We start from the raw sequence: 129,375 nt of genomic DNA, 5'->3' as shown, positions 1-129,375 counted from the left end.
GAACCTCTTTTCTCTTAAATTTCGCCACGCCTTTCTGTCTGTCTAGCATTAGCTATAATGAACAACACTGCTTCATGTATTGATATCATACAGGTATAGGTGTACATTTTCTAAAGCTACAATGCAGTTTCGGTTTTTATTTTACTCAACCAATGAATGCACGCGTGGGGTGCAAAACCCCTAGGTGATTATACGATATGTCTTGACCTGAGTTTTTCTAAGTGTACCTCAAACAGAAGTACAAGTGACTCTATAATTTTAAGGCAAAGCACACTATCAAGAGAAGACATTGCTGTCTTGCCCAGTTTTCACTATCAATCGAACAACCCCTTTTTCTGACGTTTCTTCCCCAGATCAAATATCAGTGTTCAAATATCCGTGACAGTTACGATATGTAGGTGAAGCAGCACTGTCTGCAATGGTAGTTATACATAGATGTAGATAACATAAAATTGTGTATAGTTCCCTCATAAACTCGAAAACAATTAAAAATAATTAGCATAGACATGTTATCAATCCAGAAATTTATTTTATTCAACTGATAACGAAAATTAAAATCATCTTGAACTGATAACGAAGTCGAAAGTACATTGACACGATGAGTTAAAATGTTTCACGCACAAACGTTTGTTTTTTGGATGCTTGTAAATTAGGTTTCCAAATCAAAAATCTTAATTTGTAAGCTTATCATTCGGACTTTATGAACATATCATGCCATTTAGTCCGAACAAGCCACGCGCTCACTAGTGCTCACACGCATTTGTATTTAATCTGTGAGGAAATATGGGAATAATTTTATTAAATAACGACTATTTTTACAATTCTATCGGCAAATATTATATTTTAATGTTCCTGGTGGCCATCAACCTTAATATAACGATAACTGAACATAGATAATCACTAAGCAATATTCTTGGTTCATTTATTATAAACCAACTTATTTTTGAGGTAAGTTAATTTCGCGTCGTTATACTCAATGACATTATCACGGCGATTTAATTTTAGATTTTACAGGTAAACTGCTGTTCTACTACACTGGTATTTTAATCTTTTTTTGGTTGTGGATTATTTTCGCGAATTTTGAGCGCCTGCGAATCGCACAAATATAAATCGCACTCGAAAATAACTAAGTAAGGCCTTAATCTATAACTGATAAATAATCTTTATATTGTTGTTATTATGGACAGTCAAGTATATAATGTCTATATCATGTCTTTAACATATTACGTGTTATCGTTTTAATTATTCTTAAATATTGACAATTAATGACCCTGACTGTCCTCATAAAGGAGAGGCAGACTTCAGTAAAAATAAGATACAATGATTAAAAATCGCCTTTGACTATCATACAATGGAACTGCATTTTGTGGTCTATCTGTAAGAAAAGATTATCATATAAATTATAGAAGAAATATAATGCTACCGCTTAGGTATAACACTAGCATCTCATACGTGAGGTTTGTTTGTTAGACATCTAACCAATCGATATGACCATTCCCTCACAGGAACAATATAGGTGACAAGTATGGTCAAAGTCTTGACCGCTGGTCAATCGATGACCACAGATTTACATCACCATGTATCATAAGAAATAGTGTCTAGGATCAATCGTAATTTCATTAACAATATCGGACGTATAATTATTTGACAACGTAATATAATTTCTACAATTAGGATCGATCGTTCGGACATTGAATATCCGTCGGATGCGACGGGAATCCTTTTGATAAATCCCTGTTATCAAATTAAGTGAGCAACTTGATATCACAAGCACTTGTGAATTAATTAGGTAAAGCGCCGTTCGTATTCCACAGAGTTGAATTACAATAAAGATTTCAAGGATTAAATGTCACAATTAGTTGATTAGCCTAGTGCTATATAAATTATGACAATATGTTACAATTTTGATTGTTAAAAAAATGTGGCAGCGAATGAGTCAAGCCAATATTTCACCGAACATGGTGGACCTTGCTTTGTAAAAATATATTATCAACACACCTTTCTAGATACTTATTGTTTTCTTTGCATTTTCCATGGTGGGTACAAATCGACTGTGGGGGCGAATGATTGAAATACTTGCCAATATCTCCGATGTCTCTGATGTGATGCAGCAAGGTAATATAATTTCTTAAGGTTACGGTGCATATTTTCAAACGAATTCTGCCATCTCATAAATTAATCTTAACTGAAAATAAAAGACTTGCATGACATGTAAAAATAGAAACCCGACATGGACAAAGAGAGTGACACATTAACATTGTCCAATTATACAACACAGTATTAATTTTGTATGTTAGGAAACCATTTCGATAGAATGCATCAACTTCAATGAATCGCACCAGTAAATAATTTGCAAGCCAATTAACACCATACTTGACAGGGGAAATGAAACGGTGATATTATGTACAATCCTAGTTTTTTGCATGCGACTAACAAAATCAGATACTCTTCTTCTAATTACACATGTATATAGAAGAATAGGGTCTCCATGTTATTCATTGCTGTGAAGAGTCTTCCAAGAGCCATCTTTGTCAATAAATCACCACGACTTCACTCCAATCCATGTATCGGTCTGATATCTGACTACACAAATAATTCCTCTCCGTGTTTATTCATGTCATCCATCTACACAAGTTCATTCGTTTCCACATCACGCCTGGACGTTGTGTGTACTTTTTACATGGACACTAACGATAAATGGCGAACCATCAAGTGTTGGAGCAATCACTAATAAATAAATGTCTGACGATAACGCTCTAACCGCCATGTAGATCTTGGTGACTGGTGCCAAAACCAAATGTTAGACAGGTTGATCCATTTCTACAAAAAATATTCACGCCGTGTTTAACTAACACTACACAAAATATGAACATGACTTTTGTTTTTGTCGAACCAACCAGTGATATGAACAGTACTTCAATCAGTCGAAAACACAAATGTTATTTACATCTGTTGGGATCTACATAGTGTCTATTAGAACTATTCGCCATTTTTTTTCTTGTGTTGCTAACCAGGCCTTTTCGCTCGCTTTCATTCTTGTAACAATATCAGCACACCATTTGCCCAATATTGCGTGGAATGACCGCCTGTTTGGACAGCTCGCTGATTGATTTTACCGCCAAATTTTCATTTACTCCACAAATGCCATTTGCTCTTTCATCAGGGAGGCGGCTATCGGAGTTGAGACAATTACAAGAAAATGTAGGAAATATCTGATCACTAAACAGGAAATCTAAGTACTTCATCATCAATGTAATCCTAACTTATATCCATGTCCGTGCTCTACGTTATATAGCGATGACACGAGAGGATGGTAATCATGACGAAATATTCAACGAGGCATTTTTTCAGATCAAAAATAAGCGTTAAATTTAAGAAATTTTAATCAGGTTGCAACAGATGTGTTATTCAAAGGAAACTTTGTAATCTAATTTTGATTGTAATTTGCATTTTCATCTGCTTAAAATCGCATTACCAGTCCATCATGGAAAAATGTTGTTGCTGTTTGTAACGCGCTTTCTGATTGGCTGATACAAGCAGATCATAGTCCCTTAATAAATTTGGAGTTTTGAATTGATACGCCATAGATGATTACATTATGATAACTAATTAATTAATCATAAACTCTCTATTCAAGGTAATTTGAAAAAAAATATACTTATAGTGTATGAAGTCTCATTAAGAAACTCAATGATGCTCTAGCTTTGAAATGCATATTTTTCAATCAAAAATTATTTTTGAATAAAATGCGAACCACATGACTAAACATAGACAGCACATCATCGTAACAACAGTTTTTGTATTGACGGCATTCGTATTTCGTTTATGTATAGGCCACAAGACCTAATATATCGCAGTTTCGTCAATTGTTTCTGTAAACCAAAAAGCAGAACTAGGCCCAGATATCAAACTCGTTCAAGGTTATTTAAACACGACAAGCTACTAATGTAAATGCACGTAACGTCGGGGGTCAGGGACATGTCACCTCACGAGACAATTTGATAACAAGTATTTATCTATATATATACATGATGGCATCATGTTGCCGTAAGAGTGCCAAGGTTTTTCATCTGTTGGCTTCTCTGTATACTTCTCTGTAGGATAGCAGACATGATGATTGAGATTGACAGACACAATTACCTATTTACAAACAGAGTGCCTACGTCATACATTTCGGTCTGACTTCCAAATGGGGTAAAAGCAGTGATGCCAAATAGCACAAGATATGCATTATAGATAGTCAAACCCCCAGAACGTAGCCAAGGAACATATCAACAAAATAAACTAGATTGTAATAGTTTCCTTGCTTGGTGTTTTGGGGCTATTGTGAAGGTTTTGATGTCTCTTCCACACCATGCATGATTGTTTCCTGATCGATGTAGCCTTTCATCTCGTCACTTTTTTGAAGCAAAAAGGCCAACGCTTACGCATGGTGCAATTGCATCGTTACAATTTATGATGCCTACATATTTACAGTTTTATGAAGACTAAACGTTCAACATGAATTGATATACCTCTCGGTGTGATTTGTTTAACTTAATTCTAATAGGCATGGTCAGTGTAATGACGTGACAAGTGCACGAGGTGGAGACATGTCCGAGTATCCAAACAAACCCTCCGATCAGTACCTGACAATTACCCCACTTTGGATTGAAACTCGCGACTCAGACGTGATAGGGCTTAGGGTAAAATGTCTGAACAAACTAAATATTTTTGAAATTAATTTTAGGATTGTTTTTCAATTATTGCGTTTGTATCATGTAATACCTGCCTTCATTTAAACTACAGGTCATCTTACACACGCTAGGCATTTTACGTTAAGGAATTATACACCACAACCAACTACATGTAAATCCTGCTTGCACAGTCAGAAACCTATACTTTAATCACTTACGCTGGTGACAGCATATCAAACATAGAGTCTCATCTTTCTGTGTTTGACCACACATTCTTTCTTTATCCATTTAAAGTTAGTCACACTCAGCATTTCTTGAGTTTAATCTTACAGATTGGTGCCACAACAACAATTCTTACAACCCAATGTGCCAGACGGTTAGGTTCAACAGTCCTATATCGATCATACGTCAAGCAAAGTGCTACTTCAGACTTTAGAAATTTTATTTGCATCGCCAAGTTTTATTTTCAATTGCGTTATCAATCTTGTTTCTGATGATAACACATTAACCAAAGTTCTCACACTTCGTTGCTGTCTACATTATGTTGGCTTGGACCTTAATTGCACAAGTGAAAATGTATTGAATAAAAACTTCTAATACTTACGGAACGACATTGTTACATACTAAATGCAGAGACTATATGGGTATATCCGGATTGATATCACGGCATTACACTTTTTTAGGCCGAACACAATAGGATGCCTACCTTTTGCGGAACACTTGGTTCTTTTTTTCTTAGTTTATATATTATGTTGGTTTTCATTGTAAAGTCAACTCTTCTACACTAGATTATAACGTACATAATTAATTTACAAGTTACAATTTAATACATTGTGACAAGATGAGATCTTGTGTTTCTGTGATGTGTCACGTTTATTACGATATTATTTCAATCTGTAGGAATATCAGAACATATGTGAATAACTATTATCGTAATCGGCCGATATTCAGATATTATGAGCGATCCACTGAGGGAAAGCGTGGTTAGTTACAGGAAGTGTGAACAGGAAATGACGTAGTACGCAAATTGTCGTGTGTGAAATATTCCTATTTTTAGTACGAGCGAGTATAGCAGAGTTTCGGATGTAAGTACAGTTCGTATGCAAGTTATAGCTAATTTTGTAGGTTAGGATGTGTTTATATATTACGTATAATACAAATGTTGCAAATTGAGTACGCAACCTTTTCCAACAAGAATCCAGCAATAGTATAATCTCGCGTAGTTACTATAGTTTTCCAACAACGCTCCAGCAAGGTTCCGTTAATTCGGGGTTGGGATTTCACTTATGCTTTGGGAGTCAGTGTGTGAGTACCTCTGGTGATGTCTCTCTGTGTACCTTTCCGCTAGGGATGTAAGAGGTGTTTCCTCGATCCCGATGCGGTTGTCTTGTGGCAGTGATTATTTGGTATGAGAAGCTTGAAACCTCATACCTATGTACAACTGAAGTTTGTTATAAATTATACATTGTACGTAATGGTCCAAGGTTAGACATCTCCAGAAAACCTAGACATATGTTTGAAGACTGAAATGATTGGTTCTGAAGAAGCTGAGACGAAGAAGATCCCTGCGGAAGAAGATACTTTACAAGAGATTTTTATGACTTTTATAGATTTTAATGAGATAGTCCTTGACCATTAGTAGAGTCCTTTATGGACATGGTATCAACCAGTTTGATACCCAACCTATGTAACGGTCAGACACGCTACCTGGATTATAGTGGTTTTGGTCATACCACTTGGCCGTTACAATATAATTTACTTCTGTATTCAGGCCACCTGTCTATGAAAGGCACTTGTTTACAAAGTAAAGAATCATCAAGTGATACCTGGGACAATTAAATATATAATTTACTTCTGTATCCAGGGCACCTGCCTATCAAGTAAGAGTTGTTTACATCACTTTTATGTTCATCATAGACAGGTTTGACTGTATTGTATGGAATGCTTCATCTACAGTAAACTACAATAATTCTTATCATTTAATTAGAAACTTCTGACAATTCTGAAAAGGTAGGTAATCAACGGATGCTGAAGAAAAAAAATAGACATGTTTTCCATTCGATTCTATCATTATAACAACAAAAATACATCATCTATCGAAAACAAGTAGTAAAGCTTCACTCACAGAGCAACTTGTTCCAAGACATACTTCTCACACCCTAATCCATAACTTCAACGTAGTATACAGTTCTATTTCAGTTGATTCGTATATCTTACAAATACGGTCTTCGTAAAATTGATTTTGGTTTCGTCTGACGTATTTACTATTTATAGTTTAGTTTATGAAAAAGAAAACGGATAATTCGATTTTGTATACCTTTCTTGAGTAATTAGGATATTTTTGAAGAACTCGATATTGCTGCGAAAATTACCATAGTTACAAGAGCTAATACATGTACACGAGATTAACTATCCTAATTCTATAGTTCTTAGACCTAATTACATATAACTTTTTCTGTACTAATCTATAAGTATATATTATTGTATATTTGAATTACATTTAATTTTTTCTGCAAAATTAGTATCGGTATTTGCATGCAATAATGTGGTTCGAGCTCTAGAATCAAGTATTGATTCGCATAAATTTCTAAAGAACCTATCGAGATTCAATACATCTATGGTACTTAAAATGCTTTAACATTTCAAAGGCTGATGTAATTATAGGTAAATCTGATATGCCCTTGAGCTAGGAAATTATGGAAAGTAGCATGCCTACAATGATGACTAATTGATTCATTTTCCACACAGGAAAATGAGTAAGAGCATTCGTAATCATTGTTTAGTATTCAGAGATACTGTGGCAAAGACCACCAAACAAAGAGTGATAACTCCGACGGTTCTTGCAGGCTTTAGCAGACGACAAAAAGTAAAGCAGAGATAAATATTGAAAATGAAAACACAAACACACATATATTTACAATGTATATGTTAAAGAAATCTACATTAATAACTTAATACTATTACTGAATATATAAATATAAAATATATTGTGATCGACAATCCAGGCCAACACACAACTGTAATGGTTGGTGAGTCTTTTAATAAACATTGTGCTCTACTACTCATAATCATTTCAGACATACTTCATTTGCTGCATTAGGAAATACACATTAAAAGTAGATTTCAAATGTCAAATTATATATGCATTAGTTTCTGTCACTTTTTGTTTTCATTTTGATCGCTCTGTAATCTCACTTCATTTGTTATTATTTTGTTGTTTATTTAAAGTGATTTCTGTCACTTAACATAAAGTTGTGTGATACGCCTGAAAAGTTTCCATAAATGTTTTAAAATATAATAAGCCATAGGCATTTCCCCCTTTCCCCATTACATTTTGTGCCTAACTTTGATTCAAATTCACTTTCAGTAATATATTTAATATCATATATGATGAAATCTAGCAATTGCTTCTTCATTTTATTAAAGAATAATATTATTACATGTATATTCTTTGTTTCTCTTAAGTGATAATTAAGGTCTTAGCTATTACGTAATGGATTTTTTTGGGGGGCCGCGGTGGCCGAGTGTTTAAGATGTCTCGATATATTACCACAAGCCCTTCACCTCTGGGAATGCGGGTTCGAATCTCATATGGGACAGTTGCCATGTACTGACCCCTGGCCGGTGGTTTTTCTCCAGGTTCTCCGGCTTTCCTCCACCAACAAACCTGGCACGTCCTTACATGACCCTGGCTGCTAGTAGGACGTTAAACTAATAAAACCAAAACGTAAATGAAATCATATTATTACGATATATTACTTTCAAATAACAAATATGGCACGTGTATAATAGATACCGGAATTTATAGTAATCAGATTGTAGATATTCCGTCTTTGCATATTACAGATTTATCTCCCTTGTGGATAGGTATCGATTGTTATGTCATTGTTTTTGTAACCGCAATTTACTTTTTTTTCAGAAAAGTTTGACGTTGCGCTCGCAAACACATGACGTCACAATCAATAGCTAACCACAAGGGTAAATAACTCCGTAATATGCACTTTCCTATAAATACCAATACCGTACATATAGAAAAATGGTTGCCAAGAAGACGATCTATAATCTACCCATTATTCGCAAACGAATGTAGCGTAATGATATTGAATTGGATATTACTGATTAGATTATGATGTCATAATACATGTATATTTCTTCTAGACATTATCAGTGCCATGAAATCTTTACTCATTGTAAAAAAAAATATAATAATTTGACCTAGTTAATGACAAGTTTACATTTCTGCGGTGTTTAAAATAAATACGCACAATATACTTGTAAGCGCCAAACGATAGCGAATTCACTTTCGAGTCGGAACCCCAATAACTTCACTTAAGAACATTTTACTGTTCGTGTTTTCGCTATACTGTCCATGACCTCTCCCTAATATCCCTAAATGTCATCTGTTTTACAATAATATCAAGTTTTGATCTATTACAACATTCAATCCAATTTCCCGTATTGTTGAGGATCAGATTGAAGTTTAAGCTTGATTTTAACATGTGAGATTATGCTATCACATCGGAACTTTTAACTATCCAATATCTTTTTCAACTTTGATCAGGTAAAATGAGCACAAAGAATCACATAAAATGTGTGTAATATGCCAGTGTAATAGCTATACTGCTACCTTTTGTATCTAAATATGTTAAAATGCAAAAATTAAAAATAAAAAAATGTTTAGCTATTTATTTTGCTTTTGATATGCAGGTAAGTTAATGATTTTTTTTTATTTCTATCAAATGTTTCCGACTAAAATCTTTTGTAACGTTCTTATGTTTATATCATAATACTAGTTTTCCTTTATTATGTTGTCATTGATTTATAGCCGTACATATCCTGTAGAATTGTGAGACAAAGAAATAATTTCGACAGTGTGGACAATATCTTGTCGAATCTAACAGGCGATCTGCCTCTTTATCAAAATTAGCAACGACTGTATACTTGGCAATATTCGCGGGTGTTTAATTGCATTACATTCGCGGATTCCACCTCATCGCATTTTTTTCAAAAGTCATAGATATACCTTAACACACTCTGTCAAGTAAATGACACTTTTAAAGGCTAAAGAATGATTCGCGAAATAAACCCCCGCGAAAAAGTTCCAAACAGTACATTACGAAAGATTATAAACGCAATACAGCTAAACAGTAGTGTGAAAGGTTAAAGGGACAATTCAGTCTAAGAGAACATTAAAATTTGTATATATATCAGATAAAACAAGTTCTAATGGAAATTAGATCAGTCAGTTTTACTGTGATATGCCTGAAACGCCTATGGTGGTGACATGTGTGTGAAATATTCACACTTGCTCGCTGTCCGCCATTACACACTGTGGTCGAACTTATTGTATGCCGAACCCTGTCCCTTGCTCGTAAAGTAATGCAACTTTAGGCTAGAACTGCTCAAATCGCTCTGACAGTAGTGTCTTTACCTTATTAGGTGAATTGTCTTGCCTAAAAATCATTTTATCACCTTCTCAGTGGTCATGTAGTTCATTTGTTTAACGTGCGTGACTTTGGCTCGGGTATGGGTACAGAGTTAATATTGTACCTGCTTAATCGTATTGATCAACGATTTGATATTTCAACGATATTAATTAAAATACTTAACAATGTCGTGGAATTTGTCAATGTTTTACGTTATATGTTTCATAAGAAATGTAGAACAATACATTTATGCTATATTTTGCTTATTGGTTATGTAAAAGAATTTGCCTGAGTGAATTGTCTCTTTAACTTTGATTATAATTCAAGGTACTTAAAAAAGTGGTTATTTCGTCATCGTTTTATCGTCGTTTTAAATAAGTTGTCACTAAAACCGAAATTAAAGTTTGCATAACAGATGACATCTCTGACACAGTGAGCGTTATCTCATCCGAAACTCCTGGTCTGATTTCTCGAAAAACAATACAGAATGAAGTCAAATCTTATATTTTTCTCATTCTTCAACTTATATGGAAACTTATGATTTAAGTCATTTTTTTTATTTAAGTTTGTTTCGAGAAATCGGGGCCTGATTTCGTTCATCTGCTCACGGTATTGACATTGCCGTTCCTTTGGATAGAGATAAAGAATTCGTAGACAAAAATCCTAACAAATAACACAAGACGTAATGTTAAAAACTTGTTAATCTTTATTGTAATGTGCAAAAAACGAACTGGAAAAATTGCAATATAAAAAGTGACACATTTAACATTGATTAAAGTTTTGTTTATCTGTAGATAACATATAATTGATAGATTTACATCAGTTTGTTTATTTATATATCTGTAGATAACATATAATTGATAGATTTACATCATTTTGTTTCATTCTGCACGTGCTGAACAGTTAAATATAAATCTCACAGACTGTCACATGACACGCGGACCACATATATAACATTCACACTTTATACAAACTTACACATCTAAGTACTGATAGACAAATAAGCGAACAATCTTAGCAGAGGATTTCGCCTGTCTGTCTGATTTATCGTAAGCATATGATGCATCTAAACGTTTTTTGTTTAATATGTAAATATATATTTAGTTTTTGCATAATATAGAGTCATCTACCATTACGAATAGGCATTACTTGTGACATCCTGTGTTTCCGAGCGTAGCGGCATACTTTTTTTAGAAAAAAAAGCGACGCGAATTTCGCTAAAAATTACGACGTCACAATCAATACCTAACCGCAGGGGAGGTAACTTTGTAATATGCAAAGACGAAAGACGGTCTTACATTCGAGGCTACGTAATGCAGTATATAACTTTTGGGTGATCGGGTGTTAAGCCGCTCGCCTTTCACCTAGCCGGCCGGGGTTCGATCCCCGGCACGGACATGAAAAGGTTAGGGTACACCTGCCCGATCACGTGGGTTTTCTCCGGGCACTCCGGTTTCCTCCAACACAAAGACCCCTCGCGCGCTTACATCCGGGCCATCGAGAGTGATTTACATAGGTTGTATAACTTGTTTCTCAATCGATGTAAAATAAATAAAGTTAATATCATATATAACTTTTAAACACCGGCCTTGTCTAATCCGGATCCCTGTTTACTCCGACATAACTGCTGGGCATGGTCCTTCTTAATTTATATTAATCAAAACCTGTTAAATCCAGAAACCTGGCTTTACCGGCCAAAATGTTCGTCCCGATGATATCCGGTTAATACAGGTTACACGGTATAATATGATGTGACAGAGGCTTGTAGTCGTGTGCCAAATTATCGGACTAGTTTAATTCTCTTGAAATGTTGTCTCGAATGTAAGGTTCTATTTATCACATTATTAATGTTGATGGAAATCTAGGAAAACAGCAATTTCTGTTTAGAATGGAGCCGGAATCTGGCTAAGATGTGACATTTTTGTCTACCGAGATAATAACGTGATGTCATAGAATGATTTTGCATCAGATTAACTATTGCGTCATTTTTTCATACATACAATTTTAAAGAGCCTAACCTTGAAATTATCCTTTTTTGACGATAAAAGTCTTAACAATATGTCTCATCCACGTTAGCAATCCTTTCATTTAGAAATGCGCATACCGGTTGGCATCTAGGATGGTTTATGTTTAAGGATTAACTTTATTAACTATATTTTTTATCTAGATATGGAGATTTAACACAAAAATCCGAGTACTATGATGACATCACACTCATATTTTTATTGTTATATCTCCATAGCATAAAAAATTAAAGGTATTCCTTAGATACAAAAAATCCTGAATTTTTGTCTATGAATCATTACGCCATTATCTTAGCCAATACGAAGCGACGTAACAAACTGCGACGTCATTTAATCCTTTATGGACTGATAAAGTAAGTTTTTAAGCAAATGAAATTGTTAGTTACAAGCAAATATTGCAATATTTTTCTTTGTAGGTAATCTTTACCAGGTCACGAATCACGTTTCAGAATATAAAGAAATAAAGATATTTCCAATGGAGGTCAAATATTAATAGCTATACATACATATATAACTGAAAGTGCCCTAGATGCAGACAAAATAAGCCATGGCAGCTGCAAAACTCATTATCCGGAATTTAAAAGCACCATGTCGTTTACTGTCAAAGGACCTTGAATTTAGTTTAGGTAAAAGGCTACTTTGTTATTCTATTTCACGTCACATCGACAACACAAAGATCAAATAGAATATTGAAATAAATAAAAAGGTTTCGGTAATATAATCAAGGGTTTTCTACAACAACGAAAGGATATCACTTACATGTAAGTGGTTATTAAATTGTGTTAATAATGACGTCACTGTATGACGTAATGTTTTGAAATTTTGATAAACATGTTAATAAAGTTAATAGGCAAATGATAATGAACATATACGAGTGTGCTGAATGGTAAATTTATGAATGAGATTCGATTTAATTGAGTGAATTGTGATTTATTTATATAATGAATATGAAATGGACAGTAGTTACCAAAATCATAACATGAAATAAAAAGAATAATGCAAGCATGCTACAGTAATATATCTGTTAACAATATAACGTTTTTACGTTACAATGTAGTACTTTAAATGTGATTTTTTATATTTTTGTTTATTTTTGTCAGTTAATACATATATATTGGATAATTACAAAAGAAAGTGTGGGACAGTGAGGATTGATGTGGGTGTTTTTTTTATTACGACACTTTGATATATTGAAAATAATCATAACAAATGCAGTATTTAGTTACGATTTTAAAAGTTCTTGAGTTACCAAAAGTTCCAAATCCCTTCATGGTAATACAACGCATTTAATGTTTCTTTTTTGTATCAATATTCATCCAAATGAAGGCGGGGACTATTATAAGTAGAATTCACCAACATGTTTGAATTTTTTTTATAAATCGTACCATACACATGTACAATATATATATGTACAACTATTCAAGCATGATAGGACACACTAAATATGCAATTAGACATAATTTTATATAACCGCTCACATCTGCTTATGTACATATGATCAACATACATATTCATTTATACTTCATTAATCAATTAACATAGTTTCGCCAGTTAAAGCTTTCAATTTGCGGAGGGCTAGATGCCATTGTCTTCATCAAACAATTAGAATATCAAGTATTGTGTTACATAAGTGCTTCCGTATGATACAAGGATAACTATTTCATTTAAATGAAGAATGAATGAAGAAACTGTAAGAACAATAGGAACATTTCTTGTGACAAAAACAGATTCGTTGGTACCTGTTCGCATCTTAAACAATCATCTCAACATCTCTTATTCCGTTTAAAACAATAAGTATTTTTTTCGATACGAACATGTGTTTTAAATTTTAGCACTTCCCAAAACATAACTGTCAATTCATTTTCCCGACACAATTACCATGTCATGTATTACCCAAAATAGTATATCAATACACTTGAGTGATTAGTTCCTTCTCATAGGATGTGGCAACGAAATCACAATCCAAGAGGCTATTCAAGGACATTAATGAATTCCCATGGGGATGTAATCTCGTTACCGCACCCTCTGTGGTAGAGAGTATTTCTTCTTCGGCCATATTAAAAAGAGAGAGAGAGAGAGAGAGAGAGAGAGAGAGAGAGAGAGAGAGAGAGAGAGAGAGAGAGAGAGAGAGAGAGAGAGAGAGAGATAACAGCCTTACTAAAAAGAAATCTCCTGCACATAAATAATGATGACGTCATCGAAAATGCGCACCACTGTTACATGTACATCACATGACGTCACGTAATCGTTTTACCGCAGTTTTGTGTACCCTAGGGGTAAGCAGTCAAATTTCCCGCGGCAAAACCCGATGTCGAAACACTATAACATACATGTATAACCATTATTCAATTATTGATTTCTTCATATTTTGTTTAAATAGTTGGTTTGTAACATACATTGGGATACCTACACAAGTATCTAATTATGTGTTAGTTCACATTATAAATGTGTGTTCGTAGCCATCTGTATGTTACAAAAAGATTTACCAATACTTACATTGCCACTTTTGCAAATGAAAAACAATGTCATTTTTCAGATATGTAGACAACATACTAGTAAATACATTGGTAACGCGAGGGAAAATCCATAATGAGAACTCCCACCAGTGATAAATCGAAAATTGCTATTTTCAACGTTACAATTATGAGGTCATAAATATATTGACGTCAGTCATGGTCCAATGTTGCTAAGCATAAAGCATGCATAAAATACATTGGAGCCATTATATTAAAGGGTCAATGTTTAAAAATACTAGCTGTCAATTTTTGTTTTACATGAAATAAACCTAGACTGGTTAATTTCAGAAAATGTAATGAAATAATAATTAATTCATTTAATTAATGAATGAATTGGTGAATATGACAGCATAAGACAAAATATCATTCATATTAATCTCGTCGAATATCATTCACAACCTCAACTATTGACTTCGTGTTGTTGTTTGTTGTGAATTACATAATATCTACATATATACTGAAATTAACATATTTATAAAGAAATAGTATAACATCACACAAGAATCTTTTTCGGAACATCCCAAAACTGGACATTCTCATTGTTGTCAGCGTCCTTTTGCATCGCCGAAATATGACAATGTCACTCAATAAAATGTTACATGACACCTTCTATTTACAATAGGTGCGTCTTTGTATAAATATGTTATTTGTCTCCTTTACAGATAAAGTCCCAAAGCAAATGTAACTATGGAAGGAATAACGTTGTCTTCCAGAAAAGACATCCATTTCAATTCCACCTGGTTTCATGTCCTGAGAACGGTGGCCGGTCATGGATCTGTCTTCTTCACAAAGAGATATTCTTTAATATAATCACAACAGCGTCAGAAACGTCGGTTCACTATACAAATATCTGGAGTGTGTAGCAGTTTCTTTGCATTCAAAGTTTTCATGTGTTTCAAACGAGATATGAAATTGATCAATTTCTAGATTTAAGATTTATATTTAATATATTGACGTCATCTAATTAATTTTCTATTTACATCATCACATGGAACGATGACGTCACACCTGGGTGTGTGTATTATTTGTATCCACGTAGGGGTCGAATCCTGGTAGCTGTGTAGGCCCCGTGTACGTGTACTGAAAATTAAATAGAGGCATAAACACACTGGCAACACCTAGTGGGGACAAACTCACATCACGAACAGATACCAAACTAAACATACAGACGAAACTGTTACGGAGGTCATTGTCTGAAAAGAAAAGATTTGGGAAAGGGGGAAGATAATAATCAGGGATGGCGCTAAAATAAGCCTACCTATTGATTTAGCAAATACAAAAATTGGTCTCAAACAGATAAAAAAGCAGTTTGTATTATTTGATTCCAGCGCACCCTTGTAAAATGGAGAAAAATAAGAAAATAGATATATTATCAAAATGTGTTTATTATGTGTTCATATTCTTAAACTCTGCATCGGTTCCTATCAAAACCTAAACTAAATCTACTGTGGATGTTTTAAGTTCTTATCGGACTACACAACAGTTTGCCTGTACACATTATACTATTGGTTGTCATGGGTAACACGTTACAAAACACAAACTACATACATCTAAACATCAGGGGCCACTCGGGTAAGCTCTAGTTTCTTCCATCAAACTACACAATATCAAAACTCTTGAAGCCTGCCCGTGATCCACTGATAGAGAAAAAGTAGAAACAAACGGCTGATGCAATCAACTGTATTGTTTGTAAATCGTGGAGGATTGTGATGACTTAGAAGTAATGTAGAGTCTGTATAATACATGTAAAACGAAACTAGGCAGAGTGTGAAAAATCAAACAGGTGATGTATTCAACTGCGTAATGTGTTTGAAAGAAACACATATATATGTTTTACTGTATGATATGTGTAAAATCGAAACAATTGTGTTTTTAAATGTAAAAGAGGTGAAAAATGTGCCGATGAATCGGCCAAAAATGAAATACAGATGTGTTTAAATTCTTAGCGAAATCAATACGTCAATGTGTTTGACTGTACAATATGTGTTAAATCAAAATCATATGTGTTTAAATTACGTTATGTGTAAAATCGACAGCCGTTTTATTTTTATATAACAAATTAAACGTTGACGTAGTAATTGTATTTCTTTTAGATTGAATCAGTCAAGATGTAAACTATATGATATATTTATTCTGTACTATCTAATGGAGGAGAGTTAATCTCTGTAATACGAAGTGATAGAATATCTTATAATGCTGATGGTATAAAAGAAAAACAAATATACAGTCCGATCGTGTTTGTAACTAATTCTTGATTTTTTATATCCTGTATTATAATGATAACAAATTCAGCTTTTAATGTGTGTATTATTATATGTAATAAGAACCATATGATATAATGCACTGTGAAATGATATTTTCTAGAAAAAAATAATATGTGTTTTAGTGTATTATTTTATTTTCATAATATACACGTATCATTTTACATTTAAAAAAACTATTTGTTCAAATGAAAACAAAGTTAACATGTCACTTATATCACATATAGTATAAAATTTTCGGAAAACTAAACTGCAATGCTATTTTATCATTTTGATACAAAAGAGGTCCAAACCTCACATCAATTGTTGTTTTCTAATTGATGAAACATACAATTGTTCTTCTTTATAATGTTACCATGATATATTTCAATTATATTGTAGTCCGAAGAAATTAGTGAATTAAGAAAAAATATGGAGTTGTAATATAAAATCCAAAATATCTTTAAAAAATACTAATATATAATATATTTAATATTAAAGTTATAGATGAATTAAAAGAATATGTATCTAATCTAAAACAAAATTATTTTAAATTATTCTTTTCAAACATTTTAAACGACTGTAAATCCTGACAGTGTCTTTCTCTACAGGCAGTATATAAAACCAGTTAGTGTAACATTAACAAATTATGAATGTTACATTGTATGTTGTTTTGTGTCTGCAATCATTTTATTTTTATATTTATATGCCTAATGTTTGGTTAATCTTATCATGTGTGTAATATAGTATTATTAAATAGTTACGGTATTTATTACATATTTTATCAACAGTGTGTTATTCTACAGGCAATATACATAAACAAGTAAGTGTAATGTTTACATATTCTGAATGTTACATTATAAATTGTTTTGTGTTTGCATTCAATCTATTTTTAAATTTATAGATCTAATGTATTATATTATAATTTGTTTTTTGTTTGCAATCAATTTATTTATTTTTAAATTTATAGACCTAATGTATTATTTATTTAATCTTAGGTGTAGTATAGTATTATATTTATTATATATTTTATCAACCATACTATTTCTACGGTACAATGTAACTCGGAGTGGATCCCGGGCAGTTCAGACGTACCGTGGACATAGTTTTCCGGATGGGAACACCAGCATCGGAAGCGTCTTTATCAAAAGAACCTCGGAAAGATAGGCGAGCCTTGCAGCGTAATACGGACCCAAATGATGTCTGTGGAAATATTGCGGATAATTATAACCTTTCTTTAATATCAAATCCACTCGGATAGACGATGATTCTTCATTTCTTTTTTATTATTATTATCTCAATAATGATTTCATGTAGTCAGAATTGTAGATTTGTTTTAAAAGCAATCTTAAAAATGTGAGATTTCATTTAGTCAAAAGTTTAGATAAGATAATTTTAAAAGCAATTTTAGAAATGTGAGTATTTCTTGAAGTGGCAATAAGTTAAGATGCGCTGAAGTGAGCGAACAATGCAGATTACAAAAGGGTGTGTAATTCAAGAAAGATGCGGCCAAACGATTGGTAACTTAATAAACAAAATAAGACTTCAATTTTTCAAAGTAATAAATATATACACACACATATATATATATATACATAATATCCATGAATATGTATACAAGCTGCAAGGCAATCGAAGATATATGAAATAGAAAATGAATCAATAAGTATCTGACATATTGATCATATAGGATTCAAATAAAATATATGTTGAGTAACAGTTCATCTAGCATGCTAATTATCATTACTTACCTTTCATATTTTCATATACACAGGTATAATTTCCAATCATATGATATTATTATAACTTTATATTTTCAATTATAGCATGATAACTAACGAAAAGAACAAGGCACGTATTGCATATGAATTTATAATTAATAGGATTAAAAAACATGCGTAGAGCAATGGAATGGCGAATGTCATGGGATGAAATTGTATTAGATAAAGCTGAAAATGTAGTTTGATTCCAAGGACATGCAAATGTCAAAGTTCGAATATAATGTAATTATTGTGCTTTGTAATTTTTTACTTGGCATAGAATTGAATAAGATAAACATGAGAATCATGCATGCAGTCGTATGTAGTAATATTCTGGTAATTAACTTAGGTAAAATTTGTCTAAGTTATATTTAAAAAAAAACAAGTCATGATTTGTTAAAATGAGCATGCGATGTTTATCATAAGAAATATCGTATGCAGAATAACTGCTCTGGCATCGTATCATAATATTTGTTTTTTTTTTATTTCACAACAAAGTCAAAATTCAATTATAAATTATGTTTCATTCGAAAGCAATCTCTTACAATATGACGAATTCTAAAACATGAACTATTTTTACATAAACGAAAACATGTAATAGTGTAGTAAAATCTATGTCAAGAAATAAAATAAAATAATATGTATACGTGATTGAAATCAAAATATAAGTTTAATATGAAAATAAATATTTGAAAATAGAAGAAAACTTTTTCACCTCTCTTGAGACTAAGAGACTAGCTTTAGTATTTAATCTAAAACAAAAGCTGTTTTAGATCAATTATTCTACAAGATTAACATGAGATATCTTGACCTTACCTTTGATTTCTTAGAATCTACGACAGATTTATAGATAAATTCACACCCTGCTATAAGTATAGCTAACGTCAAGCCTGATATGAGTATATAGAATATTCCAGCTACGTTATTAAGTGTTAATGCAGTCTGGCCGCCATCCTGAAATAGAAAACACATATAATGAATAGGATCCAAAATTATACACCATACCGTATTTTAACACAATAATCGTATCCGTCCCTATAAACACCCCTTCCTCAATAATATTACTAATATCGAATTAAATACAGATTTAAATTGTGTGCAATGTTAGCCCAAATATGATCCGGTTAAGCGCGCTTTCAATTGTTTTTCAATTGTAAGCCCCATAGAGGCTTACTGGGTCGTATACGGTACAAACAAATATTTATCAATGCAAGCTTTAAAATCAATTGCTATTTGATAATATTTCCAACAATACGTCATGCTTTGAATTGTTATCGCCAAACTGGACCTACTATGGAAGAGGCAACGAATGATTATGTTACAAAGTTTATATTTATATTCTTTCAAATAGAAAAGGACGAAAATATAGTCAAAATAGGATTTCCCCTAAAAGATTATAAAAAATACAAATATCCGAAATATATCATGTTTTTACATGCAAAATGTACATATTCTTATCGTATGCTAATAAACTCATGACGTCACAACCAATACGTTTGCACAAGCATAAACTACTCTGTAGTATGATAACACGTGAAATAAGGGATATGATCTACTTAAGTCTAAAAAGGAGGAATCAAAGTGACACTTACCGAGGCTGTTCCTGGTGAAGGACATTCAGACCGATCATCCCACCATCTCTTCTTAAGCTGCTGCAGCTCCCCAGATTCTCGTAAATGTAGTACTGCTAGTGTCAGCTTATCTCTGATCAATAGAAAATCCGATATATATATATTAAATAGTATTATATTTTACTTATTTCCATACATTTTACAGTGTGACATGTCTTAAAGGCCACCTCGATATGATCTATTCATGTGCATTTTATTGTTTTATTGTCAATTAATGCGAAAATGAAATGAACGGACACACAAACGTCGATATCAACAAAACATTATCATATAACATTAGTAATTTAATTAAGTTTCAATAATTATTATACATGTATAGCGAAATTAGAGTTGTGTTTACTAGTGTATATCTCCATATACAATGGGACTTTATTTCATTATGAATGGAAATTCATCTAACCCGAATTCACAACTTTCGAGTTTTACTGTACTAACCTGAGCGGGGAACCAACTGGCGTAGCAATACCATATCCTTTGGAATCTAAGTTCGTGCCAACTTTCATGGTATCGCATGGTTTTCTCATATTAGTATATTCGTTCATCGTTGATTCCACCAGGTAAGCATATTTACCATTTGATCTTCGTACTCTAGCAATACCTGCCGTATTATTGTTCACAAACACACTAGGTGTTGCAGAGGTCATGTATGCCCACATACGCTCATATATAGCGACTTTGGAATACTGCAATAAATATATTTCGTTAATAAGATAATTTTTATTTGTTCCACAGAATTTATGCGATAGATATTGTTGATAATTATTGTTATGTCGGATTGCATTTATGAAGTTTAAGCTGTCATTTAAGCCTTCCAACAACAAATTATATAAATTTGATACTGTTCACTGCTTCAGAAATGTAGATTTAAATGGTTGGTTTTATTAGTTTAACGTAAAGCATGTACCTGTTGGTTATAATCTAGTTGTAAAACGACTTAATGATTACACGACGTAACTTATTTCTACATGACCCTGTTTGCAGCGATAACTTGTCATCTTAACCATTGAACAAATATAATTTTACCTACAATTTGTCATAACATTGTTTGAAGATACCTTGAAGAAATCCTTTGTTGTTCCGGAGTTAAGCACACCATACTGTATATTAGTCTGCTTAGCTAAATCCTCTGCTGATTCTATGGGTGTATTCATTCGCTCTACTGTGAGAAAAGCCGCCAAGTTAGCTGTGTATGATGATATGATGATGAGTGTGAAAAACCACCATACGCTACCAACTACCCGACCCGATATTGCTCTGAAATGGAATTATTTTAAAACGGGTACAAATAATTGAATATTTAGACAAGTAAAACTAACAAGTTCAGATGATATTCATTAGAAGTACTCTTAATATTGATTTGTGTTCATGACACAACAAGGTACATATACCAACATGTATCATAATAAAAAAATGAAACATTATTTAATACAACATTCCGGCCCATTAAATGAAAATGTACATTAATGAAATGGCATGGTCAGACAATGAAATACTTCAAAATGATAAATAAAAATAAATTTACTTAAATTCCTTGTTTAACTTTAGAAGCACTTTACAGTCATGACTACATAATCTGAAATGCTACAATAAGCTTGCTATTGTATTATTATATAAGTGTAAGACAAGACACTGAAAATAAAAATCAACCTAGAGTTATCTTTCTTGTATATAACTCTTCTGAGTGAAAACATTGTGAAAGTTGCGTTAACTACATTATTTTGTAAATAACTAAAATGAAATCACAATTATTTGTCAAAAGCCAGACATTTACACACATAAACTCACATTTAACTACATACAATGTTGTGTGGGTAAGACATGTATACTATCGTGTATAATGAAGGTCTTTTAGCGTATTTTGGGTCAGCTTCACATAGGCTAACATAATCTGGATACGTTTTTATTGTATATTTGATAGTACTTCGTAACTGTTACTGAAAGCGTAGGGTTGCAAATATCTATTGAGAATCATTATTTCATGTTTCAGCTACATGTTTTATCAATATGTTTCATCCATATTGCACGAACTTAAATGTCACCCTTTTGGGCGGCCGATTCAAGGAAGGATATCCATTAAAATAAACGACAGTGAAACTTGCTTACGCGAAGATGTTAAACATTCAAATACTTCTAGCTTAGATCTATAGACGGTAATGGAGAACATATTTGATTTCCCTACAGGCTGAATTATACTTACTTCGGGGATATATCGCATCCTTGCTGCATAAAAGCCCCTAGAGAATACCAGAGACTGTTAGATATAGTAAAATCATTGGTTATGCTAGAGTCATCCTCCACGTGCCACTCTGTCGGGCTGAACCGGCTCACCAGAAACAGCACAACACTTACACCAACATAGGCGAATAAAATACACATCCAAATCTCGTACGATAACGGGTCCATGAACGAGAACACGTGAGCTTTAGCGTTACTTGGTTTCTTGATCATGATGCTGATTCCCAGACTCATGAATGGTTTAGTAAAATCTACCACCCTTTCTCTGGCTGACGAAATTGTTATAGGTGCGATGGCAAGGTCCGCTTCCTGCAATTCACAACGACTCAAGTGAGACATAACTTTTCTTAATATTTGATAGTTATTTATTTAATAGAAGATAATTACTCTAAAAGTTAATTTCTCTCCAACAAAATACTCTATCTTTCAATAATAAGAAAAAGAAAAACATTCATGTTTTGATTGATACATGTAGTAATCACAAATTTCTATACAATTATTTCAGAATTATAAAACTGGCAATACGTTATAGATCATTAAGATAAGTAAATAAAAATTTGGATAAAAATTCATCAGCCATTTGGCGTTTGGCTCTAAATATATTTTTCTCTTTAGGTATGCATGCACACATGTATGTAATAAAGGATGCACATATCTGTAAAGAGAAAAAAATATTTATTGAGCCAAACGCCTGTGTTATTACATACTGTAAAATAACTTATTTGCGCTTTCAATGAGTTTCCAAATTCGTGGTTTATTAGGTTTCGTTTTACGGCGAATTCTCATCGCTCACGAAATACGCAAATTTAACCGCATGTGAATATTAGTTTCCGTGGAGTACAAGGATTAAATAAGCAAATCTTACCCGACGAGTGAGTTCGCCAATCATTCCGTTCCACGTTCCATTCTCAAGTCTCGTTCCATAAGTGAGATCTTTTACTAAGCATATATCGTAAGTGAAGTTTACATACTCCGCAATTCTCGCTGCCAAATCGATACAAAAACCTTCAAATTTGTGCTTTCCACATCTCTCTTCCGTCGACATATATGGCCCGTGTTCTTTCAACGCATCTGTCTTTATCATTACATAAGGTGGGTCCTGCACAATAGATAATAGTATTAACAATACGTATCACTGTTCTTCCTAAACCGCCAATAAATGGTACTTCGAATTTTAAATTTCCTACATACGACATTGAGTTACCTTATAAGGTAACGTATTTGTTATATATTATTTGAGTGAAGGCATCTCGCACTAATCTTAGCTAGTAAAATGCATTCACTCATATTCATTTCTTCTTTGTAAAATAAATAGCTTTACACACAACAAGCTGATTGATTAGACTGTATATTTATTAAGGAATTAAAACGCTATGCCCAATACGGTTCCATATACTATTTGTAATAAAGACGGAGTACAAGGAAAAAGAAACCTTAATATCGTCGATCAAGTTCACAAAATATTCAAGGATTGTTAAGCGGGTAAATTGACATTCCCACAGACTCCTACCTTGCTGGGCGCATTCGTGATGACTGACTTACCAAAACTGTTGTGACGATTTTAGTCTCATTCACATCATTGGTTTTGGGGCCAGGTCTAGGAACAACTACCGGGTCATGGTGTTTCAAACCTTTCTCTCGAGTGTATTCCCCAACCTGGTAAAACAAGTTACTGTCATACAATTTGGTTCGATGTTATTTTAGCATTGCTAAAAGATAAATCGAGCTATTCGCATAACAGTTATTAAAATTTTAGAAGTTCGGTTATATGCATAAATTTCTGCCGTCCCGAGTTTTCTCTTCTGTATTCAAATTTCGTTGAATTTTTTAATTCAAATAAATCGCCTTGACTTGAAAATTGGTGTTATTATCTCACATAACGTAAAATATGTTTGACGTCTCTGATAGGTTGATATCACAACGCTGCTTTTCTATGGAGAAAAAATACCTAAAAATTTGGAATTTCACGGACAACAATAATACAATAATAAGGATCCAGTGTTTTATGGAAAACAACTGTTGATATTACTTTCTTGACCCATGCAGTTTACCTCATACCAAAATCAGAGGGTTCTCTCATCATTAACTGATTCCTCGCGGTTTTTATTGTATCATACTGACATGGTAATTTATTTAAGTTAGCCTTTGAGTAATCTTACCGTGTGCTACCTATAACGTAGGTCCTTATGTAAAATCATTCAAATATAACGTTTACTCTGTATAACGCGTTATAGAAATACATATTAACGACTTGATTTTCTTTGACGACTCTTTCAAAAAACAAACTACTGAGAACTGCAGATTATCATTTAAAATGTTCATTCAAATGTATTTTACCACCAGATAAGATATTTTTAAGTACGATGCGGATACAGAAAATAGTTACATGTCTTATTTTTGTAATCTAGAGATGTCTGTCTACATTATTTGATATCTTGATTGTAATTTCTAGCCGTGTGTCCGTCAAGGTAGCACGTGTTTAAGTGTTTGAAAACTTCACCTTGGCTCTTTCCATGGTCATCGTCGTCTGTATCAGTGGCAGTTTAAACTTTTTCCGGAATCCTCTATCATCAAACTGGACTGTCCCAGTAAACCCGTTATAGGTCGTCTGTAAATAAATAATTAATATTGATCATTATCGAAGTACAATTTTGACAGAAAAATTAAACCCTTCGGATAAACACGGATAGTGTATATGATACATTTTGTTAACATCTCAGAACTCTCAACGCCATTAGTACAAAGTTCTTAGAAAACAAATACAAACATATAGAATGGTACACATATCGTAATTTTGACTACTCACATTTCGTAAAGCTCTCATGAAGTTTTTACCCGGTGATCCTCTGACAGTGGCGTCACCGACCCTGCAGTTTAAGCCTGTAAGTCTTTGGTCGTGGCGATCGGATTTTAATTTCTTCGCTGCTTTGTGAATAAGCCGCACTGCATCTAGTACAAGTGCCTTTTCAAGCTGTGAAAAAATAGCAAATTCATTAAAAACGTTCAGAGAAATATTGAAAACAAATGGACATCACAAATAAATATAGGTATATTCTCAATGTGTTTTCTTTTCCTAGGATTAAAAGTTAAAGATTATTTTTCTGGAATTAGGCTGGACCATTTCTTTGAGTTGTCCTATGAACTTAGATTTCATTAGTGACTTTGCTAGTAAGGTATCTGGTTATCTGGTAAAGTGTCAAGATCGTTTACAAAATGATATATTCGATTTTAGGATAAATATCATAAGCTTTATTCGTTTTCAATGACACGGTGCATTATGTGATGTAGTTTTCACAAAAATATAATGTTCAGCGAGGAATTGTATTTCTGCTCGAACCATTGCAACGCATACTTATCAATTTTAGTCCTTTGTTGAGGTCAATATGGTGTTAAATTGCCTGAGTAGAATAAATAAGGACCAAGGGCGTAGCCCAAGGTAACTATTTTAAATTATATAAGGAAATAACACCATATGGCACGAAACTAAGGTTCTTAATTTTCATATTAGATATGATAATTGTTTCAAATGTTTGCTTCGTGCTAAGTAATATAGACATGCATGGATAATGGCTCAACTAAATCTTCCCGGAAAACTCGACGTCAGGGTATTGTGACGTCATAATCGGTGTTTCTAAAAACTGAATCAGCGAGTTGATATGCTAAAAGTCGCCTCGATGTGACTGTGTATCGGCCAATGAGAGTGGTGGAAAATCGGAGCATATCTAATCTATATATAACAACATGCAAGTAAGCTTATATACATTTTAATATTGATTTACATACGGTAATTTTGGTGTTGTTTATTGTAGCATAAATATCTCTATCTTTGCTCTGTGCTGGTCCATCCTTTGTCGCATTCAGCTGAAATCCAGTTACATTTAAACCACTTTTCAGGGTCTCTTCTCCCATATCGTTTATGTCCTGTTCCAAAGAATATGACATATAGAAATGTTAGAAACAGGTGCTTGTAGATATGGAATTTATTACAGGTGATTTGAGTCTACATCTTACCATGACAACGTCTTATGCGACTGTATTTTGTCAGTAATAAAGGGGAATATATTTCATATCCAACAGCCATGATGATGTGTCATCTTTTTCTGTGAACGTATATATGAAAATGAAAATTGTCATGTGCCACTGAATTTGTCAGTTGTTTCATTAAGGATATGACTGATGCAATACATATAACTACTATGGAAAGAATAACGTCAGCTATTAAATACCTAATGCATTGTTAACACATTAAATGGCGAATTAACAATATAGTTACCTACTGGGTATTCTAAAAGAACATTGTGTTAATATCAACGTCTAATTGAAAAAAAAGTTATAAATAGATATAAGTCAGTCGTGTTCGATTTAATATATCAAAACTATTGTAGAATGACCTACTTACCAGATCAGCTAGTAAAAAATGGAATCTGTTGTTGATCATATCTGGGGCAGTTCTCTGTAAAAACAATATATGAATTACAAATGCTAATTACAGTTAACAATTAAACGATTGTTAGATTGCATGTATTGCAAATATAAATGCAATTTGGGAGGTAAATAAATATAATAGCTCCACTTATCATTCATTTGTTATATGTTCATTTTGTTTTCTATTTCAAAGTAAAACATAATTTGGATGCGAGTGAATACTTGAATTTCCCGTTTCAACTATTTAACCTGAACAGCCAAGGTCAATGTGATAAAAGATAATTCCTATAAAATTTGCAAATTCAACCACGCTGTATTTAAATACAGACATTTCAAAGATTTTTAAATAGTTTCATAACCAAACTGGTTCATTCAACCACAATATCAATTTTTTCTGTGCGGACTAACTTTGTGTCAGTAAACAGGACTCCTATTCATGTATATACGAATTACTACAACAATTCTCACAAATAGAAGCTCATTCTGTAGACGTCGCGCATTTATCTGCAAAAATTTGCTGCTTTGAATAATCATACAAATAATATTAATTGCAAGTGTAAAAAAACTGCCTTCTGAAATTAACTGATTATCTATTGTTTACGATTGACATAGAAGGTCATTACAACACAGTTAAATTTTAAGGTTGTTATTATTTCACATTCCCACACTTGCAATAAAACTTCTGTATGATTTTTATCTATTTCATTCTTAAATGTTTCATGGGTATGTTATCAATAAAGGTTACATGTTTCTAATTTTAATATAAGTGTTTTGTCCGGTAGAGGTCAGCTTCACAGAATCATTATCATCATAACTTAGCGAAAGATGTGCAAGTCTGTACAAATTATCCAAATAATGAATGATGCTTCTACAAATGATAAATAATAATTTTAAAATCACCCACGTAAACTCTCATTCTCTTGTAATTGGAAATACCGTATAGTTGGTAAGTTCGCGGATATACATTTTCGCGATTTACTGCTCGAAACTTATTTGCGAGTGACAATTTTCTTTAATTATCTTTGTAACTCTCGCAAGCGTTTTATATACGACAAGCTCCAATATGTTCAATAATTATTTTCATAAATTTCGCGCGGCATTAATTTTTGCGGATCTGGGTCTATTCCCAAATTTAGTGAAAATGAAACCCTCGCGAATATTAACAACTACACAGTAGTTAATTCATTTACAGTTGACATTTGTTACAATGGATTTACGTAATGGAGTTACATCACTTACTATGCTCATTATGAGTTTTCTGGCCTGGTCAGTAGCGATGTCCAGCAATACCCTAAGGTCAGTGTCTTTGATTGCCCCATATGTTTGTTTCAATAGCTCAAACGACTCAACAGCATCTTCCACTCGCTTAACATTGATGTCTATTAATTCATACTCTCTTACGTTAAATGCCTGAAATAGCTGTTGTAACCGCACTAACCCTGACAAAGAAAGAAAATACAAAAATATACAAAAATATCTACGACTATGAATGTACATGTATATCACATCATGCACATACACACAAGGATGGAATCGGATAAGTTAGTGACATTGTTTGGAAATCCACATACTCACTTTTAAGTTTTATCGATAGATTAAAATGCTAGAATTTGTATGCCTATTAACACAACTGACTTAAAGAAACCGTTCCACAGAGTAGTTTTGTCAATATATATGCCTGTTTCACAATTATCTTGGCAGGATTTCATTCTTTGTATATCAAAGCATTTCATTATATTTATATATTGTAAAATAAACAAATGCGCCGTAGCAACCAGATGCTAAAACAAAATTACCGATTTGGTCCCCAAAATTGCTTTGAAGGAAGAAATGCCGATTTTTGAGGCTTATTTGTTCATAAGTGAAACTAATGGGCGTCATTGTATATGTGTGCACCGGGACTCACTGCTCTAAATTGAGTTGGGTATTCAACCTTTACCAGTATGTTCTGTAGCTTTAGCTCCTTTGTGTTGAAAACTTTTGAAACATGATCAGGTACAAAAATCAACCCACATAACGTGGAAATGTGAACATTAAATCTCCTTTGGAAATTTACCACTGAGCAACAAAGACATGCATAGATGAAGACAATTCTCTTTTTCACAGAATGTCTGCGTAAGGAGTGAGATTTCATGGATATTTCATGTGTATTATCTCATCTTATAGTAAGCTCTTCAGCAAATGCAAACGATATATCATCCAACTAAAATTGCTATATTAAGACCACATAGCTTCAATTTTCTGTACTAAAGTCACGTGGATTTGACATACGAGCTGAGAACTGCAAATGACGTAATATTCCCAAAAGATAGGGGAGCTTGATACATAAGAGGCAAAAAATATGAATTCCACTTTTGGAAACAGGCCAAATATTTTGTAACTTTATTTCTAAAGAAGTATCAATGAACCCGCTTAGTATCATTGTATTACACGATTGACGTCATAGGGAAATTACCCGTATGTGTCTATAAACCTCCTTCGGAGCACGCGATAACACCGTCAGATGGCTTGGGCACAGAGTATTCATCAACAAAACATGTATTCAGATTTGCTATCGATACGCTGTTTGTCTGAGGGCAAGCTCACCGATATAGCTCACAGCTGCCAAATAGGTGTTCAGATACAAATAGCATTGTCAGAACATTAAAATATTTCTGTCTGGGCCCATTTCATTATTTGTGTTCACGTTAGGAGACCAAACATAGCGATACCAAGAATGATTTCCGAATTATTGCTTCTTAAATCTATCGCCAAACAAATTCGGCATGAAATAATCAATTTACAACATTTTAAAAAGGAATTACAAATAGTACATCTCCTTCATCTAAGGCGGTATTGTTGGTTTAAGTTATATTTTATGCTATACATTATAACAAGGCAGTGTCCTCATCACAGTCTTGATAGCCGTCATCCTCGATATCTAGGGATTACTATCACTGTCGTCATATATACTTCTGCACTATGTCAAGGCAAAATGTAAGGCTCTGTGTACGATAACAGATAACACATGTAGGTTCGATACTTTGATATGCAACACACGAATGCATTATAGATACACTTGCAACCAGAGTGAGAAAATGCAGAACATGTAAAATGTAAAAAAAAGTTCGTTAATGATCAAATCGCTAGGATTCTGACGCGCGAACATAATCAGCTTTGCGTTAAGTGTATTGACCAAAGGATAAAATCCACGGAATTTACTATACTACAGAAGGACGATGCCCCAAATGTTTAAAGATGCTCCACCGCAGACAGAGCATAAACGAAAATAATCGTTTGAACAATTATTGGTGTTTGATAGTTTAAATGCATGTCTAATTAACACAAAAAATATAAGATACAAATGTATCTTGTTTTGCGTTTGGTGCAATTAGTACTGCATTCCGTATAGGATAAAATGCCATGGACTTGTTTTTCGTGTCGCAATTTGTTATCTTAAATATTTTCAGCTCAAAGTATCATGAAATGCTCAAACATTTCAATGGTGTAAAAAGTAACTTTTGTAACTAAGGGAAAATACTTATTTGTCCGCTCCTGGTTTAAATACGGAAAAATGCTGTAGCATCTTTTAAAAAAGGGTTGTCATTCGAGACATCTGAAAACGTAAAAGACAGCGAATCGATGGCATTGACCTACCTTCATCCGTATCATACATATAGAAAAATTCTTTCCAGTCGTAATGGACGATGACGTCAACGATACCGTCGATGTAGTGGGGCCTCATATACAGCTGGTAGGGGTCATCGGAAGTAGAGTTTTGGGGCATGTTCAATGTTATAAACGGCGAGTGGAAAGTGTCGCTATATGACTGTATCGTTGACAAGGCACAAACTTTTGACATTCCAACGAATGCGAGAACTCCATTTTCTAGCTGTTCGCATACTGAAACAAAAAAAAATATGATAGGAAGATTTGTGATACATGTCAATTATTTCAACATTAATACTATTCCAGATCTCGGAGCCAAAATAGTATAGTTGTCAAAAAGATCAATGCCCTCTCATTCACAATAACCTCTGACAATGCAAACCAGTCGTCAAAATTGCCATGGAAACATTTTAAGGTTTACATTGTATTGAATAAGATGTTATTGAAAGACAACTGATATGAAATGCACAATTAAAATATAAGACAAACACAAAAATAAAAGAAGTTGTGGAGTTCTCATTCAGTTTTAGATAGTAGTTTAATTGTGTATTGGAGAGTGTTTGTATTTTCAGGGTTATTCTGTTTAAGGTTAACATCTTCAACATTGCGTGAAGCAAATGAATTTCCAAATGGTTTATGACACTAAGCCACTGTTAATCTAATCACGATAATTAAGTTTAGAGTATGTGTTATACAATACTGTCCTTGGAATAACATTTAGGATAATTATAACAAATGCAGTAAAATGCTGACATCTTACATGTAAACTACATTTACATGGCCCATAACTGTCTCTCGTGTATTATTAACACTATATGTTTTAAATTCTAATGCAGAAAAAGTTGATTTTCAATACCGTTGATTTGTTTTATATAGTTAGGTATGGGGGAAATAGACGTATTGGAAGCTAGCCTGTCTCATGCAATATTAACACACCATGTTTCACACAGATGCAAAATTATATTATTTACATCTACTAGCGGGTCTGGACCATTAATGGTGGTAATTCAGACACGACAACACGATAAAGGCTCTATCAAATCCTGAATGGGCGGGTGTTAGAGCGGTTCGATATTCATTTGAGAAGGAATGCGTGAAGCCATGATTTATATGTTTATAGTACGTAGAGTGGTGTCAAATATGTATTGGGATTTCCATGGTGTCCTCTTCAAATGCTGTGAATATAAATACCATGGGATCTCCGGGATATGATTCCTACAGCGACTTGGACGTGCACGTGATAAATGGACGCCATGATTGATGGACGCTCTGTCACTAATGCATACGTCATTATAAAGCGTGTACACGTCATCTCAAACACGCGGCGTTCCTTATGACGGGGTCAATAGTTCATCTATTGTTTACAACCAACTAGTAAATCTTGAAACCCATGAGAGATATGTGATATATCAAATATTGGCATCTTGGTTGTTTTGTCATTAACAGTGATTTGATCTGTTATTATCACTGAAAACTAATCTGATATCAAGATATTCAAAAGGGATATGCTCCCATAATAACTTTTATGTTTAACTTTGTATTAAAAAGCAATAGCGATCCCCATGATAAAATTATTCGGTGCAATATGAAATAATTGTCTTGAAACAATCTCGATGTATTCAATATCCTTCTTTATTTCTGAAAGCTTATAGTACTTTGCAACATTTTAAACAATAAAAAAAAATTAGGAAATGGACGCTCCGTATACAAAACCTTTACAATCATTAAAACGAATCAAAATGTGTATATAACATTAGGTTTAACTGTTAATTGCACAGTCCACACTGTTAAAATGGCTGACTATTTTGGTTTATAATGACGAATACGCGTTTACATTTTCGTTTCATTGAATTCGTGGCGTAGGCAAAGTGGTTGAGGTATCATGCGTTCTACCTCGAAAAAGGGGCCATGATTCTCAAGTGGCCAGTTGTGTTCTAACCACTTACTTACAACTTCTGGTTAGCTAAACGAGCATAACTTCTGTTCCATTGGCAAAGTCTGTATCCACATGCTAAGCAGTAGCTACTGATTACTCGGCAGAATAATTGACTATTGACGGTGTTAAATCGGGACACTTCAGAAATTCTGTTCGGAAAATTCAACACTTTGACTTTAATTTTACAAATTATTTTAACGCCGCATCAGACATCAAGTTTCACAATATAATTCACAAGAGAAGGCAGAGAAAATTAAAAATCTCGAAAAATCAATTATAAAATGCAATCCGTTATCAACATTATTTTGCTCCTGCATTGGTTATTAACGAAGGAATTGCTGACAATTATTTCGATTATTTGTATCAGATGAATTTAAATGATGCATCGAAGCTCTCCGAACTATTCCATTCACGGACATTGAGTAGTCGCGGCAATGAAAAGCTCTGCAATCCTCACGGAAACGTAAGTTCACTGCACGCCAGAGCCTCCTTTCTATGGCTTCCGGCTGGAACGAACACTGAAACTATTAGTTGTAGGATGAATGATTTTTAGAATTGATTCCGTAATTGAACATCAAATAGAAGTACAGGCTAACATATTTAGATCGATATGGCCAGAGGTCTGGGCGATGTCCCCTAAGTAACCACGCCATAATTTGATTGTTAGGAGAAGAGTGTAGTTTCACCGCATAATATTGGCAAGGAGTGGATATATTGATCTAGATCCCGAACAAGGCCCCAAGTGTAAACTAAATTTATTAATCACATCTCTTATGTAGATAATCGTTATACTACTCTCCAGCTTCATACATACACTATTTTTTGTACATTTATAGATGTTTTCAAATATCTAAAAAGATTTCCTTACAGCGTTGGGCACTTTAGGTTTGTAGTGCATTAAAGATACATTATTCGAACTAATTGTTAAACCATTTCTGTACCTTACCAACAACCAAATTATACTCCTTAATGTAATCGTCTCCTATTTAATGCAATTCAAACCAAGCTCACTGCAGGAATAGGTGACGGAAAGCCAATCTACAAGCCCGACCTTGGTACTAAGAATTCGTTATGCATTTAAGGTAGAGAAGCTTTAAGAAACACGTGATCGTCTGCGTCATTAAAGCGCTCAAGGTCATTGAAGGTCAAGTGAACTTTGGCACGAAATTAAATTCCCTATTGCTATGCAATACAACTGAGCAGAACTTGGTTTGTACAATTGAAGGTAATGTGAGTAGACAAAACAACTTTTTACTGTAAGTTCACTCACTCTCACTGATTTACACGTTTGTGTGGCACAAAAGTACAGTCTTTTAACAATATAACCTGATAGTTGGAAGTCACGTATTGGTTACATACTATAATGGCGTAGTTGTTATTGTTTTCAAAATGATTTCTTAATTCAAATCTAAATCCAACAAACTTATGTGACATAACAATATATTCAATTTAATCCTTTATCGTATATATAAATTTTGACCCTATAATTCCATTTGTACTGATGAACTTGTTTCTCTTGCAAATTATTACGCTGCCATATCAACCAATCCAATTCAATGTTATTGACGGCGACTTATGGTAGTTATGGGCAGTTACATGTTATCTAATTTCTATCCAATGAAAATGTTTGTTACAAGTAAGTTTAAATCATATTAACGTCAAATTGACGTGACTTTAAATGACACAGACATAAACCGCTTTCAAATACCAAACGTATTGCATTAAGAAATTTGATGTTCTATAACGTTATATGCACACGTGGGGAAGATAGGCAATGACAAGCAATAAACAATATTAAAAAAAGCATAGTAGCGCATAGCCCATCAGATCGCAAATGTACTTTCAAGACAATTTGAAAGAACAGTAGACATGGATGAATACAACCCCATTCTTCTCTTCAAGCGTTTATTACTGCAGAATATGTTCAAGAGCTTTGTACTGTTTATATAGTGAAAACCAACTTCTTTCGCGGCTAATAAATTTCGCTATTTCCGTTTCAAAACATGTTCGCGAAGAGTAACATTAAATCTTTTATTTGGAGAGCGAAATTTGCGATAGTAAATCGCACGCGAAAGAAAGTTGGTTTATAGTAAACACCGTTTTGGTTAATTCAAAAACATATTTAAAAATGGTGCAATTGAATATCTTTCCTTATTTCTGAATGGGTTTAAAAGCTTATCTTAAATCAAGCGAAGTATTTCCCATTACATACTGTAGATATGATCATTTGTTTTTAATTTGTGTGATTATTGCAACATTATAAAAACTAAGTGGATACGTTCACGTCTGCTCCGATTTCGACCCGAGAAACTTAGCAGCTTGCATGTAAGAGAAATGAAATACTAAGTTGATATTTCAAAACAAAACGAATGTTTGACACTTCTTTGATCTACAGTGGTGTGTCGACACATGTGATCTGAAGGAGATGCTTGACGGTATGAACATCTGAATAATTTAGATTTTCTATGAATAGTTTATGTATCGTAATGGATATTTCGTACACATCATTTTAATTGGGTTTGAAATGGATATGTGAGTTTCAAAGGGAAACAGTTTTGAAAACAAAGGGTGTTAAACTAATAAAGTAAACCAGCTCTCGTATGCGGATTCCTGTTTCACTCAAGGGCTTTGTGTATTGGCATTTTGCAACATATTTTGGAGCAATGTACTAAATTAGATTTACAAACGGTTAGAAACTTACTGCAGTGCCAATTTTCTCTGGCAAAATGTTTAGATATCATACCCTATATATCAAACCTACGTGTGAAAATTTTGAAGTCCCTTCCTGAAAGATTCGATTTGAATCTGATTCATGTAAAATCAATGAGATGTAGAATTAGGACACTATTTTGTATTCCACTCATTCATTCCAAACTTTACATTTGAATACATGCCTAAGTGCAACGCTAACAGAGCATGAATATATTAAAATAATTTACTCAATTATATTACTGATATTTCAAAAGAACCTAAAGCGTGATCAAATTGCAGATTGTGTGAATAGTTTCGTATGTATAGATTTCATATGCTAAATGAATATGTAACATAAGAGTTCTCTTGAACCTTCATTTCTGTATTATATTATTGCTTCTTTGCATATAAAATAATTATCTTCCCTTGCGGATATGTATAGATTGAGACGTCACGTGTTTGTTAAAATTACACGGAGGATAAATTTCAACGTTCAAAAGTTCATCGATCACTATAAATGCGAATATATACGATACTATTGTTTTGCCGCGGATTTAACGTGAATTGAACGAAAATAAACCAATCACGAAATTTACATTATATAAAACAGAGACGAGTTTTCTTAAAGGTGTTCAAACATTTGAATTTTTTAAAATTATTTCTCGCGAAAATAAAGTGGTTTTATGTAGAGCGATTTCTTTGATGTAGCAAAAAGGTTGGTTTATGTTATAACAAACATTCAAAAGAAAGCTGTCGATAGTTATTTGTATGTTTTGGTGGTTTATTATTTAAAAATATGAAAAAAACCTAAATTAGTATAATGTTTACGACGAACACTTTTCCAAGAAATTTGGACCAAATCAAGCTTAAGTATCAAGCTGACAATAGATACGTAAGCAATCAGTGTTCAACGTGTTCTATATGAGTGTTTGTGTTGAACTACCCAAGCAAAGCAAGCCTGGGATAATATTATCTCAGGAAACACTATTCAGCTCCACGCACATCACGCTTCAGATTGTTTACTTGTTCTATTGGACAGCAAACATCTTTGATAGACCTAAGCTACACAAGGTCAAGGCGGAGGAGCAATGAAGCAACGTGGTATTTGCAAGGCATCGAAGAACCTGTCGTTTGTGATTCTATGTGATTCCATGAATCAATCATGAACACTTTTAATAAATTTATGTTTTTTTTTTTTTTTTTTTTTTTTTTTTTTGTCATTATAAAATCAAATTTAAAACCATCAATATGTGATATAATTTCTTTCTTGATCTACAATTTATGTCCATACGTCTCAAAATATCTATTTTACCGTACTAATGACAAAACATATTTACAATAATTTTGGTATAAATTAATAAACATTTCATGTTATTTTTAAAACATTTAACATTTACGTGTTCCTCGAGCAAAGAAAAACTGCATACCTATCTTAATTTCTAAAATTTCATTTCTATTTGTATTTCTTTTTGAGATGTTTGGACCATCGTTTGACTGCACGTAGACAATCAATGGTAATATACTTTGTCAACCATCGACTTTCAATACATTATACACTAAATTCGGTTTTCAGGCATTAAATTTTAATCCGGCTTTGGAATCCGTTACTTAGAGTATCGTCGGAAATCGAAATTCGCATTCAAGGCTTAAGTGAACAGAACACAGACAAAGTGAAATTGCTACAGCATTGTTAAATGGATGTTTTCGGCCTCGACTTCATCGGTAGCCTTAGGCGATTTTATACCGAGCTCGGGACTACATCTGTATTAGGGTTCCACCGAATTCCCGTAATAGATCTGGCTCTACACTGGGGTGTAATGAACATCCCTCCGTGAACAAATCAATCAATTTCAGCATATGTGAGTCGTGAATTGGTACGGAAAATTGGTCCATATGTATATAACAAGCCCAATGGCTAGTGTTAAGAGTGTCCAATCGATCTGTAAACCCCTTCCCTCTAATTTACAACTACCAGCGAATCAGATATCTTATCACTTAACAGCTGGTCAACGACCACGGCTTAATATTAGTACTTTTCTGGTGAACCCATGGCTGACACTGTATGGTTGTTTAATTTCGCTTTTTAAAATCGTTAGTCAAAATGTCTCATTAATAGAATCACTACTGCGTCTAAAACCTGAACAAAAGGTGATGATGCTTTCTTTTTTAAACTTTAGGTTAACTGTTAATGATTTTGGTTCTATTTCACCTCCATTTCAGGAAGGGAAATAAGCAGGTATTCGTGTGTTGAAAATAACGAAAGCTGCAGAAATCTACGACTGTTATGTATTGCACCGACTTTAAAAAACAACTTTCGGAGTCACTTGAGCAAATGGAATATACAACGTTTATCTATTCAACACATGTACTTCCAGAAAATAAATTACAATTGTCTCTTCAAAGTGTAAATAAGTGAGTGGTATTATGGTACCTAAGTCATCGTTTTATCCTGATATTAAAAATATTCAGGTTGGTAATATTGAGTTTTATTAAAAATTACAGAGAGTTCATGAATTTCTTAAATATCAAATACACCCACACTGTGAGGATTTCATTTCGAAATATCTTTAATAAGCATTTCATATTATTTATTATATAAAATCAAACAGACGACTGAAGTAGAACAGAATAGGATACACAACTGGCTAGCCTTTTACTATTGAGAACGTATTTCTTTCCACCACTCCCAGCATAAACATACATAATCCACATTACAATGTAACATATGTCTCCATGGGTTTTAATGAAATTGTGCATGTTAAAACGAGATTAAGTAAACAACTTTTAAAATATACCCTCCAGGACGAAGGAGCATATCAACAAAGGACAGTGATAGGCTTTACAACGGAAGTCCGAATAGCTCCCCGAGGAAGCATTTCCCAGCATGCACTATCAGATTTGATGTGACCTAGATACAAACATACGCTGTAGTAACGTAGAACAGTTTATAACGAAATGTTAAACTGTGGAGAGTAATTTTTTTATGAACTAAGTATTCCGAAGGGACAATCTAACGGGCAATGCCGTTGATGTTGACTTTTAGATAAACTCTGCATCGTATTGTGACGCACTGTTTATCTTTAATTCAATGATTTGAGTTTTTTTGTGGTCATACAGGGAGATGAATTGCGCCTAGCTTACAGTATGAACTGTTTTATAATCAATATTATTTTTAAACAATAAATAATGAATGCGGCTACAGTTTATTTCGATATATGTCCCATTAAAACAAATGGGTATTTAATGACATGTTGCATTTAAGGAGCAACAGAAAACCGGAATCTCCAGAGAGAAAATAGGGAACTACGTTCAATATCAAGCAATTACGCCACGTATGGTTGGAACTGATAACCCAGAGGTCAGGACTAATGAAAGCACGTATGTCAGAACCTTAACCAACTGTCCCGCTATCAAATAATCGTATACTGGATGCAGTAGGTACATCAGTTCAATCAGATAAGCCGACTTGTCGTTATTTAATACGACAAAGTTGAATATATGAATGTATTGGAGTAGATGTCGACAAAGATGGAGTATATTAGGTCTTGTGAAGCGCCTGCAAACTGTTACTGCAAACGCGTGAGTTTTCGCCTGAGTTTATTTTCGCTAAGCTTGCTTTCAAACAGTTCAAGATATCATAGTTTACACGACGTGGATCTATCTCATATCATTTACATGTTAAAATTGCACTTCCTGATATATCTGCACGAGATTGTATTTATGTAGTTTTTTTCAAAGCAAAATAAGCAAAAACATCCTGCCCGTAAATGAATATTATTAAACATCTGCTTATCCACTTATGCTCATAAACATTATTAAAACAATTAAATTAGCCTTAACTGTGTTTAATCTAATATTTAAGCAATTTTTTCATATATTGATGATTTGCTTCTTAATTAACCAATTACATTGTATTTTACTTCTTAATCAACCAATGAGATATGGTATTGTTACCCATTACTTAGGTTTTTTGTTGACTATTTTCACTCTAAATAGTGTTCAATTTAAAATAGCAACCAACAGGGTAGTATAAATTTGTAAATAAAAACCATCTTTAATTAGTCAAACTAAGGGTTGCTAAGCGACCCCAAATTAGTGAAATAAATTAGTGCTTCTAATTATCTTTATTTGGAATGTCAATTTCAAATACCTCGTTTTTGTCACTTTTGAAGTCGATATTTTCGATACTTTAAAGCACTTCAAACATAGCAGTGAAAACAATAACAATAAACTTTCTACAGATGATAGCAAGGCAAAACAGGGGACGATTCGATGTACGATCACATTTTATCGTTTATGCTATTTTACCGGGGTTTTCTATTGTCGATGACGGCAATAGAGGTGTGGTATTGTCAGCGAATTTAATCCTAATCTTGTATAAAAAGAGTGACAAATAAGGAAGGATATGCCATCCTTGAAAATTCAATTTGGCGTAATGAACATAACACATATATGCAGGACCATTACCCCTTTCTATGGCGAAGCATATAATGTTCATATACAAAGTGGAATAAATAAAAGTCGCCGTTGATTTTTATTTTTAGATGTGGTTTTGGAAGGATATTTGAATCATGAACAGTTTTTAGTTATCATTCATCTATGACAAGGAATAAGTATAATATCTAGATCAATGGTGTCATGCATGTCACAGTTTCATAATGGACATTTGCCGATAACGTATCGCAGGATTTTAAGGGTATTTAAATTTCCCTCATAAACAGACGGGAAAGGTACTAAATGGTTTCGGGAGGCTGAAGTTGGTTCCGAGTTCCGAGTTCCGAGTTCCGTTTAACGCGATTTCTGTCACAAAACAGTGACAGAAGAGGAATTTGGCTAGATTCATTATTAAGCGTAAGAAATAGTTCAACACGTAAACGTCACCACAGCGTTACATCTTTAACGCAAATGTTAAGACATAATTATATATAACTCAATGCAAACGCTGATATTTTAACACCAGGATTCCTGTGGCTTGTACTCGTTTTTGACCGTTGACAACTGTAAAACGACAATCGCTGTTGACTCGTTGGAACGTACGCCTACACACGGTATTAAAGAAGGTGGATCTGATTTCCCTCTGGATATCTACAGGTGCACTTCATCAACTGCCAATTATATTGAATGTTTGGCATCAAGTGCAATTTAACCCCGTTTCGATTACCCCCCTATTCTCTATAGTATCGCCACTAACAAACAGTAAACGACTTATCCATTGCTTGTTACGAACAATTAGCTGGATGATTTTTCAAGGTTGTAGTTCGGTTATTGTGCGTAACACTTATACAATGTATGTCTTCAAAATAGTGATTGTCGAAATTCCAAATGGTATGGCAAGACGATTAAGCAGGGACAACATGTACGCTGTAATCATACCCGAGCCAATGTCACATAGGTTAAACAACTACAATACATTGCAACCGAGGAGTTGATGGAATTGTTCTTTAGACAAGAGCATGCATCTTTGGCAGTAACGCGATTTCAGTAGTTCAAACAAAAGTTGTCTTACTTTACCGTCACTTGCCAAAGTTCGGCATACAAGACGTCCGACAATAACGTGTAATGGCGGACAGCGAGTGAGTATCAAGATTTTACAAGAGTGGGTTTTTCTGACATGTTACAATTACACCTACTACTCTAACTTCAATCTGAACTGATTTGTGTCCAATGTATGTAAAAAATGATGCACTGTTAGAATAAATAGTCCTTTCAATATATCACAATACAGATACAAACATTTATTCTTGTCCGTCTGAGTTGTTTTCCCTTTCTATTTCATAGAGGTAAAAACATTTTAGATCGGTAAAAAAAATAACAAATTAATTAAGCCGTCGTTTCGACCAAATCCAACATGTGCAACAAAAGTATCTATCTGTCTACCTTCAGGTTAGGAGACTTAGTTATAAAACACTCATACAACAAAAATAGAGGCTATCGTTGACTTGGAAGAAAGCAAAAATATCTCCATTTTTGTGCAATCAATAACTGATATACATTTTCCATGGAACGTTTATTTTACCTTTCATGGCCGATATGTTATTTTTTATTTGTATATGTATATATTAATTATAAACAATATTTTTGATTATGTATTTCGAAGCGTTTAATCTAATGTTCGAAAGATTTAGTAATATATGTGCACAACTGTGAAATGATTTTGATATAATTCCTCCCCGCAACAGTATAAAGATTATTGACTTGTACAGTAAATGCAGACATAATCCATAAGCGTTCCTTGAACGAAGAATCAGCTGGACACATAATTACAACCTACTGCATCTTGTGAAAATAGAGAGTGTTCCCACATTGCCAGTCCTATCAGGAATAAATATCAGCAATTTACTTCTTGTAACAATTTCTAAAGCTCTGTTTTACGCATCACTGAGTCGTAGAATTGGTTTTGAGACGGCAAATGTGACGAGTGTCCAAAGAAATGGGCGACTTGTGAGCCAGGGATCGCGACACATCAACCGGTCCTATAATTATCAGATAATCGAAATGGTTTAGGACAGATTCTAGAAAACGAGACAAGTTAATGTACAATAGTGTGGGCTGGTCATGGGCAAGTTTATACAATTTGTCCAGACGTTGTTACTATCATCTTCTCTGATATATCACCCAGGGTCGTATTTCCATTTAACTTGCATCATTGACCATCATGTATACTGCAGAACGCACATAAAATACAACCTCATAGGAAATGTATTTCTACAATACCCTTTTAGCCTAAAGATGAAATAATTCACATTAATATATTTGGCAGTAATACTATTTTAAGACATGTTTTGTCAAATCAACCATCAACAAAAGCAAAAAAATAACCTTGTATTATACTCGCTTTTTTGAAAAATTGAATTATCCCGCTTTAAAGAAAGAAGGTTTCAGATTAATACATTTATAATGCATTAAAATAAAAAAAATATTGAAAATAAGTTGCTGGTGTAGGGTAACTAACCGGGATCAATCAGCCATTAAAAGCATTAAATCGTGATGACAATGTTTGTACAATGTTATGGTATTAAAGACCTATTAAATTAAAGGAAGTTGGTAGCTTAATGCAGGTTGTTATTTGATCCGGATAGCAAAACTAAACATTGACCGATTGTATTATAAAAGGCGTGAACAAAACGTCCATCATATGGAAGTCTATATTGAATTAAATCCCTTATGTCACTCCGCTTCGCTTACATCGATGGCGAATCTAGAACATAACCTCGAGGCGAAATTTCATAGCGTTACACTATGGCCGTCAGTCGGCCCAATCGTCAAGGGAAGTCTAGGAAATAAGTAACCATGGCAACTAAAATAAAAGGAGTAAAAATGTGAAAATTGATTTATTTATGAGCTGTTGGAAATATAAATGTCAAACGATCTGGTAGTCATATGTTCGGTTGTGTGGTGGAATAGCTTTACGCATCACGTTAGCTTATCCCATTCGGAGAAGTAATGCGACGAAACGGCTAAAACTATGTTAATCTTCAATAAGATAATTTGATAGAGATGCTTTGCTGATTTTAGCTGATGCTTTTTGTATCATGATACCTCATATAACACCACGTGCAACGGAATACTTGCGAATCGCTTTTACAGATATTGAAGTCATTAAATGAATAATTCATTGACATTATATCCGAATGCATTCCCTTTTTCTAGTGTTATACGGACAAATCAATCCGGTTTAGATCTTTATAGATCTAAATTAACGTTTGTGTAACGGTCGGGTAGAGGAAATAAACTATAAGATAAAATTTGATAGCAACATACATCTTTTCTGCGATAAACGATTAATCTAAACATAGGCATCATGTGATGGGAAGATATGAAAATGTCCATGTTTTACACATATTGATCTAAAACGTATTTAAATATTGTCCAACTTCCTTAGATTAGTTTCTATCCATATAACGTGATTCCAACTGTACGCTGGATAGACAGAAGCGGTAATTGAAAGGATGATTTTCTCCTGGAACTCTTTCTCTTTCCTTTCAAACTTCAATTTTACTTACAGTCGATCAGTGGGGTAGAATGTCATTTTGATATTATGAATGCTAGTAGCCGAAAGATATCTTTTGAATCCGTTAAAAGCTTATACATTAGCCTCTAACTAGGTGGTAGTTAAATCATATCTTCTCACGGTAGTTATGTAAATTGTAACCGACTGGTGGGCTGATTGGATTTCATTCGCCAACGAAACACTTTATTGAAAAATAACCCATGATAGGCTTTGCTAGAATACTAGTATAACTGGAGTAAAACCATAATTTTGTTGGGATTCCTGTTTGTTAGTACGGTAAACAAATAATGACGAAACGCACTAAATCAATATACACAGAAATACAAATGAAAAGAACTGGATGATGGAACGGACAGAGAACATGTTTAATCAATCAATTTGAAAGCAATTCTTTTTCCAAAACGATAAAGATTATTTGGAAATAGATGTTGTTTGTACTTGTCAGAACATAATTCTGCGACAAATGTAGAGACAATTCTCTGGAGCAGACTCTTCTATAGCATTTCAATATTTCATTGAAATGTTTACTAGAGAGATACACCGACCTAACTCTGTAAATGCTTTATTGTAAAAATGATTTATATTTGCGTATTCTAGAATTAACTTCCCTTGAAAAAGTGTAGGTATTGATTGTTGCGTGAATTTTTTGTCTAAATAGCTTTGCTCAATTATTAGCTACCCGAGCAATTTGTGGCTTTCTACATTAACTGAAATATAGATGCATGATATGTATCAACAATATTTACGTTTCCAACGTCAATAGTCCGTAGTGGAATACAAAAACTACCATGATAATAATAGTAACCTATTTGTATGAAACGTAACAAATTGAATGTTATGATGATGTCTATTTCAGATTCTAAAATTGAAAAATCTGAAGAAATAAGCCATATTTAGAATTGGTCTCATGCCTTTAGTGTTACCTTAAAGATGCTCCACCTTACTTACTTACTTTACACCATTACCACCATTGAGAAGTTTGAGCTTCTAATTTTACTTTAAATTAAAAATATGAAAAATAATTAATGCATCCCGAAAAAATTCCATGTCACTATATCATATGTGGAATGAACTACTGATTGCGCAGGCACCAAAGGCAAAATAAACTATTTTATTACATTTGTTGTGCTAATTAGACATATACATACACACGATCAAACACCAATTACTGTTCAAATGATGAATATCATGAAGCTCTTTCGGCGTTGGAGCATCTTCAAATGATCTATAATTTTGCGACCCATGAACGTCCCTGGCATACTATTGATGTTATGATGTAATGAAAAGTTGCAAAACCCAAATATCCAGGCATTCGGTCAAGCTGAAGATTGCATTGGTCGTTCAGTAAGTTATTGTCCTTGATCAAAACGTGTTTTGATAAAAGTAATACATTAAAATATTCGATGTATTTCTTCAAGAACTTCTTTCAGCCCCCCTGGGCATCTTCAAGGCGTCCTAGCTACTTGCTATATTATGACGTCATATCATAGTTACTGTATCTTGACGTCACAATTGTAAGAGGGGAGACAATATAGCAAGGGACGTAATAAGAGTAGGCTACTGTCCGTATTATAGCGTCATACACTATATGTATTTAAGGAATAGATGTTTATTTTGTTGAGTTTTTGAGGGTATAATGATAATGGAGCACGTGTAAATTATGTAACCCCGGCGAAGCTATTCTATTTACCCCTGGACAATGTCATATCAAAACTGAAAGTTCTTTGTACGGCAATAGATGAGAAGGTTTCTTCCTGAAATGTCTTCAGTTTCATTATTACATAGCCCAAGAGTGGATTAATCGACAGTGATAGTAAACTCTGGGATACTGGTGATAATAAAAAAAGCCTTATTTTGGAGAGATTGATTAATATCCTGCTTGTTAAAGTATAAAACCCACAAGCATAATATATTAAGTAAATAGTAAATGATAGCCTAAATATTGTTTAGTATTCACAAATAAAAATAAATAAAATAAAAAACGTTTCCCTCAATTTAAAAAAAAAAATGATAAAACTTGAAAACCAAATTCAACAGATAACACTAGCAATTACAAGGCATGAAAACAACATGTAATGTATAAATTTGATGATCAGATAATCTTCCCAACGTTCCCTGAAGACAAAGAATGTATTTTACCAGTGAACGTATCAGACCTTTCTTACAAAAACATATCACATCTATACATATTACAATTTCGGATAGAAAATATATTTTAGGAATCTCTAGGTGAACACAATCCCGCCTAAAATCGATAATGGCAAAAACTGAAGATGGTTCAATGTAGAGAATGAGGGTTAGATGTTACTATAAGGACGTAAGTGTCTAGTAGTGGAGGTAAAATCGATCGCGCTAGTCACAGAACACCGACACCATTTTTAGGGGGAGAAACAAAACGCCAGATATAGGTATCACTTCAGTGAGAAACCTACGTAGATAGAATGACACTCCTTTATAGAATGATTCTCGCAATGGTATAACGAACGCAGATACATACGGTCAATGGGCAAGTTCTGACAATGGGCTAGACTGACGATATCGCAAATGGATAACTCCATCTTATATTTAACCACAATATCTGTGGTTTGTCTGGGGGTAAAGGCAAGCGCGACCTGGTGATGTTTATTCATATTCGCATAGGTGTCCCAGACTATGAATTTGAAATAGGGTGTATGACCATCATTGATCACCAGTTAGGTTAAACTATGTTAAATAATCTTTTACAGTATTTTATACAGTTTAACACGCCATGCATGGCTTTATTAATGGTTAAGTATTGTTTCACCATGTGTTTTTTTTTTCAAAATCAATAAAAATTAAAAAGGCAAAGTGAAAAACCAATCTGAAAATTATTTTAGAAATATTGTCCAATAGCCAAGTTCTACAATTTTATTGGTAATTCTGTAATACAATCACGGAATTAAATGAGAAAAGGGGTATTTGAGTTACTCGTTACATAGCCCACGTAGTGTACATGTAGAAACATCTACATTACACAGGTGACTGTTAAAAATATTTTTAGTCTATGGTTCTCTTTTCAAATTGATAAAACACATTGACTTCGGATGTTTAAATTACGTAAAGAACAATTAAATAACGAAGAAAACACAAATACCTAATGTAAATTGCATCGGTGTCTAATTTTGTGATAGTATGACTAGTGCATGAATAAAGAAAGACTCTTGAGTATTTGGTTCTTAAACCCATAAGGCATTCTTAAATTGTCTAGATTTCAATAAAAAGAAGGAAAAAAATAACAGTCGTTCCTGAGAATCGAGGAGTTTAGATGAATTTTAGAAATCTGATTAGACATGTATACATTTCTCTTATTTAATCTTCCTTGTAACATACCATCCCATAAAAAAATATCTGAATAGTAACTAGATATGTAAACATTCCTTGCATCTATTTAAAAAAAAATCCTATATATATATGGTATGTAATTGAATGTAGACTACCTCGTGCTTCAATATAATAGTCAATAAATTTAAATTACTACAAGCGTTTTGCATGACAAAGATCATTGTAAAATACATCAAAATCACTGAAACTCTTCTCTTTGACGTGACATGAATTATTATTTTGAAAGAATATCTTATGGATCAAGATTATTTTAATGTTGCTAGGAGCATTATCGATCCATTTGGAAATAGTACACGAGAGTAAGTGATATGTTGTATTTTACATAAGCATAACTGATCATTCGTTGACTGTTGTATATGGATTCTAGTCACATGTGTGACATAAATTCTCCGAACTATTGATTTGATACCAGCTTTACTGGTTAATGTTAGAAAGCACGGCTGTGCTATCAGAAACAGCTTTGTTTCAATCTATCAAACTGCATTAAACTAGGTTTAATCTAACGTCAATCGCCGAAATTACTTTAATGTAAAGTACTCATAGATATTCAGTTTGTCTCTGTGCGATTATCAATACAGACACGAGTACTGAAACTATAAAGCATTGCCGAATTGAAGTACGAATGTAAGATATTTACGACTGTTTAATGGACCTTAACCTGAATGCAAATAAAATTTGTATGCGTGTTACCATTGATTAATACCGAAAGACTTCTATTTCGGAATATTTTACTTTATTCCGCAAGTCTACTTTTCAATACTGTACACCACCGTGTATTCGCTAGCAGGTACATTCACATTTTGTTATAACAATAATTCGGGAAACCCTTTGCATCATTCAAAAATACAATTTATCTTATGTATGTTTTATTTTATGTATTTATTATAATATAAATATGTTGATAAAAATCATTGTGTTTTTACACAAATTATATTTATTTGGATTATATCCAATAACACTAATCTATCTAAATCCCCTTCTCTTCCGTAAACAAAATAAGACACCGGATTTCTGACATTAGATCCGCTGATAAACGTTGCTGCTAATATGACTGAGAGACACCACGACGGATTCAACCGACAAGTCGATTAGGTGGTGTCAGTTACGAAGACAGCCAGTGACAGCGCTACGTCGATGAGGTAGGATATCTTCTTTCCCTAGCTGTGCACATAGACGTCGGATAAGAATCCTCCGGAGGGGACAGACTCCTCTCAACCACATACAGACCCATATCCCTGTCCCTCCAGACGTCACGCGGCATATCGACGAAATAAACCCATTGGATCCCAGACATTAGATATGGACTATGCAACAAATACGATTCTTCTATTGTCTTTTATGCCTATAGTTTCCCTGTGAGGTTCTTACACACAGACGTCGTCATCATTTCAATCCAATATTTTTTTTATTCGACTCATCTTTACCAAGATAATGATTTTTTATGGATTAAGTATTAATTAGATTCTAATGAAGTATGTTTACGCAAGTAAAGTATTTAAGCTGCAGTAAACAGAGGAAGACGTTGGCAAATTATGCTACAGTGTGTATTGACCCCGGCTTTGACCATTTCATATGTCCGGTATCAGTTAATTTGTGTCATCCCGGTTTGATGTCACTTAAAGCTGAAAATGCGAAAAAAAATCAAGAAATGTTTATAAAGCATTCATTGGAAGAAAACCGCCGTTGTCGTTCTCTCTCAACTAGTATCGCCTTAAGCGGCCCATACATTTGTAACTGTACATAAAACACTTACATGTACCTGTAAACTCTGTGGGGCTTATCCTGGCAAGGGAAAACGTAAAATGTATGTGGTACTAACCCTTTTCCGTATGTGCCTTGAAATAAAATGTCCATACAAGTAGATACAAATTCGCTCAAAGTCACAGGCCATATGCATATGTATGGATCTATTTTCCAGATGCATATGTATTTATAGCCACTAATATTTTCATAATAATCAATGGGGTACAACTATGACAGGAAATTCCTCAATCTAAACCTTTGGATCAACAACATATAGTGTGTGGTATACATTGTGCTTTAGTTAATATATGATAAATATTATATGAAAAACAAGTGACAAAGGATGGCAATACTATGAATTGAGTGCGATCTTCGCCACCAAATTATCTAGCCAAACATACCTGCGGCTTTCACCACTGCACCACATCCATATGAAATGCTTTTATTTACATACTTAAATAGTTCGAGCCCGGTTCGCGGCGTACTGCTCTCGCCTTGTTGTATTTGGTGCTGTGACCGGGATATTTGAAGAGACTAATTTAAACTCATATTCTATACAAATCCTATAGCGTTTGATGCTCCGCCCATTGAGTTGATTTTCATTGATGACAACCAATAATCTCACAAAGGGAAATCAAGTACAAACTTTGTTTTAATCTAATTTTGTAATTACAGGGTTATTTACCTCTAATTTTAATTATGTTCCGATTCGATTCAATTACCAAAAGAAGAAAAGAGTGATATATCCTTGGAAAACAGTTAATTATATAATTTGAAACATGGAATATACAATTAAACTGCTATTGATGGGTAGGTCTGGTTATCTTAAAGCTTTGGGATAATTCACAATACGTTCAGGAGAACAACAGCTACTATCAATAATTCTATGGTTATGCAACAAACTTTTAAGTTACCTGTAAACAATTTGTGGATTGAAGTTAATTGAATTGAGGCAATGATCACAGAACTCGTTTTGGTAACATAATCGAACACTCCCACACTCTTCATCTTCATTATCTTTTCTCAGTTTTAGATAATGTCATTAAAACAATCGGAACGATATCATGTGTGATGTCTTTAATCACACAAGTCTCACACATATATGCATCCTTTATGATTAAAGGCCCACTAACTTTCCAAAATGGCTTTTATTTTTTGAGGTTAGGGTTAATACTCGCATCAATATCTTCCCAACAAATCAATTCAAATAAAATAAATGTGATTTTTTTATATCGCGGGTCGTCTTATGTTTCCCACTGTCCTCCTAATTACCGCGCGTTAGTTGACCCTCACTGCGCCTGACGACATAAAAGCGAATCTTCAATGTTAAAGGTAGGTTTTGCCTAATGAAATATAAAGAGATGAAATTGATCTTGTACTGTAAATAGATATAATCCTCAGAATATTTTCAATGTATACAGCGAACAATATGGGTTGTCATTTGCCTATCTTGACCAAGAAAATACTGTTCTAAAAATAGAGCAAAGTCAAGCTTTACATAGAACATATTTTTTTCCAAAACGAGGCCTCATCAACTAACGGAAACGTGCAGCAAATTGTCAGATAGCAGTGAAAGTCTTGCCACGGCATGCTTAGTAAAAAACAAAAACAAATCAAAGTGCGATGGATTGTTTATGTATATCATATAATATAAAAGACTTCATGTTACTGACATACGCTCGTTAGTTTAGTACATCAAACATGTATGTAGTTTGTCTACCAATACGTGTCCGCTGGCATATGTATTCTAATTTGACTCACCACGTGCAGCACGAGCCCTGACAGAATACGGGCGAGTTCCGCTTGTGATGTGGCTACTGTTTCTCCTATTGCTATCTCTGAATTCCATTCCCTAGATATATCCTAGGGCGCTACCGATTTCATTTTAATTTCCTCCTCTTAGTTGCCGATCCAAATATATTTTTTTTCACACGCTTTCGTTCAGCCATTCTGTTTACTTTTAGTGCGCAACAATGCGCATGCGCGAAACTTCGACAACACAATCCATCGCAGCTTCATTTGGATACAATCCTATCAATCTGACATCGTAATAAATCAAGGATTTCCTTCAATTTTGTATTCAAGACACATTAGTTCAATCTCATACGCATAAAGATATTAAACTGGAGTATTTGAAATGTTTTTTTTTTCATATTTTCATCCGTTCATCGGAATTTACAAAAAATATTTCTGGTTGGGCGAAACCTACCTTTAATATAGATTACGGAGGGAATCTTGTATTTATTTGGCGTTGTTTAGACCACCAATGTACATTTTCTTCAGTTGTTTTTATATCTTAATAAATTTTATTTTTCTGTTTCGCAAAGGTAGTGAACCTTAAAAATAAAATACTTTTAATAGAAAATATATTAAAATTATTTTTACTGACGACAAGTTTTTATTCTGTCGTGAATTCAAAACACTATATGTAGTAGTATTAATGTAGATAATCAATTCAAAATAATGATCCTTAACAAAGGCAATGGTGCATTTCAACAGACAATGTGTTTACACTTTTGTCATACGATATTCCTTGGAAGGTGCTAAACCTCTAAGAAGGTTTCTTTTAAGCCAGGATTTTGGAATGGAGCGGTCATAAATATATACCATGTATAAACCTCAATCAAATTTGAATAAGATCCTTTTGATTTGTCCATATATCAGGTTAGTATGTTTGGTTTGGATTCATTATTTAAGATCGACTTCAAATGTTTCAAAGACGGTTACATATTAGTTTATAGTGTAATATGACAATATAAGTAATGTTATAGAATGTTGCGCACACGCATGCAATCACATAGGGAAAGAAAAGAAAAAATGCTGCAAGTTACGCTCACTGCTAACAAAACACATTACGTTTCAACGCGATAACTTTAACCTTTATTAATTTATGTAAAACACCGCCAATTTCCCCCTAATTTCGAAATATGACAGTAATTACCTTTTTAATATCCACAATTTTCATTGTAAGCATCACAGCAAGCTTTCATTACGTTGATGTTTGCTTGGATTGCATCTCATCCTAGTTTCGTGATTATTGACAAGTTCATTAACTTCAATGTATGTTTTATTCTTGATTCAAACTTCGCTTAGATTAGAATTTAAAAAACAGTCGCTAAATACATTAAAACTTAATGTACTTTAAATGATGCCATTTCACCTGTATTAAGGATTTAATCTAGTTGCCAGTCACTAGGGAATTCCCTAGTCCATAAACGTTGATTTAAAACCGCATCAAAAGAAATGCATTAATTTACCTTTTCCAATCGAAAATGAAATATAAGCTGAAAGGTAAATGAGTATACCCAAAAGTAGCAGTGGGTTTATCCAAGTCAATTTTACTTCAACGAAGGAAATCCGTTAAAATTCTGCGAACGTTTGACAGATGATGTGTTCCAATGGCAATTCTAGGAAACAAGTAATTCCCTTTGGGACGGCGTTTACTAGTAACGCACGCAAGCACGTGAAATAGTTACGTTCATGAGGGTTAAAAGATTACAAAGGGTACACACGGATGTCAGGAGTCTTAGAAAATTAGTAGTATTTGATAGACAATGTATTATTGAATAGTTCTAGTAAAATTCCCAATTATCAATAGTTTTTGGCAAACACTGTGAATTGTCACTGGGTATGAAGACCAAGTTTAGAGCTATGTTTTAATCGCAAAATATACACTCACTATCTAGTAAATGTTTCATAGTATATTTGTAAGGGGGTACGATCGATAAAGCCTTAGTAGCAAGCAGGATGAGACTGGGTTGATCATCGGTGACCAGGTAGTTCAAATGTAGAGCGATCGGTTAGTGTTCGGAGGTCCCGGGTTCGAATCCCGGAACATGTTCTCCTCTGCTGTTGCTCTTACATTGCTGTGCATGTCAGGTAATAAAGCCATCCCTGTCCAATTTACACACATTGATTCATTTTTCTACTACAATGAAGAAGAGACTGAAGTTGTTATGTGTCAACACCGGTGACGTCAGCGACAACGTGCGTGCAGGTTGTCTTGTCCTGGTAACGATAGAGATACCCGGTTGACATGGAGGTCCAAAAAAGATGAAATATATTATTCTCACCGGAAGTGAGGATACATGTATCTGTGTTAGGCTGTTAAAGTATCATCTATACTATTTTAAAAGATGGCCCATAAACATAATACGCCCCTTACACTGGTAATGACACATGGAAGCTCTTCCGTCAGTATCACTGTTTCGCATTTCCAGGGAAGTACAATGCTTCATACATTTGAAGATGTATTTACGATTCCCTTTAATTAGTATGTAATATCTAAGTCAGTTGATGACCCAACATTTAGAAATGCTGTCTTATAGAAACGCCTCTTCTTTCAGAAAAGTTCAAACATCTTCCAATCTTTGAACGTGTACTGCAGTATTAACAAATTACTGCTAATGGAAGGCGAGATAAGAGCCAATTAAATATTGTCTTGTCACGCCATCACCATGGCAACAGCTAATCACTGTACTACTATCAATTTTATTCAATTTCTTCGACCGATCCAGGTCTGATCCCAGATCGCCAGATATAATTGTCTGGACAAATTTTACAGAATTGCGTGACGTAGTTATTTGCAAGACATGTGAATGTCACAAAACGGTTCTTTACCTTTTCCAGTGTGTGAATTCTAGCGTTTTAACATTTTTACAGAATTGCGTGACGTAGTTATTTGCAAGACATGTGAATGTCACAAAACGGTTCTTTACCTTTTCCAGTGTGTGGATTCTAGCGTTTTAACATTTTTAAAGCAAAAGTGTAGTCAATGGAATGTAAGCACTCTGTACGTTTCGTCGTATTCATAATTATTTCGTGCCATTATTTTCAACATACATAAATAATAAATGGTGCATATGCAATGCAGCTCTGATGTATCTAAGATTTAATGATTTACTATATAATTGAGTTTTGCTTCCACTAACTATTTATTTTTATTATTGTCTTCTTTGCGTAAATCGGGATAATAGCCTGGATTTGACATTGATCATACTAAAAAACTTTTTTGAAACTATGTATGACTTAACGTGACTTATGGTAATCCTCAACAAAGCTTAGAACCATGTGGTTTAGATATACTTTTCAGAAATTCCGATATTATTACGTATTTTATATTTCCTCTATTATATCGAATCTTAATTTGGATACTGATTCTATTTTTTTTTAGATTTTTCTTGACTTTTGGTAATAAGCCATAATCACCTGTTTGGTTATATCAAGATATTATTTATATTGTATATATGTGTATGCATCATGGCTGACATTGTTATTACTATGTCCGCCATGTTACCCGTCATTTAATACAAATGACATTAACTGGACATTTCCATTCTCTGTTGTAATTTATATAATTTATCCAAAAACTTAGTTTCAGTCGTGTCCTTTAGTCCTTAGTGATGCAGATGCATAACATAAATACACTTGTATAGTTTCACAAACAAAAATTAAGGGTTGAATCAATCTGAATTTATGCAATGGCTTAATACAGGCAGAGAGTCCGTGATCTCTACAATTCGGCCACTAAAACCAATTACGGCCTTCTCGTAAAAATCTGCTTAGTCCTATAAAGCAAATCAAAGGTTCATGCTAGACGCAATGTGCTTTCGTGGTGTAAAGACGAAACTCGGGATAACGATTCGGGCTTGATAAGATATCGATGCATTGCCTATTAAATCGAGCAAAGCCACATCGTGAACCCGCCTCATTGACAGCCTGGTGACGACAGACTTTTAGTCTAGTGTAGGGTCAAATATATTCTGTTTAATTTCTTTGTTAAAAATCGAAACATTTAACGGAAAAATTACACCCTGACTTTTTCTTCTCTAATAACTATATATGTAAATGAGCATAACAGGTTATGTTTAAAATGCAATGAATCCAATAATTATGAAGGATATGGTATGTTCATGATTTCGATGGGTACCTTTGTATTCATAAAAAGTTATTTATCTGCAAAATTATGAAATATTGCTTAGTCTGAATTTCGCTTATAATTAGATTGTGAATGTTTTATTTCTTACTGTTTTCACCGTTTTAGGTAAAACTACTGAATTGTATTCTCAGTCATCTTACTAATTAGCTTACATAAACACCAAATTCCATGGATACTTGATGTATCATTTTTATCTCACAAAGGTAATCGTGCGTTGTCTTTATCATATTATAGCATTAACAGATACTCTGGACGCTTCAAAACCATTTTACATTGGTGTCGTACAATTTGCTCCTACGAACAGGCTAATGATGTGATAACATTCTATGAGCGAAATTGAGTGTAATTTAGTTTAAAGAATTAACGTTGTTGTATTAAATTGTAAGAGATAAACTAAATTGTATTTTTACTTACTTGCATTGCTGACTTCGAAGCTGTCGGTGATGTCGAGTTCTCTGTACTTAGGCTGTAGGTATATACCAGCTCGATCGCTGATCTGTATACGTTTGATCTCCATGTTGAACTCAGTTCGAAGTTCCACCGACCTGGTGTCTATAAGCGCACCTGGAAAATAAATTACAAATAATGATATCGTGATTCCTAAATTATGTAATAAACTATATAATCAAGGATCACTTTACGCTTAGTTTTATGATAAATAAAAAATCCAAAACATTTTAGTCGACAAATGATGTCATTCTGAAGTAAGCAGTAAACATTTCACAAACGCAAACATCTAATATATTGGAATCTTTTTACGATTGAATAATATATGATACACAAAGTAAAAATACTACAAAAAGTTATAATGAAGTATTTTTGTAAAATACTATTCGGATATTGGCAAATCAATACACATCATCCATTCAAATCCACACCGAGAAACGCGAGTGTTTTGATAATAAGACATTATGTCTATCAAACTGTATAGAAATTTCATAATGATTAATTACCAAACTATAATACCCTGCATCTCAAGCTCTTGAAAGAGAATCCAATTTGAAAATCGGAAATCTTTACAAACGTAATCATTGTATATGACGGGAAAGAGACGGTTTTGTGATGTATGCTTTCAATTGCATTTCTGTAATTTCGAATTTAATAATGAATCGGTCGAATCCGATCTTGAATGTGGTAATGACATGAAAATTAGATTTTTCTTTCCATTAATTTAATTGGGTTTACAAGTGAATGTCCCTTTGATTTGTTGCAAATATTGTTAGAGAATAAAGAAAAGAGGGAAGCTACAGTTAAACATTGCGATTTCAGTGCATGGCGTGCTCAGTCGAATCAAAATGACGAAGATTGCACTGTAAAAGATTGGTCTACAATGAGTGGAAATTGAATTCTTGGAATACCGAATTAGATATACATGCAGAACGTACGCTATCAAGGATAAAAGTGCATATCTTATGTGTCTTGAACAGATATCTTCATCCACCTAGTTGTCTAGTAGCATGATCATCTTGGAAGGTTAATTTTGTGTAACATATCACCACTGTAAATAGACACCCTTGCACATCGCCGAACAATATTTTAAGTTATATTACTTATTTGTGTACCAATTTTAAATGACTGTAAATATCGCAATTTTAGCGAGCGCGAACATCTGCCAATAACGCGAAGCTAAGTTGATAACGATTTTTTCCCTGCGCGGAATATTATGTGCATGTTAGAACTGTTTAGCTAAAAACCTGAATGTATATCTATCGAAAAACAAACACTACCGCAAAAGGTTTATAGTTAAAAATCACGAAATAAAGTACTCATGAAAATATCAGATTTACAGTAATGTCCTTTTTAAGATGCTCCAGTGCCAATAGAGCATAAACGATGTTCATCATTTGTAAACAATAATTTGTGTTTATTCGTGTATATATATATATGTCTAATTAACATAGAAAGTAATATAAAATAATTTATTTTACCTTTGGGGCATGCGCAATCAGTAGTTTATTACATATAGGACGAAATGCCACGGATTTTTTCGGGATGCAATTAATTATTTCTAATATTTCTATCTTGAAATAAAATTAGAAGCTCTAACTTTTCAAAGGTGGTAATGGTGTAAAGTCAGTACTTTTAGTAATAGAAGAAAAATACTCCTGTTCTGCTTGTGTAAGTATGCACATTCAGCTTTGAAATGAATGCCGGTTGTGTTTAAAAGTATTTAAACCCACCTATTTCCGTACCATTCTGGTGACCAGATTTCCTAAAACAAAAATGACCAACAACTTCCTCAGACACAATGGCATATATACATACGACATCTGCAAACTATTTGATTTTTCTCTGAACAGCTTATAGTTTTAACTTTAATTGGAAGTTCTACAAAGAGCAGAAATAATATTACCATGGTCCCCATTTAATGATTTTCAAAAAAGAGAACATAATTTTAAACGGTTTAAATTTCAAAGTATTCACTGCCACTATAATCTGTGAGGTATTTTATGTTAACAACCATAATTACAATTTATTCAAATTATAACGTTACAATTTTACATTAGGACGGGTTAGCTTTAAATACAGCAATGGAAAGGTTACAGTTTCACGGGGACAGAAATTAAGCAGGATGTTTTCCAATAAACTCGGATTAGGCCCCGGAACTTTAAGTTGGCATAAAGTCAATTTCGACGGGTTTTTACACTGCTGCATCGCTTCCTGGCGTGACTTTAGACCTTCCACGAGTAATTTGATTTCCTAAGCAAGCAAGGATGAGAGGGTAATTAAAATTGTCTTCGGTGTTCAATAAATAATTGAATTCGTTTTCACAACAATTATACCACCATTTTACACAATCGTACACATCTGCTTTACTGTTTTCGGAAATTAGAACCCCACTCAAATTGCTACTTATACACAGGGATATGAATGCTTTAAAGTTTTATACAAGGTCCATTTTCCAATTTATTTCACAGTTACGTAATGTAGTTCGCCTGTAAACACGTCTTCTTCTTCGTCTAATTTGGGGCCGCGGTGGCCTAGTGGTTAAGATTTCCCGACATATTACCACACAAATTTAGGTCGCGAGTTCGAATCCCATGTGGGACAGTTGTCAGGTACTGACTGCTGGTCGGTGTTTTTTCCAGGTACTCCGGCTTTCCTCCGCCAGCAAACCTGGCACGACCTTAAACGACACTAGCTGCTAATAGGACGTTTTAAAACAAAAACCAAACCTAGTCTTCGTATTTTACTTGCTTTCCGAATGATATGTTTCAAATACTTAATGGTTTGTGAAATTTGATTTAACGTACTCAGAAAATTATTGATTGATCGACTGAATGGTTACGGTATCAACGAAGTGCTTGCATAATAGGCCACGATAATAGTTTCAGGAACATACTAAACCCAATACATACATAATCTCGAAAACATTGTCAACGTTTAATCTAAGAAACTCGCCATATCTTTTAGCTTTCTAAAAAGTCCAACTAATCTACATGTATGTTCACAAATTACAATGCATAAATATACGCAGATTATTTGTACAGGCTGCTGCAGTTAATTGCGATACGATCTGAAAATAGGCATCCTTTCTTAAAATTACTGTAACTAACTTTAAACACAGATTAATGTTAACTTTAGAAAATGCTTCAATTTTCATTCGTCACCACTGTCTGTTTGCCACTTCGTTACCCATAAACAACCTCAACGTAAGTTATCGGCACTGAAATAAATGTTATGATGCTAACTCAATTCACAGCGTCGTCATTGGATGTATATTCAACATGTTTCAGTGATAAATTCTTAAAACTAGCCATAAAGAATATTGTAGGAACTAGAAAAACGGATTTAAAAAAAAAACACAAAATCTACCAAACATGTGAATTAGGTGGTTTTTGAAACTTTAATGTATAGTTAAGTAGTCACATGATGAGACTGATAATACTAATGCAATAGTAGTGGTCTATTTCAAGATGATCACTACTGATGAATGTTTTTTTTTCTATCAAAAGCGCAAGTAGAAAAAAATAGAATTTTTTCTTCAGTACCAATAGGTACTTACTTTACACAATTACCATTATAGGAAAGTTTAGTTTCTTAATTTACTTAAATATAAACATATTTCAAATAAGTGATTGCGTCCCGAATAAAATCCATGGCACTATGCCCTATATAGAAAGAGCTACTGATTGCACATGTACGAAAAGCAAAATAACTTATTCTATAAAAATGTATTTTTATTTTTTGTGTGAATTAAACATATACTCAAGATTAAACACTAGTTATTATTCAAATGATGGGTATCGTTTATGATCTGTCGGAGGTTGAGCATCTTTAAAATGTATAACGTTATCTTTGCATTGTATCAAACAGAAACCCATGTCCCCATATACTTATGTAATCATTCGGAAAAAGGGAAATCGTACAAAATGTGTCCCTTTTGTAATAGAAGGCGAATACTATCAGAGATTTAAGTTCTGGGGAAAATGTCAACGATGACACCTATTCTTCTGTAGTACGGAGCCAGCACTGATAGAATCACATGTTTAGGTGTGAAAAAGTAATCAAGTTGGACGATTTCTGACAGAACAACAGACATTACATTCGGGCAATTGAGACTTTTCCTCTAGCTATGCGTAATAGAATGGGAATCCACTGTCAAATACCATAACGCATCTTACAGATAGCACCTGGTAATATTCCATAGACACTGTGGCACCGGGGAAAGATTCCTACCTCTAAAATAAGTTCGACGACTCGGTATCTTTGTGGCTTAATTGCCCACTATTCATTGGAAGGATATAAATATGTATTTTTGTTATATTTGTTTGTCATCACTATGTACATAGAGGAAAGCGTGAATAACATTATAGAAAGTGGTAAAAAAATAACACCAGTGAATTTACATTGCAGGTTTGTACAGGCGTACTGTACATTGAATAATCTGGCTGACCGGCTTATTTATTCGAGTATCACAAACATCATTGTGACAGCTATATGTTTTTTTAAGCTTATTTGAGAATAAAAGTTTAAGGTTAAATGTTACAAGCAAAATACAAGCAAATTCTCGGCCAACCTTTCTTATTCGTAAGAATGGTAATAAAAACGTCAAACTTGCAATGGAAGGCCTGATGTATAATGTTTGGAAACTTGGCAACAGTGGTCACAGCGCGTCCCATGGTGGTTCAACTACAAGGCAACTTCGTGATATGTAGGAGGCTATATGTGAAATGTTTAAGGAAAGGTTTAAATATACTCTATTTTATGCAAAGGTACTAAAATTAAAGAAACACAATACATATATTTCGTAGCCGGTACAATTACGTGAAAATGTACATGTATCTCTTCAGTTTCTTCATGAAAGTGAAAAACAAGGTAAAATGGCATGATTCTACGAAGAAAAAGTAGTAACCTCCAGTGTTTAAGATTGTTATGAATTAAATCATATTATCGGAAATGGATAATTCATTGCCATCCCTATAGACATGTTACTATAAAAAATTTAAGACATTAAAAAAACAACGTTTTTATCTTTTATTTTCTTGTCGTTATCGTATATTGCATATACCTTTCCCTTGCAATCAGGAATTCGATTTTGTCGTGGATGGTGACGTCGTACACTGAACTACATTATCTAAAACTATGACTGTTCACAGTTTTTTTTGTAGAAAAGGTAGCTGTAGTCTCGTTTAACTTATCCACCCCTGACATTTCATAATGAACTGGTCCAGTCTTTTGATTCAAAAAGCCTAAATGCGCTTCAGGGTTGAATAATTTAACTAATTAAATATACAATGACAACTAATTTGCGCATTACATATTTAATAAAAATAGAACATTGTATATGTACTAATAAAATCTAAATCATTTTCGACTGTCAAATTAGCAACATCATCATACGTTAAAATACTTCTGCGTCTGGCGGTCTGGCCTGTAGAAGAAAAAAAGCCAGATGATTGTGTACTCTTCACCTGCTTGCCTATATGCCTAGCAACTGACTCTTCTCCCTCGCAACCGTCCACCTACATATCTAAGCCGGCCAGTGCTTAGATCTTAACTTGTTTCCTCAAAGCATATTAGTCTTGAACGACAGACGTCTAGGAGCTATAGCAGACTCGCTATCACATAGTGTGTTACATTGTTGTTTGATGATTTATACGAAAATGTTGTGACTTGGACTCTTCGCTTTCGTGTTAAATCAATTTATTTCTATAAATAGATCATATAATACCGGATTCATTTAGTTTATGTATTTTTTCCTCATTTCCATCAATTTCCTTTTGTGATATTGATTTTGATTTCGGTCGTTTTTAATCGAAAACAGGAACAATTTGTCCAGAAACCCAGAAGATAACTGATGTTTTCGTGGAATTAAGATACAATTTTAATATGAATTAAACGCCCACTCAGCTTCTAGTGAATAACGAACCAAACTAAATGTGAAATACAAATGTAACCGATACGTCTCATAGGGAGTTAACAGAGAATGAATGGAAATCGTCACTGAAATGAAAAAATTAAATGTCAATTTAATCATTTTAGCTATAAATGTAAATTAAACGTCATGGGATATTAGTTTACCTACTTTTGTAAAACTATGTAAAGTTTTCTTCAATACAATCTTTCAACGTCATACATTATATTGGCGAATTCGACTGCAACAAATCTGTCCATAAACATATTACATATTACAAGTGATAAGAGAAGCAAGCTGGTTTTCATAGTCAAAAGTTCTTTATACACAAGCACAATGATATTGATATAATCTATTCAGGACACAATTGGTCTTATTAAGCAAATGTTCTCTATACAGAGGTACGTATTCATGGATATACTGTGTTGCATTATCACAAAGACTAATGTAAACTGTTGTTTGAGGCGAGACTGAAAAAGATAAAGTTTGATGGTATATAGTTCCTCTGTTTAATATATATATATATATATAATTTGATTTATTAAGTTTTATTAATAGTAGTCGTGTGAGATGTCTCTGTACACTAGGTAGGGTGTAAGTGTGTTATTTGTGTGTATCTGTATGTTTAGTCAACCTCTGCACTGTACTGTATTTATTTGCAGCACTGATGAACAAAATTGTTCTAGGTAATAAAGAACTTAATGCCACTAGGACTAAATTTTGGCATTGACATGATTGTGAGAAATAATATAAGACTTAGGTTTAGACTTAGTCAATTATTAATGACGTAACTCTTTGTAACGTCATTTAAGCAATGAACGTCTTTCAGTTGGCATTCATAGCCATTATGAATGACAACTGGGCAGAGGCAAATTCCATGAAGCACGCTAGCTTGTTGAATTTGCCTTTGTTCATTTGGCATTCATATTGGCTATGAATGCCAACTGAAAGACGTTCAATGCTTATATATACATTTGGTTACAATTTCATATTGAAATCTCGAGGAATTTTGCATATATAATGAAACAATCATTCCTTATCGTCATGGATCTAACAGCCGTTTGAACAGCCGTCTTCCGTGATCGCTGGCATGACAATTGTGACGTCACAATGCTAATAACGTCATAATAGGCGCTTGAAATCCATTGTGTATATGACTGCCAACTGCGCTTGGTAAGGTTACACTGCAGTGAAAATGTAAATATTTGTGATTGACTAAATCTAAACTTAAAGAAGACTGTTTTAGGCTTAGGTCTGTTTGATTATATTGGGGCTCAACTTCACTTTCAACACCTGACCTTTAAAGTTGTATTTCTGATAATTTTCACTGTAACGATAGATTGCTTAAACATTTGATATTTGAACATGCACATGTAACTTATTGATTAAGCTCCCAAAAAGAATATGTCGGCCTATAAGAGCGCCGAAATCTAGGGATCATATATTCCTGGTTTTGAATACAGCGCCTTCAAACACCGCCATGTTCAGTACCTTCGGCTTTTGTCGGCATTCCGAATCGTACCACGTGACTTATGTCCACACGTCCTGCACGTGGTGATCCAGGTTACTAGCGTAAGCGCACATGTGTTTATTTACGTTTTCCTTCTGGCTAATATGAGCAAATCGTGCTGGTATATGTCCACAGAGCGAGTATTTGAAACATCTAACTCACACATTGCCGTAATTCAATATTGCGTGTATCGAATATTGTAATGTGCATGCATTATTTTCTTTGTAAATCCGGTCTGCTGAGGTCGACCGCATGTTTTGTTCATGAAAAAAATTGTTGACATTTGGTTTCACATCTCTCGTGTTACTTCGAGATTGTCGCGACGATGTTCGGAAGAGTTCGGAATGATTCGGCATCTTTCGAGCTTATTTTTGACGTGTACACGTTAAAAAGATTTTTTACTTCTATAATTAAAAATACTTCCACTGCTGCAACTTTATAAAGAGTGGTAAAAGTAGAAAGTTTAAACCTCGGACAGACGGGGAAAAATGTGTGTAACACTTAAACAGTTTTCAATATGACAAAAAGAGCGAAAGTGATAGACCATACAACTTTAAATCTAAGTTCGAACAGAAACACCAATTGTGAATATCGCTCAACGTTGCAAAACTAATTGTTAAATCAACATATATTTCACAAAAAAAAAAACAAAAAAAAATCCGTTGGAATCAAGACGATATATAATGCTGGGACGTCGTACTCGATATATACCGTCACGTGATGAAGCAATAATCAAGCCATTAAAGTTGTAAAATAAATCCACTTCTTTCGTTCAGGCTGTTTGTTACATTACCTTGTCCATATGGACTAAGTTAGACTTGTAATACCAATTATTACTAATGTCTATAATACATTACCTTAATTATTCCGGAGACAAGCGTTTCTGTCTCCAACCCTACTCGCTGATGTTATGGTGTATTGGATTTATAAAGGGACCCTAAACACGCGCGTTCTGTCTACAGCACAGTGACTACTACGCGTGGAGAATTGTTTCTAATGTATCCATTAGTTCAATATTTCGCTATTTATTTCCCGATTTGCATGGTGGAGCGATCTTCTCAATGCAGTAGACGGTCACAACGGTCAGGAATCGTTATTTGTATTTACATCAAATAAATAGGCAAGAGTTCAATCAAGGACGGAAGAGATAATGTCTTTCTTGCACACACTCATACAATAGTTAATTTCATTATCTACATAAGCACATGTTAAGTAGTATGTTATGTGTCCAAGGTAGAGGACTATTCTATCAACGATGTTGCCAATATTTGCATAAGTAAATGTTGCAGAGGGTTTTTTAAGACGACTGGTAAAGAGTTTGTAGTCAACAATGCTGTGCTTCTGTGTAAGCCCGGCAACAGCTTAGGCGAAGATTTACACTGTAATTACATTCTGTGGAGAGAAACATTGTAATTCACGGTGCTCTCATTTAATGACTATGTCTTGTTCCGGAAACGCTCTCAGCAAATGTAGCCATTCGAGGGCTTAGGGAGTGCCCTAATGCACGAAATAAAGTTACCCTACGTGAAATGCACTACCGATGTAAATTAGTGTGCATCGTTGATGTCAGGTCAGAGTGAGTTGTGTGTTGTTTGTTACATTATTTCTCAAACACTCTTCCTGATGCTTTCAGTAGTTTTTGTAAAGTTCATGTTTGTTGTTTTATGTTTCTCTTTACAAGTTACTAAGTTACACTGTTGTTTTCTCTTGTTTTTCTCTTTTTATTTACAATACTGTTTATTATCTATTTTGATTTTCTAACAATGTTGTACTGTATCTCTATGAATTTTGTTACAATGTCTGTTCTGTATCTCTATGAATTTTGTTACAATGTCTGTTCTGTATCTCTATGAATTTTGTTACAATGTCTGTACTGTATCTCTATGAATTTTGTTACAATGTCTGTACTGTATCTCTATGAATTTTGTTACAATGTCTGTTCTGTATCTCTATGAATTTTGTTACAATGTCTGTTCTGTATCTCTATGAATTTTGTTACAATGTCTGTTCTGTATCTCTATGAATTTTGTTACAATGTCTGTTCTGTATCTCTTAATTTAGTTACCGTGTTATTTTCTATATCTCTTTTAATTTTGTTTCATTATTGTTTTTTTAATACCATGATTAATTGAACATTGTCTTATTGGTTTTTTTCTATACTTCTTTGAATTTTGTTACCATTCTAATGATTTATCTCATTGGACGTTATTGTTAAAAGTGGTTCAATGTAACATATCTGTAATTGGATAACCTATTTTCTGTTTTCTGTCGGCATGGCAATGCAATGCGAAATTGTGTTTCATTATCATTTTCTTTTTTTTCATTTTACACTAAGAATGTAAGAAGTAAACACTGCTACCTTGAAGTAGGAAAAGCATTATTTGTATAAACCTTGTACGTAGAATTTCCATGTATTATTTTTTTAATTTTAAATAAATTTTTAAAGAGATAAAATAGTATAATATATATTTAGAACTACAGGTTTTTTCAGTAAAGTGCATTTTTATTCGATTCTGTTGAACTTTTATCATCACACAGCTTTGTAGACAGTCTTCCTATCTACTGTACCGGAAGCGGAAACGTCGCGATAGGTGTCAAATTATAGTTTAGTACATTATTGTTTATTCATGGAGCACTGAAAATGTTACACGGACTAAAGGCGGACGAAAAACAAAACAAAGCAAATTATAGACCAATCGTTAACTACTTTGTCCACTGATGGGCGAGTTTTGTTTCTTACTGAATCTGATTGACAGTATTTGATCGCTTTACATACTTTCCAAATGTCCACCTCTTATTGTAATTTGGATATTTTGTATTCATATCAAATCTATGTGGAATATCCTTGACTCGTATCGACTTACATGTAGCAAAAGACGAAACTTCAATACAAATGTATTAATAAAAATGTACCAGCAATATTGTTCTACATATTGAACTTTTGGGTTATGATATTTATATCTAGATTATGTACGTCTGCCTTTACTATTAAATCATCAAACCCGCTTAATGAATATCTGAAAGATAGTGAAAGGTGAGAATCACTTAATGCAAAAAGAATTTAAAAAAAAGTTTATTCTTAAAGGTGAACATATGTAAAGACGTCTGGAGGTTATCGCAATATAATACAATTAATAAATTTATCATAATATCATATAAACCTGTCAAATACAAACGCCACCAAGATATTAAAGTCATTGTAAAGCCGTTGAAAGATATTATTTTGTCACAGGAAAATTGCAGTCAAACTCATTTCTTATCGAAATGCATAAAAATTTGAGTTAACCTTAAGTGCAAGACGATAGTAATTATCTATTATTTCTTGGAATATAAGGGAGTGCACATCAGTCGTTAGGAAATAGTTCACTGAATAAACAGACTAATTTCCTTGGGAATTATCAAATCGTTAATCAATAAACGTAATATTCTACAACATGGAATATGTCTATTCATAAAATAATAATAAAAACAAACATTTTGAAGCACTTTTTTTTTATTCTAGCGTTGTGTTATATATGCAATTGATCACTTCTTTTCAATCATTCTCTCGGCCGACCTTCAATCGTACAGCACTCTCTCTTTACTCTAGACGGTACACAATCATGGCACTATATTTATGGATCATGGAGATGTCTTGCTAAGGACGTTTAGTGTTAGGTATTGCAGAGCTGCCATAATTCCTTTGGACAACAGAGTCTTGTTGACTCAGTCCTGTAAGATGTGCTTGAACCCAGAAAGTGATTTGTAGAGTCAACATAACACCGTAGAAGACACCACTCTAAGGCCATCAGAATAATGTTAATGCCATACTGTGTAACAGTTGATTCGATCATATATAGGTCATTGTGTACATTATCAGAATACATGAACATTACCTTAGAAAGTAATCTAGGCTTGATGCTTAGAAAGCTGTGTACAGTAAGACCGAATGGCCAAGGGTGATATCTGTCATTAAGCATAAATCCCTTGTTTTAATATATGCATGAAAATTGGTGAATTCGGTATAGAGAGTTGTATGCAGGCTTCACATATGATATGAATAAAGATATGCAGCATAATGGATTCGAGATTAATTGTTTAGAAGGTATCCGAATGTGCGTGTAATTCGGAAAGTCTCACTATTGCAGCAAAAAAATGATACCCGCGACACGAGGTTATATAGACTGCTCAAACCGTATTGTATTACCTATATCGAAATAGGCTAATATCCGCTATCATGGCAGTGATGTTTGGTTTGTGTTTTCAAACTGTGTTCAAGAAACCAATTCTATCTAGGGGTGATTTTGTGTTAGACATACCATTTTTTAAAAATTGTTAACAAAACAACAAATTTTGGTTTCCTTGTGTTTCACAGACTTAAAAACCACCAAATTCAGACCTGTCCAATAAAGAACAGTGTAAAGTAATTGCAAATATTTGATAAATAGCTGTGTTTACACAATTAAAACATTCGTTTATTTTTTTTTACAAATTTACTGTACACTGCTATTTTTTACCCTCATTCTTATATCTTAAGGACTTAATTATATAACATATAAATTCGTGAGCAGACTACACTTTCCGGCTCTCACACACATGTTCACTCATATACTGGTTAATATGATTTACGGTAAATGAAACGAACGTAAATTTCTATCCCAACGAAGAAATACGTTGTATGACTAGTACTTATGCAACGACTAATTAAACATTTAACATTGTTAGCTTGTTAAATTATTGTGTACTATCAAATTTCGTTTCTAATGATTCCTTAACAAACACGCTTCCGGTCATGATCAGCCACGCTGATCGAGTCATGCTGAATGTGATTATGTAAACACGCGTCGTGTCTATGTACAGGTAAGTCAAAATTATAAAGTGACACTGATTAGGAAGCCAGACTTCAGAGGATTATTAAACAATTCATAATGAGCAGTCATCGTCAAAGTATGTTCTCATATATACGCCTGCGTATACCGATCGCGACATGTGCAGGTAAACCAATCACGTGTTACGACAAACTACATGTGGATTTCAATTGTTTGTATCCATGTTATATTTACGTAAATGATTTATTTAATTTAGAATTTTGACTGAAATCAAATTCGAGATAGCGTCCATTTTTTTTCGCTGAATATCCATTCTAGGGATAAGGAATTGACTTTGACTCAACCGTAGTTTCGAGTCTGATCTTAAAATACATACATGCATACAAAGAAGGACAAAACACGGGACTAAATTAATTCGACTCAACCGGAATTTCGACTCAAGCGGTTTTGAGATAACGAGTTTCGTCTGTACTAATAAATGGGTACTACTATTAGTAGTATTCAGAGAATGGACCCAACATTAACAAATACAGTCGATTATTTCGGGGTAAGTGATTATTCTCTGATTTGCTAAATTTTTGAATTCGTGTCCAATCTCTCTCACGAAATCACGAGGGATATTGTATCTTGCATAACTTTAGTGGTGCTCAGTGTGTTAAAATAGACTTTCAAATTTTGAAACAAATCACAATTCCCACAAACCCTAAAACCGATTGCCGTTTTAATGGCATTTTTTGACAATGATCGGACATACCATTGCTAAGCTACTGATTTGCGTGACGACCTAATTTCAGGTCTGTATGCCATAGGCATTTGTACTGTTGCTTTACAAGTACTGTTGTGATTTAGATTCATATTATTCTATTGTGCTTGTGATGTTCCTAGTTTCCAATCGTTTGCGACATATGCACAAATCTCTAACACGCAAAAACGTATAGATTTGCAGTATCACCTACAGAAATTTACATGTAATAAGTCTATCAGATTGAACTCTCTAGTAAATTACCAACATTTACTAAACCAATTATTTAGACTTCTTCCTTTTTGTATCAGATCAAACGTGTTCTTTTCCAAACAAATCCGATTGGATCTGTGTCATTGTCCTATGCTGCGATGCTGTTGTGTGATCGTTGCTGTATTCTAGAAACACGGCAATCAGTGCAAATATCTTGTAATCTGTGATTCACGAACCCAATTAGTATTAATTGGACTCATTCTAAATTTATACATGTTACACAAAGAAGGGATAACCAGCTAAAGGAAAAAAAAATGAAGCATCATGCAAACAAATTAAAACACCTAAACAAATTGTAATTCCTACCATGCACACTCTCTCGTGCAAGACACGTGCGTGCCAATTCCACACACATAAGAACGTTACAATTCTAAAGATAACTTTAATCCAATGAAGCAAACAATGCTGCTGCAATCTAAATGTAACCCAGCGATATGCGTGCGCGTAATTTTATAAATCACTGTTCGTATTGATTTTTCGGAAAAAAATAAAATCTAACAAAACGAGTACACAGTTGCAAGTATTAGCCTTGGTAAAAGATTAAAGGTTAATGTCAATGTGTCACGTGATGTGCCATATTTAGATTTAAAGATCGAGAAAACATTCATGACATTTTTGTAAACCGTCACGAATCTAAACATATGGGATTGTGTTAACAAGGGTCTTTTTAAATCTGATTGTTGCTTTTGTTTTTGTTTACCTTAAAGGCTTATTTATAAATATTTCTGACTAAGTCTGAATGAAAATGTTAGTTGGATATGTATGTCTCCTTATATTAATTTGTAATATAAAACATTTTTATAATTGTCATATACATGTATACGTACATTTCTAAAAAGCAAAAATTGAAAACTTCTCGAGAACATCTAGTCTTCTCTTGTACTTACCGCAGAGTTCTATGCAGGTGTGTATCATTATTTCCATTTCGATGCTTTAAACATAAAATAATAGATCGTACCAAACACGATTTGTCGCACGCCATTATCTGGATTTTTGTAGTTTTGTGTAATAAGGGTTTAAACCATACCATGTGTGTTATTTTTGTTTGCAAAGTCAAATATTTTTAAGCATTGATGTTACTATTTGTTAACTTCATCGGGATATGAAGAAATTTCGTTTGCAAGCTGTGTGAATCCGCGTAGCGAATCCTCACAAAGGTTTGTAAACAAAAATTATTTCATATAACGTCGGGTTTTCTCTCGGATTGTTTTCTTTATAGTACTATGAAGCAAAAGTACTTTCGCGATCTAGGTAAATTCGCGAAAGTTTATCTTTTCGAATTGATATTTTCCACAATTCTTGCACAATTAAAGTCAAAGGTTTAACTCTGCGAAACCTCCACGAAAAGACTTGGAAAGAGCATGCGGAATTTAGTAGAAACTTCGTTTACAGTATATAGTTTCTCTCCATTGTGTCTATGAGACTATGTCCATGACCTATGATACATGTTATACGTTTGCGCTTTGATTTTTTACTGAGAGCAAAGTAAAAGAAAATGTCCACCCAGAGAATAACTTTGATAGTATATAACAGTATCAAAATCTCCAATGTTGAAAATACAATCAATGTATATAGTTTGTGTCGGTAATATCTATTGGGAGATGAAGTAACATTCATTCAGACAACATGTTATACGAATAGAATGGGCATGCAATTATCAAACCTGTCTTTCGTTCTTGCCAAACCGAATGACAAAACAATTCCAAAAGTTATCTAAATGTCCTCTGAATTACCAAGTCGTTGATAGTAATGTTACGATTAGTTAATGATGAAAGCAGAATGGCTGTCAGCACTCATATTTTGTCAATTATGTATTCAATTTCTGTTATCATAGCACTTGAAATGTATCTCTTTATGCTATTAATGTTGATCTTGAACGCAAGAAAGTGATTTTTTTCTGTGTTGTTTACATCATCTCAATACAATTCGCAGCCCACTTGATAGGGTTAATATATAGAAGTAAGTTAACGAAATGCTTATGTAGATTTTAGACATGCCTTTGCAAGGTAAACATTTTTACATGCTATTTTTTCCTTCATCAATCTATTTAAAACCATCAAGTTTGATGGACGAAACTATGGAAATCATTCAAATAGACTAACATATATGATACAACAGTATTTATACATTGTAAATTTCTTGTTTTACGACTTATATTTAGAGGGAAGCTAATAGTTTATTTAACACTCTAGAAATGTAAAATAAAGTTGTGCATTACATGGTATGACCGAATGTCCTCAAATAACTGCACTGTAGTTGTAAATATAATGATTTTTACAGTATTGCTCTTATTTGTAGATGTACATTAAAAACTAATGCATTGAAAGTATTGTAATTCTCAAAATATTAGTACATGTAAATTTGATGGTGAATTTCATACTAAAACTTCTTGCATCGCGAGCATTAAAAAAATACGGCATGCATAACTGTCTATTATCAAGACAGCATTGCGATGAAATTAGACCAAAATTCGACCTTGTCAACATTGTATATGGCTTTGACCTTCGATACTAAGACATTTATTGTAGCCGTCAAACCCGGCGTTACCCGGCGTCCAATGACCACAGGAAACAATCTAATAAATGTGAACTACAGCGTATTAACATTTTGTTACCTTCCCATGAATAAATGTTCAAAACGTCACTCAAAATAATGTTTTTACCTACATCTGTACATATGTCAATCACAAACAGTGTATTTAAGTTAAAACTTTGGATTTAGTTTTTCAGAATCAATATTTGTATTTTGCACCATTTTTATTCTGCTAATTAAGTTTTTTTTTTATGTTTTTACCTTGAGCTTCAATAATATTGTATCCTCCGATCTTTGAGGATGAGAAAACATTTAAAATTTAAAATGAACGTTTACATAATAAAATAAACACATACCCAAACTATTGTAAACATTCTGGCAAACTATTACATATATTTCCATGCCAAATCGATAAAAATACACATAAACTCTGAACTAGTATTTTGAATTGTTGTCTAGAGGAAGCTTGGGTGATATTTAAATGACTTAGACGATCTCATGTGCCTTTTTCGAATGTCTACGGCGGTAGTAGTGGCACATGTTATACCGAAATAACATGCACATTTATAGCGAACTTTAAAAACATATTGTCTACTGTACCGGCAGTAAAATAAAACATACCTGTAAGGTGCTCAAAATCTCTTCATAGAGACGTAAATAAATTTGAAGAGAACACGTGATGCGAACCTAGCGTCCCCTATCGGGTGATAAAGAAACACGTGACTCCCATCTCGCCTCATATTGAAGGTACTAATGACGTCATACATTTTTTATTACCTCTTTCGATACCACATCTGTCTTAACAAAGATATGAAACTATTTTATACTTTGTCAAGTCACAAAGCACGCGTTTATATTGAGAAAAAATAAAATGTTACTTGATATTATTTGCAAAATGCAAATTCAATCGTACTTGCAATAAACGCTACTGAACTGAAGGTGGTTACTATTCCGAAACGAATTCGTGAAACGGTGAGGAAAAATCGATTCCGACGCCAAATATAGACTCAGATGATATATCCAGGTACCGATGTGAACTACTTTAACAATATTGTTTCTTCTCTTCTGTGAGATCCACGTGCCACTTATCTAGCGAGACCTTCTACGAATTTTCCACAAAAAATCCCATTTTAATTTTCTTCCCTGCAGGCTGGTGTGAATTAGCCCAAGTACAGTGCTTGTGACGAAATAGCTTTCCTTATTTACCATTGCTGTCTTACGTTTTCAATTTTCTGGATAAAAATATGTTCGAGTACAAAAACGATTTTTTCCGATTCGATGTTGTTTTGTTTCAAAGCACCGAGTTCCTTTACTACCATATTACATCTCTTGACATACAAGACAGTACGAAATTTTCCACCAGGTCTAATTCACATTATTGTAGGTGTTTTTCTTGTAATCTATAAACGTTATATAAAGAACCAAAGATCACACTGTAGCTCTTTTAAGAGAAATCAAGCCAAAACACCTTTTTAAATTTTATGAGATTCGGAAGGAATTTTAGGGACTACATAACTAAAAGCACGCAAATGCAAATATCTGATAGACCTAAATATTTACTGAAACTAAAATGAATGGAAGGGAATACAAAGCATGCATTATTCATTAATTTTGACAGCGTTAATTATGTAATTTGCATTAATGAATAAAGCACATATTAATTATATTAAGCAAAAAGTCCATCGAAAGTAACAAAATTACGGCTGATTTCGGTAAAAACTATTTGATGGTATTAAAGGTTTATTGGAATAATTGTTTGCATGCGTCGGTCCTACAAAGGCCTATAACTTGCGTGTGCACGGGTCCTGCTATGACTTAATAAAGCACGGTCAAAGCAGTCTGGGACATGATGGATAATTTGATAATAGAAATATAAGTATCTTCGAAAATCCAAATTTAGAAACAAATTGAATAATTCGTTAAGACACACTTCTTTATACGTGAACTACACATGAGGATGTAGTCGCGGACGGAACAGAAAAACTGGTCGGTGTCCGATTGTGAGGTCGTCTTCAGCATGTCTGCATGCCGTCTCTTGTGTGTTTTTTATCCTTCACATTTTACGAGTTGATATCGTGGGAGTGTCATTATTTGGACGTTTGTAGATATGAAATCCGATTTTTTGACGTTCTTGCTTCAGATATAGCAGATTTGTTAGCACCCGCCCCATACTGAAAATGACAATTTTTGCGGCCTGCCCCTGTGTCTGGATTTGAACAAAAATGTATCTAAAACAAAACAAAAATTCTTCATTTTCATTATGGGACTTTTTATTGCCATGAAGTTTTAAGATTAGAAACCTTTTAGATGAGTTGAAATGTTTGTTTGTTTGTTGTTTGATTAAATTACCGTCATATTTACGGCCAAGAACACACATGTTGTGCGGTGTGATGCGGAATTTTTGCAGATTGCGAATTCTTTGATTTATTATCTTGCAATATTAAAATTAGAACCCTTTCTGATTCGTTGATATGAAATTATTACATACATGTACATGGAATCTATATATTATCTATAATTCAGAACATTTTTGGAGTTGGATGAGTGTTTGATTTGACTGAAATGTTTCACCTGTGCTTTCGATTATAAAGGGGTCTTGGTGTCATGAAGGAAAGAAAATGACGTTTCTGTTTATAACGTTGTTTCTGATTGGCCGACACAACGACGTAATGATTTCGAAGAAATGATATTCCTAAATACTTTATTTCCGTATTTTATTCATTCACTCATTCATTCATTATTTTCCCGCTAGAGACATACAATGAAATTCGTAAAGAAGAACACTATTGACACGTCACATTATCAGTTGGGTATTCATCATAAAGCGCTTCACGGTAGATTTAGGACACTCCTAGATTTTTGTGTTGTACCTGTAAAACATAAACGTATACTCAAGGTAATTGTTGATAAGGATAGAAGAGTGAAATCCACATTTTACGTTCAGCGTGATAGATAGCAATTACTTGAGGTTTTACTTTAATTACGTTAAAACGTAAATATGTTAAGGACGGATAAATTCAAGTAATTTTTTATTATGGTTAATACCTAGATGAGATATATAGAGATATATAGTGTTAACATATTTTGTGTAAGATACTTTAATTATGTTGATTTTTTTATAAATGTAAACCCGAAAAGCTGAAAGTCGAAATAAACATCCCATAATTGCATTATCAGTTCTGTCTTTATTTATTGTATTACCATATTCAAAGTCACGCACGTTAGGGAAAAAACTCGGTGTGAAACGAGAATTCCATTAGGTATGGAAATGGGTTGGAAATAAAAAGTGATTGATCATGTCCATGGAGTCGTACAAATCCCGAGTAACAAACTGGTATTTAAATCAATTGAAGAGATATAATTTAACTCAAAAGTTCAATGCTTAAAATTTCGCTGTCAAGCCGCGATGGTGAGATACTGTGACAAATGAACGTGACTTGAGGCGACATTTTGTTGGAATTGATAGGAAAATAAGTCTTGCAATGTCGTAATTAGAATTTCTGTCATTGATAAATCACGCCGAATGCATAATTAGACATAAACCGAAACTAGCTCAGAAACAAAAATGGCACCCTGCCACGTCGTCTGCAGAGAACAACACAAAGACGCGTTAGAAAAGTTTTGATGGTAACATGCCTTCGATGACATACACATCCTGTGACAATTATAACAAATGGTGAGAAATTATATTATATCAATGGGTTAAACGAATATGAGTTAGTATATGCATATTTGAAGCCAGTTATTATGGCTATTGCATTACTCATCAATTGTTATATTTATTCCTGAATTACATCGTATCCGCACTCGTCTACATGTAGATTATTTGATCTTGATTTCTAATTCTTATATTTACACAACAGGAGAGAGAGGGCGTCTCTAAATTAGAAAACTGTGCGTCCAATCCTTATTTTCAATAATAAGTGACACAAAATTACGTTTAAATTCAAACTCAGAAGTTCAGTATTTCCTCTCTTGTATTTGCAACGATTGACATTAATTAAATTGCATAACGTAGTGTGAATGCTACAATTGCCCGTTAAGGACCTCCAGAAAGTGGTGCGTTTACGCATGCGTTCCTGGTACAGAAATGGTCGAATGACAACGCGCTTGTTACGAGCTTTGGTCCTAACGCTACCCTGGAATTTGAGATTGAGATAATGTGCTATTATGTTCTATGTCAATACGGAGCACTATAATGGTTGTTCCGGAAAAGTGGTCCGGAATTATTCCTTTTATAGTCACTCCTCTGGGATTTAGTCCTCCAACAGAATGGACACGAGAACCTATTAACCGTCATAGTATCGACAGACACTCAGGGCCGCTTAATATTTTATATCTTCTCGGTCAATTTATGTTATAATTACAGCTATTTTGTAAAGGTCTAAGATTACTATCCGAGAATGATAGTCTTTATAGTGTGTTTGTAATCTTAAAAGTGACATATAAAAATAATATTCGATAACATTTTCCAAAACAACGCATATAATCATTTTGTGGTTGTTATACGTATATTTGGTACTCGTTAAGTAAAATTTGATATATCTTTCGGTAAAAACGTTGGTCCGGACAAACCTTTACGAAAACTATAAAATGCTACATTATATGAAACGTTCAATAATTGTGTAACAATACATCCAACCATAAGTTTAAGTGATATCAACAATATTTAAGACATTAGCTCGCCAAAATTATCGTTATAAACACTTTCCAAAATATATGTTTATAAGTTACTAATTATTTACTGTTATATCTATATCTCTAACAGGTCACTTCTCAAGTGGTTTTAATCAAGCAGTTACTAAATTCATTTCCTTCTTTATATAAATACATGCACCACATTAACTCTCTTTCCTAATTAATAAGTTTCTTTGTTACTACCTTGTTGGTAGAACATTAAAATTGTGCTAGCTGTTCCCATTGTATGCTCGTAAAAACAAACTAAATAGAGGATTTTATCTTTTACGTCCCTTTGATACCGCCTCACGTTTTGCAACCAGTTGAACGCTCAATCCTATGGTGGAAGGTTTTTGGCTTTGTCCCCTGGCCTAGACACACCGTAATCTATAAAACTGGAAGTGTCTTCTCCTGCTTATCGTTCATCAAAAAAGGCTTGTAACAACTGGTTCACACGTTGTTAGTGTAATGTAACTTGACTGGGTCCGATGTATCTAGCAGTATACTTCAGTGAAATAGCACTATACAATGGACACTATTACACTAGACACAGCAGGAGAACGTACCGCAGCCTCCCACATTATACATCAACAAACACAGAAAATATTAAATAAAGGAGGAGTCATTTAATTACTCTACCTGGAGATAGGACGATAACACACCAACAACTCACAAATCAACCGAAAAATATTTACCCTAACACTCATTTTCATCCAATATGCTCGAATAAAATTACGTCCCGTTTCTCTGTCGGTCCTAGACCATCAGGACGCACTTCTCTATTTTCTTCCCTTTAACTTTTATTTCGCTCCCCTCCACTTGCGCCGTTTTTTCCCCGACAACATAAATCGCTGATTCCATCCTTCATGTAAACAATGGGATGACGCAACTTCAGAACAAATGAGCGCACCATAGGATCTCTGGTAGCATGTAGTACATTTCGGGTCGGCTGGGTCACAAAAGATCCGGCATTATACGCCTACATGGAAATATATTACTTACAGATAGATAAATAATGTTTGATGTCTAGACAAACCATTATGTATTCAATTACTTGGACGATTTCTGTTGTGTTTTGTTCTACCTATATTTTCCCTCAGCGTCTGCTGGCTCGGATATCGTTATAAAAACATAATATTTGTTCTGTAAATATCCATTGTTACAGTAATACAAAGGTAGTATGCATATCCACATATATGTATTTAGCAAATACATCCATTGTAGGATTTGATAGCACAATTTTAAACATCTTATATTCGAAGAATAGAACAAAATAGAATTCAATTAATTAAACAGGCAATAATTCTTTACGTGAATGTCACGTGGACCAGGCAGAAAAGTGAATTTAACGCAGAATTAATTAATGTGAAATTTATGTTAAATTCATGTTGTGAATTTCACATGAACAATACATTACGCAGGTAATATTTTCTCGGGTGAAATATGGTGAAATTCACATGAAAAAATGCTTTTGTATACCAAATATGTAATTTTTGAAAAATATATTACCATCCATCCACATGAATCTGATTGAATTTGATATTCGGTTCTTAGTGTTACACAGTACATCACATGACATTACTTACGTTAATGTATTTTATGCATGTGCGGCAAACACCGAACCGAAGAGCCATGAAATTACTACGCTGTGATTTCTAAGAGATGTGGGGGCAGATTTACAGATATCCACGATATATTGCTGGTTTCTAATGGATACGACATTAAAATATCTCTAGTCATGCTCGATCTCTGTCAAGCAAGTGTTTGTATATCACCGTGTTTAGTAAAATGATACATTATTTACATATTCGTATTTTATAACAGAGGTACCGCCCTAATCTTGGATTCCTACATTAAAATCAGAGATTTAGCGTTATGCCGAATCCAGGGATATTCCATTATAAGTATAGTCATATCGTTGTCTGGAGTGAGCTTATATAAACACAGTGAATATTCCGGATTTACTGTCCGTGTTCGTGTAGACTTTGTGAGTTAGGCAACCATTGACATTTCCTGTGCTTGGGTTTTTAATAGCGATCAACTTCATTAACTAGTCAATTAGTTTATATTGATAATTAAACGTCATCTACTCAGATATGACAATCGTGTCAAAAATGAACATGTTTTAAAGAGCAGTACCATGAAATAGTTACTGCAGAAAAAAGGAAAACTGACGAATTATACGATTTTTGTTTTTTGTTTTTGTTGTTCCTTTTTTTCGTTGTTTGCTTGATTTCTTCTAACTGTTTGGTTCTTTTTGTTAGTTAGTTTGTTTATTTGTCTGTTTATTTGATTTTAATTTTAATTTCATTTTTAATTTATTAAGTAATTTGGACGAGTGGTTATAAGGAAGTTGTGAATTCATAACTTGACACTGGCTTTATGTAAAAATATCAATAATCTGTGGTTGATTTGAAGTTGTAAAGATCATGTACGAAATTTTTATAAAATTATATACATGTAATTCTGAATTAAGTTTCGTGACGATAAAAAAGTATATGTTTAATATAAAGTATGGAACTGATAAGGGTCCGTCAGATTGCATTATAGAACAGCCATCGTATTGAATGTTATCACATTAGGGAATGTCCGTAGCATCAAGGCGATATTTCAGTTAGAACGAACTTGATTTTTACATGTATCTAATTCTGTATACTTTATATGTTTAAGCTTTCACCTCAACCTAATTAATGCTATTTGGCAAGACTTATGACTCAGTGATAATCAACTGCTTTTCACCATGCCGCCCAGTGGTCTTTCGTCTACTGGGTTCAGGTAGTGCTCTAAATAAAACCTACGCCAGTTACAAACAACAAAGGGTTACTATGAGTAGCATTTTGGGGATCAGAGAAGAGCAGTGACGTAGCACACAAAATGTGGCCATGTCACAACATATAAATTATAACCTTGAACTGTACTACAGATATGATATATATTAGTACCATTAGGAGTTCCATTAGAAGTCATGTTTCTTCCACATTAAGACCATGTTTAGATCAAATTGACTTATTATTAATTTATCATAAATATTTTCTTTCTTTGCCTATAACAGAGTTATCCGCCCTTGATAGTAGATATATGAAATATATGACGTTATGTTCACAAAAAATATTATGTGACAATCAATACCTACCCACAAATGTAACTAGTAGTATGTAAAAAATGCAGTATATAATACCAGGAATTGTTTATGTTTACTCATTAAAGGAACAATTCAGTGAGGCTAATTATGTTATATTACCACGAAGCAAAATAAGACATAAATGTATTATTCTACATTCCTTATGAAATATATAACAAGAAATATTGACAAATTCCACGACATTGTTAAGTATTTTGATTGATACCGTTGAAATTCCAAATCGTTGATCAATACGATTAAGCGAGTACAACATATACGCTGTACCCATACTCGAGCCAAAAGTCACGTAAGTTAAACAAATGCAATGCATAACCACTGTAAAGTTGATGAAATTGATTTTAGACAAGAACATGCATCTAATAAAAAAAACACACTGCTGGAAGAGCGATTAGAGTAGTTTTAGAAAAAAAATGTTTTGCTACACTGGCAAGGTCCAGGGTTCGGCACACAAGACATCCGACCACTATGTGTAAAGGCGATATTAGCGATTTTGAACATTTCACGAACATTCCACTCCAGTGGGCTATTTTTAGACTGAATTGTCCCTTTAATCACTATAGTGTTATTTCACTGTATTAACTCATTTAACCTTTGGTCTATGGACCAAGGGCCTCATGATATGATCTTTCAAGGTTTTGTAATTTAGTTAAGTGTAATAATTTTATGCACGTAAGGTAATTAATATCCGATGTTGCTTTAAAATAGTACAGTATCTGTAACTCAGAAAGGTAATTGACAAGTTCATGTATGTTTAAACCGTTACAAATACTTTAGATGGATATTTCAACAAATATGCTATTTTAAGATGCACTTGTTTGCTTTATACGCATGTGTCAATGGATCTTACTCAAACTAGAAGATGGTTTGAAAATATATCTTATTTGTATTGCTTGTATATAATTTTACATAACATCTCATACAAATATGCTATCACTTTCTTTTGTTATTGCTATGATAATGTTTATTAAGTCAATCATATTTGTATTTCATGTGAATTCAATAAAGAAAACTTTTAAAGTTCTTTTCTTATTCTTGATAGTTAGTTGACAAGACGTATCTAAAATTAAGATTCTGAAACTCTAGGTTGTGATAAACATCACAGTTCGACCAAACATGAAGGCTTTATAATCAACAGTTCCTATGGTAGAGGAAATGTGAGAATAGGGGGTATACATACGTACAACAGCAAATGTTCAGCATGTCATGTTGTTTTGCTCATGAAAGACCGATGGTGTAAATGTAAAATTTAGTTTTACGATCAAGGAGCAGGTAATGTAATTCGCGTGGGACTCCCTGCTCGCGTCATACAGGTGACATGTCACCACACCACTGTCAAAGAGGGTCTCCAGAGGCAAACAAAGCCAGACAATATATCTAGAACATTTTGAGTACATGCTATGTTCAACAGAAAAAAATGTGAAAACTGTTGTTTATGACATTTTTAAGCCATTCCTCTCGGTAATCATATTGGTACAGCTGACTGTATGTCTATTTGCTACTCTGTGTGTTTTGTCCCTTGTGGAAGGAATCGCTCAAAACGCCGTAAGTGATTTTTATTGTTTCGTTTCATTGTGTATTCAGAGTTCAATAGTATGAATTAGGATCAATAGCAAAACTGTCCCAAAGGAGTTGTCAATTTTACAGTCCACAAACACCAGAGCACCATGATGTCACCATAACAACTATGAACTTGAACTGGAAATAGTTTCATATCTTACACGGAAGGCCGCCAATTTCATTGTGTTGATTTTTGGGGACAAATGTAATTCACTGTTCTTTCCCTTACATATGATAATAGTGGCTATGCTGGTTTCCCCATCCCTTGTGATTCGCCAGACCCTCCCACGGGGGAGATGATCGATCGATTGTGAAGAATTGGGTTTGATATAAAGATCTTCCTTGACACATTAACAATTACCCGTCTAATATAGCCATGCCTTGTAAGGTTTCTAATCGATAAAAATGCCCCCAGAATGCGCAATAAGGTTGTGTGTATTTGGACAAGAAATCCGTAGATATTTCAACTACTGTCTCGACAATGGCGAGCACACAATTAGCAACGATGATCTTTTCTGGAGACCATATCTAAACGCATCTTGGCTTGTCTCTCTATAAACAAATGATTGTTTCTATGACTGGTAACATATATTTTCCTTAATATTTTAAAGAAAATATTAATATATGAATGTAAATAAGAAAAAATATATTTAAAATCGTTAAAAAATAGAACACAAAAAATATGTTTTACAAGGCCGACACAAATAACAATTTATAAACACTGAGATAATGTTGTAGATACTTACTTATGTTGAAAGTCCGGAGTCCGCTGGCTGTCTTGAAAAGGACAAGACCAGGAAAGAAATATAATATATAGGATAATAACACACAGTTCCTCATCTTGTTTGTGATATAACTACAATATATCCAACATAGCAAACCGCCATAGTAAGCGTTCAAGCCATAGGCATCTAACAGTTAGTTGTTTAACGTTCGCTTCGACAGACAATCGAGAGACTTCTAGGAAGAGTCGGCTGCGCAGGCGCACAGACGGTTGAGATGCCGCAGGATTCTGTATTGGGGAAAATGGAGTCAACTTGATGTCAATGGAGATGCCAAGTAACCGTGCCAGAGCGAAAGGTGTCGGTGTAAAGTACTAATTATACTGTCAATATGGACGGTCATACGCGCGTCATGCCATACTTATTGAAAGAGGCGGGCGGGAAGACACATGTCTAATGCTGATTATAAATAAATCCTAGCCCATTTCTCTAATGTTAAAAATAATCACTATCAAAACACACGGTCGTTAATTTATGTTATTATGCGAGGAGGTATGTGCGGTTCTAAATCAGGTAGAGCTATTAGCATTATTAAATTATGATTTTAGATAATGAAATATTTCGTAACTCCTTGACAAAATTATGAGAAACATAATTAAATGGGTAAAAAATTGTATAACATGTATCATTAATTACAACACACATATAATGCTACGTTATTTATTAATTAAACGTAACAGAAAAAATACAATATTTCCTCTTTATTCGACTTTCGTATTTTTATTTCTAAAGGTAATGTAAAAGCCACAATAGTGCAGTATTTGATATCAAATTTAAATAAAATATTTTATTATGATGGCAAATCTACGATTTATACGTAAAACTAAATAAGCAAAGATGTAATTCAATTCCTAGTGTTTCCATGAAAGTCTGAGACATATAAATAGCATGTTTCCCCAAGAGATATTTTATTTAAACTATTGATATGTGTATGTTTGGCATTCACTAAGAATGTTTTCAAATAGATACATTCCAAATTTACACAAGAATCCACCGAGTGTACTGACACGTAAAGTAAATTGATAGGGGGACTACATCTGTGCTACTGAGATCCACTATCTGTGTACCGAGTCTGGAAAACAGCTTTATGATATTTAATGGATGTGTTCAGGGGCGAAATGCCGAACCTCCCCTCCAAGCGCGTGCATAGAAAGGTTGGGAGATGTTCCATTGATCTGATATCCCGCTCTCCAAGACTCTGTAACAAGGCTTCGGCAGAGATAGATTTGCATCGCGAACCCTGCTAATTGTTTAAGATGTAATGTGCCGAAATATTGGTTAATTTAGCGAACGCGATCTGCATCCGGACAGTGAAAGAAAACATTGTGCAATTATCTCTAACGTACAAGCAGCGCTCTAGCATTGACTCATATTTGCAATAGCACAGACTATTTACGGGCGACGGGCTAGCGTATATGGAAAACGACGGGAAGATGAGCTGAGACAACCTTAGCCAGGCATGCGCTAAAAGGGATTGCGCTGTGGACGCCTAAGTACGCGCCAGGCGGTAGTGAAAGTAGTTCTCAAAGTATGTTCAAGATAGTCACCTATTCTCGAGAGATAAGGAAGAAAGAAAAATGGCATTAGTGATACCATTGTGCTTACAGTTGACGCTTTTGATGTTATGTCTAGCTTCGGACGACAATACCGTTCAGATAGGTGAGTAATGATATAGACATCAGCGTCAACCATTACAATACCATGGTAAACATATTATCAGTGTTCGCTATGTCCTCTGTAGAAATTAACTCTAAGTGCATCTCCACAATCAAATACTACATATGTCTTTTAGCAGGACAGTAAGTGTATAGTATGTGTTTTAGCCTTTTGATTCAAAGACCACACCATGGCATCAGGCCATAAACGTCCCTGTTATTGTTGTTTACCAAAAAAATTAATGGTACTTGTTATCATTTGGTGGTGGATGTTATGCCGTTGTAAGGCGACAGTTTTGATGAAATACAAGATAGCATCTGTAAAGACATTTTAACAGCGTATAGGTCTAACACTGCATATTAATTATAATATGATATTTCCTAAAACAGACATAATTTTTTGTCCAGTTACATTGAGTACACATATAATCTAAGAGATATTGGTAAATTAGGAAATAAAGAGCATATATGATTTTCTGTTCAAATGATGAAGATCTTTAGTGTTTTGTTATTGATTAAATGATTCTGTTGTTTTGATGCAGTTTCATGGCTGCCCGGATTATCATTTTCATAATTAATAAGTGAGGAACAAATTCTATTTTTATATCAATGAAATTCCATCTATAGAAGGTTTGTAATAAAAAAAAATATATATATATATTCATGTTATTTGTTGACCTATTCACTTAATATTAATTGTTTGGTATGTGTGTTGATTATATCACTCGTGGTACGCAAATTGGTTTGAATGTAAAAAGTAAATCTTAAAGATGTTTGTGTACACAATGCAAGAGATTCGTGCATCAAGATTGTTGTTAATCCAAAAGGAAAAAACAAAGCTTGAAACAAAGAAACTGGTTAATGTACACTGGAAATTTTAATTAATACCTTAATACACTAAATTGATTTTAACATTTTTTGTGATTTTATATTAATGTCGCACGCACTGTGTGTAATTTTACACTAACCAACGAGGAGTCGACGTGTAATTGCATTGAGTCTGTCTCTCGAATTATTGATAAGAACCCATTACTTTTTAATGAAGTGTTTTGTGCTTGTAAATGCGATAGGAAACTTGAGATGATTTGTAGTAGAATGGATTCTCACGTATCATTTGTAATTTGATACTAATCATTTTCTTAATGCACACGGATCCTTAATAGGCGAGTCCTGAACGATCAATAAATTGTAAAGAACATACCAACTGACCTTGTTTGTGTAATGTGAAATGTACTTGTGCTCAGCAATAAAACAAACAAAAGTGCACAAATGTACACATTACAATGGGTTCAATGTATCTACCATGGGTTACATGATATTTTCTCGCCATATATTTTGATTACCTTCACCTGCTGAAACGCGTTTTAGCAAAGTTCACCTTAAACTAATAAACGAAGACACTTAATGACATTCTGACACTTAATAAACATCTCAATAACCATAAATAAAATAGCGTTAAACATAAGTCTTTGACTCGACAATGAAATAATACATTTACCGCATAAACCGCCTGATACCCACTGACTTTGCCCGTGTAATATTTTTGCATATGTCACTAGTGTTTTAAAACCTTGAACAGTTTTTATTGATTGTGTCTGGCAGGAAAGTCATTGTCATAACAGAAACTATATAGTGACGTCAAGAAAAATGTCGTGACGTAAGGATTCGGGGTTTGAGGGACAAAATGGCGGCCTTTGCTGGATTTTAGTGATACATTTTCACGTTGGGATCTTTCAAAATATAGTTTGTTGTAGTTTTATGATAAAAAATATTTCTTATATTCATTTCATTTTTGATTTCATTTACTCTTCAAGACCCACAATAAAAATTTAAAAAAAGTTGTTTCATCAAATCTTATATGTTGTAGTATCATAAATGTATCATACACCGTATGTGTATTACATATATGATTTTACTGTAGCATATCGCCAAATGTCAAAGGGGTTATGATACCAGATATTATCAATGGTAATATATCATAATCACAGTTGACTATGGTTTTTAATAAAACAAATCCTACATGTATTAGATATACGATATGTGTCCAGTAACTGGCGAAACTTTAGCCTTTTGGCCTTAATTTTTTTTCCATATAATATGACTGAAGGAAAGGCTTTAAAGGGCGCAGCCAGATGTATTTCTCTGTGAGCATTCAAGGCCTGGAGGGCCGCGTTTGCGAATTCTATGATTTCGCGCCATTTGTTGACGTTATGTGACGTCATGATTCCTTGTGCTCATCTTCGCCTTGGTGGATATTTTGACTGCATTATATAGCTTTTAATTTTCAAAGTGTTATTATTAATATTTAAAAAAAAATAAAAAAATAAATGTTTAATTACCCCTGTTATGCGTTTGCATTAGTTAAATGTATATTTACTTGAGAGGACAGTACCTGAGCAACGAACTACCTCCCTATATGTATGAAAAAAATGGCGGCCGCAAACTGAAGCTGTCAGTGTGTAGGATTGAATTTTGAAGATTGTGTTTTTTCTTATATGTTCATGTATCTGTTACCTTAGAAGCGCTTCGGGCACGAAGGGCTGCGCCCCATATAATTGGTCGGTCTAGTCTCGCACATATATACGTATGCAACGTGTCGGAGCATACACAGTGCAACATGCATAATCACGTACATCCCGGTTTGATTGACAGCTGATGATCCGTTAATAAAAAAAAATCGTCAATACTCTTTATATGTACATCAAATATATACTTGTTCTACATTGAGAATCCCTTTTGTAAATGATGATATGGAAACTTAACCTTATCTTACCACGGACGACCGACTAAACAGTAACAGTAGATGAAATAGTCCCATCGATAAAACGGGATAAATAACGATAAGTATAACATTTAATTCCATTAAAATATTTTCATTAGAATATGTTTCCATATTGAGCCTAACTGTCAATGTAAATACTTGAAAATACCATGAATTGGGCTTTGTAGGTACATATAACACAGTGGTAATGCAAATATTGTATTTTGTTTGTAACGATAACTTCTGATTGGTGTTAACAAATAATATACCCGTTTGTAATATATAATCTGATTGGCTGATGCAATGGATTAGCGATATTATATAGAAAATATTCCGTAAAAAATCAATACATATTACTTTGATACTGTCGAATTGTAGGGATCAACGTAATTATATTTTAATGTTATTGGGATATCACACAAAATTTTATATTGAACCGTACATAATCTACGAATAGATAAACTGCATTGATGACAACATAGGAATTTCAAATCATAATCGTTTAAACATTTAGGTTTGCTTTCTTTTACGTCCTATTAACAGCAAGGGTCATTTAAATACGTGTCAGGTATGATGGTAGAGAAAAACCGGAGTATCCGGAGAAAAAAGTACAACTGGCAACTGGCCCACATGGGATTCGATCTCGCGACCCAGGGATAGAGAACTTTTGGTAATATACATGTATCTTAAGGTTTAACAAGGACCGAAATCAGAATCCGTAACTTTAATTAACAAATAATATGTTAGTGGATATTTTCTTTCAGGGTTTGAAACTTTCAAAATATTCCCGAATATAACAAATTATGGGTTCATCTTTACAAAATTATTGTGTAACACAAGTCTCATTTTTCTATTTGAGGTTAAATATCAAACCCTAAAACAACAAACGTGTCAACGCAGCAACAATTACATCATACAGTACAGCTGTATATACGGAGAATAGAAGTATTAGTTAACCGTCAATCTGCTTAATCACCTACATCCGACCAAATCAGTCAAGTTTGACATGTTACCAATTACTGTGGACTAATTTTCATGACAACCTAATTTCGTGTGTACACCCCTCACTTCTTTTCAGAGCATTAAATCAATGTTCATGTCATATAACTAATTAAATCGGTTTCGAAAATGAAATGTTGTAAAGTATAAAAATTAGGACATCTCATAATTTTCAATAACCTAATAATATTCCATGTGTAAATCATCGTTATGACAGTTGAAGGTTTTCCGAAATGGTACCAGTGATAATGATAAACACACACTAAAATATTGAAATGGTGTGATTACTTGTTATATCTTTTTTATTATTTGTGTGAAGAGTAAACTACGTATTTTTGTGCTAACAGTGATCTTATCATATTTCGTTTTTAAATATTACAGAGTTATATCTTGCATGCAGGAATCAATTGGGACAAATAACGTGGTTTTCCTCGTAAAATGTGACCACAAGCTCACAAAACATTACGTATTCATCAATACTTATCGATATGGGCAGGTAACTCTGTAATATGTCAATGCCGAAAAAAACATACACCATCGTCATTGGCTAAAATCAAACATAACATACCAAAATAGCAATGTGTATTAATATCAATAATGAAAAATCCATATAAAGGACATCAGTGATGAATATAAAAAGGCTTTCAGATAACACAAATAAAATAATAGATTTACGTCTGATAATGTCATGAATCATTCACATTCAACCTTTCAAGCGTTAGGAATTCTTCTGATTTATATATATGCGAAGGCGTTCCTTAAATAGGGTTCAGATGGGAAAAGCAGCTACCATAAATATGCATTGACATTGAACATATCCGTAAAACCATTAAGGATACTTTTAGATACTTGAGTACATACATGTACTTTATGATAATTTAGAAGACCATTTTTATCTATAAATATCAAACACTTTTCCTTCCATCAATGCGTATGATCACATGTGAGTACCGTCATGTATTTTTACTTTAGAATGACAGCTACAGTAGTGATGTTGTTTTTTTTGCTTGATTCGGATATAAATAATGGAGTTATATTACATTATGTCTCATGATATTTATTTTATCCAATATTTTCTAAAGGATACAAAAGGATAAAACATTTAACTTATAAAAGTAAAACCACATAGTTCTATCTGTAAATTATTCATTTTTACTTGCTATTTTAACGGTTAATCAATGAACAAAATATCTTGGTTCTAGGAAAGCAAATTTAACTCAAAAATATTGCACTGTCGAATCTGGTAAGTTATACATTTACTTTGGGCTCATCATATAGTTCTTTTTCGTCGTATTATAATTTATAATGGCGTAAAATGCTGTAACTCTATATATGATATTGTGATTAATAAAAACATCTGCATTTCAATGATTTGTGTGACAGTACCCGATGCAATGGTTTTACAGTATCCATAACAAATACCAATAGTCTCACATGACATTAAACAATATACCTTTCCCATAATATTGATCTGCAACTAAATCAAATGGTTGCACTCAGCAAATTTTAATTTCTGATATTATCTATTTTTTGCATAGAATTATGGCTTTAAGGCATACTCCATTGCTTGCTAAAGTCGTCATATTACGTTTACAGTTCTTCGTGTGTATGCTCTACGTGAAATCTAATTACGTCATGACTTCCATCCCTGGCAATGGAGATGAGAAATACAAACAAAGCGTGTTGACAGGACACAAGAATTAATTATCTGATGATACGCTACAGTGACACACATAATCATTGAATTTAGCTGTTTTAATAAAACCTGAAGTAGAATAAGTCTTGGCTCAATGACTTTGTCTGATATTATCAATACACCTTTTTTATGAACTTGAGCTTTATCACAGCGTTCAAGTAGATAATGGAAGTTCGCTACAGTAACACACGTAATTATTGGATTAAGCTGTTTTAATAAAACCTGAAGAAGAATATGTTTTGCCTCAATGAATTTGTCCGATTATATCAATACACCTCTTTTGATCAACTTGATCTTTATCACAACATTCAAGTAGATAATGGAAGTTGGCGATGATGATGTTTGGGGATTAATTTTGTACTTCCGTTATTCTATTAATGGGTTTAGTGTACTTGACAACATATTTTTTATTAATCAAAAACACGTGATGTTCGATGATATAATTTATAATGCTATATAGAAAAAATGCTATATTCGTTATTGTTTTATTAAAACTATCGTGCATGCTAAAAGCGACACTAAGAAAAGATTAAACGTCGTTACAAGTGCTCGAAATATCCTCAGAACTCAATGATGGCTTCCAGACCATTGACGTTTGAAGATTAAATTATCGATTTATACCAATGTGTACTTCATCTCTCTGCAAGTTAAATTCAAGTGAAAATAGTTAAACGCTACAAAAGGAGACCCCCTTTTTTACCTAAACAAAGTTCGACAGAAATATTGGTTGTATTGATCTTTATTCCTAACAACAAAATGGACCTATATATCCCTGGTAGACTTACATAATGACCGAGTGCGTAATTCTCTTTTTCATTTTTTTTTCATAAATTTCTATCATGACGGTTTAATACCATGCTAACCAAATCTAAGGTACCTTATATAACAGTTGTTAAGGTGGTTTTTTTTCTCAAATGTTTAAAGCGTTGATAAAATAGAATTGGTATTAGCTTATCACCCCGAGGAACTCAACGAATGGGTAATATAAACAGTTCGTAAATGCAATATTATTTTTTGTCCGGATGTTGTGAAACGCTGACTCAATTTGATAAACATCAGCATCCACGTGATTATGTTTACTCCAATAAGAATAGTGCAAAGTATGTTTAAAATATCTAAACGATTAACCTAGGTTTTACATTTTGTTGCATGTTCCAAATCATAGAGCAGTGCCTACTGGAACGCATGGTGATACAATCTTATAGTTTGGCTACTGTTATTTACCTTTTTACGATTAATATGTTTATGCATTGAATCCAATTTTAATTTCTTACAAAATATTCATATTATCGCCAGAAGATAGAAAGTGAAAAGTATTCGAACTAATAAAGATGTGAATGAAGATAGATCCCGACATTCCCCAATAACGACTATTTTTGTTGGAACAAAAATGTTTCATACACGTGTAGAAAAATATGAGCAAGAATATTTCTTGTTTACCATGTAAAATATAGACGCCTCGAAATATCATACAGTGATGTCTTTGTGTCGCATTCGTAAGTATGCCTTTGTTCTTAACCTAAAGTCGTTTTTTATGTGAAGTGAGAATTAGATTTTCTAGATTATCTAAGATATCGGGCTAGTCGTTAGATGAAGATGAAAGCAGATGGATAGAAACGAGCATCTCTCTTCCGTTTGACCTCGCTCAGCCCATCGTTCAAAGCTCAGCGAAGTTGCAGCGGTACCACAGAACAGTATCGAAGCTTTAACTAGAAAATCGATATGGTTGGCTTCAGATCACGACGCAGGCGAGTCGTTTACCGAATTGGACTAAATGGAATTTCGTCATTGAACGTCTAAGCGGTGTTTCCGCTTAATAATTGACACAAAAGTATGCTCGTGCAAGGAATGATAATTTTATTTTGACTTCAAGAAGTTGTTTGACAGCACTGTTTTATATGGTAAATAAAAAAGATATGTTAAAGAAAATAAAAAAGTAAACATTTATGGTACAAATAACAATAGGGTATGCATATTTACTTGGGCTGTGTTAATTAGAATCTGAGGGTAACCATAGTTACCGGAAGAATAAGTTGTGAAAATATTACCACTAGTCTCATCCTGCTTGATCTAACGTTCAAACTCAAAATCAGGCAGAAAAAAAGACAGCAAGAGTTTGGTCTCTACTCACCGGGTACACAATTCTCTTTAACCTCCAAACCGGTAACTTCCTAATGTGACCAAGGTGGTCAATGGGGTTGAAATCAAATAATGAAACGCAACATACTAACGTGAAATATGCCAATAACTTTATATTGTTAAATATAGTAATATTTTATATTACTAATAGACAATACATATGTAACTTTAACACTGTGTTTGAGAAAGCGTATTCTGAGACTGGCGTTCTTGCTTACATTTATAAGAAATTCTAGTATACTTGTATTATGCGTATTTGACTTAAAGATAGAGAGTGTGTCCGTTTTAACAATAAGAACAGCACTCATGACTTTTCGCATTTGTTAGAATGTATTTCACAACCGACGCTTTAAATATTATTTTGTGCTATGTTGGTCAAAAACGATTAATGTTCTACCGTTTGCACGTTGTTGAATGTTTATTTCATAAGGGAATCAATTCTAATATTTGAAACTGTATATGTTAAAAGTGGGAAATGAATTTGCTAACACTTTATTAGAATAAAAAAAAACCTGTGTGCATTTGGTATGGTTATAGTGGTTTTCCATTTTGACAATTCATATGGGATTTCAAAGCTTCCACCCGAAATTTGATTTGTCCATTAACAGTTTGAAATCTAATGTATACGTTTTGTTGAATGTCACCGAAAGTTAGATGTTGATGGCAAACAGGGTGTCTGGAGAAAAATAAACGGACACCGCCGCAGGGAAATTATTTGTACATGGTGTAATAGTTTTGCCATTCGGCGCGTTAAAAATCAATACTTTTGGTTGAAATTCCAATACCTCTATTTTATCCATGGTACAAAATCCATTACCACCTATTACAGTGAATGTGATTAGTGACATCATATGGCACAGTCATCCTATTTCCAGCAGAGACCGTTCGGGAAAAATATTTGACTGGACTTATATTTGATAAACCATATTTTCATGAGATACAAAATAGTGTTCTGCGTATGTCGGTGCTGCACGTCTTTGATAATATCAAGGAAAACTTATGTTGTATCAGAAAACTCTTTTGATATGTTGATGGGAAATATAGAAATATTCTACACGAGGAAAATAAAATATATAGTATTACCCGCGGCATACTGAGAATGGTACAACGTAATTAAGAGGATAGACTATCTCTATTCTTCCTATCCTTAGATAAGAGGGTATCTTTCTTTCATACTTCGGCGGCATCATTACATATACCTCGCCATTTTTATGCGAAAGAATAATATTAAAAATCATGACTGTAACTCAATTCTTCTCCAAATATAAAAAAATGCGCCAATGTTTCCGACGTTGACTACACTGTATACAACCTTTGCTACCAGACTGGTTTCCGAAATAGCCTTGCACATTTTATATACCTTTTAGTTGACGCCGTGACGTCACGAGGTTGTACAGTAGGGACAACCACGTAAATCAGCTACAGACGACACGAGTTGAATATCTTTAATCATCTTATAACATGAGAATGACGCTGGCGACTGTATCGTTGTCTCTGATTGGTTAACGAATTGTCGTAATGAATTATCTTAGATTTCCTAGATTTATTTTGTTTATCTCCAAAAGTAGTCAAGCTAATACTTAAACAGTAATATAGAAATTCCAAATAAGTATAACATAGTTCATTAATTCTCGACTTGCATGTTGAATGAACATATGAATTACAACCTGTTTTCTACCCAAATGAGAATAATAGCCGCTCTGTAGTGCAATTTCTCACTAGCTGACATAGACCCGTAATCATTTCGAGGACCATTGTGTTACCAAGGCTACCCAGCATGTTCCATTCCGATATCTCATTTATAGATTAAGAAAGAATATTATTTCTATGGATTTGATTTCTCCAAAGACCGCTAGTCTGGCAGGTCCGTTAGAATTGATCACCGGGAAGTCAAAGGGTCACGTGCCAATTTCAGCTGTGAACAATGATTTCCTATTATGGGCGTTGCTGTGTTATTGTGAGATATAAATCTGCAGAAACTTCTGAAATTAACTGGGGTTTTTTCCGTCAAAATAATATGGTATTACATCAATACTCAGACTTGGAATATAATTTATGATAAACGAAAATGGTGATAAGGGATTGTCTTTGGGCAAAAGATATTTTTCATTTTTAAAGTACGAAATTTAGAGTTATTGTTTATATGTAGATATAGAATTATTATATATAGCAGAAGAATCATTTAAGGATTAACTTTGATTATGATTTTATGTTATAAAGATAGGTAAGAAAAAAACAACTTTAACATATTATGTTATTGCAGCACATTGAGCTACATCTAACTGGGAGCATGATGTAATTAGAAAAATGGATGCTGACGGTCACCACAAAATTGATGACGAAATTAAAACTGTATCAGACGTTTACAAAAATAAAACCTTATAAAAGAATGAAAACAGCTTTTACTTTATTAATGTAAGATTAACACATACGATGTATTATTAAAACATAACACGAGTCTGTTATCTTCAATTACATAAAGCATTCCCGAACAGATATTATTGACGGCCTTTTAAACGGCGCAAATGCAAGTAGTCAAACAAGATAGCATAAGTCTACGACGAGCTTATCACCCACAATCACATCCATGTCTAGTTGTAGACCTGAGTGTGTGTCCAAGTCTGTGATTGGATCAATGTCCAGCCAGCGTTTGTTCCGAAGTCTCATTTTCGTATAATGTTCGCTGAAAGATTACATCAGGTTACTGTCACTTTCGTCTGTAATGTAACACCTCGGGCGTGAAATAACATTATAGCTTTACCAGAGGAAGCACAGATAAGTAATGTACATGTCTGATTTTCTATATCTTAATTCTGCGAATGATAAGATGTAAAAATGGATGGATTTCATATATATAGACTCATAATTTGCTTTAAATGAGTATTGTTACGTAATCAATGTTTATATCATATTAATTGGTATAAGAGTTTATAAACACATCATAGGTATTTTGATAGTTAAAACATATTTAGTTTTAGAGTAAATAGTTAATAAAAATAGTTATTAATGCATAACCATCAGGGTAACAGTATACTTACAAGTCGCCCTCATTATTTTCATTATAGTTTATATAATAAATACTCATATCTCATTGTGATAGTCATACTCTACTTTATAGTGCAATATCACTGAAACATACATTTATTACAATATTCAATAATGTTACATTATACTAAAAACAAATAAATCATCTATTGATTTTGTTCATATCAACTCATTATTTTCATTATAGTTTATATTATAAATACTCATATCTCATTGTGATAGTCATACTCTACTTTATAGTGCAATATCACTGAAACATACATTTATTACAATATTCAATAATGTTACATTATACTGAAAACAAATAAATCATATATTGATTTTGTTCATATCAACGTAAGACAAGGAGTGGTGATAAAAACATGAGGAAAGGAAAAGAAAAAAAAACAACAAGAAAATACTGAAGTATTTCTTTTTATACTGTTTGCATGTTATTTCCTTACAATGAGATAGACCTGGAAAACAAAACAGATCTTTATACAGAATTTCACTGAAGCAAACAACGTTAAATATATATCGCCCATGGTTTTTGTCTTGAATGAATCAGCATGGCCAGGATCGTTAAGCCAATACCCTGAATCGCCTCTCTATTTTGTGCTCAATTGCCCTACCGTACAGACACGTGCTCTATACTTGTTTCCAGCCCTTAACTTATTTTTCTACAAATTGAGATTCTGATCGAAGTGGAACTAAATGCAATCGCAAATTATTTTCCCCAATAAACACGCTTGCCACTTGAGATTATCTTCGAATAGCTCTATTGAGCTTTACAAGCAAACATTTTATCTACAAAATCGGTTATGTGATTCTTTATTTAGAAATACTTTGCATAAATATGAAATTCGCTTTTATTTCCAAGGTTGGTGTTCCGTTCTTAGCTACAGAGAGTTTCCGAGATTGAGACTAGTGTTATTATTGGTTTGCTATTGAGTTTGGACGTTGGCACTGTTGATAACGAGAATGGATACTCTTAGCTGTAGCCATCATACGCAGATGTCGTTCGTTATTTTCACAAGGGATTCCATAGAAATCCCTATATCATCTTATAATTACCAAAAGCCGCCTGCTTTAACACAGACGCTGGAAAAGAATTCCAGTCTATCTAGTTACATGTTGGGTGAAATTGCCATAATTCATTTCGTGAATCGATCTATCCTGATGCCATGCGCAGAATAGACTTGACGAATAACGGAATACATGTATATGACATAAATAATTATAACACAGATTCCAAGAAATGTAATTTAAGCGAAGGGTATTCATACAATGAAGTACTTTTCTTTTGAATATCAGTATTTTTCTAATATACTGAGCGTTGTTAGATATTACCGATATAAATTTAATTGCAAAAAAAAAAAAAAAAAAAAAAAAAGATGACTATTGAATATAAGTTATGGGATGGAAATAAATTAGGCGATGTTTTGTACCTTGGAAATAATAGCAATTGTATCGCAAAGATAAGGTTTTGTAGCTTTTTCTTGAAAGAAAACTAAGAAATCTTCCAAACGATAATGTGTTGTTGGTTTGTAATAAATAAATTGCCAAGTAACAGGGAAACTTTCAAAAAAAGATTTAATTAGAATCTTACATGTAAAAAAAACATACATAATTTAAAAGTAATATACAATAGGATTACGACATCCTTCATCAGTTTTTCCTGCTTCTAAAATATCACGGACACCTGTCAAAAGCTATAGACGCAGGTTTAAAATTTTGGAATACCATATACTGCTTTTTTTCTGAATATGTTTTCTGACAGTCTTTGGGCTTGCGTCATAATGAACGGCTATCATTTCACCAGATGACACCAAAGTGTCAATATTCTCACATTTCTAACACTAAACAGAATATAACATTCCAAGCCTTAGATATGTGTTTACTAAGAAACGACCCATGCTTAGATGTTGATGATATATCATGGGGACTGTTGTCCTCAATTTCACTGTTTCACAGTAGAAGCCATAATAACCGTTTATCACCAAAACGCATACGCTACCCTAGTGTAATCATTGAATTAAAACAGCAGGTCTGGGGAAGAAAGTTACAATTTACCAAACGAAAATAACGAGAGACCATTATTGATTTTTCTCTCTCCTCTAAAATGAAATTATTTACACACAGAAGCTTCAAACGCGGTAATGGGGCTGACTGCCACCGATATCCCTGCAGATTGATCACAAGGATAAACAGCGAGCAGAATTTGTTTGCACGAGTCTGATATCGATATCTAGATGAAGCTTGAATACCAAGACATTAAAGCATTGTGTTTACAAGCGTTTTCGAGATCAAGATTACACAAATCGTTTTAATGCTTAAGTGTTATCATACACATAACAATATTTGCAAACACACAAGTGATGTAGAGTATTAACGCTGATTTATTAATGTATCAGATCATCGAAGCTCGACTTTTAGATACAAACCAACTGTTGATATAGTCATAATACTTTTCTTGATATCAGACCATCGAAAGATGTAGTTATAAAAAGACATTTGTGATTAGATTGAAACAAATTAACACATTGAACTTTAATTGATAGACTTAGTTAACCTTGATATCGTTGGTATGTCATTTTGTGAAGCCATTGTTCTTGTCACACACATAGTTTGGTTACTGGTTTCTGAATAATGAAATAATTAAATGGGGCAATTGAGTTATTCAGATGGACCCTCCGAACACTAGCCGAGTGCTCTACCGACTGAGCTACCGGGTCATCGATGGTCGACCCAGTCCTATCCCGCTACAATACATGTACCTATTCTCTACTATTAACGATCCTTAGATATACCCAGTAGTTACTAGTTTACTATTATCGTTGATAAATCTGGTGGAATTAATTTGATACCATTACGCATGCTTTCTTGGAAAATGATCTCTGTCAATTTTGGGCACATATTGCTAAATACTTCATGTTCTATTTATCTGCCAAATGTCTAAAACGATACCTACACCTTATTTAAAAAATATCTCATTACACAAATGTTTTATCTTTTTATGTCCTGTTGAGACTTCCATACATCCTAGGAGGAACATTGTTAAAGACAATCATCAGTAATTACCTATTTCTCTTTAATGGGTAGGTAACGGGGAGGGATCTAATTGCGCAATGGTACATAACGATGGAATCCACAGTACAGCTGACGAGATAATGTATACTGTGTTGCCCATTATTGTTACAGATGCTCGTAGACAAAACTGTACAGGAAGCAAGATGCTTCACAGTGAACTAGTGTAAATCCTGCATGTCCGGGACGCTGTGATTTTGATTTCGACTCTCATAAAATGAGTGAAATGTTTGACACTGTCTCTGACAGAAGACATTTTCCTAAAATGAAAAAGAGACAGTTAAATAATGGCTTAACACACAGTGAGTTTTAATACCATAAGAATATATAGATTGTTATTTTGATACACCAAAAATTGTGATTTACATATATAAATATGGATTTTAACCGATTAAGTATAAATAAGACATTCCAATGTTGAGTACATTCTCACTGTGCCACAAAAAAACAAACACTATTTTTGGTGTCATACTCTATCACTGATGTTGTCACTTCCATGCAAAGCATGTTTCAGCGTAAAACAGCACTTCTCCCATACCTCATAGGGATATTTCGTTATTATTAAGGACATTACAACTCTATTTTACACTTTTGTGGTGGTGGTGGTGGGGGGAGGGGTTAGTTTGATTGATAATAACGTTTCTGTGATTATGACGCGACGAAAACGCTAGAAAGTAGCGGGAACTTTTATATTTTTTTTCTAAAACTTATGGGAGAAAAAGAATCTTACATAGTTTATTAAGTGGACAGGGATATCTCAACTCAAGTGAAATAATTCGGCATGTCAACCCGAGTCTTGCCGAGGGTAAATGACCAAAATCTTTTACGAGATTATTTTATTTCATTTACCTACCGGATGCTTCATTCCATTAGCCCTTAATCTCCAGATTTGAAATATGATTTCATGTGTGACAGTTTCTATAAGAACTTACATTGGGATGCCCTCTTTTGATTGGTCATAAACTTGATGTGAATGTCATGGGGAATTGTCTTTATATATTATAGCCATGTTACCTGATTTGCAACGTCTACCTCTTAAGAGGTGTTCACAGTGCTCATGTTCACATCACAGTTTGTCATGGCCTATCTCTATGATCTTGATCAATGAGAGCAGCAAAACTAACAGCCATATACCTTGTAACAAAGCCTATTGATACATTTGGTCTTAGATTCTTGGGATAAGATTAGTAAGACAACTATGATTCGCCTTCTGGCCTGTCAGTATATTGTGACTAATAGGAGAGTGATAGCCACTGTCAGCATGCCCCAGTCAGGTTCGTGACAAAAAGGCCAAAAAGGAGCAATAATCCGAACACACCGTAAATTTTAAACAGCCCTGGCCGTAATAGGACCTTTAAGAAAAAAGTCTCTTCTTTCATATCTAATCTGTACGTGCGAGCGTACTTAGCACTCGAATTGTTCATGATGTAATATATTTACTTACTACTGTGTTTTATACACGTTATTGTAGATTTGTATTGTATTTGTTTTCCGATAGTGAGCGTTTGTCTAAAGGCTAACATATAAGCTAACGAAAATTATCATTAAAGTTTTTTTTTATTATTATCATTTTTATTTTTTTTTAATTTTCATTTATTTTATTTTTTTCATTTAAATTTCTGCTACAAGTGAATCCTAAATTTACGTTTTTTGTATTATAAATTTAGTTATGACTCATATAAGGCTGAGACATTTCTTAATATAAAACACGAAATGTTTCGGTTTTTTTTTTTTTAAATTTACGCTTATATATTTTGAACATAAATGAAATAAATGTAAAATACATTAAGGAAACGCGTTCCGTGCGTGAGTGAAACAAAACCCAATATATTCATGTTTAAACTTTGGTAGCCTACAGGGATATAATTTCTGCTTTGGTTTAATGTTTAAATTGGACCAATACGCATATTCCTGTCTCTCAATCTATTCTGTTCTAGCCAATTTCTATAACTGACGCCAACCTAAATGGTATGCTATGTAATGGCGAATACAATTTATCCGTAGCGTGTTATTCCTTTTAGCACGTTCGATATATACATATGTATTAAGTTCGGGTCAATTTACGGAAAAAGTGGTTACACGATTGTTAAATAAATAGCCAATCGGACCAGGTCATTTGATAGAGGATATATGACCACTTTGAGGATAGCTACTTGGCCAGTTAAATCGCTGTGTCCTGTCTCAATAGAACCATCATAATGCCTTCGGTTGCACGAAAGAGAACCGTAAAGAAAATAGCAAATAAAACGTGACCTTCTTCTTTTATTTTAATATTCCCTTCATCTGTAAACAATAAGCCTACATATATAAGTAAAAGAAGGAAATGAAGTGATCTTTTGCAATGAACTATCACATTTGAAGCCTCTTGTTTGTTCTTTCATCAGTCATTGTCATTAAAATACGTCCCAGATTATTTGAAAATTGATCAATTATGGTAAGCCGTACTCCCGTGTACATTTAATACAAGGTTTATTAGATATAAAGATATATCATTAACTTAATCACTATTTATAATCAGTGTAAACATAGGCAGAAAACGAGCATAAGGTAAAATATCCCTTTACAACGTCATACATGTGGACATTTTAACACTTCAAGGAACCCAATGATGTCACAGGAATTATTTGTAATAAACTGAAATCAACTGATTCAACTTGGCACTGAGCAGTTCCGGAGATTGTATTTATACTGAAAATTGTTATATGTTGCGGTAATAACCACCCCCATGAAAATAATACATAGTTAGGGTATATATAACAACACCTGTGTAGCGCGAATTTTAGACCCCACGAATAAGTTCCAGATTAAGAAACACGAAATTTAGATACCGCGAATTAATTCACTTATATTTACTCTTACACATAGTGTTAATGAAAGTTTTCTTGTTTCAGCCGTTATTCAGCACACGGAATCAGAGGACTTTAATGAATTGCAGACTGCCCTCGAGTATACCGTCAGATCCATCAACGAGCGCAACTTCAAGTCGAACGTTTCCTTCGACGGAACCAAGATCGAAGTTGATCTAAGAAACAGCTACCTTGTTCTCCAAAAACGTGGGTATTTTTGTCCACTTTAATCCCAAACAAGTTCTCAATTTTATTTTGATTAGTAATTTTTTTGCATTATGCGACCTTTTCCTGGAAGTTTTCCGGTTTTTAATATAACATTATTTGTTAGTTGCATTATCAGTGAATCATAGGGTTTCATATATATATATGAGTTCGTTACGATATGGTGGTGCTCCAGGTGTAGCCTCAGTCTGGTTTTTGGACTATTTAAAAAAATAATATCGATAATTCACTCATCGAACGATGAAGATCCATTGAGCATATCCACACTCAACATGCATTATAAACAAACTTCTTTTGGTGGTCACTAAATTTTCACTGATTCAACTGCGTTCGCATATTGTTCTTGCAAAAAAATAAATCTTTAATTATCTCTTGATATCAGTTTGGCATTTTGAGTTCACATATTAACATAAAGCACAAATTTACGAAAGTAAATCGCAAGCAAAAGACATTTGGCATACTGTAAAACAGTCTGATTTTAGTGCAGTCGGTTTTTATAACACAATTTGAGATACGGAGAATCGTTTCATTCAATTTGTCATGCGGTTGAAATAAATATCCTATGGGAAATATCACTACTAGGAACTTTTACAGAGAAGTATATACATGACTATATGTGTAAGATTTGTTCTGGTTCTAAGTCAATTCTACGAAAGGTGGCTCTCATCGGTATATGACTCAGTGCTCTATTAGATCTTGTATATTTGCGTTAAGTAAAACATCCATTGGGGAACAAAGCAGACGCAGACTCTTCGTCAATTATTGGTAGCTTTTATTTATTGTCGTAAGTATTCCCTAGAGTTTCCTTGGGTTTACTAAAGTAAACATTCACCAGTCCCCTTGTCGGGATATTTGGCGTTTTTTATTGTTAATGCTGTTTTACGTAGCGCTCAGCCTTTCAGCGCTACTTGGAGTTGTAAACCGCTGCATATAATCTCCACCCCAAGGATCAATATTTTGGAAATAGTCCAAATAACAAAGGCGGGCCAATCACGTGTCTCAATTGGCTTCTTTTTCACCGATTGACCCCCAAAACAAAGTGTAATGAAACTTAGAGAATTCACGATGGGAATAGGATTCATTGATATACTGTCTAACTTGGATATGTATGGCAACTGTGATTGTATAGTATATGATAAATATATATCGAACGATAGATTAACAACAAACTTATCTAAGAACAATACATTTTATTTTAGCTCCAATTCATATCTGTCAATTTTTTTTAAGATGTATAAAGATATTACCGGCCAAAAATTCTTGAGAAAAAGAAGTATATCAAAATACTCACCATGTTGGTAAAGTTTTGCAGTGCACTGGGAATGATAGTACATTGTGCTTGCACACTGTGTTTTTTATAAATCTGGTTTGTTTTATGCAGAAAAAAAATATAATAAAGACACATATTGTTTATTAAGGAGTATTAAGTAAAGCAAGTAATTGCTGGTTAAAATTATTGTTAATAGAAAAAAAAACAGTAAATCAATCAAAAGTCACCACTATTTAAGTTTAACACTTTTATACTTACGAAGTTGGCAGAAAGGAGGGGAGAAGGGAAGGGGGCTATGTTGAGAAGTTTTTCTCTCCGCCATTGATTTTTCAACAAAAGATTCGAAATACAAACAGAGGTGTCACGTGATCGTCTAGACAGTCGTGACTAAGTGTAGCAAGGATGAGAAAAAATCCGGAGCTAGAAAGAAAGTAAAACATAAAAACAAAGAACATCATCAAACTATTGAAATCACTACGAAAAAAAGAGAAAGATATTGAGAAGTAGCCATTAATGAGAGATTTACTTGTTTCAGTATGTCAAACGATAGAGAAGAAACACGTGCACGCCATAGTGATCCTGGGCCCAGAATCGAACCAGGACATCGTCCGGTCACTGGTTCAGAATGAGAATGTGATGCTTCCTCTGTTTCTGCCCACGGCTCTTGGCAATACATCCAACAGCGATCAAAGATACCAGATCAACATGATGCCCTCCTATATCCCCGCTATCATGGATATAGCACGCTTCTATGGATGGGATATGCTGTATTACATATTTGATTCAGATGAAGGTATTTGTCACCAAATAAAACATTCAAGCAATATTTACGTATTTTCGCACTCTGACATGAAAATCTGGCGTAATATACAGCACTAGATATTTCTACAGTTGAAATATAGCGATAATATGTTTCGTTCTCTCATTTGAAAAATAACGAAAATATGCTCTTATAGACTAGTAATGTTAAAGTCGATATAATCTCAATGATATGAAGGATTTGTCGATGATAATTTTGTAATGTATACAGAATCACAATTTGATGTATAGATTAAAGGTATAATCGATTTATTCATTCCGAATGAAAAAGAAAATAAGTATTCGGGTACTGTTCTGCTTTAACAAATGTTGAAACTGGCTTTGTTTCATAACTTTTTTGAACAAGTTTTTTTAACATGCTTATTCTGAAAACACAAAATGTTAGTTCGTCTGCGCGTCCCCTTTTAGGATTACTACGCCTACAGAGTCTATATGGAGTAGCGGAAGAACACACAAAGAGAAACCGATTTACGATCAGACCTCGCCGGATCACAAACGTGTCCGATTGTTACGAGTTACTCCGATCGCTAGATAGGGCTGACCTTGAGTTGGAGGAAGCCATTCCAAAGAGAATCGTCTTGGATTTATCTTCAAAAGATGCATACAATAAAACATTAGAACAGGTATTGTGCGAGAAATGTAATAAAGTTACAATATTTATATATTACCGTGAATTGATGTAACACCGGAAACATCTAATAAATTTTAGTAAGTTTAGGCTAACGATTGCATCCTTTGATAAAAGAAGATGACAGAGGAGAATAAGTTGACAATATTGACATTTATATAAAAATAATATCGTCATGTCGCATCAGCCAATGTTATATTTTGTAAAGATTTTGTGTATTACCTTTTTTCTTCTGTAGCGTTATACACCTGCTGAAACACAATGTACAACAATTACCTATACAATCACTCTTTCACCTACTTGTTCCTAGATGTTTTTTGCCAATGTAGTAGGGGACTTGAATAATCGTATGTTGTCTTTATTTCAGATAATAAATGTCGGGATGAATAGAGATTCATACCATTATATCATAGGAGGATTGGTAAGTATGTTTTTGATACAAGCTTTATAATTAAAACTTTGACGTTAAAATAAGGTATATCAGTTCTCATTATCACAAACTTGATATCTGTACCAACCCAAATCTTCTAAATATACAGTATAATTATGTAGCTCCTTACTTTTGGGAACATCTGATTCATATTTCTTACTTGCATTTTTCATGCAGATTTAAAAAGAAAAATATTACACGCCAATGGATTTTAGAAGACGGATTATGTGATAAATTATGTTTTAGTTTTGAAAGACTTATTATGTTCATGTTTAAACTAATGCTTTCATTTTCAGGGTATAGATGAGCTCGACCTGACCCAGTTTGAGTTCGGCGGTGTAAATATAACTGGTTTTACCGTCATCAACACAGCATCAGCGTCCTTTACTGAATTACGCAACAGAAATAAAACACTTTTCTTCAATCTCTATCCAAATACACCGAAATTACTGGTAAGTAATTAAACTAATGTAATTTCCCTACATATCTGGGAACGATGTTTTTTTTTGTTTTTGTTTTTTTTCTTCAAAATAATCTCATGATTTGTAAAGTTCCCTTTGTTGCATTAGGTATGAGTGTAGATACCAAAAACATACAGCAATGCAAAATGAATATAATTTCTAATCATATACGCAAATTAGGTATTAACACAAAACAAAACATGACAAAAAAAGAAAAAGATAAATGAAAATTTAAGCGTTAAACAAAACTTGTACACAGTACGTGGTAATTTATTCTTGAACTTAATGTCTTTGAAAGACAGTTAGAATGAACTGTGGCGTATTTTTTAAATAGTTTAAGGTATACGCAATACTATTTCAGTTATTTCAATGCGAGGGCGTGGTATTTCTTTCAATTAAGTTTTGATTCAAAACTAACATATTTCCAAATGTCTCTTTGTATTCAATGGCATAACTACAGAACACATTGTTGCGTGAGCGGAATTACAATGTATGACTATTCAAAAATGTTTTGGTTTTTAACATGTCGTGACCAAAAACGTTAAAATGCGTTCGTGTGAAAACTGTTTGACAGAATATTGCAATTGGATTGATTTGTATGTATTTGTCGGTAATATTTCATACCCAGAGCATATAGCAAGCGTATGGTAGTAAATAAAACGGACAATGGCGAAGGTCAATTGTGAATAGCACGAAAAAAAAATAAAAAAAATGATAATAGAAAATAACAATTTGTTTGGTTTTCTTCAAAACGAATGAGCACACATAATTCATACTCTATAGATAATTTTGATGGATTCTGTTTCTCAGTTTAACCTGGTTTACTCCATGGTTTTGCCTTGACGCTAACATATAGTTTTGTTTCCCACATAGGTCTTAAGTGTCATACAATATAGAGTAGAAATCGATTGTTAACTAATTCTATTGATTATAATGGTATTCATGTTTATTTTTTTTCAATAGTACAAACAAGCATTGGTGATCGACACCCTCAATTTAATTCACGAAGGATTTGACCAAGTTAAGCGAGCTACGAATGGAAACTTGGCTCTTCACAAACGAGGCTGCCATTCTGATCCGTACACACGATTTTCCGGAAGAGCGGGTCGCCGAGGAGGTGAGCGGGAACGTGTCATGAGGATATTCAGAGAGGTAACCGACAGTTGGTTTAATTGAATCAATAATTTCCTATTTCAATAATCGTTACCATACATTAATACAGCAGAAAATATTGATGGAATAAGATAATGAAGTAGGTTTAATGATGTAAGTAATATTTCACTTTAACATCATAAAAATGAGAATATTGATATATTTTTCATATATTTATATTTGTTATATAATGTTTATTTCATATGATTGACCAATTTAACTCGTTGATGACTTATTAAACTAGTTCTACATAATATTTAGATAGATTTCCAAATATCTATATTTAAAATCATTTGTAAACATGAAATCATATCTAAATGTGAAGGGATAATGTTTTGAAAATCAGTATAAAACTTCAACATCTGTATTGAACACCATTTATCTCTTTGTGGTTTTATCAATTTACACACCTTCCTTTCATAGAAAAAAAGAAAATCTCAACAAATCGCAAAGTTACAATCTTTTGAGAAGCAACGAAATAAATATCAGACGACTCGTTGTATAATGACATACAACAAGCATATCGATTAAAAAATTGATTCAAAACTAAACAGGTCATTCCTATATGTAGTTTCCTCGTTATTGTAACACCAAATGTTGATAAATGAAATTAGTCATCACACATATAATAAGATCAATGTTTTAAATAAAAATTGAAACATACATCAAAGCATACATATCCCACGATCAAAATCCATCCAGAAAGCACAGACAAACGCCTTCAATGTCATCTAGATGTGACTATCAAGGATAGGTTTTGAACATTTCTTATGAGTTACTTTATTGAAACTAAATTCTTTAATTATACTCAATAAAATACATCAAAATTAATGTTTTTTCAGACAAGCCTCCGTGCTGATGAAAGCCTGACAGGAACTCTGCAGTTTGATGATAAGGGCATGAGAAAAGATTTTGTTCTAAATGTGCACCAGTTAGAATATAAGAAACGTTTGGCCAAGGTTAGAAAAATAATTGTAACAGTTGAAATACATTTAAAAGCTCCAAACATGAATGCATTATATATATATATGAAATAGCAACTATTATTACTCTTCATTTGAAGGATTTACTTTTAATATTTAACCTTGAACCAAATTGAGGAATTTTAATTTACCTGTATTATGATTTCCGTCGACGGTTTTGGGTGTTTGAAGTACATGCAGGTGTGTTTTGGTTATTAAAATAATCGTGTTTAGTTTTTATTTTAAATCTTAAACACTTTCAGGATAAAGAATGTTTGAAGCTTAAAGGTCTTATGCAAGTTCTTTCATTAACATACTCATTTATAACTTCATATAGTTGCTGATTGATGTTATCCTGCTATAGGGCAGCATTGTATTCATGATGCATGTCACAACTAAAAAGTGTTACCTGAAGGACAGCTTCAAAACATGACATTCGAAACTTGGTCGAATTTCTATAGATATATTTCTCTTTTTAATTCTTTCCATATTGTATTTCTATACATCCTTGTGAGCTTAATATTCTCCATATTCGTGGCCAATGTAATTTGTTTCTTTATTGAGAATCAGATTTGGTTTCATTTTGTTCAAACCATGAAAAACACCGCAATGACTTAATATAATAAAACGCAAGCGAGCCAACATATATATTTCTACCTTTAATTCAAGGTTGGAACTTGGGTACAGAAGAACCCGGCCAATAAACGATTCCAGACACATCTCCAGTCGCCTGTTACTTTTCACGAAGAGGAATCATCAAAGAATAAAACATGGAGGATTGTTACTATTTTGGTAAACACCCACTAACGTCTTGGAGTAAAGGTTTCTTAAAAACAATGATTACATAAGACAATTAATATCGATGACATAAGATGAGGTTACCGTATAATTGCAGTGTATAAAATGTGCTGATATGGTGTTATTCTTTATTCTTTTCAGGAGGATCCATTCGTTCAATATATTTCAGGAACCGATAATAATGAAAACAGTAATGCCCCAAGGGTGGGCGACCGCTTGATAGAGGGTTACTGTGTCGATGTCGCCGAAAAAGTGAAACAACGATACAAAAAGGAGTTTGGAGAAGAGTTTGATTATAAGTTCCATCTTAATGATAAATTCGGAAATGTGGATGAAACTACCCATAAATGGAATGGTATGATCGGGGAATTAATTGATAAAGTAAGTTCTACATCTTGTAAGTATCTAATTTGATCTGGGGAATCGTAGCTTAGTTTATGCATAATGATTTTAATTCAATACTAGGGATATTTTAATGTTTTATAACACGTTATGTATATTAAAAGCGACATATATTTTACCATTAAACACAGAAGACAAAGAGCAAGTGTAAGTTATAGGAAGTTATCATGTAGAAGATTGATATATATTTGATAATATAAACGCATATTGTATGAACAAGTTACCTCGCATATATTTATATGTCATTGAATTCATAGAATGTTTACCATCTTTTACGTTTGATTAGAAGCAAATTCGTTTGACTTAATTCATTTCAACCATTTTTATGGAATCAATCAAAAGGATTAGGCAACAGGCTATGCCCTTTCCGTTTGAATTATTTAGGCAGTGGAAAAAAGAACCTTTATTGAACTCTGTCAATTTGCATAACTGATTCTCATAAAAGTTTCAATAATAATTTACTAATTTGATAATCATATTTAGTTTGATGTTGGGTCATAAAGCATATTTCTATTTATTATATTTTGGCCATATTATGTGTGGACACGCGCGTATAAGTTATTGTTTTCTGAGTCTGCCATTATATATTTTTAGAAATTAGCTGAAACGATATTGTTCCACCTGTTTGTTTTATCAAAGACAAAATGTTGTCTTGTAGTCAGAATAAATCTTTTCCGTTTACTTCGTTTAAGAATGAGATTTTGTCGAGCAAACATAATGCATAGAATATTGAATAGGAGTATTTTAATCATATATATATATATATATATTTCAAATAAATAAGCCTAAATATTATATTCTGTAAAAACTGATTTTTGTTTTCATTGTTTTTAAACAGACGGCAGACCTTGCGCTAGCGTCATTAACCATAAACAAAGAAAGAGAAAGAGTAGTTGACTTTACCAAACCTTTTATGAAACTTGGAATCAGCATTATGATCAAGAAGCCTGATAAGCAGAAGCCTGGAGTGTTTTCCTTCATGAACCCATTGTCAAACCTAGTGTGGATCTGTGTTATGATAGCCTTTTTGGCTGTTAGCCTCGTTCTCTTTTTCGTTGGTAGATGGAGTCCGTACGAATGGCAAGAAGAGACATCGTCTAAGGATCATACTACTACAAATGCTTTTACTTTTTCAAATACACTTTGGTTTTCACTAGGGGCTTTAATGCAACAGGGATCTGATATATTCCCAAGGTTGGTTCAGGCGTAACACAACATTTAGCCTGAGAAAAGTGACATCTCATAAAGAGGCTAAGTTCCATGTTGTCAGTTTCAAACTTTGATACAAACTTTGAAATACAATTTCTCAAGTCATTTTACTGCGCACTGGATTGTTGTTTGGAATAGTTCACATTTTCCCTCACACTTGCATGCTTGTTATTATTGTGAATAATTTGTATTTTTTTCATACACTCCCTAAAAATATTTCTGATCTTTTTGAAAGTGTTTTATTTTTTTGTATATTGCCATAATATTGAAATTATGTTCTTTCATTCGTTTAAAATTATGAAATCCATTTTATCATCAGACTGTCATTTTTTCTGTGTACATTAAACCACAAAATTGAGAAAAAATCAGACTCAAATGCTTGTCTTACTAAGGTTATTTGAACGTACCAAACCTAGTTCATATATTTTAAAATTGATATATTGAACCTGTTATATTTGGGTTTTTTTGTTTGTTTTTTTTTTAGACTTTTTCCGCTTTTTTGCTTCTTTGGATCCGATATACATTTGGATTTCAATGTTGATTTTGTTTATCGTACCAGAAGTAATCGTGCTTGCATTCTGTATGATAAATTCAATAGATACAAGTTTGCTGTATTGTATCTTTCCATTTTTTTTTTAAATTTCTACCAATAGTTGCTCGCATTATGTTAAATGTTTTATGAATTATTGATCATTTTCTTAAAGTTATCTTTTTCTTTTATGTGCGATAAAACAATTTAGATTGTTTTTATTGTTTCTTTTGTTTTTACGCATGCGCAAGGGAAATGTAACAACCGTGGGTATTTGAGTGTTGAATGACAGTTTGAAAAAAACACTTACCCTTTTGATCCAATTGCTCCAATTTCCTTACAAGATGTCTTTTGAATTTCACTTTTATATAAACGAAACTGACAACACGGAACATGTTTGGCAATTCAATAAACTGAGACGTTTGACATAAAATTATATCATAAGTATTATATATTTCATGTAATGGGAAAGGAAGTTGAAAACGTATCATCAGTCAAGATAAGAAATATCAAAAATGTTGCAAGATTAGAATAAAATAAACATATATTAATGTAGTTTTTGTATAGATAGGATACAAGGTCTCGACATGACCAATTATTTTTGGAAATTCAAAAATCAGAATGATAAAGTAATTATGTGTTATATTTTGTTATATATCGATCACTATAATTTCTTTTAATGATTTAAAAAAATGCAAAGCATCATATCAACTTTTAAAGTTTAACAAATTATAATATGAATAACTTAGATATAATGATAATTGAAATGGTAATAATATCTATTATATGTTATTTCTAAGCAATTCTCTTGATTTTATTAAATAAAATCAATAATGATAAAAAGTATATTTCGCATAGAGAAAAGCCAAACAATTTAGCAATTTATTTTATTTAAATACACAGATTTACTACATTGGGTTTCAACCTTGGGCAAATATCATGGCCTGGATGCATTCATGCAATATTGAAATGTTTACTCTAAATATAAGAACGAAATATTTATAAAACGAGAAAAAACATAGCATAACAAAGTACCTTTTTTGTAATGATAAAATTCATAACAAATAACCTTTTAAACCGAACACCATTATTGATATATTTTATATTCCTAGATCATTTTCTGGTCGAGTCGTCGGGAGTGCCTGGTGGTTTTTCACCCTTATATTGATATCATCTTACACGGCCAATCTGGCCGCCTTTTTGACGATTGAGCGACTTGTCACATCAATCAAGAGTGCCGACGATTTAGCCAAGCAAACTGAAATCGAGTATGGAACTTATGAGGGCGGTTCAACAGAGAGGTTTTTCAAGGTTTGTTGTATTCATTTACAGAGATATATTAAGCACAAAGTAAGGTGTATTATATGCAACGCGTATCTTTAGAATTTGATTTCAATTAGATTTCATATCATTGGTACTGATTTGCTTTGCGTAAGTTTAAAAACGATCTACACGTACCACAGTGAAATGAATACCTTAAAATCAATTTATTTTAGATACAATCACGACGCCTTTTACAAAAACAGATTTTGTTAAAACAGATATGTAAGAGCATTGGTTGGTTGAAATCATAGATTTTATGTCTCCTACCAGCATTCTAGCTTTTAATGGAAACAATTTTATTCATAAAAGTTGAAACTTAAATAAAGTCTCTCAACAACAATTTTCGGTAACTACCTGATTGACTTCTTCAGTCCTAACTGTGGTCAGAACTACAGACTAATATAGCGTAGATTAAGTCACATGATTCATAGAATACCCCTAAGTCATATGACTGAATTTGGATTATTTGCTATAAGTCAAGAGCAATGTTATATCACTTAAAGTACCAGACGCCTATAACAGCTAGTAAACCTATAGTAAGGAGAAATACAGCTGGATTATTTCTAGTGGTATTAAAAATAAGATATCAAAAAGAAATAATATGTAAAATGTAAAAAAAAAAATGTATTGCTTGAATACCGACACGGCAATATTTTGCCAAGCTAAGGATAACTTTATGATTTCAACAGTTCCCACAACAGATATGTTTACAATTCATGCATGGAAGGAATGCTTTGTTTATTTTTAATTACACTCACTGCATTAAGGTGCTATATTGTATTGATACATTTCGTATTCAGTCTTATAGGAATATTTCTAAAGTAATGTATTGTTTTATTGCATGTGATCTTTCCAATCAGGAATCAAAGGTATCTGTATACCAAACAATGTGGAACTACATGCAACGAAACAGACAGAAAGTAATGGTGAGTAAGAACAGTTATGGAATTGAAAGGGTCCGAAATTCCAAGGGAAAATATGCATTCCTGTTGGAGTCACCGCTAAACAACTACCAAGGTCAGAAGAAGCCCTGCAATACGATGAAAGTGGGTGAAAATCTAGACAGTAAGGGTTATGGAATAGCAACGCCTTTGTACTCGCCGCTAAGGTAATTACCACAAAACACCATTGGTAGATTTAAGCATATCAATTGGTAAAATATAATAATACTATCATATTTAAGTTATTTAAAACTCTTTCAAATTATAACCATAAAGAAATGCACCGCTATATATGATTATTAATACAAATTACAAATTAAACAATTCTTTAGCCATACTAATCAAAGTACATGAGTCAATTTTATAAAATAAGCACCATTGATTTGTAATCATTCTATAATTACCATGAACATTCTTTTAATAAAAGTTGTTTTTCTCCTAAGAATACATCTTTTTAATATTATAATTATATTTAAAAATTAATGTTATGTAAAGAATTTTAAACTTTGCTTTCGAATGTTCATAATTTTGACACGAAATACAATTTTAAAAAACTACACAGAACCTTGATTGATACACACTATCTTAACATAATTTAGTGTACTGTGTTTATATCAATTTTCGTACACGTACTTTCAATGTTGATATAGTTTGAATATAATACTTATTTTCCCTGTATATTTCGGCAACTGATCGACCTACTAGAAAAAAGTTAAACCTAGTCGTGTTGAGGCTTCGAGAGGAAGGGGAGCTTCACAAACTCGAGCAGAAATGGTGGTACGACAAGGGAGAATGTGGGGCTGTAGATGGAAAAGTATGTATACTGTACGAATGGTGTTCCAAATATAATAACATCATGGATCTATTTCGTGAAAATCGTGCCTTATGTACCTAATGCATGCATGCAAGTATATAAGATAGGGCCAGATGATTATATTTGCTCTCACGCTGTTGATTTATATTACAGCGAAATTATTGATATAGCAAGTGAAAATTAATCGTATTCTTGTCGAATATTTTATTTATAAATAGTGTAACAGTGCTCCACAGAACGGTCCTCTGCGATAAAAACTGTTACTTACTGTATAGGTTTATAAAAAAAACCTTACGGCCAACAAGAAAAAAAACAAGCAAAAAACAAGTATATCCCATAATAATACATGTTTTCTTCAGTTAAAAATCTGTATCACTTCATCGCCGACACGATGAAAGAAAATGCCAAATTGTTACGCTGTAAGTGCTTAGAATATGTTCGTGTTTTCATATCTTCGGCATGGCCGATGGTCAGTAAGTGTATTAAGATTAAGTAACAGGTTGATGTAATCGATTTTTTTTGGTTGTATGTTTCTTCTTTGACAGGACGGGGTGAAAAGTGCCTTGACGTTAAGTAATGTGTCTGGAATATTCCACATCCTTATAGGTGGTCTTGTCCTTTCAATGCTGATGTCTTTACTGGAGTACTTGCTTCATAGATATCGGAAGCGGATAAAGGTAATTAAACAAGTATGTAATTTTTTATGCAAATCAGATATCTGCTCTTGGAAAGGTATAATCGATATCAGAATTTTATAAACAAAAATAAGATCGTTTTCCCTAAAAGAAAATTAAAAATGCTACGCTCTTAAAGATAATTATGAAGTTATAATCAATACTCACTAGAAAGGGTAGATAACTCTGTTATATGTCAACTTAAAATCGAGTTTCAATTGTTTCCATAGGTTTCATTGCTTTACTACAAATATAATTACTTATTCCTGTATTTTTGTTTCTGGAAAGCTAAAACCTAGCTTATCGACGATTGAAATAATTCAAATAAAACCTCTTTATATAGGTGATAGGGGTTATCTAGGTTTTAAAAGTGTGATGTATATATGTTATATTATGATCATAAAAGGGGAAATACCAGAACTTAAGTTGTTAATATTCTCAGAAGAATCATATTACAAGATTTTTTCCTCTGGTTTTAAACTGGAATCAGTTGCGTCACAGGCACAAACAAATATGAAATTTTAGTTTTCATATTTAGCGTTTTTTTTTTAAATTTCTAGACTGACTACATTAGCCATTTTGCCACAGATTTTTATTTAGATATTTCACGTCTAAGTTTTATACAAGGTAGTGAATATGTTGTTAGATTCCATAGCTCACTACTCCATACTTCTTTATCTTCCAATCGGTATTACATTCATTTCTTTTCAAAACTAAATGAAAAAAAAATTGTATTAATATATAATATGTCTTTACTTTGTAACTTGACAAATATGATTCGCTTTCACAAACGAAATATATCTATTGGTTGATATACAAGTCTTTAAGAAATTTAGTCATACGAAATTCACATCTGAATGCTTTTGACAGCAACAGAAACAGTACAAGCCAAACAACACCGTAAAAATTGTAAAGAAAGATCCACTGGAAGTTCTTAAAGCTGCTGGGTACACAGAACATGAAAACTCTGGGGTAATTGTAAGTATTGTACATCTGTCTCTCTGCATGCTCCCTATCTTGGCTTTATATATGAGTTATACACAGGAAAAGGCATCATCGACGAGAAATTTATTTCTATTTCATAAAATACATCTGCACAATCTTCTAAACCGATTTTGACGTAATAAACTCAGATTGTTGTACTTCATTATGTGAAAGATTTTTTATATGTAAATTTAAGTGAAGACAATACCAATTTATTGACAATAGCAAAATTAGCCATTGACAAAATGCTTTACTTATAGCATATTTGATAAAGGTCCATGTACCACTTTTCATAAGAGTGGTACGTTAAGCAAGTTTGAGTTTGTAATATGTAATGATGTATGTCTAACAATTAAATCTATTTAATAATTTTGTTTCCTTTGCATTGTATTTCCCTCCCTCTAACGTTGTCTGTTTGTGAATACATATTCATATTTTATAAACGATTTATACAACATTATCTACACTATATGTTGTTTCATTGGTAAGTAAGATTATCGTTTAAATTATATTACACAATAACTTTTAATTCATATGAAGTTTATTCATGGATATCTTAACCATTTCTCACAAGTCACGATTATGTCCCTTTATCAGTGCCATCAGAAATATAGCACAATGCTAAGCGTTTGTAATAGTTTACCGACAGTGTTAATGAAATATTAAAGTTTTTAATTATTTAAGTTTAATGTCAATATCTGTACACATTAACAATTAATATAACTTTTGATTAAAATTTAAACACTAATTATTTCCTAAGAATGATTTCGATTTATTTTAAGAAATCACCTCATGTTTTGGACGTTAGTGTCATTGATTCAATTTGCCGTTAATCAAATAAATGTTTTCCTATTTGTGTTTTATTTACAGTACACCTACAGTCCACCTGAACAGTTGACGACATTTGAGGGGTCGACAAGTACAAAGCCGGAACAGACTGTAATATAACACGGATGTATATCGATAAAGTAAAGCGTTACTTCTGAGAAAGAAAATAAAACAGTGATATCAAGATTTTTAAAGACTTATAAAAATGCAATAAATTGCATTGATAGATATAATACCACTTTTTAACTCAACATGTTTCTGCTTTGATAAATGCATACTAAAACATATGTAGAAATGACTGAGATTTAATTAAAATGTATTATGTTTGAAAGTTGATGCCTGAATGATATTTGCGTCAATGAACCATTTATGCGAGGACGTTTTGAATGTTAGCTGGAAATTAATTTTGTTTGCTAGTTGCACTTTCATAAATGCATTCATAATAGGTTAAAACATAAAACATGAAAATCAAACATTAGTACTTAGAAAATGTTACAATATATAAATATTTTTTTTATTTCCTCATCGACATTATTTACGTTTACATATCCTGTTATTATCAACACCTTATATGTATCTATATTTCTCGCTTCACATCAATGTCTTCCATAAGAATGTATATGACATATTATCATGATATAATATAAACTAGAAATTTTCTCATTTTTAATAAATCATAAAGACATCTAGACATCTAACTCCAGAACATTACCGTATATAAGAGACTACCCCTCCCATTGTTATTGTTGTTAACATGCGTATGAAGAATGTAAAACGTGTTATATGAGAGATACTATATTTGTACAATTTTCACTTCGGTAGATTTTTCTTTAATGCACGTTGACTTTCTTTATTATCAATAAATCATTTCAAAGAAAATAAACAATATTTGTTTTTATACCTTTTGTACTGTGTAGTTGTTTAGTATAGCGGGGAGAAAATTCGCGTTTTTTCTTTTCTTTTCTTAATTGATACTTGTCTGCTGGTATAAATGTAGATGCTAGCGTATTGTTCAATTTTATTTGCTGGCATTGAAGTTCATTGAAACTAATTGTAACATTTTTATAGCGAAATATTATCCACCGCGAATGACAACAGCTATACAGTACGTTGAAAACGCACTTATCTTATACCTGATGGGAAACTGAATAACAGATGACATGACAACATGGGTAAACATATGTATTGTGATGTTTACGTAGACAAGTTAAATAGCTTTACTACTTAATACTAACCTGAAATGAGTTGGAACAGAACAAAAGTTAATTATTGGTAATAATAATTGTACTACATTACATTATGTAACAACATAACCAATATATTATTTCCTATCACTGCATGCAATAGTTCAAGCAATTTTAGCATTCAACATCAAATTGCAGTGAAAAGGGGGAACAACCCTTCCTAATATTTATTCTGAATTATTTTCGATTTGTTATCTTAGAATTATATACGAAGCATAATTTCTGTATCCGATTATATTATCCTCCTCCCCTCTTTCACTACAGAGTGTATTAATAAAATCTGAAATCTGACTACAAATTCATTTTAATTAACAGGCTATTATATTTATATATATATTTGTCAATGGTTGGATTTATTTCTTAAACCCATTCGCAAAATTATTTCATATTTGTATCAATGAAAATATCTGAAAAATGTGATATCATTTTGCACAGTATTTAACCGATAATTGAATTATTCAATTAGATCATATGTAACATGTACCTTTCAACGTTGGATACATATCTATATATACACATATTAACTGATACAAATATATTAAAAATACATATAGTATTTCTGATAATTAATAAAAATTTGGATTTATTTATACATATGCATGAACACTGTATTTATGCATATAGTAAATTAAATTTTTAGATAGAGGTATTAGATAATTTCCTTGAAAGGAATCTAAGGCCTACTTTCAAGTGCGGCCTATTTTCAAAACTGGATTTTTTTTCAAGATACATTTAACCGTAAGAAATCCAAGGCTTACTTTCAGGACCGGCCTATTTTCGAGTTAGGTTTATTATCGAGATTTTAGGGTATCCTGACTACAACAATGGTTTTAAAAAAGAACATTAAGAAACAGTAGATATGATTGTTTAAATCGATATTTTGGGTTATTTTTGTTACCTCCCTTTTCACTAAAGAAAATTACTAGTACATTTTAAATGCAACATATATGATATTTTTTATGGAAATATTATTGTTATAGATAATGTGTCTAACATCTATTGTCATTTTGGTATAGCATTGTTTTCTTTTAATTTTACACTTTGGTTGCATTATCAAAATTACACAACATTTTACTTTATAATAAAAAGTAGTACGTGTATTTGTTATCTCATTAATGACCCACTTCTTTCCGAAACTTTCTTTAAAACAAAAATAACATAAGAAAATATATAAATCGATGGCCTCAATTGAGGTTACAACAACAACCAATTGCAATATTTCCTGCAAAATCTATGTTAACAGTGATGATTTATTTCGATGTTTAGCCATCTGACGCAATGATAGTCAACTAACGCACGGTGATTAGAACGATGGCGGGAAATATAAGACGACCCGCTTTATAAAACCTAACATTGAAATTATTTTATGTTGAGAAAGGAATGATAAGTGTAGTATAAATGTAAACCGAGAACATTTTCGACTCTACAAAATTATCTATCTTATTTTACATTCTCTTTCTAAAAATTAAAAAGCTACTTCGGAAAGATTATGAGCTTTTAAAAATTATATCTTTTAAAACACAAACATGCCACTGCATAGTACCTATATATGTTGCTACTAAGCCCAATGTTTGGCATTTTCCAGTGTTTACATTGGCAGTTTGTATCTGGCATACTTATAACACAAGCATATTCTGAAAGTTGATCAATATTGTAACAGAGTAAAATGAAAATATTTGAAATGGATTGAAATGTTGTACTTATAGTTGCATATGTCTTTTATCGATGGGACTAGTTCATCTACTATAATTGTTAAGTCGGTTTACCATTGCACCACATCGGAAGTTACAAGAACTCAACTCTCTCCCGCCAAATCATGATATTTTTACTATACAAACGTATTACTTTTATTTTCATATTTCATTTTGCACCACTATGCTTTTTATAACTGAAATGACTATATATATGTAAATATATGCATTTGTCAGATTTTTGACATGCATTGGTGTGTAACATACATTGGGTGTTCTAGCATATATATGGTGCGCTTACGCGCACCACTGGATATGCTGGAACACCAAATGTGTGTTACACACCAATGCATGTCAAACATATGACAACCAATGCTGAAATATTTTTAGATATGTTATACATATTTTATTTCTTTCAAAAATGTCAGGAATATTAATTACAGTTGAATACCGTACAAAGCGTTAATCAAGCCTCGAGGTGATTTCTTGATCTTGACAAAATATTTTAGAATATCTTTTATAACATGCTCTATCATAATTACGCATTGTTTTGAGTTATCAATATTTTAGTGCAAATTATTCGATGGTGAGGTAATTTTTCATGATACACATCACAACAACGGAGTGTTTTGGAAATGTTTGCCAAAGGCAATACGTAATACATGTTGATTAGGTCCTTATCGCACAATACAAAATACAATTATGATTTCGATTTCAATCCCACATCAAAACAATCACAAATCAACACCAATGAAATCCTCGACAGAACTATAAACCTTGTTATATAACAGTTTAAAAAAGACAGAGACAGAATAGGGCAGATATCAAAATCATGACCCCATTTTATTATTTAACAAGATATGTGCATATTCTTACTTTTTAAATTTTTTTAGTACATTTCTTCATTTTTACAGTCATATTGTTTTGATAGCTCTTATCATCACCAACTAAGATATGGCACATTATTCAGATGTGACCAAGGTAGCTTCCAGGAAGGAATTTAAGATTTCATACCAAAATCGGTCTTTCATTCGAATGCGAAATGACAATGTCGTAATATCGTAAAAATATTAAATGTCGTGTGAATAGTTTCGTCAGGACGATGCCTTTTACAACACAAACAATCTGAAACTATAATTGATTGAATACCAAAGGTTGTAATTTGCTGGAATGATGGCACCATTTATCGGGCAACTACCAAATATGGAAATCCGCCGACACTTGACTAGAGTAATATGAAAATTAGTTCCGACTCCTCAGATTCTGTTTACAAAGCGTGACTGATGATTGCGAAATTCAGGATTGTCATAATTAACTTTGTCGTTTTCATTTTCACCCAAAAGGATTAAAGTTAATTAGCAATATAACTGGTTCGTAATTGAATTTGTCAACACTAATTACTCAGCTTGTGATTTTAATATTTTTGTCTTGGAACAAATTTTGAGCTAAAAGATGTGTTTTGAATTCTAGAAAGTTATTTTTAAACTCTTTGTTTCCCGAACACATTATCTTTCGCTTTAATTTCATACATCAAGAGATGTTTTAAACGAAATTTCATTACTTTGTTTGCTAGCATAGATTTCCCTACATGTTACCAAAAGCCCTTTACCTGTCGGTTGCAAGTTCGAATTCCATGTAGAATGTTGCAAGATAATGGGTGCTGATGAGTGTTTTGTTTTCTACGGGAACTCCTGTTTTCCTGCACCTCATTAACCTGGCACGTCGTTAAATGCGCTGATAACAACTTTAAATAAAATTCATCATTCAGAACTAAGTGCAAATGTTAGTTTTCAACTTACATTACGTAGATATTTTGACAAACGAATCTTGGATTTGTAGATACTAAAATCAATATCCGAACTAGATTAAGAGTTATTCTTTAAAAGTAGTGAAATACCGATTGTCAACTGTAGTCAACAGAGAGTGCAAAATCCCTGCACTGCAAATTACTGTATGTATGCATCCAAGTTTTCACGGTCAGCGTTACTTCGAGATTCTGGTTCCGTTCAACTGATCAACAATGACATATATTTCCGTTGTATGTCTGGTTTTTTCTGCGAATCTGTCGTGATATTGCCATCAATGCACACTTCAACATAATCCCATGTGGCAATCACACGAGTTGATGTGTCGTGACTTCAACCTAAGCGTTTAAGGCTTTTTAAACGTTAAGGTCATATGTCATAGCAACATCTCGGTAAAATATAAACTCTTAACTCTATTCATATGCGATAATGACATTATACTAAAATGCACTCATTTGAATGGAAATAGAAAAGTAACAGTTTTATAAAGGCAGCGACAATCATGTTTTAGCGTAGCATTTCTTACACTTAGATTCGTTAAAATAAAATTACCGCTGAGATAAGTACGTTTACAGCATAAACTGGGTAGGACTAAAATGAAGATTTTCTTGTAAACTGATCAAAAACACGACCGAAAGTTATATAAACAAAAATGAACAACAAACGGTAATAAGTGCTAAAATAGCGGGTAAAAAGATTGATAATACCGCCCTGTGAGGTGTGAAAATGACGCTGCGGCCGGAACACGTCCGGTCAGCTCAACGTCATGAAAAAGAAGGATGCATTTTCGGTCGTGCGTAGGTACGACAGGTAGGTGAGTGGGGCCTCCTATAGAAGGTTTACGGGGTTTATTTTGTTCATATTTAATTTTGTAAGATATGCATATCAAAGTTGTCATAATATATTACTGAAATGAAAATGGATGTATCCCCTGATATGCTTAGGGTTTATAAAATTCAAATAAATCTGAATCGCCTTGATATATAAGAAATGGAATGATAACATTAGAAACAAGTGCTACTAATGAATTAATATACCATTTGCTTATCCTTAAAGTTATCTGCGATTAAAATAAAAGTCAAATTCAGCCTAAGAATTGTTTATTTTCTTCTAAAAGAGCCAAGTATATATGGTCATAAAGAACCGAATAAAGTGAAATACAATGCTGAGATTTCTGATTGCCGTTATTTATGTCTATAGTAGCCTAGGATAACTGTCCAACTTTACTTGCTGGAATAAGACCTGACAGTTTTTTTATATGTATTTCTGCTGATTTGGACGTAACAGTTGCATGCCTCTGTACACTGCATATAAGATTACAATATGGGTGAATAGATTAACCAAACTGAACGTGTACGGGTAGATGTACATTGCATGGGTAAATATATCGCGGTACCCCTGCTTTCTCCATATCCTTAACCTAGTACATTACTAAATGACCCCGACAGTTTTAATATGGTTCTTAGCAAAAATGCATGAAGAATTAATGATGATTCACGATACTGCTTTGTCAACCTTTGTCGGTAATGACGTGTTTCTTATTAAAATTGACATGCAGAATGCAATTACAAATGTTGAACAATTTGTGCAACATAGTTTAATATCAATATAGATTGTTATGATTGGTCGAAAGCAGCAGTTTTATCTTGAAGCACTTGGTACCACATTCATTGTTAGTGATGCAATGTTGATATTTATAATATTGCCTTACATATGGGTTAACAAAAGATTATAGAGCTATTTGATATATATTTGACTTTTTATTTCTTTGATCTGGTTTGGTTGGTGTAACATCCCATTAACAGGTAGGTGTGTTTGTGGAGGTAACATGCTAAGGAGGTGGAGGAAAGCCAAAGTACCAACGAATTGTGATCAGTACCTTGGAACGGTCCCACATGTGAATCGAACACGCAACCTAGAGGTGGCAGATTCGTGGACATTTTAACTACTTAGCCCCGTGGACACTGGATGTCAAACTATTTAAAAAAGATATGTTTTAATATCTTACTCGTGTTGTTAATAATTAATGATGCAGTGCATTTATGAAGTCTGTGTTAAGATATAAGGATTACCATTAACCATTAATCAATTAATATTTTAAGTCATGACTTGGTAGACGTAAGACTCTCGAGGCTTTTTTGCACGAATGAGCTAAGTGGTATGTTGTGTTGAATGTACGTTACGTTCTTATCAGTAGATTCAAAGCTAGAGCTGGTTTGCATTTGGTGCGCCGTATATATTGCTTGCTCTGTATATCTGCATACTTGCAGACCTCCACAAGCCCGATGACAGACGTCATCGGAACCATTCCACGGATGTGTCTCAGCATTCAAATTACTTCAGACAGGTAAAGGATAGATTAGAATGTCTTCGTAACTGTTCTCTACATTGCGAAATCAAATTGCTTGCTTCGTTATCTCCTTAGGGACGGCTGGCAATTGGAAATAATCGAAAACGTCCAAAGGGCTGCTAGCGACATCATTGGTTTTTTGATGCAATATCTTTGAGATTTTGCAAAACAAATAAGATGTTTCAACGTATAGATCTAATTACATTTTTTTCATATTGAATATAAATTATGCGTTAATCCAGAGCACCTAATATGTTAATTAAGATACTAATTATATCTTTACTTTGATCAAGGTCCAGATTTCATAAGCAAGTATGCTGTCAGAGACTTCTATAGCTGGCTTATCTAGTCTCCCATTCTCTGGGCTGTGAATACAAAACCCCCATGGAAAGATTCCCGCGAATTTACCATAAAGTTTGAAATTTGAACAGATTTTAAACACCTGCAAAATAAGACTCAAGCATTACAGATGCTTGGAAAAGTTAAACACCGAAAGACTAGAACAGAAATTTGTCCCCTAACTGCATATTTATGAACACTACATCAAATACGGTTTCTTTTATTAATGCGTTATAGCGTTGTAATGGCAATAGTTGCCAGTTCTAAACGGTTTTCTCGTTGGCTACGTCAGTTTTGGTATTCGAGTGACACGTCTCCGAGGGATTTAAATTGAACAATTTGCGGGTGACATCAACAAAGGGATACCACAGTGGCTTTCTGATGTGCTGTTTAACAGTTTCTGCATTTCTGGTCGCTCCGTTGAATCCTCAATGACATTTAAATATGTTTAATGGATACGCCAACACTTGGAAGGGTATGCTGCTCAAGCGGAAGGCAAATTAAAATACATCCTTGCTCAGATTTCTTCATCTTGTGACGCATTGCCTTGCAGCTTCATTTCAAAGTGATCATATTGAATTGCTAAACTCCTCTGAAATATATTGCATTTAAATGAAATACCCATATCAAAATGGAGCTGTTCTTCAAGAGGAAATTATATAACCTAGCCAGGAAATTCGATTGTTTTGGAAATATTTCCAATGAAGACAATCTCTTAGGACTGATATTCTTATCAGTAGCGGGGGCTTCGACAAGTGGGAATATTGAACTAGAGAGAGACTTAAGTTAGAGGCGTTTACTTAATGGTTCTATGAAGCTGTGTATTTTAGATATAATGATAAATTACGGTTACTGCAGATCTTCAAACTCATATAAAGATATGATATAAAATTCAATGACAAAAGAAAAATAATTCTCACATTGCTAGCCATGTAAGATAAAATTGTTGTCCCATGAAAAACAGCTATGTAAGATTAATAAAATCTGTTACCTGTAAGTGATCGAGATCGGGTTATCTCAGTCGTGGGGTAAGATTTTGTAACATAATCCCAACCGAGGCGTTAGCCGAGGTTGGGATGTTACAAAATCTTAGCCCGAGACTGAGATAACGCGATCTCGATCACTTAAAGGTAATAGATTTTTTTTCTCGCGCCTCTAAGATATAACAAAACCCATCTATATACGCGTTCAGAGTGTAAAACTATCCCGTCTTGGGCCTCCTGGTTCAAAGCCGATTAACCATTTCATCTGCGCTTCGATTTCAGTCATTCCGTATAAAACTATAGTTCGGTTATATAAAAGAGAAAACGATGATCAATCGGTACATACTGTTTTCATGATTAAAAGCAACAACCAAACAATGCATGGTAAATGACTGAATGCATATATTTCTAATAATATTGATTATCTGACGCTTGTGACGTCACCGGTTTGAAAGTTTGACGTCACATGCGCGGACTGTTACATGAATGGCGTAAAATTCCGCCAAAATTCGCGTAAAGGTACCAGACAGATCGGACGAGATAGAAAAATCTAGCACCGGGTATCAAGTGAGATTTCCCTGTCCGAGGTGCGAGAAAAATCTATCTTACATAGCTGTGACGTCACAATTGCCGAACAATCAGATGACGTCATTTTTCTTCTATTTCGATTGATTTGCCGGATTTATTTACCATTTCATTTGTTTAATTTGTATTTCAAACCGTTTTACCTAAGATTTCTTGTTTATATTTATTAATTTAAACCAAACTTTGATGAGCTCTTTCGAATGGCGTTCTTATTTTTAAAATCGATCAATTATTTATGAAGTTAAGATTTTGTCACAAAATGGCTGCCTCACCTTTCGTGCAAGTAACTCGACAAGCAATGTGAGAAAATAACTCTTTCATATGTAAATTATGTAGGATAGAACTATTCCACCCTCGGCAAGCCTCGGTTCTGACCCAAAATTCTGTACCCTCGGGTGGAATAGTTCTATCCTACATATGTACATATGAAAGAGTCATATAATCTCTTTCATATCTTTCCTTAATGGTTTTGATTTTTTTTTTCAAACAAAAGATACAGTCATTCGTTTGCCATGTAATTTATATATAACGCCTACATAACCCATGATACATTTTTTTATAAATAGCATTTCTTGATCAATTATGAATCACCAGAGTTACCTCCCGTGTCTTTACTCCATCACGGAGAGTAACTTTGACATATCAGGCTGGACCCAATACAAATTATTCCTGGAAATATATATACTATCTGGATCCCGAACTAAAGGATACACGGAAAGATATATATTTTTGTACGAATATATTTGTACTAACCTCTTTAATATCTAATTTGCATAAGTTGTTTGTATGAAAGTTCTTATTTCTAGTGTGTCACGTATTTGATGAACGCTCTCCTTTTCAGAGGACCTTGACCTTGACCTTAGGTACGTCTTGGCCTCATTTCCTCTAGGGCATCTGTCAGGATAGCGTAGTATCATTCTGATGTATTGTAGGTCTATACGATTCGACAGATTGTTTCGGCAGTTTTACTGGAATGCCTTCACGAATCTTATACTTCTCTTAGATATGCACATGGATCCCATGAGATATTAATTTGTAAAGTTTTTGCGACAGCGTTTCCATCTTTAACCTTGGGATAACACAACTGCGTCAATTATCTTCCTTATAAAATTTTGTAGATATTTCAAGGACGTAACACGATATCTTGTGTGTGTATGATCTAATGTACCAATGTAGTATATAACTGTTAACAAACAGAAGTCACCATAAGATACTTAGCTATAATACAGCATAAATACAATTATTTCGTGAATACTGCAACCTTTAGGAAACATTTGGAAAACGTTGATGTGACAATTTACATAGATATTTATCCGCGCAATGTACCGAATACATGTTTACCTACAAAGGGGACAGTGCTATGTTTGCAGTATTCTATGTGGGTACATGCCATTCTCGGTCATTAGAACTAAATAGGTAATATAAGGAAAACCAAAAATGTTTATATTTTTTGTTTAATTTATTTCTTTAAAAACAAAGTATCAAATTTATCTGCCTTCGATTACTCCCACCTTCAGGTGTTTGTGACGTCATCATTTGATGTGAATTGTGTGACCACGTTTATTTTCGATTCCCGTATTACATTCGACTTTTAGCGACCTTTTGGTTTGTTTTGTTTACATTTACGTCCTATTACCAGCCAAAACAATTTAGGTGCGAGTACCCGTAGAAATACCACCGACCAGCAGTCAGTACTTGGCATCAGCCCAACATGGGATTCGAGCCCGCGACTCAGAGATGGACAGCTTGTGGTAATATGTTGGGATATCCTAACTGCCTGGCGACCGCGGCCACAACCGGTAATACAATGTAGCACCACGATAATACATGAAGTACTGCTTAATGGCGATACACGTACCTACTTAGTGAAAAGCATTATTTTATTATGGCCCTTTTCAGAAGGAACTGTTCTCATATATTGTTGTTTGGCGAGGTATTGTTCCCGAGTCGAAGACGAGGGGACTATACTTCGCCAGACAACACTATAGGAGAACTGTTCCCGATGGAAAGGGCCAGAATAGATTTAGTAAGTCAGATGACATTCGTTATGACGTCATATATTTCGTCGCGTGCTCATTCCCAGGAATATACTTTGGTATATTTCCCGTAGTCATGTATAGTCTCCCGTAGTCAAGAAGGACAAGGAACTGTCGCAAAATAGAGCATGAATGTTATCCAATCGCATTCCTAGTAATTATCATGTGATTTACTAACTTATCATAGAATCATCCAGTTTTTTTCAAAAGCAGAAGACATTTTCTCGAGATAAATTTCATAAAAGAATACGCCGATTCCGGGATACAAGGAACTCTTCAGGGTGGGAGGTAGAAAACGTTGATTTGGTCATGTGACCGCGAAATATTTAGGGCACATTTTTCCGTCATGGCGGTGACACTTATAGGCAGAGAATACCAATGTCCGGGTAAAGGTCATAGTCGGTAATACTTGCTCGATAACGGAACTAAGATAAACTGTTATGTTTTGTGTTTCTTATTTGTTATTGATTTTTGGGAAAATGCACCAAGGTAAGTTATGAAATATTTGTGAGTGAGACGTCAGATACCACTGATTTCCAACTGCTAGGCGACAGCTCCATTTGATGCCGTAATTTACATGTCATTTCCTTATGAAGTGTCTAAATTCAATTTTCGTGCATATTTAGATTAAATTTAATACGATATGTTCCGATAATTAATGTTAATTGTTCTATCATGGTATGTAATTTTCCACCCGTGTTCAATCATTACATATGCCGCCATTTTGTTTCAAATGTGCCCTAAATTAAGTCACGTGGTGATGAAAGTCACATGACTAAACTGACTGAATGTTGTATCCCGGAATCGGCGTATTAGAGTAACATAATCATATACGCTGGCATTTTTTTAAATACTGCCACAGGATTCGAAATTTCATTTTATCTTTAACGATATGGAATATTACGGATGATGATAGTGAAATGGAGACGTTGGATTTCCAGACACCTGCATTTGTAGATTCCTAATCTGTCACCAAGGCTAATTACAGTGGCACATCTGGCATTTTCTCCTGAATTTGTGCGCCTGATATCCCCAGAGGATGTACGATAATCGTAAAGAATAAAGGTGAAAGTTTGCGTTACGTCAAACTGTCGAAAATGTGTAATACCTTAATATCGTTGGTCGGTAAATCTCACTCGGGATTGTTCACTACCTAAGGCAATCTGAGTTGGAGAATAAGACTGAACAATAGATTACATAATCTATTGTTGGTGTATTGTCTGTGTTATTGTTCGAAATCGAGATTACAAAACTTGTAGCGATGAATGGAATCGTATAATTCCGCATCAAGTCCGATTGTTTGCATACAAAATGATTTAGATATAATGTGTAATGGTGTTCATGACCTTTACCATTCTGCCGATATATTATCAAAATATAATCAAATCCAGCTTTTCAAAACATGCAAATAGTCATAAAACATATTAATCCATTACTCACTTAGAAATGTATGTGTCCTTTTTTATTCGACATGTTTGTCTTTAAAAATACAAAGTATTCGAATAATTCCTAATTTCGTCTGATCATATTGTCGGGATTTGATTAATTTTATTGGGAGAATTCGTCAAAGACAATAGGTTGATATCGATTTCTTGGTACTTTCATTGTGAATATACCCTGCTGAATCACATCAGGCATCCTTTCTCAAGGCCGATCGGTCAAATTCAAAAGCAATTTTAAGGGCTCTCATCAGAATCTTCCTGGATGGCGGAAATTAGAAATTAAGGAGCTGTCCAATTTTGTCGTAAACCACCTTAAATAAGGAAGATTGCTGATTGTTCCCTGGTAATAGGGAAAGGAATTAAGCTTGATATCGGCAGCCCGAGGACCCGTGAAGCCACATAGAGGAAACTTAACACATAATGAAAGATTATTGTCACAATTTCTCGGTGGAGTGTCTCTCCTAGTGTCTCCGTATCGATTATGACAACGGTCTTACACAGATATATAGCAGGTCGCAAGTTTCTCTAAATCTTGTTTGCGTATGTGAGAAATGTAATTTTAGTTGGCTTCATATTACTGTCACCGTCTTTGAAAATATACTTTAGTTTATAAGCGGGGCGCTGTGACAGATTGGTCATAAGTGTTTTTAGATTTCTACAAATACCCCATTTCTGAGTTCGAATCCATTGCGGTGCAGTTGTTCGATACTGACCGTGGGTCTATGGATTTTCTTCGCTTACTTCGGCTTCCCTTCGCTTGATATATCCTGCACTTTTTCATGATCCTAGTTGTAATTGCACTCTAAATCACATGGAAAGTATATCTACAGACTTAATATGATGTAGATGAACATATCGTGCCATTTGCGTATGTCTTACTTAAGGTTGAGAAAAAATATAATTGGGTGTTCCATGGGTTTACTCCTACATATGACTATTCTAGTTCTATCATCGTGTAGATTTGTTAGGTGTGACACATGTAGTATTGTTTATTTGTAGTAACTGTCCCCTGCTGTGGATGTCTTATTTTTCATACATCTTACGCCTGTTTGTGACATTTTATGCTAGTTAAAGTCCTATCCAGTGATGTACAGAAACTTCGGATGTTCACTTTGATGTAGTTAAAAAAGTTGCACCAATGATAAAGAGTAAATGCGGTGCTCGTAACTATTGTTTATAAATAAAGATATCTATGTTTGTTTGCAATTGTGAGCTGCCGCAATGATTATTGTCTTGGTATATGTTTTTGTCAAAAGATATTTTTGTGTTTCTGCTATCTACTTTCACTGCCTTACCTTTGCACTTTGCATTGAGTAATAAGTCACTTTCAAAATAAGTTCTGTTTTGACATTGTTTGATACAGTACAGTTAAATGACTACTCTACACGTTGTCAGTATTATGAGAAAATGTGGTGAGTAGCTGAAAGGCGTGGGAGTGGGCTTCGGTAAGATTGTACTATAAATAGAGGTTACACAACGAGTGGTTGTTGGATATGGAATTTATTCCACACGAGTGAGTTATTTTTTAAAAGTTACAAAAGATACGAGCTTTAGCGAGTGTCTTTTGTAACTTTTAAAAAATAACTTACGAGTGTGGAATAAATTCCATATCAAACAACCACGAGTCGTGTGACCTGTTTCTACCACAATTATCCGCTTTTAGCCGATAAAAATACGACGAGGATAAGTACGCTATCCAACAGCAGTTTTGGCGCCAAGCAGCGATCACAGCATAGCATGACGTCACTCGATTATTGATGACGTTGACAAATGATGACACGACACTGAGAAAGACGTAGTTCGGTCAAAGTTCATCGTGTCAGCCAATCAGAATGCGTACAGAGTTTATACCACGTGTGGTATAAACAAATTGTTAATCAACAGCTGCATCGTTTATTTGATATCCTGAGAGTTGAATAACACCGCCTAATGTGGTAGAAAGCAGAATAACGTCCGAATGACTGTTATGCCATCTGCCAAATATATGTAAGACATACAGTATGCACGGGATCCGGAAAGACCTATGTAATGACAGGGTTTCGCTTGATTCTCAATGCGTATAGATCAAATTGAAAAGTCGCAATAGTAACACAACAAGGTGATGGCAGTAAATAATTTAAATTCACTGTCATCCCGCGTTCTGGGTCCAGTTTCATGAACATTCATTTACTCTAAGGAATCCCTTAACTTAAGATTTCTTCATATAAAAGCATTTCAAAGCTTTAGGAAAACAACTAGGTTGAATTGTCTTCCTTAAGCATCTGCAATGCTTTCCCATGGAGAATTTAAGTTTAAGGGATTCCTTATGTTTAAGGAATGTTCATGAAAATGGGTTTTGACTTCCCTGCACTTTACTTCATATCTACACAGCGGCAGGCTTTGGTTTAAGCTAAATACAAAATAAATTAAAATTGACACTTGCGTATTTCGGAAACATTGACTACTTTGAATTTAAATACTGTTTAAATATAAACATTCCTAAAGTGACATACGCGATACATTTTGTATAAGACATTACATATACGATTTAGACAGATACCGGGATAAATTAATTTTATTTGGGAGCTCCATATAGAATATATAATACGCATACGTAAATCTTATGGTGGGCTATTTCGGTTTTACTGTGATACGAAAAGGAAATGATCGTATGAATAAAACTTTAAAAAGAGTATAATGTGTTTCCACATTTTTTATTTTGTAATCCAGTATGTTCAGAATTTAACGTAAAACTGGTGGGCAAGCTGTTCAAGGCCTAGAAGCAGGCAGCTAGGCTTATTTTAGGTGTACACTGTGATACACTTTATGTCATTATATGTTATTCTGCCTTATATATATGTCCTTAGACAAATATTTTAAATTCAGAAGACTTCGTATTTTACATAAATGTTTTAACCAGAATGTACCTGAAAACCTACCAGGAAATGTGTCTCTTGTACGAGAGAATCATAATAGAAATACCAGATTATCTTGTCAAAATAATTTTATAGTGCCTAAACACAGAACTGTCTTTTAACCAAAGCATTTTTATGTTAACAGCATCAATGATTGGAACATTCAAAGCTATCCAACCATTAAACGAAGTCTTGCCCAGTACTACTGTATATCACTATCATAGACCAGTATTGTATCTTATTGTGATATTTTATTAATTGTTCTATCTGAGTTTCTTATTTGAATTCCTTACAATGTTATGCATACTCATTTTAGAATATGCTATATTAGCATGTAACTATGTCAATTTTTATTGTTTGCTATATTAGCATATATGTATACAAGGCATATGCCTTTTAATGACGTATTAACTATATGCATGAGATGTATGCATCCTGTGATAATTTAAAGTACATTTTCTGTGATATCTTTGGGTTTTTTTAAATTGTTTATAAACCTGCTTAATTTGTCTGCTATTTTAACTAACAAATGATATTGTGTTTTACTAACAGGAGGACCATATGATAGATAAGCCTTTGGCTTAACATGCAAATCCATCATAAAAAAAGAAGTTTACCTTATCATTATAATTACAAACAACATGTAAAAGGAGCGGGTCGGTGTGACTTGTAAATAGTGTTAAATACGGTCTCTGTCACTCAGCTG

General features: G+C 33.4%; 2 protein-coding genes across 3 annotated transcripts; one reads left to right on the top strand and one right to left on the bottom strand.

The window, feature by feature from the left end:
- Nucleotides 1-14,205: 14,205 nt before the first annotated feature.
- LOC138326687 (glutamate receptor-like) lies at nt 14,206-80,814 on the bottom strand. The gene is made up of 17 exons (XM_069272689.1): nt 80,609-80,814; nt 54,678-54,827; nt 30,570-30,815; nt 28,173-28,372; nt 26,908-26,961; nt 26,292-26,429; nt 25,315-25,479; nt 25,009-25,116; nt 24,051-24,164; nt 23,374-23,607; nt 22,471-22,817; nt 21,329-21,527; nt 20,709-20,956; nt 20,235-20,346; nt 19,459-19,596; nt 17,978-18,085; nt 14,206-15,722 (listed from the first exon to the last, which is right to left on the bottom strand). Exons 1-17 carry the CDS (start codon nt 80,700-80,702, stop codon nt 15,645-15,647), a joined length of 2,733 nt encoding a protein of 910 aa, XP_069128790.1. The 5' UTR covers nt 80,703-80,814; the 3' UTR covers nt 14,206-15,644.
- A 1,092-nt stretch (nt 80,815-81,906) lies between these two features.
- Nucleotides 81,907-114,173, top strand: LOC138326685 (glutamate receptor 2-like). Of its 2 annotated transcripts, none has more exons than XM_069272686.1 (17): nt 81,907-82,303; nt 98,897-99,058; nt 100,882-101,139; nt 101,574-101,788; nt 102,161-102,214; nt 102,520-102,675; nt 103,648-103,836; nt 104,679-104,795; nt 105,468-105,590; nt 105,738-105,977; nt 106,837-107,192; nt 108,849-109,047; nt 109,920-110,167; nt 110,706-110,814; nt 111,360-111,503; nt 112,359-112,466; nt 113,343-114,173. In XM_069272686.1, the coding sequence occupies exons 1-17, from the start codon at nt 82,222-82,224 to the stop codon at nt 113,418-113,420; spliced, it is 2,838 nt and encodes a 945-aa protein (XP_069128787.1). In that variant the 5' UTR covers nt 81,907-82,221; the 3' UTR covers nt 113,421-114,173. The 2 variants fall into 2 exon arrangements, with proteins under 2 accessions (XP_069128787.1, XP_069128789.1); XM_069272688.1 differs by having other exon boundaries at nt 81,908-82,303; nt 111,360-111,491.
- Nucleotides 114,174-129,375: the final 15,202 nt, after the last annotated feature.

The sequence above is a fragment of the Argopecten irradians genome, chromosome 7 (assembly GCF_041381155.1).
Source record: "Argopecten irradians isolate NY chromosome 7, Ai_NY, whole genome shotgun sequence".
NCBI lineage: Eukaryota > Metazoa > Mollusca > Bivalvia > Pectinida > Pectinidae > Argopecten > Argopecten irradians.
This window is presented reverse-complemented; position numbering and strand designations above follow the sequence as displayed.

Coding starts and splice junctions, on each gene's coding strand:
- LOC138326687 (XM_069272689.1), bottom strand. CDS start 80,702: ATGAGGAACTGTGTGTTATTATCCTATATATTATATTTCTTTCCTGGT. Junction 30,816..54,677: donor CTTCGAAGTCAGCAATGCAA/GTAAGTAAAAAT, acceptor TTTTTGTTTCAG/TATGCGAACAGCTAGAAAAT. Junction 28,373..30,569: donor TATGTATGATACGGATGAAG/GTAGGTCAATGC, acceptor TTTCTTTGTCAG/GGTTAGTGCGGTTACAACAG.
- LOC138326685 (XM_069272686.1), top strand. CDS start 82,222: ATGGCATTAGTGATACCATTGTGCTTACAGTTGACGCTTTTGATGTTA. Junction 102,676..103,647: donor CAAATACACCGAAATTACTG/GTAAGTAATTAA, acceptor TTTTTTCAATAG/TACAAACAAGCATTGGTGAT. Junction 104,796..105,467: donor ATAAGAAACGTTTGGCCAAG/GTTAGAAAAATA, acceptor CTTTAATTCAAG/GTTGGAACTTGGGTACAGAA.